Source organism: Pelodiscus sinensis, chromosome 1 (genome assembly GCF_052426305.1).
Source record: "Pelodiscus sinensis isolate ZL-2025 chromosome 1, ASM5242630v1, whole genome shotgun sequence".
NCBI lineage: Eukaryota > Metazoa > Chordata > Testudines > Trionychidae > Pelodiscus > Pelodiscus sinensis.
The window spans coordinates 341,598,897-341,743,075 of record NC_143052.1 but is presented as its reverse complement, the minus strand read 5'-3'; the positions used below and the strand labels follow the sequence as shown (position 1 = coordinate 341,743,075).

General features: G+C 42.2%; 2 protein-coding genes and 1 long non-coding RNA gene across 9 annotated transcripts; 1 reads left to right on the top strand and 2 right to left on the bottom strand.

The window, feature by feature from the left end:
• Nucleotides 1–32,416: 32,416 nt before the first annotated feature.
• THAP12 (THAP domain containing 12) lies at nucleotides 32,417–52,034 on the bottom strand. Of its 4 annotated transcripts, none has more exons than XM_075919531.2 (6): nucleotides 51,784–52,026; nucleotides 45,001–45,153; nucleotides 41,892–42,012; nucleotides 38,879–38,986; nucleotides 36,129–36,165; nucleotides 32,417–35,274 (listed from the first exon to the last, which is right to left on the bottom strand). In XM_075919531.2, exons 3-6 carry the CDS (start codon nucleotides 41,904–41,906, stop codon nucleotides 33,326–33,328), a joined length of 2,109 nt encoding a protein of 702 aa, XP_075775646.1. In that variant the 5' UTR covers nucleotides 41,907–42,012; nucleotides 45,001–45,153; nucleotides 51,784–52,026; the 3' UTR covers nucleotides 32,417–33,325. The 4 variants fall into 4 exon arrangements, with proteins under 4 accessions (XP_075775646.1, XP_075775647.1, XP_075775644.1 ...); XM_075919532.2 differs by lacking the exon at nucleotides 51,784–52,026 and adding an exon at nucleotides 46,120–48,093; XM_075919529.2 differs by lacking the exon at nucleotides 45,001–45,153 and having other exon boundaries at nucleotides 51,784–52,034.
• Nucleotides 52,035–61,792: 9,758 nt separating this feature from the next.
• LOC112547511 (uncharacterized) lies at nucleotides 61,793–64,658 on the bottom strand. Its single transcript, XR_003091271.3, has 2 exons — nucleotides 64,134–64,658; nucleotides 61,793–61,958 (listed from the first exon to the last, which is right to left on the bottom strand). It is a non-coding gene; the product is annotated as an uncharacterized LOC112547511 (long non-coding RNA).
• Nucleotides 64,659–64,976: 318 nt separating this feature from the next.
• Nucleotides 64,977–125,407, top strand: EMSY (EMSY transcriptional repressor, BRCA2 interacting). Of its 4 annotated transcripts, XM_006133583.5 has the most exons (22): nucleotides 64,977–65,132; nucleotides 66,939–67,047; nucleotides 70,976–71,075; nucleotides 73,617–73,691; nucleotides 74,145–74,320; nucleotides 75,526–75,678; nucleotides 81,866–82,125; nucleotides 86,948–87,224; nucleotides 90,452–90,703; nucleotides 92,775–92,924; nucleotides 96,433–96,606; nucleotides 98,788–98,924; nucleotides 100,155–100,328; nucleotides 103,891–104,089; nucleotides 109,626–109,688; nucleotides 111,713–111,877; nucleotides 112,149–112,304; nucleotides 116,143–116,202; nucleotides 117,256–117,410; nucleotides 118,429–118,992; nucleotides 119,829–120,341; nucleotides 122,326–125,407. In XM_006133583.5, the coding sequence occupies exons 2-22, from the start codon at nucleotides 66,978–66,980 to the stop codon at nucleotides 122,518–122,520; spliced, it is 4,068 nt and encodes a 1,355-aa protein (XP_006133645.2). In that variant the 5' UTR covers nucleotides 64,977–65,132; nucleotides 66,939–66,977; the 3' UTR covers nucleotides 122,521–125,407. The 4 variants fall into 4 exon arrangements, with proteins under 4 accessions (XP_006133645.2, XP_006133647.2, XP_006133646.2 ...); XM_006133585.5 differs by lacking the exon at nucleotides 109,626–109,688; XM_006133584.5 differs by lacking the exon at nucleotides 116,143–116,202.
• The last annotated feature ends 18,772 nt before the right edge of the window (nucleotides 125,408–144,179 follow it).

Sequence of the window (144,179 nt, the reverse complement as noted above, 5' to 3'; positions counted from 1 at the left end):
CTCAGCTGGCTGTAGGGGAGGTGTTTGTGCTCCTAGCCAGGCTACTGGTGTGTCCACACCTAACCCGCTGTTTCCTCAGTGGACACTAGGCAGTGTATCGGTGTTGTGCGCTACTGAGGTAGGCCAAGGAGTCTCTTGCACTGCTGCTCTTTTCCCTGCAGCAATGCCCCCACACCGACAGCCCGCAGCTCCCTTGTGGCAGTGAACAGGGGCATCAGGACAATGGCCCGTCTACCAGTCAGGTAAAGTAACCTGGCCCCAGGGCCCCTCCTTACGCTCTCCATTCCTCGCCCCCCTCTGCCACAGCCCTGACTCCTGACCTCCCTGCGCTCTCCCAACCCCCTGCTCTGAGCCCCTCATATACCCCAACCCTGACTCCTGCACTCCCCACACATGCCAACCCTCTGCACTTCATGCCACACTTCTATTTCTTACAGGTACTGCTGTATCACAACTCTCCCTCCCACTCCAGGCCCTGAGTGCCCCCACAAGGGGGGCAGGTTTTGATAAGATAGTACCTTTCCGAAATTTAACTTACTTTCACCCCTATAGTGCTGATCTGAACTGGTTTGGACTTTATTTCCTGAATCAGGGCCTAAGATGACAAGTAACATATCTGGGGGAGGGATGAAGGACAGAGTCAAACAGGCCCCATTTTTTAAAATGTACATAGAATCATAGAATAATAGGACTGGAAGGGACCTCAAGAGGTCATCGAGTCCAGCCCCCCGCCCTCAAGGCAGGACCAAGCTCCATCTACACCATCCCTGACAGATGTCTATCTAACCTGTTCTTAAATATCTCCAGAGAGGGAGATTCCACCACCTCCCTTGGCAATTTATTCCAATATTTGACCACCCTGACAGTTAGGAAGTTTTTCCTAATGTCCAATCTAAACCTCCCCTGCTGCACTTTAAGCCCATTACTCCTTGTCCTGTCCTCAGAAACCAAGAGGAACAAATTTTCTCCTTCCTTCTTGTGACACCCTTTTAGATATTTGAAAACCGCTATCATGTCCCCCCTTAATCTTCTTTTTTCCAAACTAAACAAGCCCAGTTCATGAAGCCTGGCTTCATAGGTCATGTTCTCTAAACCTTTAATCATTCTTGTCGCTCTTCTTTGTACCCTTTCCAATTTCTCCACATCTTTCTTGAAATGTGGCGCCCAGAACTGGACACAGTACTCCAGCTGAGGCCTAACTAGTGCAGAGTAGAGCTGCAGAATGACTTCACGAGTTTTGCTTACAACACACCTGTTGATACAACCTAGAATCATATTTGCTTTTTTTGCAACAGCATCACACTGTTGACTCATATTCAACTTGTGGTCCACTATGACCCCTAGATCCTTTTCCGCCATGCTCCTTCCTAGACAGTCGCTTCCCATCTTGTATGTATGGAACTGATTGTTCCTTCCTAAGTGGAGCACTTTGCATTTCTCTTTATTAAACCTCATCCTGTTTACCTCTGACCATTTCTCTAACTTGCTAAGGTCATTTTGAATTATGTCCCTATTCTCCAAAGAAGTTGCAACCCCACCCAGTTTGGTATCATCTGCAAACTTAATAAGCGTACTCTCCATCCCAATATCTACATCATTGATGAAGATATTGAACAGTACGGGTCCCAAAACAGACCCTTGAGGAACTTCACTTGTTATCCCTTTCCAGCAGGATTTAGAACCGTTAACAACAACTCTCTGACTACGGTTATCCAGTCAATTATGCACCCACCTTATCGTGGCCCTATCTAAGTTATATTTGCCTAGTTTATCAATAAGAATATCATGCGAGACCGTATCAAATGCCTTACTAAAGTCTAGGTATATGACATCCACAAGGCTCGTTATCCTATCAAAGAAAGCTATCAGATTAGTTTGGCATGACTTGTTCTTCACAAACCCATGCTGGCTATTCCCTATCACTTTATTACCTTCCAAGTGTTTGCATATGATTTCCTTAATTACCTGCTCCATTATCTTCCCAGGGACAGACGTTAAACTGACCGGTCTGTAGTTTCCTGGGTTGTTCTTATTCCCCTTTTTATAGATGGGCACAATATTTGCCCTTTTCCAGTCTTCTGGAATCTCCCCTGTCTGCCATGATTTTTCAAAAATCATAGCTAAAGGCTCAGATACCTCCTCTATCAGCTCCTTGAGTATCCTGGGATGCATTTCATCAGGACCTGGTGACTTGCTGGAATCTAACTTTCCTAAGTGATTTTTAACTTGTTCTTTGTGTATCCTATCTTCTAAACTTACCCTCTCTCTGCTTGTATTCACTACGTTAGGCACACCTCCAGACTTCTCGGTGAAGACCGAAACAAAGAAATCATTGAGCATCTCTGCCATTTCCAAGTTTCCTGTTACTGCTTCTCCCTCCTCACTAAGCAGTGGGCCTACCCTGTCCTTGGTCTTCCTCTTGCTTTTAATGTATTTATAAAAGGTCTTCTTGTTTCCCTTTATGCCTGTAGCTAGTTTGATCTCATTTTGTGCCTTTGCCTTTCTAATCTTGCCCCTGCATTCCCGTGTTGCTTGCCTATATTCATCCTTTGTTATTTGTCCTAGTTTCCATTTTTTATAGGACTCCTTTTTTATTTTGAGATCATGCAAGATCTCCTTGTTAAGCCAAGCTGGTCTTTTGCCATATTTTCTGTCTTTCCTACACAGCGGAATTGTTTGCTTTTGGGCCCTTAACAACGTCCCTTTGAAATACTTCCAACTCTCCTCAGTTGTTTTTCCCTTCAGTCTTGCTTCCCATGGGACCTTACCTACAAGTTCTCTGAGCTTATCAAAATCTGCCTTCCTGAAATCCATTACCTCAATTGTGCTGGTCTCCCGTCTACCTTTCCTTAAGATCATGAACTCTATTATTTCATGATCACTGTCCCCTATACTGTCTTCCACTTTCAAGTTCTCAACTAGTTCCTCCCTATTTGTTAAAACCAAATCCAGAACAGCTTCTCCTCTGGTAGCTTTTTCAACCTTCTGAAACAGAAAGTTGTCTCCAATGCAGTCCAGAAACTTATTGAATAGCCTGTGCCCCGCTGTGTTAGTTTCCCAACATATGTCTGGATAGTTGAAGTCCCCCATCACCACCAAATCTTGGGCTTTGGATAGTTTTGTTAATTGTTTAAAAAAGCACATTTGCAATTCCTTTTTATTACCCTAAGTAGGCAGAGAGATAAGAGATCCACGTGACAATATGTTCTCATTTATAAGACTTAGAAATGTGAGCAATATGGAGCATGAGAGAGAAAAGCCCTTGACTCCAGAACATTTGTCCTGCTAAGTGCCCTGATTCTAACCACTGTCAGTCTGGGTTTTAGCAGATATATCAAGAACATTTTTTGTCATGGGAGTCACACCCTAATGCTGTTTACTAAGGCCCCACCTATCCCTCGCAGGACTTCCTTTCTGATAATTGCCTGGGAGAGAGTGAGCTATATAATGGAAAGTGGACAAGACTTACAATCTCTCACTGTTATCGGAGAGTGGCCTGTTAAAACATGGACTCTCTAACACTTGATACAGTGCACTGGCACAGAGATACGTTTTCGGAATTTCCTTATGTATTGGCAGCTGCTTCAAACTGTCGTGGGAACACACAGAAAGGGCATGGAGAGTCACGATCAGAAATTTCTTGAAAGCAGTGAAATTATGCTAGGCATGGTTTGGCATTTTTAAGCAGGAAGGGTAAATGTGCCCATCCCAGGCTTGTTGTAAGGAAGAAATGAAAGGAATCACTGAAAGGTGATCTTCTGAACAAAAAGTGTAACTGGACTTGTGCCATTATTTGCAAAGTTTACCTCTTTGTTGCAATGGCACATAATACCAGTTAGTTCACCCTGACTAATATTATGGTATGATCTCATCTGTATTGCTTCCGCACCTGAAATTCCCCTTGGGGGGTCACTGGGGCTATGCGGAAGATTGATGCTACCGCGGTCAATCTTCAGGGGTTCGATTTAGTGGGTCTAGTGAAGTTCCGCTAAATCAAATTCAGAGGGTGTCCCCATCAGCGATGGCACACCTGCTCTTCACAAGGAGTAAGGGAAGCCAACGTGAGTTTTTGCTCCCGTCGACCTTTTGCTATGTAGATGACCATTTAAGATAAGTCGACTCCAGCTACGCAATTAACCCACCTGGAGTTGCATATCTTAAAATCGACCTTCCACACTAGCGTACACCAAGCCTGGGAGTTTTGGGAGGCAGGATCAGACCCTTAATGAAACAAAGTTTCCTAATGTCTTGATATTTTTGAATGGCATAAGTACAGAGAGAAGTGTTGGCTTGATAACCATGGGGCATGGAAGCTTCCTGAACAAAGCCCAGCCAAGTGCTTGAGCCCCCCTCTTAAAGCAAATGGAAAAATCTTTCACTAGACCAAGATTTAACATTTTATCTCCAAGCCCGTCTCCATATCCAGTGCTGTGAAACAGAGACACTAGTTAGTGTTAATGGAGGTAGTGGCAAAAAAGTTACTTTTGTTTCATTGAGATCCAGAGAGCATAGGAGCTTGAAACATAACTTACTACCAAGACACCTTAGGAAAACATTCCCGGATATGCTATAGTCTGCATTGCCATTCAGGTGAAGCAAAACTGAGCTGCATGACTTCCAGTGCTTACGGCTGTGAAGTCAGCACACAACAGTGAAAACTCTGTCTCCTATCCCCCAGAATGAATGATCTCAGTACATGGGAATTCGTTTGCTACTTCAGAGAATTCTTGTCAGGAAAATTCTAGCAGCATCACATATCAGTTACCGCCAACAAATGGTGCCGGTCACACATGATAATAAATTGGCTGAAGAACTGGTGTATTGCTTACATTGACAAAGATGGGATTTGGAGCTCTCCCATCATTAACTTACTATAGCATCCCTCTCACCCAATCGCCTTTCTGTCATTGCTTTCCCCCAGAATGGTGCTAGTTTGTCTAGCCATAGACACTGGGCACCTTTGGCTACTCAAGATGTTCCAGAATGCTTTGAAGCTCCAGCACGGCTGATTAAAAGGATCTGCCACAACTGTTAGTGCAACGGAAGCCAGGGTGCATCTTGTATATAAATAAATCAGTCTACTACCCAAAAGCAAGTAGCGATAAACTCTTTTGGAATGGGGGGGGGGGCTGGTAAGAAGTGATTTGGGACTGGAGTGTTGGTGAATGACCACAGGGATGCACAAAAAAAAGCAACCTATCCTGGTATATTGAATCACTGTCTATTTTATACAGTAAACATATATCACTATATAAAGCAGCTACAAACCACAGGCACAAGCAAGCTTCCTCACAGTTTGCCTTCCAGCTTTGTCTCCCTTGTTTACCAGGGAACACTACTTAGCAAACAGAGACATCTAGTGGCAAAATAATGTACTGCCAATAAACATACTAGCAATAAACATACTACCCATTTAATATAATATAAATGGACAATTTGCTATCACAAGCTTTTTAGTACATACTAAAAAAACTATTTGGAAACACAGTGATATTTTTAACTGAACTGTTGCAAAATGCAGTATTAGAACAGTGTATTTCTAGTTCTTACATAATCTGACACTGGAGATTATAAAATACCATCACATACCAATGTGTCTTCTAGAGCTTCTTCCCTAGATCTCATTCTGAAGAATTTGTAGCTGTCTGTATTGTGCCTGATTCTGGTTAAGCATGATGGTTCATAGATGCTATTGCTGTTGGGTTGATTGATGGGATATTGTGGTACAGCTGAGAATAGCATTTTTTCCATTTGTTCTTCACAAATATGGTTTCTGATAAGAGCTTTTCACATTTGGCTTCACAGATGGCACTGAACTTCTGTCTGCAAGACTCAAGTTACCTGTTACATTGAATATCTTTATGCAGCTAGTTCCTTTCATTTCTATTCTTTACTGGATACAAACCAATTACTATTTGGCTTTGGAAGCTATTAAAAAAGAATCTTAAGAACTCAACAAAACAACTGCAAAAAGGTACCTCAGAGAGCCAGTGACAACAAACCATGCTAGTGACAACAAAATCTGGCCCAAGAAGTTTAAAATTGCAAAACTAATGGTGCAACAATTCATTTCAAGACTACTGTAGGCACAGCTTTCCTATTATCACTATGATAAAAAAAAAAAAAAAAAAAAAAAAGCTGTGTCTGTTTTAAGGGCCAAGTCCTCAACTGATGTAAACTGGTATAACTCCCTTGAAATCAGTGGAGCTATGCCAGTTCATGCCAACTGAGGATTTGGCCCACATTGGCACAGTTGCTATATCAATATGAAAGTGCATCAGGCAAGAAAAATTAAGAGCCATAAGTCTTAAAAAAAATCCTGGCCAGTTATGTCAGGGATTTTCAAACTCGGGGTCGCAGCTTGTAAGGGCAAGCTTCTAGCTGGCAGCTGGCCATGAGATACTTTGTTACCTGCACCTCCGCGATCACACCTCTCATTGGCCACAGATTGTTCTCAGCCAATAGAAGCTGCAGGAAGTGGTGTCCTGCTCCACGCCACTTCCCACAGCTCCCATTGGCTGGGAACAGTGAGCCACAGACAATGGAAGCTGCTATTGCCTGTACCTGTAGAGGCACAGGTAAATAAAGCATTTCCGGCCAGCTAGCAGCTTGTCCTTAACAAGACGTGACCCAGAGTTTGAAAACCACAGAGTTATGTTGTTTGATAGCTGTGACTGCTGTAAAATATTTTAGAAAAATAAAGGATATGATAGAGAATAGAGACAAAATTAAGGTTTTAAAAAAAAAAAATCTTTTTACGGTTCTCAAAGATTTCCCTTAGTATTTTAGTAGCGTTTTGCCTCACTCCAACTAATATGAAGTTGTAAGAAAAATAAACTTTTCTCCACAGGTGAAATTTATGGACATTAGACAGATTTGTTTAGCTAGTAATGGGGAAAATCAACTTAAATGTTTTGATACCATAAAGGTGCAAATATGGAGCACTGTATTCTTCCCACTGTTATCCTCATCCTCCTTTCCTGTTATATACTCTTGTTGATAAGAACCATTAAGAGCATGGAAAAACTCTCAGAGGATTGAAAAGATGAGACAGTTTTCTTTAGAGAAGAGGCATGAGAGGGAACAAGAGAAAAACGTACAAAACTAATGACTGGTCTGCAGAGGTTAGATTGGGACTCTCTTGCCACCCTCTCATATGACAAAAGGAAAAGGCTATGTAATTTTTGTGTGTATATATATTTAAAAAAAAAAAAAGGTTTTCTGACATGGAATCACGTCATTCTGCATCTCACAGACCCTTCCTCCTCCTGTCCTCCCTCCTCCCCGCTGCTAACCCAGCAGGGATTGGCAACCTTTGGATCCCGAGCAGCAGAAGCACTGAAAGTAAGTTGCTGCCCCTGTTGGGCTTGTGGAGGGGGAAGGGGGAAGGGGAGGAAAAAATTGCAGGGCTCTAGCAAGGGGTGGGGAAAGAGAGACCTGCTATGTGGTAGGGGGAAGGGGATGGGACTGGGGCTGGCTATACTACATGGTGGGTGGCTACTGGAGTTTTAAATTGCACTGCTCCAGCAGTGCAGGGGTGGGGAGACTGAAGGTGAAGCCTGCAGCAGGGAATGGCGGGGGGTGGGGAGGGCAGGTCGGAAAGCCCTGCTGCAGGGGGGCCAGGATTGGGAGGACCCCTCCCCCCATGGATCTCACCACCGCTACTCCCCACCACCACCGGAGCACATCACTTTAAAACTTTGGTGTGGGCAGAGCTGGGGCTGGCCTGGCGTTGGGGAGGCCTAGCAGCTGGGGGAAAAGAGCATCCTATTCTGCCCCTTTGTATATCACTGAACATAGAATTTCATCCAGTGTTTGAACTGCGATTGACCTAGAGCACGTATTTTAGGAAAACCTCCAATCTAGATATTAAGGCACCAAGTGATGAAGAATCCACCACACCCTTTGCTGATCTGTTCCAAAAGTTAATTACTCTCACTGCTAAAAAATTTCCATCTTGAACTTTGCTGACTTAAGACTTACAGCCAATGGATCTTATTGTGCATTTTTTAAGCTAACGAGTCCTCTAGTATCAGGTATCTACTCCCTGTGTGGGTAATTAAGGGGACATTCAGTGAAACTGAAACTCATTGCCATGGGATATCACGGAGGACAGGAGCTTTAGCAGGAGTCAAAAAAGCTTAGACATGTATATGGATAACAAAATTTCCAGAGTTATTAAACTCAATGTTAAATTCAGGAAAGGTTATAAATCCTCATACTGCAGGAGATAAGTTAACCTCTCACAGCTGAGGGTCAGGAGGAAAATTTCATCCAGACAGGTTCTCATAACTGCCTGCTACAGCATTTTTTGCAATTTCCTCTGGTACTGGCCATTCTAATGCAGAATACCAGGCATGGGTCTACTCTAGTACTGTATGGTAATTCCTAAGTCCTTGTCTTAAATTGGATCGTAAATGGTTTGTGGGCAACCATAAATACCATACACTCATGCCTAAAAAAGATTTTTCTAATATTTTGAATATCTTGAGTGAGGAAAACAGTTTTGAAAACTAAACATTTAGCTCGCAGCGTAATGCCACCTCACAAAAAACAGTATTTCTGAATGTAGCTATCTGCACAATTACTGCAAATGCACATGCACATGCAAAAGGAAGTCAGCTCATCTATTACTCATTTGTGTGTGCAATTGTGCCCACAAATGAAGACATACAATTGTACTTAAGGAGAACGCTACTCAATGAAAATGTGATCCTAAGTAGCTTTCCCAAAGTCACATATGACTCAATGCTAGAATTGGGAAAAGAAACTAGAAATGCTTAAAAACTAATCCACACGCCCTCCTTTAAATAATTAAGTGTCAGTGGTCCAGTAACTTATTCTCTTAGTACCTGAAAACAGACTAGATCCAGGCATACGGATTTCTACAATGTTCCCTTGCTTATTTTTGCTTTACAATGTCTCCATCACCAGCCTAGACAAGATACTTGACCTACACCTTAAATTTAACTGATATGCACCTAACAAAACACACTGGATGAAATGATGCTAAGAAGTGATTAGGAAAGAACAAAGAAATAACAGTACAAAGTGTCATACAACAGTGCAGATAATCAACATAGAATCAACATAAGTACCACTGCCAGGTATCCATGAGGGAAGTGGTTGAGTGGATTCTGTATGAAGAATAAAATCCAAGAGAAAGCAAAACTGGCCTTGACCCAAAGATTTAATTTCCTCCCACAAAATAAATCTAGATGAGTGTCAGTGGAATCAAGTGGAAGACCCATTTCACTGCAGCTGGCTGAGCATAGCTACAAATGACACGTTATGCAGATAGATCAGGCTTATCCTCTGTACCCTGAAAGATAGCACCCTCTTGACAGACAGAGCAGAGCAATGTGGGTTAGCATTCCACAGTGCAGTGTCGTGGGAAGGCAGAGCTGATCCCCACACTTCTTGGGATTCTCTCGTAGCTCTGTGAGCTCTCCATGCTGAGGCATGTCAAAGCAGCACAGCAGTCTCTCCAGTCCTCCCCCTGCAGCAGCAGCAGGCTGCCTGCTGCTGTGTTTCTTGCAAGGCAGAACAGGAGCCTTCCAATTATTGGTTCGTTCTTTGCTCCCCAAATGGAGCAGCTCACTCAACTGTCGGATACTTTCCAGAGCTTTGAAAGGGGAAGGGTACATGTCTGCAGGGCAGCAGAAATCACAAAACACTGAGCACAGCCACCAGGGCAGGAAGTGTAGGATACTAGTGGAAGCCAGTTCTCTTGACAAAAGAAACAGCAGAGTCCACACTGTTTCTGTCAACAATAAAGGGAGGGGAAAAGACAAAAGTCTCTCATAGGGGGAGGATTTTTCCCAACAAAAGTTATACTGCAGTGTAAATGCTCTCAAAGTTTAATGTGCTAATGTAGACAAGTCTTAAGACTACTCACGTAAGGACTATTCAATTACAGCTTACGGGACTGGGCTCTAAAGTTGTATTGTATATTAACTAGGCTTTTAATACTCCTTCCATGAATGAGGCAATAATTGGCATTTAAATATATTTATAGATTTCAGGGAAGGGGTCAAGAAGCATCCTGCAGGACAATTGATATGGCAATGCAAAGCTGCCATCAACACTTCCAATACCAAAGGGGTCACACTCAGAGAAAACCTTAATATTGTCTCTGCACTGCAGTGTTCTGTCCTTTGAGCAGTGACAGCAAAACGATTTGGATGGATGCCCCAGCTATATACTTGCCTTTGGCTGGACACTGAAGAGAATCCTAAATACAGAGAGAAATCATGCAGGTTTACTCAAATAAAACAATGAGCTAGACCCTTTGTTCAGGGCCAAGAACACTGTAGGTAAGGTCTTGAGCTAAGAAAAATCACAAGAGAGATTCCCCCTGCTCCCAATACATTCCATCTTGCAACTGCTTGAGAGCTAGCATGGCAGGTGGAAAGGAGAAGGGTAGAGCAGGAGAGCCAAGAAAGAACAAACAAAAGCCTTGCATGGAACTGAAATGCAAAGTGTAGAACTGAATTTAAAAATCAATGTCCAGAGATGGGTTTGTTGGGGGTTCATCTTAGGCAGAAAGACCAGCCCGCAAAATTAAGATCTTGATCCAAACTCCCCCACAATCCAATGTGCTAAAATCTAGGCTCTTGGTTCAGGTCTATTTCTAACTACAATCATCAGTCTGGGAGAAGAGTACAGATTATGTTTTTTCAGAACTATCTTTAGATAATGTGTGTGTTAAGGGCCTGATTTAGTGATTTATTGAGCATCATCCACCCATTAAATGCAGTGCTTGCCATTAAAATCAGAGGTCAGAGATTTTAGCGCCTCATAGGATCAAGCCTTAAATAAAGACGTTCTATGGACAGCCCTAGCCACTGTCCCACATTATCTCTTCTCCCACAAGATTACTGCACATGTTCTTGTGGGGTAGAGCTGTGAGATATTGACCAAAATATGAAAGCCTCCCAGGTTTACAAGGTTGGCTTTGAATCTGTTCTTTCAATTTATTAGTATTATGTTTAGAATGATATATGTCATTCTGACAAGCATCAGAGGGATAGCCATGTTAGTCTGTATCTGCAAAAATAAGTCCTGTGGTATGCATCTGATGAAGTGGGTCTTTGCCCAAAAAAGCATATGTCCAAACAATCTGTTAAGTCTTTTAGGTGCTACAGGACTCCCTGCGCTGGACTGGACAGGTCCCCTGCGGAACCCAGTAAAGCACTAGGGTTGCCAGGCTACCTCCGTATTGACCCGGACAGCCCGGGAATTTTGCCTCCTGGCTGGGAAAAAGTGAGAAAATACTGGACATTGTAGGTGTCCGGTGTTTTCTGAATTTTTTTTTTTTAAACCAGACAGGAGGCATAAATCACGGGCTGTCTGGGTTAATACTGGACACCTAGCAACCCTAACAGTATTCAAGTTCCATCTGGAGGGCTGTTTTGTAAGAAACCCCTGAAATCCAGGCAGGCCTCTTTTCCTAAGTAAAGGGTACCATCTCTTGCCTCCATTCCATGCATCTCCTCATACTTAGATTGTAAGTTGTTTAGGGACAAGGCTCATCTTTTTGCTATGGTTGCATACAGCAACTAGCACAATGGAACCCTACTCTCCAATTGGTACCTCTACCAAAAATACAAATAATAAATTACAACATTGAGCTAAAACAAGGAGACATTTTCCAATGTTTCTTTAAATGCAGGGGAATTTGAGATACAATTTTAAGGAAAAGACTCTCACATGCCATTAAGGGACTTATAATTTATTGATTTAGACACAAACTTTCCACACTTGAGTGCCTGAAGTTGTGCATCTTGATCCATTGGCCACTAATGTTCTCAGCATCACCAAAACTAAGGTATTTTATTTAGGTGCTTAAATATTAAATATTTTACATATTTTGGCACCTAAAGGTAAAGCACGGTATTTATTATTTTGCTTCTTTTTTAATTGATCAAAGGCACCTGACTATAAAAACTTCAATTCCCCATTGGTTAAGTGCTTTCTTGCTTCAGTGATGTTTTCAAAATGATCAGAATTGGGATGCCAAACATTTTTGAGTCCACAGTGTAAGACACTTAAAAGAAAACTGATTTTCAGGAAATACTAAGCACTCAACTGCTGAAAATCGGAATTAAATTTAGCAATTACAAATGGAGGACCTATAGTAACTTTGGAAAATCTTGATGTTTAAACTTAGGCAAATGTATATTTGTGACCAAAGCTTGGCTTCTTGACTTAAGAGAAAAGAAATCTTATTTCTGCAGCATTTGAGATTAGAAGTATAAGGAAAGGAAAGGAAAGGTCATCCATTTAAAAAAGGGTAACAACCTTATGAAGCTGATTTACAGAGATCTTTCTTTTGTCACATCCAAGCTTGCCAAATATGAAGTAACCATTGTCTGTTTTTTATAGAAGCAGCATCGGTGACTTGGAAAGCACAGAATGAGGAAATGTTTTTTCCATGACATACTGTAGACTGGCTACACTCAATGTTCTTCCTTAGCAGCTGGGGTACATAAGTGTTGTCAGCATTCTGTGATTCTTTCTGGGATGACATTGTCAAAGATGAATTTGAAGCAATCCAATAGAGACAAACACCTATACGCCAGAGTACTTTCAATCACGCTAAAGAGAATCCTGCGCACCTTGATTGTAAGTCTGAGTCTTTTAGAATAGATGTTCCAATTCAATCTGAGAATGTAAGAACAGCCATACTGGGTCAGACCAAAGGTCCATCTAGCATAGTATCCTGTCTTCTGACAGTGGCCAGCACCAGGTGCCCCAGAAGGGGTGGACGAAGACCATGATCAAGAGATTTGTCTCCTGCCATCCTTCTCCTGCCTTCGACAGAGGCCAGAGGCACCATCCTTTACCCCCTGGCTAATATCCTTTTATGGACCTAACCTCCATGCATGTATCTAGCTCTTTTTTAAACTCTGTTATAGTCCAAGCCTTCACAGCCTCCTCTGGCTGAGAGGTCAACTGGGAATAATCAAGTTTACATATAGCTCCTATAGGCTTTTCCAATAGCATTATTGATAATGCATTTAAAAATAAAAAGAATATTTGTATACCGGTTTAAAAACATTTATATGCAATGAAGTATTATTACCAAAAAACCCCATGTTGTTTCCATAAAACTAGATTGCAATCCAGAAACAGTGTTCTCAGAGAGTAGTTATTAATGGTTCACAATCCTGCTTGAAAGGTATAACAAGTGGGGTTCCGCAGGGGTCTGTTTTGGGACCCCTTCATCAACGATTTAGATATTGGCATAGAGAGTACGCTTAAGTTTGCAGATGTTACCAAGCTGGGAGGGGTTACAATTTATTTGGAGGACAGGGTCATAATTCAAAATGATTTGGACAAATTGGAGAAATGGTCTGAAGTAAAGGATGAAGTTTAATAAGGACAAGTGCAAAGTGCTCCACTTTGAAAGGAACAATCAGTTTCACACAAAGAATGGGAAGCGACAGTATAGGAAGGAATACGGCAGAAAGGGATCTAGGGGTTATAGTGGACCACAAGCTAAATGAGTCAACAGTGGGATGCTGTTGCAAAAAAAGCAAACATGATTGTGGGATGCATTAACAGGTGTGTTGTGAGCAAGACACGAGAAGTCATTTTTCCGCTCTACTCTGCACTGATTAGACCTCAATTGGAGTATTGTGTCCAGTTCTGGGCACCATATTTCAAGAAAGATGTGGAGAAATTGGAGAGGGTCCAGAGAAGAGCAACAAGAATGATTAAAGGTCTAGAGAAATGAACTATGAAGGAAGACTGAAAGAATTGGGCTTGTTTAGTTTGGAAAAAGAGGAGACAGAGGGGACATTATAGCAGTTTTGAGGTATCTAAAAGGGGGTCACAAGGAGGAGGGAGAAAAATTGTTCTCCTTGGCCTCTGAGGATAGAACAAGAAGCAGTGGGCTTAAACTGCAGCAAGGGAGGTTTAGGTTGGACATTAGAAAAAACTTCCTGTCAGGGTGTTTAAACACTGGAATAAGTTGCCATGGGAGGTTGTGGAATTTCCATCTCTGGAGATATTTAAGAGTAGGTTAGATAAAGGTCTATCAGGGGTGGTCTAGACAGTACTGGGTCCTGCCATGAGGGCAGGGGACTGGACTCGATGACCTCTCGAGGTCCCTTCCAGTCCTAGTAGTCTATGATTCTAGGATATACTAATTAAAAAAAAGTACTTTGTTCAGATGCAAATTTTTCAAACCTCTTCTTTGTTGGAGTCAGGCACTGCAATAGGATTTAGTGACACTGGGTATTATCCCATGTTCTCAAATAGCTGTAGTCTAGATATTTTATTTTTTATTTTCAAATGCTGCTCTACAATCCCATTTTGAGGTCAAGTCATTTGAAATAAGCATTCCCATGAGCTCTCCTTTTAGTATCCTTGCATTTCAAAGTTACAGGTATCACAGAAAAGCCCTTTCATGCTTTCCCCAAACATGTGCAAAGACCCAGCTGAGGGAACATCTTCCTTCTCTCCTTTTACACCAAGGCTTTGACAAGTCCAGCTGGTGCATGTATATTAGCTCAAAATCAATAAATCTGGAAAGCTATAAAGTGGTTTAGTAATTATTTTACTGGAGAGGACATTCTCTTTCTTACTAAACCATACTGTTCACCAAGCTGTGATTTGAAAAAACGTTTTCACAGTGAAACTATTCCAGGTTTCATAAGAAAACTTATCTGTAGCATCACCACAATGATTTTTCCACAACTGTGCTAACTTTACAGGCTGCTTCCATGTATGATTTATGGAACATAAACTTCTTTTCTAAGGACCCCGGGTTAGACCACGGTTGGGCAAGATACGGCCGTGTGCTGGATGTGGCTTGCTAACAATTTGATCTGTCCTGCAGTCGTCTGGCTGCTTACTAGTCATGTCTTGCTTCTGGTGCCACAGAATTTCCAGGTGGCGGCTCTGGCAGCAGGACCCTATTTAAAGGGCTCACCACTCCTGGCTGTTGTGCTACCCTGGCATGGGCTGGAGCATCAAGTCTTTTAAATAGCCACAGCAATCCAGGTGGCAGCCAGGCAATGCAGTAATGGCAGAGCCAGGACTCGTGAGCCCTTTAAATTGCTGCTATTTAGATGGTGAAGTGTGCAGCCCCTGATAGCTTACCAAAATTCATGGAGTGGCCTCCCAGTGAAAATTACGCCTGGGCTAGACCTTCAGCTGTGGTGAACAACAGCATCTCCATTGAAATTAATGGAAAAAAACACTTATTTAAAGCAGCTGAGACTCTAGGCCAATGTCTCTTCCCCCAGTTTTTTGTTTTTAGGATAGCATAACAGAAAAACATGCAAGGGTGGGAAAAGTCCTAATAGCATCACTCTCTTCCCTCTTCTTGGATCCTGGCAAAACTACAGAATTGGAACTTTGGAAGTTTTCAATGTGAATGTGGTGGAGATCGGCAATAGCTACTATTTTCAGCAATGTGTCCTTCCATGCTAGCAGGTTTCTGTGGGAATCCCCCATGGCAGTAAATATTGCTATGAGCAGTTTTAAGCTGCTGCATTTACTAGGTGCCTGCCTTCCATTACCTTTGAGAAGGAAAAGGTGTAAGAATGGTGGGAGAGAAGTGCAGGTCTGCGGAGGATGTTACTAGGACTAAGGGGACTCAGGTTAGGTCTGCACTGTAGCTTTTTTTCGGAAAATGCTACACAAATTGCACTCCGCAATTTGGATAGCTTTTTCTGATTGCTTTTCCAGAAGAGGCTTTCCTGCCATTTGGCCCCATCTAGATGGGGCTAAAGGATGGAACAGCCTCCCCTTTCAAAGTATATAGGGCTCCCCAAAAGAGCGCATTTGCTCTTCCACAAAAAAAAAAAAAAAAAGGCGGAAGAGCAAACTTTCCCTGGACGCGGCGGAATTTTTCCGGGATACCTCTGGCATCCCAGAAAACCTCCACCGTGTAGACGCACCCTCAGAGAGTCTTCTGTGGCAGTGCTTAGTGAAGAACACTTCTGTGAGTAGACTCATGCCTCCAATGAGGGAGACTGTGCTTCTTTTGGAATAACCCCTAATTCTACCACTCCCGTTTATCTATGAAAGTCATTTCTAATATCTAACCTAAACCTTTCTTGCTGCAGATTAAGCCCCTTAAACTTGGTCCACCCTTCAGTGGGCACATGGACAGTAACTGATCACTACCCTCTTTGCAAGAGCCATAATGTATCCGAAGATCTATCAGGATCCCATTCAATCTTCTTATCTAAAAGATTAAGCATGTTCAAACCTTTGTTCATAGGTTGGGTTTTGTAAACCTTTTTAATCATTTTTGTTGCTTTAATCTGGGCTGTCTCCAATTTGTCCTCCTTCTTAAAACACGGCTCCTACAACTGGACACATGTTTGAGGTCTCAGCAGTGCTGAGTGGAGCAGGACAGTTACCTCCCTTCTGACATACAACATTCCTATTCATGCACCCCAGAAGATTAGTCTTTTTTTCCACAAATGCATCATACTGTTGGCTCCTATTCAATTTTAAGCGGCTCTGTTGCCTAGCCAATTATTCCCCATTTTGTAGCTGTGCATTTGATTTTCCTTCCACAGCATAACTTCAACCTTACTGAATTTCACCTTGTTGATTTTAGATCAATTTTTTTCATTTGTCAAAAAAGAATTGCTCTTCCCTTTGAAGCTTGAGTGTTGCCCCAAGTGCTGGACAGGAATGAGGATATTTTCAGAACATCATGAAACACCTGACAACCTTCAGCTGGCTCAGGCAGTGAGACTCAATCCCTACAGAGAGAGTCATCCCAGAAAAGGCATCTTCATGTCTAAAAAAAGCTTTGTTTTTACATCAGGGTAAGTGAAGACAAGGCCCTTTTGTTTTAACGTGAGGTGAACTCACCAAGGATAGTCCTACTCCTCCACCTGGAGTTGATCTTGGCAAGTTTACCTCATGAAATGAAAATACTTTGTCTTCTCTGTGTTTTTTTTCTCAGGATAGCTCACACATGTTAGCTATGATTAGGTTCAGAAACATTATCTCATACATAATTGGAGATAGAGCCCTGTACAGAATTAAGTGAACTCAGGAATGCCATTAAATTTGCACAGAAAGATCATCAGAGTGTAATCCTCAAATTAATCTCATGATTTCGCAAGACAAAGCTTCACCTGTGCTGGAAACAGAACTATCCACCTCCACTACATTATTGGTGAGAGGAATGCTGCTGCCACATTCATTTCTATGGCACTAATGCAGTCTAGGAAAGAATGAAAGAACTAATGTCCATGATGATCCGTCCCTGCTCCACCACAAAGTTCTCTCTCCTAGAGCTAAAAGAAACACTAAAACACTTTCCTTCCACCTGAGCAACACATTGTTGTAAACATTGTGTCAAGCAAATAAAAATCCTGAACCCAACAAATTTGCTCATTACATACAAAACAACATTCTGTAAGATAAAACAAAAGCTGAAGGAAAATTAGATCTACTTTTGCGTACTAAGGAAACAGGCTAGACTTTGTTAGCTTTAAGCAGCCACAAATTTCCCATGTTCTCTGCCAGAAAGCCCTAGGAGTGGCTATTCACTGCTACTAATATCACTACTTACATTATAATTGGGTATCTTAAAAAATTAGTAAGCTGCTTTGAATGCTAGTTTTCTCTCAGTTCAACACATTTGGCATATTTAGTATTTCTACAGCATAACAGCTCCAAGCATAGCTAGAAAAAACTAAGACATTATCTGAGTTAAGACAATCCTTAAAGTAATACGATATTCTTAAAGCCAAACTGGTAACCTCTGTAAACTAGAATGCTAGTGGAGTTATGTGTAGCTCAGGGAAAATGTCATGATTCTGTAGTAAGTGTTGATTTGATGAAAATGTTGAAGTGGTGGCCCTAATGTTTGTAACTAGATAAAGGAGGATGGGTTTCTGAGTTAGTGGTCAAGATTTAATATCCCAAATTCATATTACCAACTTCAATCATTTCCCAACACTCTTATTCCTGACCCCTTCAGGGCTCAGTCACAGCTTTTGAGTAACAGACACTTAACTTTTTGCTGATAGTATCAAATCCCAATGTCAGATACAGCTAAACTTTCCTAAATGAGACAGCCCTTCTTTCCTGTACATCTAACAACCTTGGAGTGGTGGGTATTTCTGCCTCTTCAGCTCAAACCACTTCCTGCTTTTGGCCCATGCTAGTGGTTTCAGCATGTCTTGTAGCTTGAAGCCTTGGGACATGACCAAAGAAATCAGAACCTAGTTGCTGATGAGATTTGAATGTTTATGATTTAGTTGGGATGACCAAACAGACTAAGCAAGTGAACCTATGAATGTACTAGTGCAGTAGTTCTCAACCTGTGGCCCATGAACACCCATGGGCCTACAGACTATGTCTTTGGGGTCCATGAAAACTCAGACTGAAGACTGATGACAGAATGTAACTATATAAGTAGACAATTTCCAGCGGAGGGATATATCTCCAGCTGAAATGTTCTAGGGGTCTGCAAAGAAAAAAGGCCAAGAACCACTGGACTAGTGGATCTTACTCAGTCTTAGGATGGCAGAAGCTAAAGACTGAATGTTAAAAATGGAATAATTAGTGTACTCCTGATTATTGCAAGAGGAGGGGATTCTGTAAAGGCAGGGTAAGACAACTGGAGGGAGGGATAGCTCAGTGGTTTGAGCATTGGCCTGCTAAACCCAGGGTTGTAAGTTCAAGCCTTGCAGAGGCCATTTAGGGATTTGGGGCAAAAATTCATCAGGGATGGTACTTGGTCCTGCTGAGAAGGCAGGGGACTGGACCCCATGACCTTTCAAGGTCCCTTCCAGTTCTAGGAGATAGGCAATCTCCATTATTATTAAAAGACTAAAGAACAGAAAAAACCAAGGTGCTGGGTGACTGATCAGGCCACACTGAACAGAACCCAGCAGCATTCTGGTGGAATTTAGAAATCATCAGATCAGATCACACTCTCTAAACCGGCATCTATCTGGATTCCAGATATTAAAGAATTACTGGGGCCAGGAGACCCACAAAATCATAACAGTTGCAGACACTCTATTGTTACAATAATAATGGTCCATTACTCAGGGTGCTGACCTGGGATGTGAATTAAATTCCCTGCTCCCTCACAGACTTCTTATGCATCTGGACAAGTCACTTTAAAGCTCAGGTCCTCAAAAAGTACTTAGGCACCTAACTTCCACTGAAACAGCTTTGAAAACTTGGCCCTTAGCCTCTTTGTGCCCCATTTTACCATTTGTACGTTGGGGATAACAACACTACCCTAAGACACAGCAGGGTTGAGAGAATAAATATACCGAAGATTGCAAGGTGCTCAGATACCACAGCGATGTTGGCCACAGACAGCTAATACATGACACAGCTTAGACATGTGTGCAGGGGGAGAGGCAGTTAAAGAGTGCTGATAAAAATCAATATTTTTAAAAGGGAGAATAGGTTAGAGATTTGAGGGAGGGTGAGAAAAGTAGACCTCATTAACGAAGGATAGATTTGAATGTTAAAATACCTGCCCCAGCTCCACCGTGTATTATTTTTCCCTGAATTCACACTGCATTTGATTACCCAAATGGTCGATACTGTCCCAGGCCTCATAATATTGTTGACGGCTGTAGAGAGAACACGTAGAAACGTAATTACTTTTCAGCCATTTATGATGGTTTTCCCATGTATTTAAACTAATAGGTAATTCATTGCTATGGATATGCACAGGCCAATCAAACAAGAAAAGCAACCTCAGCAAGGAAAAGAACTAGTTGTTCCAACTTAATGTTAATGAAGTGGGTTTATATACTTGGCAAAGAGTGCCCCTTGGGAGAAATGCTATACAGGATTGTTGAGTACTTAGTATATAATTGTATACTATGGACTGTTTCCTGTACTCGTAGCAGAGGATTTACTTAAGGGACAATCCACTGTCAAGCCTGGGAATTTTTTATGGATTCTAATTTTTGTTACTGTAAATGCACCTATCATCAAGGAAAGGCTAATGATAAGGGAGAAACATCTCGCTTAGATACTACAGACAAGTTCTGTTGTTTTAAATAGGTAGTAAGTCTAAACACAGAGGTCAGAGTTTATTCATACACAATGGTAAGACACTTGCAGCACCCACTGCAAATGTAAAAACAGGGAAAATGAATTCTGAAATGTGGCACTCTCTTCTGGGGAGGATACAATATTTTATAAAGCAAAACTGAAAAGGACAAATACTGCATAGTGAAACCTAGTACCACAAATGTGCACAGCCCTTGAGAAACAGAAGATGTAATTTCTACCCTAAAGAGGTCACATTCTACATTAAGGTTTGTCGTGAAAAGCAAAGAGCTAGTGTAGAGAAAGAAACCATGAGGATTACATTGATAAAGTCTTATTGTTGCTTTTATTAGTAACATACACCTCTTGAGTGTCTTGAAGAGGTTATTTTTTTCCATGTTATTGTTTCTTTGATGGGAGGACTAGGGATTGTAGGGTTGTTTTGTGGTGATCTGGCTAGGCTAGGCTAGGCTATACTATGAGAAGGGGCAAACCAAGACAAAGGGTTCAGTTTAAATTTTTAGAACTTTATAAGGGAAAGCCCCAAAATGATACCAGAAGCAGAAATAATATAAAACTTTACCAAAAGACTTACTATTTATAGTAATAAACCATAGGTTGTCAACTCATTAACCTTTATGAGCTTTTACACACTGAGCAGTTAGTAACAAATGCATTGCTATTAATAAGATATTACAATATACCATGTCATTTCATAGTATAAACTTCTCCTCTCCTTGACTGCAAGTCCAACTCCATTCAAGCTGCCTTAGCCTTTGCTTCTCTTCAGCTTAAAGAGCTCCTTAAAAGGTACAACCACTGGAACATCTAACAAATGGTGTTTCCTCACTTGTCCATTAGTCACCAGTATTGTGCTCAGTAATTCTCTGTTCATGTACTTTAGGTACTTTGTGGTGGAGGTTCTTGCTATTGCTTCCAGAATGTTTGTGTTTTAACTTTTTAATCAATTACCTTTTCCATCAATTCTGTTTCCTTACAGTTTTCCCCCCTTGTTACTGACTCTGTGGTAAGTCTTAATATTTTATTTCCCTCTTCTTCCTAACCACGTCTGATCACTCATCCTGGTCTATTTTTCTCCTCCACTTATCCTGACCTGAAGTCTTTCCTCTTTTCTTTCTTCTCACTTCCCAGTCTCTTAATTTTATCCCCTCACCTCCTATACAGGCCCCGGCTTATCTGTTAGCTCAGCCTCTCAATTCTTCACTTCTTACTACAGTTTTTTTTTCAACTGCCCCTTTGGGCAGGTTCCAACTATCTTGCCCCAGATCAAGCTCCCTTCTCGCTGGCCAGCTCTCTTCCCAGGATAGCATTCTGTGCTGCTGCATCCCTGCTGCAGCATCCCTGCTGCAGCAAATGCAAATTCCAAGAGGTAGTTTACTATACACCTTTCTTCCTATAAGCCACTAATCCCATGAGAGTTTCTTCAGCCTTGTGTAGAATCTGTTATAAAATACTTGGTTTCTGTTATTCCTTCCCATCTTATCTGATGAAGTGAGTTTTGCCCATGAAAGCTCATGATACTAAATATATTTAGTCTCTAAGGTGCCACAGGACAATCTGTTGTTTTTAGAAAGAAATATGACTGTTATACTAAGAAAATAAAGACATGCAGAAAGATATATAATTGAATCATGGAATTCATGCCCTCACCTCCTTCCTACAGGTGCTATAGTAGTCAATGTCTCCCAAACAGGTAATTCAAAATAGTAAAATCTCAGTGAAGGCTAACAGGAAAAATTGAGAGAGTATTATGAGGGAAGGGAAAAAAGATATGATTTTACATATAAGAGATCAAAGGACTTTGGGGATTGAGTTTGAGTAGAAAAGTAATTGGAAAGGGGCATAACACAGTATATTATAATTAAATGAAATCCAGGTCCGTTCTTTTATTCTGTCTGTACCAATATACGAATAAGAGGAGATAGTTGACATTCAAGGCAGCAAATTTTAAAAAGGTTTAAGTTTCATAATAAAAAACGCATGCTATAGGCAACCTGTGCAATTCAAGTAATATTCACAGTTAAGCAAAATACAGCCCTGATCCTGCAAAGATTTACACACATTGAGCTTTACTTACCATGAGTAGTAAGGCACATGTTGACTTTTGAAAGACTGAGTGCTAAAAATATTACACTTTTAAATGAATAGAAAACAAACTTTACAACTCTACTAGCTGAATTAACTATTTAAGCCAAGATTTTAGAAAGTGACTAGTGATTTTACTATCTGATTTTTGGGTGGCCAGTATTACCGAGGTGTGGGGAGCCACCAGGCCCTGCACCCCCTCTGCAGTCAGATGTGACTCTCAGCCATCAGGTAGAACAGAAGGTTTATTAGTTCAAAAGGATACAGCGTAAAACAGACTTGTTAGCACAAGAACCCGAGGCAGTCAGTACAATGCATCTTGGAGAGAGGGGGTTCAAAGCCAAGGACCCCAATCCCCTTCCCTGCACCCCAAGCCAGCAAAACTCATTCACACCCCAACAGACCATCTCTCCCTCCAGCCAGCCCTGCCTCCTGCCTTTGCCCAGCTTCCTGGACAAAAGGTGTCACCTGGTCACACATCCTTCCCAGGCTCAGGTTACACAATGGCTCATGATTTCTGTATGTGCTGAGTTGGGGCAGCCTCCCTCAGTGGGAGTCACACCCTGAATTCCCATCCCCATCTAGTTATTGGTGCAGTGCCCAGAGAAACTGAACAAAGCAAAAGGAGTGAATACAATCCCCACTTCGACACAGCCAGTTTGACACATCTTTAAGGGGCCTCCTTTTCAAAGGAAAGGTGCTCGGCACTTTCTGAAAGTCAGGCCCCGTTACAGAGTCTCAAGTGAGGCATCCCAAAATCATTATTAGCCATTTTCCAAAATCTTGACTTTACAGGACATTAACTGTAGGCATAAGTCAACAAGGGTAAGGAAAGTTCCACCAGTCCTACAAAATGGGACAGGTCCATAGAGGAAAATTCACCTTTTTTTGGAGAAACAGGGCACTGCTGGGAAACATGCTACCAAGCTCGATGGAGCAATAGTCAGCCCTCAGGGTCCATATGACAGCTGACGATCAACATCCAAATACCCCAAAAGAGAGCTGGAGCTGGCTCTGCCGGCTTAGTTCCCGCTGAGAGCTCCACAGTGGTGAGGGGAATCTCAGCTAGCTAGTTATATCCAGACTTTGACGATTTCTTGCTGCCTGAGAGGTGCAGACATTGGATCATACTGGAGAATCTGACCCAATGGCCATTTTGTCAGTATGAAATGGGAAATACTATGGAAAGACTAGAAGACAGAGTTAAACTGTATACATACCAGGTAGTTGCCAAATCAAGCTTTACAGTAACCAGGAAATGGCACTTTCCCAAATGACAAAATCTGTATCCTAACCACAGATTTCTCAGTAACTATCTCTTCTAGAAGGCTGACATACTTACAGGATTAGAATTTACAACAGCTAAATGGAGATAACTCTGCTCATCTGCCAAGAAGTAATTCTTTCAAGCTTTCCACCATCATTTCTGATGCTGACCAGGGTACTCAGTATTATGTATGACACTGATGTGGGATCTATAGTTCAGTATTACGTACTTGGTTAAAGTCTTTAAAATAACAGTTAAGGTGGACAGAAGCATACTTTTCCTGAACACTTACACTTAATCTTTCAAAAATATGAAGCAGAAATAATCTAATAAATTCCATGTTTTTTCTACACACATTTTACTTAGATAACAATGCTGAGGTTTCAGATCTTCAGTTAAAGGGTACAGAAGGGCCTACATTGCATGCTTTTAAATTTCTTTGGAAAAAGCTTTGTATTTTCCACATAAACCTACTTATTTTTAGCTAAAAAGAGCCACTAACCAAAATTGATATTTGCGAGACAAATGTGTACTTTCTTTAAATAAAATGGTTACTAACGTTTCCATAACTGTTCTTTGAAATGTGTTGCTCATGTCCATTCCACATTAGACATGTGCATGCCACATGCACAGTTTCCAGAGATTTTTCCATAAGTATTATTCACTGGACTGGCTCTAGTATCCTCTAGTCCTGCTCACTTATGCACTGGTATAAGAGGAGCCGCCAGCCCCACACCCTCTCAGGTCCTCTTGACAGCTAACTCCCATCAAAGGCTAAGAACATAGGTCATGAAACAGACATGAGGAACACATCTCGAAAACAACAGTTATGGGAAAGGTAGTAACCAATTTTTCTTCAAGTGCTTGCTCACGTCCATGCCACATTAAATGACTCACAAGAGATACCAGAGATGGGCTCAGGGTTCATGAACATGAGGATTGCAAATCAGCTCTCCTAAACCTGGAGGTGTTGCAAGCCTGTTGGGTTATGACATAGTGGGACAAAAAGTTATGCACTGATGACCAGGCTGCAGCTCTGCAGATGTCTCAGATCGGAACCTGCGTGAAGAGCACTGCAGAAGAAGCCTCAGTTCTTGTGGAGTGAGTGGTCATGATAGTTAAGAGATAATTTGCCTGCTCATACCATGCCTGAAAACAGGACATTAGCAGAAGGAATGTCAGCCCAGAGAATAGTGATAGAAATGTAGCCGTGTTAGTCTGGGGTAGTTGAAGCAAAATGCAGGACAATGTAGCACTTTAAAGACTAACAAGATGGTTTATTAGATGATGAGCTTTCGTGGGCCAGACCCACTTCCTCAGATCAAATAGTGGAAGAAAGTAGTCACAACCATATATACCAAAGGATACAATTAAAAAAAAATGAACAAATATGAAAAGGACAAATCACATTGCAGAACAGAAGGGGGATGCCAAGCATTCTCTACCAAGCATTTATAAATCTCAACTACCCACCCAGAGAAATAAAAAAGCAAATTGAAAGAGCCAGACGAATACCTAGAAACCATCTACTTCAAGACAGACCCAAGAAAACCAACAATAGAACACCACTTGTCATCACCTACAACCCCCAACTTAAACCTGTCCAACACATTATCAATAAACTACAGCCTATATTGGAACAGGATACCATACTCAAAGAGGCTCTGGGAGACAGACCCATAGTCTCCTATAGACAACCACCTAACCTCAAGATGATTCTTACCAACCACCACAGGACATACCACACTAATACCAACCCTGGTACCTTCCCTTGCAACAAACCCCGTTGCCAGCTTTGTCCACATATTCATTCTGCTGATACCATTATTGGACCTAACCAAGTGAGTTATAAGATCAAGAACACATATTCCTGCGCATCCAGAAATATAATCTACGCTATCATGTGCCGAAAGTGTCCGTCTGCTATGTACATTGGACAAACATCTCAGACACTTCGCCAAAGGATTAATGCCCACAAAACAGATATCAGACAAGATCACAAAGAGAAAACAGTTTCTTGCCACTTTAACCAGAAAGGACACTCTCTAAATGACTTAGCCACCTGCATTCTGCTACAAAGACCTTTTACATCTGCACTTGAAAGGGAATCCTCTGAACTGTCATTCATGTTAAAATTCGACACTTGTCAACAAGGACTTAACAAGACTTTGAACTTTCTCACCCATTACCAAGACAGTTTCCCCAATTATCACCTGTAATACCATTAACTCACAAACATCCCACTCTCCCTACCTTTAATATCAGCAATTCACAGACACTTACCTTCCTTCCTCCCCCTTCCCACCCCCCCGCATCCCCCTTCTGTTCTGCAATGTGATTTGTCCTTTTCATATTTGTTCATTTTTTTTTAATTGTATCCTTTGGTATATATGGTTGTGACTACTTTCTTCCACTATTTGATCTGAGGAAGTGGGTCTGGCCCACGAAAGCTCATCATCTAATAAACCATCTTGTTAGTCTTTAAAGTGCTACATTGTCCTGCATTTTGCTTCAGCCCAGAGAATCTCATCCTGGATACTGTCACAAAATTCCGTAGCTCAGTGAAAGGGTCTAGCTCTCTTGATGTGGAAGGTGAAAGCACACCTAGCATCCAAAGAGTGAAGCCACTGCTATTCTGAATTCACTGGTGTGCCATTCACCAATAGGTGAAAAGCCAAAACTGCTGCTAAATACACCTTGATAGATGTGAGGACCAGACTTTGTTGCTTAAGGGACGGAGCAAGTAGTCCATGATAGACTGAAGGGAAGACAGAGATGGAGAGAGGTCTCAATAGGATGCCCATATAAAAAAAAGTATGCTTACATTAGACAAGGTAGAAGCCATCCACTAGGGCTACCTATTAGCTAGCAAGACCTGTCAAACCTGACTTGAACAGGCCTGTTCTTCTGGATTCAGTCATGCAACATCCATTTAGTTAGGTGAAGGGAGCTGAGGTTTGGGTGGAGTAACCAATCATAGTCTTGAGAGATCAGATCCAGATGGAGTGGGAGCAGAAATTACTACTCAGACAACTTTGCTGAACCAGTGTTGGCAAGGTCATGCGGGGCTATCGGAATAACTCAGAATAGGAGTTCTGTCCAAAGAAGCAGGAAGGTATTGGAGAGGAAGCCTGGATTGTTCCTTCTCAGTGAGCAAAACTGCTGGGATTTTCTGTTCTATGAACAGGTCCACTTGAGGAGGCTCCCACCTTTGGAAGATAAGCCTGGTGACTTCCGGGTTAAAGTGTAGGCCTAAGACCTGATCTCATTCCCATATTAAACAATAGGGAGAGAGGGTAAAGAAAGGGACCGCTCATGGTGAGGAGAAGGATCTGTTGAGTTGATCTGCTAGTGCATTCCAGCTCCCAGAAACCTCAAGATGGATAGTGTGCTTCCAGCAGAAGTCCCATACAGATTATCTCCTGACACAGAGCAAAGGAATGACCACCTCCATGCTTGCTGATGTAGATGTCATTACATGATAAGGTGCGCCATGACCTTGGATATCACATCTGACAATGTGGAGCCAGAGCCCCAGAAGGAAAGTTGGCTTTGGCTTGGACTGATCAATCCAGAGAGTAGAGTGTGAGTAAGATCTTCTCTCCTTTAATCAAATCAGGTCCACTGGCTGGAAGGTTACTTGGATCAGTGTAAGGCTGCCCTTTTCTTGAGCCTCTGAACAGCTCTTGATCAGCCAGTCATCAAGGTAGAGGTAGACCGAATGCCTCATCATGCACTTCATGAAAACCCTGGGGAAGATCAGTGAATTGGTAACGAGTCTGGTTTACAATAAATCTGAGAAATCTTCTATGGCCTTAGAAAATAGAAAATGTGAAAGTAAGCCTCCTTCAAGACAAGGATGGTGTACCAGTCCCCTGAATCCGGGGAGGAAATGATGGAAACCAGGGAAACCAGGCCGAACCTCAGTTTCTTGAGATATCTGTTGAGGTGACACAGGTCCAGCAGAAAATGAAGGCCTTTGGAATCAGGAATAAGAGTTTTGGGGTACCTCCTCCACAGCCCCCATACATAGGAGGATCTGTACCTCCTGAGCAAGGAGTTGCTCATGAAAAAGGTCCCTGAATAGGAATGGGGAAGGAAGAGAGAAGTGGATGAAAACTGCAGAGTATAACTGATCACCACATTATTTAGCAATGTTGTGGGGGACCACGCCAGACTGAATTGGAATGATCAGTTCAAAAATGAAGGGGAAGGGAAGAACTGATATAGCACTCTTATCCAAACACTTCAAAAAAAAAACTGCTTAGGCCCACCTATGTGACCTTGGCTGGGGGTTAAGGTGGACAGAAGCAGTGGATGACGCTTGTAATTTCTCCATTTTCTCTTATAAGAGTTCTGTTCTGGAGGTAGAGATGAGAAGTGTGGTAGCTGTTGGGGCCTGATGTGCTTCCTCAAAGTAAACAGAGCATAGAGTCTCAAAGGCCTGAGGATAACACACTAGGCCAGGTTGTCTCATACCTGTCGGTCTGAAAACAAAGAACCTTCAACAGGGAAGTCCTGGATAGATTGCTGGACCTCCTGAGGGAGTCCCAAAGACTACAGCCGACAGCATTGTTTCATGGCAACAGCAGAGGCCACCATGTCTGTTGTGTCCAGTGCTGCCTGGAGAAAGAATGTTTTCCCAGAATCTTTCTCCTCTTCTAAGAGGGCTGAGAATTCCTGCCTTAAGTCTTGCAGCTCCCCAGTAAGGCATACTGGTTTGAGATAAGGAGTTGTAGACCACTACTGAATAAACTTGCCTCCCAAACAGAGCAGGTGTCTTTGTGTTCCCATTTGGGGAGTAGTGCGCCACTGATACTATCTGCCTCTTATTAGCTGTCAAGACACAAGGGATCACAGAGTGGCAAAAGTACAGATTCTCAGACCCACTGGCTGGCACATAATATTTCTCTGCCACGTTAGATGGAGCTGCTGCAGCCAGAGTGTCAATGAAGCTCTAAGAGGATTCTTTTAGCTCCTCAATCTCAAGTCACAGGTCAGCTCTATCTGTTTTAGAAGCTCTTGATGAGCCCTAAAGTCATCTTGGAGAAAAAAAGCTGCTTGACCCCAAGACAGCCTCGTCTGGGAGGACCAGAAGGTCTGCACTGGAGGAGGGCTTCTTCAACATCAATAACTTGAAGTACAAGGTAGAATTTTTTCCTCATAGCTCAAAATACCCACCAAAATTCAATATACCTGAACAACAAGTCTTATCGAAGTGAGGTATAGGGTCTAGTGCACACACACCCCCTCCAATCATTGGGTGTGGAGGTAACACTGTGGAAAAAAGAAATAGGCATCTAGGGTTTTCCTCCTCCTCAGTCTCACTAGATGAGGTTTATAGTTACTAGCCTTGTCCCTTGAATTGCATTTTAAGACAACTGTGCTGCTGACTGAAGAGAAAGGGGAGATGTGACGACAAACTCAGAATTTACCATAAAAAAAAAAGATTAATTCAAAGATATACTGGACCCTTATGGCAATACAATTAATACATGCTGTAGAAAACCAAAAATATTTCATTGATACATGTGTATTCACGATAGAGTATTATACTTTTTTCCCTACTTAATGTAATTAAAAAAACTTGTACACACAACAGGACAACATTTAGAGGTGCAATTATTGTACTGATTGCTTAACCATGCAGTATTTATGTTCCCTTAAATACTGTAAGACTCTAGAAGCTTTTTTAAAAAGCTGCAAATACTTAAAATAATTTTAAAACTTTATAGATATACCTACTACTTTTAATTCTTTCTGACTTTTTGCTACTTTTACAGGGAGGACATATGGAATTATGATGTGCATGCTGCAAGCCCTCTTTCCCCGAGGAAAGAGGGAATATTAAAGGTCTGGAAATTATCTAATGTTAAGCCTACTTTGGGATCACACTTATTTGTTATTTTTAAGTTAGTAATTGTTTCTTGAAACTGATCCAATGAAGAGATTTATTTTCATTCCTATTAAAATCATTTGGCTGCTTCTGGCAATTCTGGGCTTTGTGATCTTCACAGAAACTTTTGCATGGAGTGACAACAGGACAGCTGCATTAAGTAGTTCTAGTTCTCGGTTCCCTGACAGCTATGCTCTGGCAGTCAAACAAAAAAGGAAAGGCTTTCTATAAACCGTATTAGAAACTATGTTCCAGAATATATAAAAATCTCTGTGCCATTTTTCAAAGAATCAAAGTGTGCTTTGCTGCCACAGGCTTCCCCAACTGCGGGTGGGTGAGGGAGGGGCCATAGACAGCACCCAGATTCCCATCCTGGCCCCTGACCACCGTGCCTTGGACTATATAAATAGGAAGAAGTACTTTTCCATCATTCTGCAGGCCCTGGTGGACCAAAAAAGCTGGTTCACGGATGTGTACATTAGGTGGTCAGGGGAAGGCACACAATACCTGCATCTTCAGGAACTCAAGCCTCTTCTACAGGATGCATGCTGGCACTTTCCCCCCGCAACCACACCCTCAGGGTCAGGGAGATGGACATGCCCATGGGCATCGTGAGAGACGCAACCTACCCTTTTCTCCCCTGGTTGATGAAGCCCTACACAGAACACCTGGACCCCACAAAGACCACCTTTAATAACAGGTTCAGCAGGTGTCGCATAGTTGTGGAAGGTGCCTTCAGCCACCTCAGTACCCAGGTGGTAATGCTGCTGTGTGCTCCACATACGTGAGAGACTTTCCTGACAAGGTGGGGGGCAGAGGCTGAGTGGCTTGCCAGGGCTTACAAGCAGCTGGGCACTGCTGCCATTCAGTGAGCCCATCCAGGGCTGTGCTCAACAGGGAGGCACCAAGGGAGAAATTCAGCCAAAGCCACCTTTGAGACTCTCCCCTGGGCCTTCCCGCATGGGGCCTCTGTATTGTCCCTGTGTGACTTTCCTCCTCCATCCCTACCTTCCTCTGCAGACCAAATAAAACAGACTTTTTGTTTTGAAAACCAACTGTTATTTTTATTTGTGGAATATATAACAAGGGAAGACTGGGGAAAGAACCTAGGAGAGGGGATGAAAGGAAGAAAGAGAGGCTCAGGAATGGGGCAGGGACTGGCACCTGCCTCAAGCACCTCGGGACACTTCAGCTGCCTGGGAGATCCCAACGTCACATGTTTGCGGGCCCCGGTGACCCCTGAGGGGAGCAGGAGGAGAAGACAGGGTTGGGTTCTGGTGCTGAGTGTTGAAAGGGGGAGAGGGTGTGGCAGGGGTGGCTGGAGGATCGATTGATAGTCAGGACTAGGCTCTCCATGGTAGTGATGATGGAGGAACATGTTGTCGTGCTTGCTGGACAGATACTGCCAGATCATCATCCTCAGCTCCTGGTTAGCCTGGCACTCTTCCTTGAAGTTCCTGTTCAAGGAATGGAGGCACTCGAGGTGTTCCTGCAACAAGTCATCGTGGGGTTGCCTCCGCCTGTAGGTGTCGTGGGGTTGAGACGATGGCGTGGGAGGTTGTCAGCATGCCGTGCTCACAGCTGGCCAAGCTGTGAAGAAAAGTGACAAAGGCAGTCATCCCAGGAGACACTGTGCATGAAACCTAGCCCTAATCTGAGCCAACACCAAAGGTCTCAGTTCTGACAATGGATGTGCTTTGAGCAAGGCCATGTGTTGCCCAGAGAGCAGGCACTTTCCTGCAGGTGCACCGACATCCATGGGAAGTCTTGCTACCACCGCAGCCCGGGGACAAGCTGGGATGGGAATGTGCTTGGCCAGGCCAGAAGACTGCGGGCAGGATGGGGGAGGGGGACAGGGTGGCCTGGCTTCCTATTGTGTCCCGCACATGCCAGGTCCAGCAGTGGCAACATCCCACAGAGAGAGAACTTCTATCCCTGGGCACTGGAGGAGAGGGGTAGGGTGTTGAGGGCAGTGTGTATGAGTGGTAGACACTGCTTCCCAGGGAAAGTGGTACTGAGGTCCCTTCCTCTTCCTTCCCGGCAGGTTCCCATGCAGGGGATCGGTGTCCTCTGCATCGCCACACTTGCCCGGGAGTGGATGCTGCCTGAGAGCGCAGGCATGAGCTTGGGGTATGGGCAACACTGCTGTGTGTTTTCCAAGACCCAGCCTCCTTAGTGGTGTCTTCTTGTGGGAAGGTATCCCATCACGGAGTCTGGAGTAAGGCAGGCCTGTGAAGGAGCCTTGTAAGAAGGATCGAGGGGTTCCTGTATGATAGCATCATGGGGCTCACATTGTTATTTCGAAATAACTCCCACTGTAGAAATGCCCTTAGTGATTCTCTGATTCTCCATTTGTGGAGGAGAGATCTACACTTTCCAGTTGTTGTCTGACTCCGGTTGCATTGACAGTCAGAAAAGTTTCCTGGATTTAAGATGTGAGAATGGCGGTGAATTGAGGTCTTGGTGTATCAGCGGGTCCAGAGATGCCAGGATTTTCTTGTACTTCCAGACCACAGCGGCATCTTCACAGGACATTGGCAAGTGCAATGCCTGCTAAACTGGGAACAATGGCATTGATTTGACAGACTTAAGATACCTGTGACAATGATTAAGATGGGAAAATGCTACTATCTTCACTTTGTATGTTTTACAACACAATGTATATTGTGTAACACTTTCTCTTGTACAGTTGTTTTCCCTGTTTATGGTGGAAAAGATGCACACAACTGGGTAAGAGAAACTTTTTTTTTTTTAAGAAATACAAAAGTGTGATAGTAAGAAAACTGGCAAGGGGGGCTGATGTTTAGTAAAGTTATATTTTAATAATTGTTAAAGAAAACTACATGTCCCATTCAAATACATTTTTATATTGAAGAATGTTATATTTAAAACTATATTGCATTAAATTTTTAAAAACCTCTTACTCAATGTAGTGTATCATATAAATGAAAGATGATACTGCATGTCTCATTCCCAAACCAGATATTGAAATTTACTCCCATTTAATGTAAAGCCATTAGCTGGAATTGTATGAACAATGTAATACAAAAACCACTTTTTTTTTTTTAAACAAACACACCACCACACGCTCTCCATAGGAAGTATTGCTTCATTAATAAATATCAGTACGACTTAAAAAAAGCAAATTCACATTTTATTTTAGATTGAAATAAAACTATACAAAATTGTTTTCTTTGTGCCAAAAATAACAGCAATATCTTCCAAGTCACTTCCCCACAAACAACAAACTGATTTTTAAATTTGTCCAGGTTATGTTTAAAAATGCATATGGGGGCATCACCCTATTCTGTGTAATTGTAAAGACAAAAGCAAATAGGCTTAGTGCTTACGGAATAATTTTTACAGTCAGTATCTTTTAGGATTTTATATTTAATATTCAATTCAGACCTGTTAAAAGCTTAAAGAGAAAAAATAGCTGTGTAGTTCACACAAAGGAATGTAAACAAAACAACCAGGTGATTGAGAACAACCGGCTCCTCCACTGAAACCTTAATGTGCCTTTACACTCACAAATAATCATTTTACATGGAGAACATAGTCCAGGGTGTGATGACTGAGATACAATTCACTCTCCACTAAATTATTCAAATATACTTTCTCCATATCTTTTAAACAGATTCCAAGCAAACCAAAACCCCAGTAACTGTTAAGCAATGGATTTAATTCTACCTCATTTTTCTGCAGTTTTTTATGCATGAGTATGAAACAACCCCATAAGATCCACAGTGATCACAAATTACATTTCCAAAATGACACAACAAAATAAATGAGCACCTAGTCATGTCAATCAGATGAAGAGATTGAGAACTGTCCTTGTGAACCACACGGGTTCATTTTCCAAGGTGTTTCTGTTCACATAATAGTACTTTACTGTGGATCAGTAGACTGCTTGTTCAATCTGAGAACAAAAATGGAAATGCAATTGCAATGATTAAGTTTGTTAAATATATTTTATAGTTTTCCTTTTGATGTTAAAGCCTGAATAGAAAAACTGTTGTTTTAACAAACTAAGTCAAGATTATTTTCTAAGCATCTTCTGTTACTTCTGAATTGTTTGAAGGAAGAAAGTCTTCTTGAAATTCTACTTTGTCTGGATAGAGTTTGATGTAGGTGTCCACCATTAAATCCAAATCATGTTTTATATCAAAGTTTATGTTAAGCAAAGCTAAGTTGCTTGACCTCTGTTCTGTCAAGGTGTTCTTCAAGTATGCCTTCAAGCGCCTTCGTCCCACTTCATATTTCTCATTCTCCACTTTCATCACTGGAAGGATGCATAGAACTTTAAGCAATGCATACACATTAGGGAAAAACTTTATGTCAGGCAAATGAAGTGCTTCATAAATGGTAGCTGGAAGCTCGATATCTTTTCCTCTGTGCTTCCATTTGATTCTCCAACAATGAAGTTCTGCGCAGAGTGTATCTGGATTCGGTAGATCATTTTTGTACATATCAGCATGATGTTCCTCAGATGTATTAAATTTTAGTTGTCCCATGACTGAGGGAACTAAAGATAAACATTTAAGCGCTCTTAGATGTTGTTCTGAGAATATATCTTTCAATTCCTGAATAATGTGCTCTACAGTTGGAACACTAAGTGCTTCTTTGTAGTAATTTTCTGATGTTACATCAGAGTCCAAACTACCTTGCTGTGCTCTGCGAAATTTCCCGGGAAGTTTAATTTGTACATCCAGCTTTGTGGCCAAATTTGTTGCTTCTTCAAACCAAAATTCATGATAAACTTCAATATTCTCCATCACTTCATTCAGTGAATGCAACACTGCTGTTAAGCTGCTGGCTGCAAAAAACACATCTGATGTTTGGCCTTGGAGATTTTTTCCAAAAGCTCTTGTAAAAGACAGAATGTTTTTTAAAACTACAACAGTGACGATGAAGTCAAAATCTGTTAACGCACTTGCAAGTACAAATGCTCGACCAACAACAAAGCTGCTCCATCTGACAGACACATCACTGCTTATGCCATCCAAGCACAACACCAGTGCTTGCATAAGGTCAACTAAAATCTCAAAAGTATCATGTCTACCCGTCCATTGAGAATGGCAAATCTCTTTTAGTTCATTACTCTTTTCCTCGTTGTTCTGGAAAAGAACAGAGATTATATTGTCCAGTTCTACTAGCAATTGTGGTGTCTGATTAAAAAAAGAACACACTTCTTCTATTGTCCCTAGAGCAATAGAAATGCCAACAACAGGAACTGATTTTGCCAACCATACATTTAGAGCACAAGCAGAACAGAGTGTATAAACAGCTTGTGGATACTTTTCCAAGAGTCTTGTAGCTACAATTTTCATTTTTGAAGCAAATCCACTGGAGACAATATACGCTTGACCTCGACAGTACTCCATGTTTAGACCCCATTTTTCAGTAATAGTCGTATGGAATTTAACAGCTAAAATTTCAGCATCTGCCTCATAAGGCAAAAATCCTACAAATTCTTCTCTCAGATTGTGGGACTCATCAACAAATCTCACCAACACTGGCAAGTGTTCCTCACCAGCTATATCTACTACCTCATCAGTGACAATGGAAAAGAAGTGGGAGTCTCTCACTTCCCTGAGCGTCTCTTCTCTTACACAGCTCTCGCAGATCTCAAGCATCTGTTTCTGTTGAGTTTTGGAACAATACTCCAGATTTACTGCAGCCATCTCAAATCGTTTTCTTAGAATCTCATCTCCAGCATTTATTCTGCATTCTAACAGTGCTTGGAAATTATCTGGAGTGAAGATACCTTCTGGAAGGTCATCAGCATTATGGCCATCCAAAGGAATATTTTGTCTGCCCATAAGGATCAAAATTTCAAATAAAGATTTAAGGTAATCTTTGTTTTCTCTCTCTTCCAGTGTTAAAGGAACAGCTTCCTCCTCTTGCTCTTCTCCTCCTTCCTCTGAAGTAGTATTCTGAGCATTGCTCTCATTCAGCTCTTGATTTGCTTGTTCTTGTTCAAAGGCTTCATCAACTACAAAATAAAAGACATTACACATCTAAGACTTCTTCATATAGGAAAGTCTGCTGCATTTACTTGCTCCACTACAATATTTATAAAACTGCTGAATGGAAACTCCATAGTATTTACAATTTAATTAATAGTATTTGTTTGGCACACTATTTATAATACTTTAATTCTGTCCAATAATATTGTAACAATCCTTACTATACAAAATGAATAATGTATTTCATACTATCTTATTTGCCTAAAGTAGTGCTACAAGTCTATAACAGAGGTTCTCAAACTATGGCCAAGGCCTGTGGATAACTTCCTTTAAGGTACGCACCTGGGCCGCTGCACATTTAAAAAAAAAAAAAAAAAAAAAAAAAAAGAAGAAGAAGACTGCTCACCTAATTAGTGGAGCCACACAGATATGACTCCACTAATTAGGTGCCTGGACACTGGATAAGACGCACATGTAACATGAGGTAGTGATCTGGGAGAGGAATAGGGGATGTGCAGTGCTGCACCAGCCAGAGGAAGATGCATCTTTCCTCAATTCCAAGATTATGGTTTCCAGAGAGATGACCCTCCTTCTTAGCCTCACCTCTATTACTACTGTGACAGGGGAGAAACCCTTGTAAATATTAAAATATGAGTTTTGCACTTTTACCTGTACAATAACATGTTAATAATCAAGTTTTATACAGTGCTTTTACCAAGAGCATTTTACAATAGTTAGTAATGGTACAAACAACATTCGGAAATATCATTAAGTGATCTGCTGAGACCCTCAGAAATGTGAGTGGGCTGCGAAAAAAAGAATGAGAACCACTGGTTTACATGTCATTAAGAAATCAAATTTAAATATATTGGCCACTTACTCTTTTGCTGCTTCAATGTCCTTATTTCATCTTCGCTCTTGGGGGGGGAAAAAAAGTTATAATACTGTTTCAAATTGCTGAAGAACTTCAAGACCAACTATTAAAATTCTAAACGAATCCATTTTCAGGGCCCTAATACTCATTAGGCAGGTGCTATACATTCAGAAGAATCTGAAGGTTTTCAGATATAGCCCGGTGAGGTAACAGAAAGAATGTCAAGTCTATCTGAAGATTTGTTTATCTATCACATAGTGGAATAGTACTCCAAAGGAAGAGGGAGTGAGCCCTGTCATTAACATTAAGCAGTTTTAAATTTCGAAAGCACTACATAGTTAGTTTTATGGAAAAATTTTATTCTGCCAGGGAAATATACTAAGTAAATTAACAGAACATTTTCCATTTTAATTGCTAGGGTTTGATCATTCATTAAATGGGCTTATCAAAACCATAAAGAAATGTTTTAGAAATCAACTGTAATGTTCTGCATATGTCACTATACTTAAGAAATGTTGTAGCCCTTAATTTCCATTACACGTAAATTTAGACCATACATAACCGGCAGACAGGGTCTCCGGGAAACATATAATGGAGCCACTGACAATCTTCTACTTCAGCAGAAGCTACTTACTTCTGGTTTGAAACACTTAAAAAGGTGGTCACTATCATTCAATAAAACTAAACAAAACCCAGCAACTCTGGAATTCTGCAAAGTTCAAAACATTAGAGCAGGGGTCGGCAACCTCCAGCACGCATGCCGTAAGTGGCACACAAAATGATTTTCACTGGCACACAAGCCTCCCCACCTGATCCAGTGAGTGGGGAACACCTGCCAAGTCCGAGTGTACCCCTCCTGCTCCATGTTTTACCATTTCCTTTCCCTCAGCTGGGACAGGCTCACGCTAGCATGGCACAGCAGCAATGGCCACTATACCTGCCACCACTGCAGAGAACATAGGCACTCTGGGCACTTTGCTGGTGGGTAGCTGTGGCAGCTTCCAGTGGCACGTGATTTCAGGAGTCCGGAGCATTTTTCAAGTCCACATGAAGCCTCACCATCCACAGTGGCTGCCACACACCATGCAGCCCCCTCCCTCCTTCCATAGTACTGCCTCTGCTGCACAGAGCCCCAGTCTAGCCGCACCACCTACTCCTCCAACTCCAGGCAGCCAGTTGTTGGACCCTCTCCCCCAGAGGACACAAGGCAAAACCCAGCGGAGACTTCAGCACCATGGAGCTTACCTGGAGCGCTGCAAGGCAGGGTGCACTCGGACTTAGCAGGTGTGCTCTGTAATCTGCTGTTCTCTCTCCCCCCCCCACCCCTTCCTCCCCTCAAGGGGGCGGGGGAGGAGATCAGCAACACATGGAGCCGCTCATTCCGCTGCTCTCCACCGCGAACCGTGTCTGGCGGAAAGGGTCAGGGCTTTTGTCACACACCTCCTGCATGACCTCAGAGTGGAAAGCCAAAGCTGGTGCTGCAGCCTCGCCGCTGTGCAGGCTCCCTGCTGTGTGTGGTGGGGGAGGGGCTGAACTCCGACCCTGCTGGGGGAGCAGCAGTGCAGGGACACGTGAGGCTTTCCCCACTGGACGCAAAGCCAGGTAAGCATCATTCCTCATGCCCAGAGCTCCACACCTCAATCCTCCTCACTCATTCCCCTCCCACTGCCAAGACCCCACACCCCAAATTGCTCTGACACCCCCTCTTGCTCCTGCTTCTTCCACCTGGCCAGGCACCCTATTCCACTCTCCCCCTTCTGCACCCCATCCCTCCCCCAAGATCCTGCACCCCATCCATACCCCACTCACTGGCAGCCCTGTCTCGCACACTGAACCCCTCGTTTTTGTCCTTATCCCAGAGCCTAAGGGGATCCATAAAATCCACTAATTCTGGAACTCCAGAAAAGTAAAACTGGCCTGTGGGAAACCCTGAACCCCAGTCCTCCCCTCACTCTGTGAGGCTGGAGTGCCAGAGAAGTGAGGTATCTCAGTTGGGGGGCCACATTTGTGAGGGTTGGGAGTTTTTTGCTTCTCGCTTGAGTGGTCCCCAACTGATTTTTCTGTGGGTCAGTGGCCCCTGGCCCAAAAGAGGTTCCCCACCCCTTCCATAAAGAAAGAAAATTTTGAAAGCTTTTGTGTTGGACATAAATTAGCATTTTACTTTATTTAAAATGAAGTTTGATAAACTAACATGAGAAAGTTAAAATGCTTAATCGGTTTAATCATTTAAATTAAGCCAATCTCCCTAGCTACAACTGGTTCAGAAAATATGGTCGCTGTACCCAGCCTGCCCATGTCTCCTCCCCCCGCCCCCCTTCCCCTCCCCCGGCACGCAGATCTGTAAATAGAAGTGAGTAAGTTAAAAGTTAGCACACCGCTTCTAAAAGGTTGCCGACCCCTGCATTAGAAGGTACAATGGTGATCACACAAATCCATGCTCAGCAAGATTTTCAGTGTAAAATCGATTAAATATATCCATAATCTATATCAAGTCTCTTATACCAAATTTGAGCAATACTTTTTTGTTCTATGTTTATTTTGTTAGAAATTTAAATACTAAAATCTTATGCATCTGTAACTTACTATATAATTAGGGAAAATCTAATAATACCTACTATGGTATTTTCTCTGTAATGACACTCAGAAGGATACAAAAGTGGATGGTATTACTGTTATTTGGGCATCTCTAAAACAAATTTTATTTACGCTTGTTTACTTTTACTGTTCTAATACATGAACTAGAAATTTAAACATACCAGTTCTTTTATTCTCTTTCTGTGCCTGCTGTGGGGATTGTTCAAGTGACTTGTAAGATCAAATATAGTTGGCACGGCATTATCTCGTAAAACTGTTCTGTAAGGACTCTGTAAAGAGAAAGTTGTCTGGATCAGAAATTTCCTTTGAAAACAATCTGCCTCAGTACATAAAAGACTGAAAATAAATTCAAAGATTAGGCTGAACTTTTTACCATTTATATTTGAAGTCTGTAATTTTGACCTTTACTTGGACATTAAAGCTAGGCTGGTCTGTTTCCAGATAGTTTCATGTTAGAGGCATTCAAATACCACTTATTATATAAAGGTCTCTTAAATCTATTTATTTTACATTTATCTTTATCTGTGGTGCCCCTAGCCTCTGTCAGAGGCTGGAAATGGGTTTCAGGAGCAGGATCACTTGGTGATTACTTGTTCTGTTCACTCCCTCTTGGGCATCTTGCATTGGCCACTGTCAGAAGACAATATATTGAGCTAGATAGACCTTTGGTCTGACCCGGTACAGCCGTTCTTATCTTTATACCACACCATCTTCCCCCATGCATTGTTTTTAACGATTGCACATTTAAATGCAACAATTATCCTGACTGAAAGACTCCCATGCATCATTAAGAAACCATGTTATGGCTCTACCTGCTTCAATCATGTTTCTTTGTTCATTACTGTTTTTTACTATGGACAATTAAACAGATATTCTCTCTCCATCTAAAAGTTCATCTACACCTGCAAGTTAGCATGTTCACTTGTGACATAACTGCATTAAAATATCACATGGTAATTGTGATTTTAATTGAAGAATATGCAGTAACAGAAGTCTTCTACATAGTATTTTCATACTAATGTCTGAAAACCTTTTTGCTCTCCTATATAGAATACTAAACAATTTATCTAGCACTGCTCGGGTCCTTAACTCAATTAATTTGTGTTTTTCTTCAGTTAAATCATTTCCCTGGGATGGAGCTGGAGATGAGGGATTCAATATGCAGGTTGCCCCAGGAATAGAGGATTTCCCCTGCCCTCTCTCAACGCAGCAACTTGGGACCAGGTGAGAAGCACCTTTCCATAGCTGTTGCAACTCCTGCAGGCACAGACTGGGGACAAACACACAGACTGAAAGACACACAAAACAGACAAACGTTCTCAAATATATAGGAGATAGCTGTCCCTTTCTTCACCTCATGCTGCCCCAATGGTGTTATAGCTTGCCTGGTTCCCATCTCTGGCCTCTTGTTGCTCTCCTGTGGTCATTATACAGTATAACTGTCCCTGCTTTCCATCCCATATCTACTGGTGCTCCCATGTGGTCATTATATAGCAAAGCCCTCCCTTTCTGTTTTATGAGAAGCAATCCCATTCCAGGCACACATCCCATTTTCCTGGCACAATCAAACCCTTACCTTGCTTTAAGTTATGATAAGAGGGAGATGTATACTGAATTTAGTGGTCCTAGCTCTCACCGTTTAGGGGGAGTTCTTGAACAAACACAGACACACTCAACAATATAGTACATATTTCATAGTTTTGAATAAGACATCAAATATTCTTTAAGTACAGGATTCTATATAGTGAAAACGTAAGCCAGCAAAGATTATTATATTCTGCTAGCAACTGGATTCAGCTGTTATTCCAAGCATATATTATTGCTTTTAAAAAAATCTCAAGCCAAACTAAATTTAATAAAATACTATTTTTTATTTCAAATTAGTCTCTACAAGAGTTTTTTTCCCCCTTAGACACAGTCTGCTTTGACTCCCAGAGCTCAAAATCTGCCCTGCATATTTTTATATTAACATTATGTGGTTGAAAGACCATTTAAAACACAGGAGTCATGCACATTAAACAAAAAAAACCCAATAAATAAATCTGCAACCAGAATTCTAAGTTTGTTGCAGAATCCATGATCCTGTTTCCCACTGTCATGGGAACAGTTAAGATGTCGCCCCATGAGCTAAAGATACTACAGGCACTCCCCGAGTTACGCGGATCCGACTTATGTCGGATCCGCAGTTATGAACGGGGCCCTCTCCCTGGTCTCCAGCAGACCAGGGAGAGGAAGCAAAGCGGCGGAGCACACGGGCAGCGGACAGCCCAGACGCGTCTGGGCTGTCTGCTGCCCGCGTGTTCAGCCGCTTTGCTCCCCGTCCCCCTGGTCTGCAGACCAGGGGGACGGGGAGCAAAGCAGAGCAAAGCCGCGGAGCCCGAGGGCAGCAGGACAGCCACGGCGCGTCTGGGCTGTCCCGCTGCCCCCGTGCTCCGCGGCTTTGCTCCAGACGCCTGTGGTACACCAGCTGGGGCGCTGCCAGTTGGTCCTGTAGCGCCGCTCTGGGCGCTACTGGACCAACCCGGCAGCACCCCAGCTGCTTGCCCCAGGCATCCTGATTCAGCCACTGCTGGTCAGTTTCAGCAGTGGCTGAATCAGAACGCCTGGGGCAGAGCAGCTTGGGTGCTGCTGGGTTGGTCCAGTAGCGCCGAGGAGCGGCGGCGCTACTGGACCAACTCAGCAGCACCCCAGCTGCTCTGCTCCAGGCATCCCCAAGTCAGCCGCTGCTGAAACTGACCAGTGGCTGACTACAGGAAGCCCCTGCCCCGGGCTTCCTGGAATCAGCCGCTGATCAGTTTCAGCAGCAGCTGACTTGGGGATGCCTGGGGTTCTTAAGTTGAATCTGTATGTAAGTCAGAACTGGCATCCAGATTCAGCCGCTGTTGAAACTGATCAGTTTCAGCAGCGGCTGAATCTGGACGCCAATTCCGACTTACATACAGATTCAACTTAAGAACAAACCTACAGTCCCTATCTTGTACATAACCCGGGGACTGCCTGTACATAAAATTAGGAGAGAAACTGTCATCTTCATCTTAAAAATCTTTTATAAGACATGAATATTTAAAAGTAGAAAAAGCCATCTTAATCCTAAGGTTTATGTTTTTAAGCAGGAAAATAAACTTAGTTACATTTTACACACTGTGAAAAAGATGTTTAGTTGCCTTTACTTACGCTTCTACATATCATAGAGGTCTCAAAGTGCTTGGCACATAATCTGTAATGCTTGTTCAACTGATCTGGCGTTTTATCTTCTAAATCTGCCCTTCGACAGTTCTCCACCCACCTCTGACATCTGTATGTAAAACACAAACGTTAGCTACTTTAATAGCTTAAACTTAAACAAAAAGCCCTTTATATTTCCTAAGACTTAGTCACCATCCACAAACTTTTTCTTTTTACATTAATGTTTGAAATTAGCCTTTTAATACATTTTCAGATGTGTTTGGGGGCTACTAGTCAAATTACAAGGGGGGGGGGAGTGAGGCAGACAAACGCGCTCCTGTTTGAACCATTTTAAACATTTTAAAAATGTATCTCTTTTTATTCACTGTTTAATACCACCTCAGAAGCTTAAATATTTCAATCTTTTCCTCAAAGCAATATTTTTCTAACTACACCTCAGAAAAAAACCACCTGTTGTGCAGTTATTCATAAGTGCTGACATGCTAAAATTTTATTCTTAAAGAAAAACATTTATTCCTTCATTAGTAAAACTGATAAATTTTAAAAGTAGATTTGACACAAAATACAATTTTAAGTATTTTTCTTTTTGGTGACTTTCCATGGGAAAAGATATATATTTACAATGGATCTTTAGATATTAAAATAAAAAAAATTGTCAACAGGTTTTCTAAAGTAAAAGACAGGAAATCCAGAGAATCATTTCAAATAAATCTTCAATAGACATACATACAGTGTATTATAAAATGTTTGGTTTTGTGCCATCTCAAGAACCATTGTTTAATTTTCTGCCACATATCAGAACTTGGAAGAAGTCATGCTCTTAATAAAACCCCTTTTAGATCCAGAAGGCAGTATGTTCTCTTGTGCATAAAACATGTTAAGGAGCAAATGATATGAATTTATTAGTTGGCTTTCCATTTATCCCAATGGATGTATTTAATCAGATTTTTGCCAAGGATTTTTTGAGCCAGCACATGCACAAGATTGACTGCAAAATTAAGATAATGAAGCTCATCTGCTATTTCATTTGTGCATGTCCCTCAGAAAAATGTCATTAATCAACAAGTTTCTAGCAGTTTCTATAACTTACTATTTTCCAAAAATTGACTAACAACAAAATAGAATTCTCTGGTAGGACTATTATCTATAGATAGATTCTTATTGGTATTTTGAAGTTTTCACCACATGACATTACAGAAACTAATCATCGGTACCAGGCAAATTGATTTAAACTACAATAAGGAACAGAATTATCAGACATATAGATGAACACAGTTTGTTGGGGAAGAGTCGACATGGCTTTTGTAAAGGGAAGTCATGCCTCAATAATCTACTAGAATTCTTTGAGGGCATCAACAAGCAGATGAACAAGGGGGATCCAATGGATATAGCATACTTAGATTTTTCAGAAGGTCTTCGATAAAGTTCTTCATCAAAGAATCTAAAGCAAAGTAAGCTGTCATGGGATAAGAGGTAAAGTCCTCTCATAGAAAAGGAACAGACTAAAACAGGGGTTGGCAACTTGTGGCACACAAGTCAGTTTTCAGTGGCACGTGGAGTCTGCAGCGGGAACTCACTCCCTGCCCCCCCCCCCCCCCCCCCCCAGAGACCACATAGCTGCAAGACTTGGAGCACAAGCTCCAGCTTCCGGGCGCACGGGGGAGATGAAGAAAGCCTTGACTTGATTCCGCCCCTGGTGTCCCCAAGAACCATCCTGGCTCCCCACCCACCTCCATCAGGCAGCACAGGGACCCCATGCAGAGCTGAGACAGCCTCCCCCCTCCCAGGATTGAAGCTGCTCCTACAGGTTTGCCGCTGCAGCTCTGCCCTCCCCAGCCTCGCTAGCATGCAGGGGAGCTAAGAGAGGAGTGGGGGAGTCCGCACCTGGTGCCCAAGAGCTCCCACGGCTCTATCTATTTCCACTAGGCGGCACAAGGACCCCACACAAAACCTAGACACTCCCCATGGGAGGCGTGGATGAGTGGGGGCCAGGGGCAGAGGAAGCAGGGGTCAGGGTGAGGAGGTAATGGGGGAACTGGGGTGTGATGTGGTAGGCTCAGAGGGTTGGGGGTTTTTGGAGTAGTTTTTTTGCTTCTCACTTGTAAGGTCCCCAACTGATAGTTCCCCACCCCTGCATAAAGAAAGAAAACATTAAAACTTTTTGTGTTGGACATAAATTAATAAACTTCATTTTCAATAAAGTAAAATGATAAACTAACATGAAAAACTTAAAATGCTTAGTCTGTTTAATCATTTAAATTAATCCATTCTCCATAACTGCAGCACTAGCAAAACGGCTCAGGTTTAATTAACAGAGTTTTCATTAGCAACTGGTGGTCCATGGAAAGGTTTGAATTGAGCCAAGTGATCCAGGGACCAAAAAATGTGAGAACCACTGCGCTAGAGTGGGCTGGGCAGTGGCGGGGCTTGGCGGTGGTGAGGGCAGCTGAGGGGAGAGGAAAACACGCGGGGGGGGGGGGATCCCTTACCTCAAAGCCAGAATGGCCCCTGGGTGCCTGGCAGGAAGATGAGGACACCATGGACTAGACCCCCACGGGACCCGAACCCCAGCACAGCTGGACAATCGGGTCACCAACCCAACCCTGCCTCACCCATTTCCCTGAACCTCTCAACCCCCTGAGCCACCCTGAACCCAGCTTGTGTTGGCAATCCATTCTTGCAGAGGGCATGATGCTGGAGCCAGGGCCAGTTTCCTGCAGGGGGGGGGAGAACCCGGGGGGGGGGGAACCCTGAGCCTCCACACCATATCCAGCTTCCATGGAAGCACGCACATGCGCTGCTCCTCCCCTCCCAACAGGAAAAACTGGAACGAAGTCCAGGGCAGGAGACCAAGCAGAGTGCATGGTGGAGAGCTCCTCCTCCCCCACCAGGAGAGCAGCACGGCCCAGGGCATGAGGGTTACATCTTGGCATGCCACTTTGGAAAGACTGGTGATCCTTGGATTAAAAGATAGGAAACAGAGGGTAGAAATAAATGGCTAATTTTCAGAATGGAGAGCGGTAAATAGCTATATTGTTCCCACCAGGGATCTGTACTGGGACAAGTATTGTTCAACGTATTCATAAGCAGGGCTCACCAAGTGGCGGTGAGTCCTGCGGTTCTGCGAGCTGCGCATGTGCAGATCGTGCTGTGCATGCGCATATCATGCTGCGCCGGCTGTGCCAGCTTGTAATCTATTCGCCACAGGCGAGTAGATTACATGATTTGTCGAGCCCTGTTCATAAGTGATCTGGAAAAGAGAGTAAACAGTGAAGTGGAAAAATTTATAGAGGATACAAAACTATGCCAGATAATTGAGTGAAGAGTGACTGTGAAGACTTACAAAGGCTCTCATAAAACTGAGTGGACAACAAAATGGCAATTAAAATTTGATGTTAATAAATGCAAAGTAATGCACATTTGAAAACATAACAGAATACATATAAAATGATGGGGTCTAAATCAGCTCTTAACACTCAAGAAAAAGATCTTTGAGTCGTGGTGGATAGTTCTCTGAAAACATTTACTCAATGTGCAGCAGCAGCCACAAAAACAAGCCAAATGTTGGGAATCATTGAGAACAGGATAGATAATAAGACAATAAATATCATATTGCCTCTATATAAATCCATGGTACACCCACATCTTGCAAAAGCGACGAGGAGTCCTGTGGCACCTTATAGACTAACTGAAGTGTAGGAGCATAAGCTTTCGTGGGCAAAGACCCACTTCGTCAGATGCATGCATCTGACGAAGTGGGTCTTTGCCCACGAAAGCTTATGCTCCTACACTTCAGTTAGTCTATAAGGTGCCAAAGGACTCCTCGTCGCTTTTGCAGATTCAGACTAACACGGCTACCCCTCTGATACTTGATACCCACATCTTGAACACTGCATGCAGATCTTTTTGTCCCATCTCAAAAAGGTACAGAGAAGAACAATAAAAAGGATTAGGGATATGGAAAAGTCTCCCTGGCAGTAGAGATTGATAAGAATGGGACATTTCAGCTCAGAAGAGAGATGACTAAAGGTGATTCAATAGTGTTATTTACTCTGTATCATACTAAGAGCTACAGGTCACCAAAATAAATCAATAGTCAGAAGGTTTAAAACAACAAAAAGAAATATTTCACACAATCTGTGGAACTCTTTACCAGAGGATGCTGTGAAAGTAAGAAGCTGAGAATGGGAGACAGGATGGATCACTTGATGATTACCTGTTCTGTTCATTCCCACTGAAGCATCTGGTATTGGCTACTGCCAGAAGAAAGGGCACTGGGCTAAATGGATCAATGGACTGACCCAGTATGGCCATTCTGAGATACGGTATAATGCCTGAAAATCCACACAAAACCCATACAAGAGTAATGACTGGGTCACTATCATATAAATAGATGTTCTACATCCACCAGCTCCTCCTTGATGTATGCCCCAACCTAAACAAAATCAAAGAGGACCAGAGATGACTGTACAGAATTACAGCATTATGATTGACACTAAGGAGAATTCCTTCTGAGTTACTTCTAATAGAAGTCTTGTTTTCAGTGATATTTTACTTCAACTGATCCAACTTCTAGTTACTCCCCAAATGTTTCCAGCTGAGCTCAGATTTTTCACACTTAGTCTAGATCAGTGTTTCCCAATTTTATTTGGCCACGGAACCCTTTTAAACTCGAAAAATTTTTGCCGAACCCCTAATAACAGTCTTATATATGGAGTTGAAAAAGTAGGCCACAAATAAGTAAGGATAAAATAATAAACAAATGCTAAACAAGGTCATGAGATCAACATTTAGTTTAACTGCACATATTTAAAAACAAAAAGTCACATTTAGTGTGTACAAAAAAAATGTTAAATCATAAAATGTTATTGTAGTGCAATTTTCTTGAGGAACCCTTATTTTCACATAGAACCACAGGGTTCCATGGAACACCATTTGGGAAACACTGGTCTAGATCTCTTAAAAAAATATATTGATTCTGGTAGGATCCCCAGTGGTTATGGGACTATCTCTGCCCCGAACAGAGAAGACACACTACCTTCTCCAAAAATGTTTTAAGAAGGGTGTGGAGAGATTTACAAACAAAATCATAGAATATTAGAACTGTAAGGGACCTCAACAGATCAAGTCCAGTCCCCTGACCTCATGGCAGGACCAAGCACGGTCTATATCATCCCTGATACATGTCTGTCTAACCTACTCTTACATATCGCCAGTGATTGCCATTTTTCCGAAAAAACTTCACTTACATCCACACTGCAATCGCGTTCTTTCGAAAGAAAATTGAAAGAACAGAGGGGTTGTTCTGACATTGGTAAACCTCTTTCTATGAGGAAAAAGCTTTTTTCGGGTCAAGGGCCACTGATCCACAGAAAAAAATCAGTTAGGGACCACACAAGTGAGAAATAAAAAATTCTTCTCCAAAAATCCCCAACTTTCACTGATGTGGCCCCCAACTGAGACACCTCACTCCTCTGGCGCTCCAGCCTCACAGGGTGAAGGGAAGGGCCAGGGAGGACTGAGGTTCAGGGTTTCTCAGAGGCCAAATTTACTTTTCTGGGGTTCCAGAATTAGTGGATTTTATGGATCCCCTTAAGTCTGGGATAAGGACAAAAATGAGAGGTCTAGTGTGAGAGACAGGGTTGCTAGTGAGTGATGTAGGGAACAGGTGCAGGAGCTGGGAAGGAGATGGGGTGCAGAAGGGGGATAAATTGTGAGGTCTGGATGGGCGATAGGGTGCAGAAGCAAGCTGGGAGTAGGTTGTCTGGCTAGATGGAGGGAGTATGAGGAAACTACGATACAGTGTGTGGCCAGGAGGGAAGGTGTAGGAGTAGGATGGGGGTAGGATGTCTGACCAGGAGGGAGTGCCTGACTAGGAGGGAGGGTGCAGGAGCAAGGGAGGGTGTTGGCGCAAGCTGGGTGGTGCAGGATCCTGGCAGGGGAAGGGGAGTAAGTGAGGGAGACTGGGGTGTGGGTGTCTGCACATGAGGGGAGACGCTTACTTGGCTTCCCACAGCCTTGCAGTTGGGAAAGCCTCACACATCACTGCACTGCCATTCCCCCAGCAGGGTGGAGAGGGGGATGGAGTTCATTTGTGACCCCGCCCCCACACACACACAGCAGGAAGCCTGCTCAGCCAGGAGGCTGCAACACCAGCTCTGGCTTCCTGCTCAGAGGGTATTGGAGGGGGCGGGGGGCAAGAGAGGTGTGAAGAAAGCCTTGAGCTTCCTCACCAGACCCAACTCTCAGCAGAGAGTGTCAGAGCTAGCAGCTCCATGCACTGCCACTCCCCCAGCGGGGTGCAAAGGGGCGGCAGGAGAGTGAGCAGCAGCACATGGAGCGCACCTGCAGTGCCCCAGCCAGGCTCCACGTGGCCCCTCCCAGGGCTGAAGCGGCAGCTCCAAGGTGTTGAGGTCCAGAAGCGACTCCACTGGATTTTGCCTCTGACCTGGCAGCCTCCCACATTCAAAGGCAGCATTGGCAGCCGCTGTAATAACAGGCAGCGATCTGGAGGAGGCAGTGGCTGTGCGGCCAGATCAGGGCCCTGCGTGGAAGAGGCAGGCCCACAAGAGAATGGAGGGGGCCGTGCAGCACGCAGTACTGGAGCAGCTGCACCAGGTGGCGGTGGCTTGCTGGGACTCAAACAATCCTCTGGACTCTGGAAACCACATGCCACCAGAAAACACCAAAGCTGCCTGCCGGCAAAGCGCCCAAAATGTATGTTCTCTGTGTGTGCGGGGAGGGGGGGAAGGGGCGGGCAGGGAGGGTATGGAGGCCATTGCTGCTGCACCATGCTAGTATGAGCCTTTCCCAGCTGGGAGAAGGGAAATGGCAATGCACAGAGCTGGGAGGAGGGCGGGGGGCAATGTTTTCCACATGCCAAATCAGGTGGGGAGGTTCATGTGCCAGTGAAAATCATTTTGCGTGCCACTTATGGCATGCATGCCATGTATTGACCACACAGGGGTCAGCCACATAATTTGTACCGACTACACGATTAGTCAATAAGCACTGCTCTGCAGAGCCACAGTGGGGGTAAGCTCCCGGAACCACCTCGAGCCGAGACTGAGCAGTCCTAGCTCGTGCTGGCTCGGGGAAGCCACCCACGCTGCAGCTTTGCATTTTAAATATGTTAAGAGTTTCCAGGATGTTACTGTATTTAAAATGCAGAGGCGCAGTGTCCTGGACCAGCACAAGCTGAACTGGTCACTCCTGGCTCACACCGAGTCCAGCAGCTCATCTGCAGCAGCCAGGGCAGCCCCTTCACGTGGCCAGCCTGGGCCACTACAAACAGGGGCTGCTTGGTGGAGCAACCTCCCCTCAGATAGAGGCAGCAAAAGGGGTGGGGCAGAGGGTGGCATCACAGAGACAGTGCTGGGAATAACTGGTTTTTAAGCCAGCTCCCTCCAGCAATGTCTCCTGTCCCTCCCCCCTTATTGCCTCTCATACAGAGACGGTGGGGAGGGGGGAGGGGGAAGGAGTGAAGCCAGTAGTTGAGTGCTCCACCAGACTACCTGATAAGCTTATATTTTTAGCGGGTGGTCGAGTAGCTGATTACTCTCTAATCTAACATCTGTAGACAGCACCAAATCTCCTTGATTTTGCAGAAACTGTAGCCATCTTCATTATTCAGTAGAAAAAGGTAGTCTACATAGATCATGCCTGGGCAAAATACCCATTGCAGCCCAGATCCAGCCCGCCAAGCCTCCAGATCTGGCCGGCAAATGGAGTGGAGAGCTTCAGGCAGACTCCCTGCCTGCCCCTGCACATTGCTGAGAAAAGCAACCATTGTGGGGGCTCCGTATGAACAGCTGTGAGCCCAAGGGAGGGGGAAGAGACTTCATGTGCTGCCCCTGCCCCTAGCACAATCCCATTGGCTAGCAGCTTGCAGAGCACCCTCCCTCTCCCTTCAGGCTCCTAGCTATTCAAAAACTACATGGCCCCTGAGGGAGCAGGGCAGGGAGTCTGCTCGAAAAGGCTGCTGGCTAGGAGTCAAGTAGGTAAGTCTCCCAGGCAGAGCCTGCCTCTGGCACTCCAACCCTCTGCCCTTCATCCCACATAACCCAAACCCTATTCCCCCCTTCCTGTTCCCATATCCCCTCCCAAATCCTGCACCCCAATCCTCTGTCCCAGATCAAAACCCAAACCCCTGCATCTTAGCTCCCTTCCCCAGGTCTCAACTGCCTCCTTCACTCAAACTCCCTCCCAGACCTCACACTTTTTCCTGCATCCCAATCCCTTACAGCAAGCTCTCTTCCGTACCCTAACTCCATCCAAAACTTCACACCTCCTCCATTAACATGGAAGACTGCAGCTCTTGACCACTTTTCAAAGTCTTGGATACCCACCCATCAAAAAGTATTGCCCACCATGACACACGATGGATTTCAACAAGCACTATTCTATCTTGATGAAGGAGGTAGACTGGAGGTGGTGCAACATCAGCAGATTAAGGATGATACAGTGTAGTCAAGAACATGGTTAATCAATGAGCCTGGGCTCATCAGTAAAAAAAGCCTTTTGGTTAAATGCAGTCCCTCCCCCTCGCTGCCTCGGATACAGAGGCAGTGGGGGCGGGAGAGAGTGTGACATGAGTCAGTGCATGGAACCGCCTGGCTTTAAAAGCTGGTTTAAAAGCTGGCTCCCCCCCTCTCGCCCCAAGCAACAGTTTCCCCCCCCCCCCCCCCCAGCTGCTACCTCCTTCAGAGGCAGCAAGGGGGGGCGGGAGGGAAATGGGAGCCAGTGCTCATGGGAGCCAGCTCCCACCTCTCCCATCTCCTGTGTCATACCTATTGAAAACTTCAGCAGATACATGTTTACACAAACACATTTTAACATCTGTACAGGAAACACAGGACTACAGATTCAAGTGCCAACTCTTCCAGTATATTAAAGGGTAGATTTACCAAATACCAGGTTACAGAATTCTGCAGGCTGTACATGGTGAGTGGAATGCGTTCTGACCACTATATATTAAGCAGACAGCAAGTCTGATAACCTGCCTTTCAACATCATTTTCAAAAGCAGCCACTGCATTTGGATACTTCAGTGATGAGAGTGCTCATCCTGGGACAGTTTGGAGCTGATTTTCAGAAGTGCTGAGCATCCATAAATTCCCACTGAACTCATCTGGAGTTGCCACATAATTGAACACCGAGGCCCAAGCAATTTCAGGTGAGCTACCAAGAAGAGAGACAATCCAAACCCGTGAAAATGTTGGCCATAGTGTCTTGTTGAGACTAGGAAAAAAAAAAAAAACCTAACTGGCCTTTGACATGCATAGCCCAGTTAGGACCAAGATACACTAGGGAGTTCAATGCTTTGCAGGAGCCTATGTTTACCTCTTTGACGGGGTGTTTTCAATGGGAGCTCCTAGCTGTCACCTTCACCCTCCTACCTGGCTCTCATGCCCCCTACCCACTTCACACACCCCCAGGCCTCTGCCCACCTCTCCGCCCATGCAGCCGCCTTCCCGGCCCCCCTCACACTCCGACCCCGCTCTGCCCCATAGCCCCGGCCCGGCCCAGACTGCCCCCGCCCCGCTCCCGTCACTCACTCCGAGCCCCCGGCCGTGTCTGCGCAGCCGCCCGTCCGCCTCCCAGTCCCAGCCCCGGGCCGGAGGCTTGGCCGGAGCCCCGCCCCCGGGAGCCGCGCGCGGCCTCCTCGGGCTCACTGAGGCGAGCGGCTCCGGCTCCAGCCCGTCCCGCCCCGCGCAGCCCTTGGCGGGCCCGGCCCCCCGGCGAGGAGCGACCCCCGGGCAGGCGGGCGGGCGGGCGGGAGGCAGTTGGGCCCGGGCGCGCTCCCGGGGTCGCCTCCCCGCCGGGCCAGCCCGCCCGCGGGAGCCGCCAGGCCGGAGCGCGGCGGCCCGCGCGGGTCTCACCTGACCGGGTCGCGGGGGAAGCGGAAGAAGGCCAGGTCGGACTGGGTGCTCTTGCGCGTGCAGTTGGGAGCCGCGCAGAAGTTCGGCATGGTCCCCGTGCCGGGTCCCTGCCCCTTTAAATCCGCGCTCCCTCCGGGCCGGAGGGCGGGGGGGGGGAGGGGAAGCGGCTCTACACTGCTGTGAGCGGCCGGGAGGATTCACCGCCACCCTCCTCCGGGACAGAGCCGCCTCCTTCCCACCAGGCACCGCGCCCGACAGCGGGGTGGCGCGCACGCGCTGCAAGCCGCCCGAGGGCGCGGGAGGAGAGGCGGCGTGCGCATGCGCTTTCCAGAGACATGCTGTTTGGGGGGGGAGCCGTGTTCCCTCCTGGTTCCCCCGGGCGGAAAGGGGTGCGCACGCGCAGAAGACACTAGTGGTACCAAGATGCCACGACTTGGGGGGGGGGGCGGGGATCAAGGCTGGCTCTGCGCAGAGGTTGCCTAGAGCAGAAGGTTGGGTTTCTAAGGGCAGGAATGGGCTGAGGCTGCAGCTAGCCTTTTAATTACTGCCCTGCAAATCCCCTGCTTTATATCCATGGGTATCCAGAGCGGCAGATGTGGATGCAGATGTCCAACGCTCATTTTTACAGATGTGGCTACACATTTTGTAGCTAGAATCCTGCAGATTTATTACATCCACGGGTACCTGCATCCACAGATGTGAACAGATATATTCATGGATCATTTTTGTGGCTCAGATAGAAAATTAGTATCTGCCCAGGGCTCTACTTACAGTGGGGCTGAGACCCATGCTGGAGGCAGAAGACCTATAACTACATCTTATCTGCCATAGCTGGTGGCCTTAGCTACCAGGGTTGGCTATATAACTCTTCTGACTCCAAGTGGAGGCTGCAGCAGCCAGGGCCAAGTTCAACTAGGGATTCCTCTCTATCCATTCAACACAGAACTGGCTCGAACCCCCATCTAGCAACCTGGGAAATTCACACACCATTCCGGGTACGTCTGAGAGGCAGTGCTTCCCCACCCACAAGCACAGAGTCTAAGTAAAGAAAATAAACTTTTAATAAAAAGTTATTGATGAATGGCATTAATTTGGGAAAACACCATAAACAGTTCATAAAAACATGAGTAAAAGTCCCATCCCAAATACATTGGTCAATGTCCTTTTCCTCTCAGGTTCTTAAGTCCAGCAAATTAAATGTCCCATTTACATGTCCAAGCCTTCTTTGTACCCCACTCACAGTTGCTGCCTTCTGTCAGAACAGACTCGGAGTTCAGAGGTGCATCCGTGGAGTTCACCTCCAATTCTGAGTGGGGAGAGGTAAAGAGGCATCTTACTCTGCTGGTCACCCGCTTGCTCACTGCTGTTGCCCTGATGGCCATTTGTATCGCCTCTTTTCCACTGCCACCCTGTTGGCTGCTCATCGTATCTCTCCGCTGCCACCCTGTTGGCTCTCAATCACCATCCACTGCCATTCACTTCTTGGCTGTGACTAATGTTTTGGACCATCAGTCCCAAAATGATTTCAACTCTTACCAAGCAGGGTAGAAGAAACACAACTCCAACACAATTACCATAAGAAAAGAGGCACCTAATGATGCCTTTTTAGCTTTATTATATAGTAGGAGGGAACAGGTCAAACCAATCCAGACTGGGGAGGTTATATAGCCTTCTGACTAAAATAACTTTCCCTCACCCCTCTCAAAGATGAGCCCCTGCATTGGCAAGCTACTTTCTGATAATTATGCGCCTTTTAATTTGGAACAATGGAAGTCCTACTTTTCTCTATTTCCACAAAATTACAAACATTGGTAACCATACTTTAGCTATCCCTGCATTTAATACAAACATAACCAGTGTTGGGTCACAAATTGTTGATTACAATGACCAAAATGCCACTTATCTGCTGAATATATAACAAATATAAGCAAAGCAAGAGCAAACCTACAGTCTCTCCTCACTCCCGGCTAGTTGTAAGGGATGCATTCCTTTTTATCCTGATTACATTTATCATTGAGGTGTCTAAGATCAGATCTCCTTTTGACTTACCAGCCACTATTATAAGCACCACCTGTTTGTCTTAGGAACTTGACTTGGACAAATAACCTGCTTAGTTTAAATATGAATTCCAAAGTAGTGGAAAAATTGCTGCTATTCCTGGAGATGTGTACTGTAGAACCATTTCAAAGAGTGACTGAGATGATCAGGTGAGAGAGAGAAAACACCTCAGCTAACAGAATTTCAGACTCTTCAGTCTATTAAAGATCCTTATTGTCCCCTTGAACCACTAAATATTGAGATTTGAGCTGTGGTGGACAGTTGCATGTGTGGAGCTGACAACTGTTGGCAGGTGGGATTGAATCTGGGACTTTATGGGCTCTATAGTATATGCTAAAAGCCAACTCATTCCTATGCTTCACTCTCTTTCTCAGTAGTCTAAGTGCCTCTGGGTTTTCTCAGTAGTCTAAGTGCCTCTGGGTTACACACGCATCAATTGACTATCCCCAAGTGATCTAGCAACCCTAATAGTGTATGCATGAGCAGACAATGCAATACAGTGCACAAAAATAGCTGTGTAATTTTGGATTGCATCCTATCACATAGCAAAGATGTAAATGGAATATAGATTTCAATTCTGAGCTTTTTCTTGTTGGAAACAAAATGAAGAGAGTTTAGAGGAAAGTAACAAAAAACACAAAGGAGAAGGTTTGATTATGGAGAAAGATGAGATTATACATATAGCTCAGCCAAATGTTCTAAAGTCAGTAGACATGGTAAGAGAGTTGGCTTTAACTCTGTTAGGATGCTAACAGATGCGGTGTTGCACACAGATACCCAGCAGTTGAGACTCCTGCTTCACAAGTGTGGGCTAGCTCTGGGGACACTAATCAACTGTATCAGTACTATCTATATCACAGACCAACCCCAATGTGGAGGGGAGCCATGGGCCAAAGGGGATGCTGGAAAGCAAACCCTGCAGCAGTACCTATACAGGAGGGCTGGGCCTGGCTCCCTTCTTGGCACAGCAGTTTCCTTCCTGCGGTTGCAACACTACTCAGATTTGACCCAGCTAGTCCTTCATCAGGGTCCCAATACCTGAAGTGAGGAGCCAGGCCCAGACTTGCACAACAGGCTCCATGGCTGTGGGGTGAGTGCAGAGATTGTTCACTCTGCAGTCCATCCTCTACTAAGCCTCCTTTCAGCATCATGCTGGGATCAGGGTGGTGGACGGTGCGAAGAGGAAAGGTGCTGTTGCAGGTGGGTGGTACCCCATCACTAGGGCACATGCCTCTTGAAGTGTGCTGACCATGGAAATTATTTAGTTCGCCACAGTTGTTTCAACCTTGCCAATCCCTCCACTCAAGACTTCGGGATTTCTAAATGTTTGTATTTAAAATTCTAACAAATGTCAGTTACTGTAACAAATGTCATTTTTGCATAGTACCGTTTTAAGTAACAATATTAATTGCATCTTTTAATCTCTCTGCTTAGGTCATTATGTACTTCCACCCTGGTACAGTCATAAAAAGAAGCCTGATGCATTTATGGAACTCAAATGTGCACCTATGTCATAACATTGATATGTGTTTATTTTATTTCATAGTCCCAAAGTTGTACCATAAATCCACCTTTTAATGAAAATATTTTGTGAGTATATGCAACACTTTGTCAGCAATGATTTGTTTATAATTTAATATTAATGGTGCAAATTGGCTCAAATGCTAGAGGCCATAACTTCAAAGCTTTGGCTCTGTTCCAGCTAGTTTGCACTGCACTGATGGCAGAAAGCTGCCAGAAAATTCATGAATCAAGCAGTTTTGTATTCCCCATGATTTTCAGATTATATTTCCAGCTGTTATAAGGATTTTTGTGCCAGTCCTCCTCGCCAGTGCATAACTGGCATTCTTACAGTCATTAGAAGACAGAGGCCCAGACTTATGGGGGCAAAAGCCACCTTTCATTCTGAGCTACAAAGCTCAGCTCAGAAACAGCCCAGGAACCATGTTTAGCTTTTACTGAGTAATGTAATTTTTCAGAAGGTAAGGACATGTGAAAATACAGGTTAAGATGGAACTTTCAATGGCCAAGATCCAAAGGGACTTACGTGCTGCAATGCCACTGCATCGAACTCTTAGGCACTTAGAATGTCATAGGAACAAAACTGCAACCCACATAACCAGGGGCAGTGCGTGGGTAGGGCATGAGGGGGCACATGGCCCCACAAATGCCATGAGCAGGAGGGGCAAGAGGCCAGCCAGTGGGGAGAACACTCCCCGCTTCTGCACATAGCAGCAGCAGGGAAAGCAGTGCAATGCAACCCAAGCTCACGCTGCTCTCCCAGCTGTATCACCCTGGGAAAGGGGCAGGCTTCCCCACAGACACCAACTCTCGCCTCCCCTGCCTTGCTTCCTCTGTATCAGAGGCAGCAAGGGAGGGGAATGTCTGTAGTTGATAGGATTAACTGACAGGCCTAGGCTTATTGGTTAATCGTGTAGTAATCTACACATTGACATCTGTAGTACAAATCGTATCATAATTCTCTGATAGTGGTGACTATCACTGGACCAAGGGGAAGCAGTAGATGGTGAATATTTTGACTTTAATAAGGCTTAAGATACCATCATGCATGAAATTCTCATAAACAAACTAGGGAAATACAACCTTAGATTAAGAGTCTATAAAGTGGGTATATAACTGGTTGGAAAAATCATTCCCAGACAGTAATCATCAGTGGTTCAGAGTCAAGCTAGAAGGGCATATCAAATAATGTCCCACAGGGGTCAGTTTTGGGTCCAATTCTGTTCAATATCTTTAAAAGGATTTGGATAACGATGAGAGTACATTTGTAAAGTTTGCAAACAATACTAAGTAAGGAGGGGATGTAAGTGCTTTGGAGAATATGATTAAAATTTAAAGTGATTGGGACAAACTGGAGAAATGATATGAAGTGAATCATATGAAATTCAGTAAGAACAAATGCAAAGTGCTTTACTTAGGAAGGAACAATCAATTGCTCACATATGAAATGGGAAATTACTGGCTAAGAAGGAGTAGTGTAGAAAGAGATCTAGGAGTCATAGGGTATGTCTACACTTGCTCCCTAGTTCGAGCTAGAGATGCAAATGTAGCTGACCGAAATTGCTAATGAAGCGGGGATTTAAATATCCGTGCTTCATTAGCATAATCTCACCCATGCATTACTCCGCTCAACAGCTGATTCGAACCAGGAAGTGCGCTCCAAGACGCGTTAGTTCGAATCAAACTCCTTGGTTCGAGCTAACGTTACTCCTCAAAAAATGGGGAGTAACTCCTCATTGCTCCAAAAAATGAGTAACGTTAGCTCGAACCAAGGGGTTTGATTCGAACTAACGTGTCCTGGAGCACACTTCCTGGCTTGAATCAGCTGTTGAGCAGATTAATGCACGGGCAAGATTATCCTAATGAAGCGCAGGATATTTAAATCCCCACTTCATTAGCAATTTCGGTCGGCTACATTTGCATCCCTAGCTCGAACTAGGGAGCAAGTGTAGACATACCCATAGTGAATCACAAGTTTAAATGTAACTTAATACACTCCAACAGTATAACACTATTGCAACCTCTCCCCCCCCCCCAAAAAAAAACAAACTAACAAACAAACATAATTCTGGGATATATTAGCAGAAGTGTTGTAAGAAAGACATGAGAAATAATTATTTCACTCTACTCCACACTGATTAGGCCTCAACTGGAGTATTGTGTCCAGTTCTACCAATAGCACTGTATCCTGTCCATAGTTCATATTATTTATCCATTTTCTATTCATCCTAATACCTTCTGTTTCTTGGATATATTTAATCAAACACTGGCCTAACTGTTACAGCTGGGCTGCAGTCCATATGTTAGGGGTGGTAGTTGGTGAACAAGGGACCAGAGGAATCTCTAGAGCTGGGTTCAATAGGCAAGAGTCAGAATCAGTCTGAATTCAGGAGGCAAAACTCAGGTTGGGAACTTGAGATCGTGAGGTGATTTCTCATCTGGTGTCACCATAGGCTTGAAGTCTGTGTGGTTACCCAGACAATTTCCTGGGGAAACTCCATGGTTAAATAGGGCGGTTGTCCAATCAGAGGGCTGTAGGGCACTGACACTCTGGTTCTCTTGTGTGATCACAGCAGAGACTAAAACTGGGATCTTAAGCATCTAAACCCAAAACTTGGCACCAATATCTGGGCTTTAGGCATCAAATACTTTTATGGATAAGCCCCAAAGTAACTAACTATAGCATTTACTTGTAAGGCTACATCTGTGCTATATGCCACTTTTGGTAGCACAGAGGGTACACTGCAGTGAAAAGCAAGCTGTATCCACAGTGCATGGACTGTTACAGTGTGTAGCTGTACATGTCAGTGAAAGGCTCTGGGAGGGGGGGAAGTTTGAGCCTTTCTGGGTGGCTTCAGTCCTTATCTGTGGCAGAGAAGGACTGCAGAAGGAAGCTGGCAAAGCCATGGAGCATCCTGCTGTCTCACAGCTGAGGGAACCTTTTGGTGAAATAGGGAAAGGCTCCATCAACTGGGAGACAGCAGTACACTCCACAGTTAAAAATAGCATTATCAACAGCAAGGCACAGCTTGGGGAAGTAGGGCATATGCTCCATACATATCCACATCACTCAGGCATGTCTGAACTAAGCCATGCCTCATCATGTTACACTGCAACTTAAACCTATGCCAGGGCATTATCCCTTCAAACACACATGCAGTGTAGACATAGGAGGAAGCTTTGGTCCTGCAACCATTCAAGTTAAGACAACGCTCCCACTGATTTTAGTGGTGTAGGAAGACCTTAAGTGAACACTAAGGCTCTCATCAGGCCTACACATTTTATGCACAAGCTTAACTTTTGATATGAGTCATTCCATTGAAATCAAATTATTCATGTGCATAAAGTTAAACAGATGCATATTTTCAGGACTGGGATGCTCATCGAGATGTAGATATTTTTAATGCATCTCTTTCTATTCAATGATGGGATAGATCAATTTTTAAAGTCCTGATTGTTTTTAAAATCTGTCAAGATGATCCAAAACATTTTTTTCACCCCAGTTTGGAAAAAAATATGAAGCTGGAGCCAAATTCTACTCCTATTTATTACTATGATGGCTTTCAGATGTGAATTCCTTGAAAAAAAGGAAGAGTGCAGAATGTACATAGTCCATTAAGGAAATTTGTTTCTAGTAATGAAGCATTTGTAGTATATGTATGCTGCATACTAAATGAAGAAAAACAAATTAAAATCCTCTACATACCTCTAGCACAATTGTTCTTCTACTTTAACTATTAACATTTTAAGACTTATTCAAAATATAATATTGTTCAAAAAGGATTTTCCAGATATGCCCACATTCCATTTATGTTTAATAGGGACCATTTTGGTCACATCTCTATCCTTTTAAAATACTTTTTATTAAATTGTGTGTGCACAGTTCTTAATTATGTTATTCTTGAGTTTTGTAACACATCTAAGGTCAGCATTATTTCACTTTCAAAGTCACTTAATAATGGTTGCAAGACAATACTTTAATTGCACTTTATGGGAAATGATCTGGCTGTTCTTATCTTTGAGTGAAATCTACCTCTTTTTAAAAAAAATTAGACTCTTTAAGTACAGTAAATTATGCAGGTTTCCTGCTATTAAAATGCAAATTGTATTTGCAAGAGGAAATCATAAGAAAGCTTTTAGTGACTTTATTGCTAAGCATTATTTATCTGCCGACACATAAAAGGGAGAAATTCTCAGTGTGCAAGGAGAAAAAGGGGAAGAAATGAGCCTGCAAAGGAGTTGCCCTCCAGAGCTGTATCCCTTTTGAGATGTGTTCAAATGTGTGGGGTGGCAGACAAAAATCAACAGAGCCTGATGTCTGTTGGTTGCCCATGAATCTAGTGACATCACAAAAGCAAAGAGATAAAGCATATATAAATTTGTGAGAATTAAACTTCCAGTCCAATTGCACAGAGAGAATCATAGAAAGGGAGAGCTGAAAGACTCAAGAGGTCAAGTCTTGCCCTCTGCCCTGAGGTAGAACCAACTAAACCTAGAGCATCCCTAACAGGTGTTTATCCAACCTGTTCTTAAAAACCTGCTATGATGGGGATTCTACAATTTCCCTTGTATTCCTATTCCAGAGTTTAACTACCCTTATAGTTAGAACTTTTTTTTATAATATCTAACCTAGATAGTCCATGCAGCAGATTAAACCCATTACTTCTTGTCTTGCCTTCTGTGGACATAGAGAACAATTGATCACTATCCTCTTCATACATATACTGGGACGTAACATATTTGAAGACTTAACAGGTCTTCCCTTTAGTCTCATTTTCTTAAGATTAAACAGTCCCAACTTTTATAGCCTTTCATTTATCATTGTTTGTTGTTGTCATCTGGACTCTCTCCAGTTTATTTACATGATGTCCAGGACTAGACTTTGCTCCAATGGAGGCCTTATTAGTGCTAAGTAGTGTGGAAAAATTACTTCCTGTCTTTTATATACAGCACTCCTGTTAATATACTTGATGACTTTATTCCTCTTTTGTAGGTGTGTGTCACATTCTTGAACATCACCTTACAACATCAGCAGCAAGACAGCATCTGCAGCTTGAGAAAAGTCATATTTTATCATGTTTCTTTTTATAAAACATATTTTGGGGAGAAAGTGAAAAATCCTTTTTTACACAAATGCATCATGGAACCCCTCCCCCGCCATGGATGTCACAATGAAACTACAAAAGGGCTGTCCACCAGACTCTTCATAGGAAGTTTTGATCCTATTCTTGCCAAATTGTCTCACTGACATCACAAACAGGCCCGTACACAGGAATTTCTGCAGGAGGTGTGTGAGCTGTGGAAGGGGCTGCCCCCCCCCCCCCCCCAGCCCAGCCTCGCCACCCGCCTCACTGCTGGGTGAGGAATGGGGGAAATCAGTCCCAGATTTCCCAGGCTGGAAGGAGCATGGGGGAGAGAGGCTGGGGCAGCACACCTCCCTGCTTCCCCACAGCCAGCCAGAACATGGGGGAGGGAGGCTGGGGCAATGCACTGCCCCTGACTTCCCTAAGTTGGCCAGAACTGGCCCTATGGCAGAGCATGAAGGACCATGGGTGATGCGTTCGCACCCTTCACACAACCCCTGCGCACAGGTCTGATAAATGAGGGTGAGGAGAATCTAATCCAGAGTTTGTCAGGGGAAGGTAGTGGATGACAAAGGAAAGTGCAATTTACACCTCTCTGCTTTTCTGAATCAAACTTAATTTGTGCTATATTTAAGCCAAATTCTTCCTTCAAATAATGTGCACAAATGGTTCTACTTGCCTTCACTTTGGCTCTTGAGTTCGTTATCAAGAAACAGAAAGGTAAAGTCTTCTGTTTGACTATGTTGTCCAAAATAGTTTTTTTTTAGAATCCAAGTGGTTCATAGTCTTCAGAGAATATGAAATTGCAAGTTAGGAACTGTAATCAATAATCATAGGACTGGAAGGACCTTGAGAGACTTTCTAGTTTAGTTCCCTACACTCAAAGCAGGACTAACTATTATCTAAACCAGTGGTCCCCAACACGGTGCCTGCTGGGGCATTTATGTGCACCTGCCTAGTGACCAGGACCAGCCCGAGCCATTCTTGTGCCCCGGACCTCAGGCGCATGCACGGCCCCAGGCGCGTGGCGCATGCACGGTGCCGCCCCTGGGTGCTTGGCAGCCCCAGAAGGTTGGGGACCACTGATAAACCAAAGGGAAGCAAACTATGGCCCACAGGCCCAGCCTCTCGGACCCTTCAGTCCAGACCCCTCCCCAAGCTCCTTCAGGGTAGTAGGATCAGGACAACCTTGCCACGATCTAGCCCAACTCTCAGGCATCATGGAGAGAAGGGGCAGCCAGTGATCTAGCTGCCCAGGGAGGCTAGCCACTAGCCCATCCTCTTCTGCTTCCCATTTTTTACTTTCTTGCTAAAAATGCAAGCACAAACTGATTTACAGTAACACCTTCAGGAGACTTTTTTGTTTATTATACTTCACTTATTTTTCCTGTGTGTCTGTAACATTTTTCTGTAGACAATGTTTATCTTCTGGCCATTCCAGCTGAGAATCTTTCCTTGCAGTACTGTGAATCAAAGAGAGTGACATTGCAGCTGCTCCTCCAGGTGGCCAACCTGTAGAACGTTACAAAGCAAATAAAAAGTTATTTTTAGAATATGCGTAGGAACTCTGGCCTTAGCATTATCTGCTGCAGCTATGGTACAGTCTGGAATGCTGTTTTAAGGAAATAGCCAACAAGAGGAGCTCAGAATCTGCCCCACGAGACTAGTTGGAAGTGAGCTAGAGAAGAAGGTGAAAAGAGACTGCACTAGGGTGAAAAAGGGTTTGGCCAGAGGAAGTTGTGTTAAAGGAAGCTGGACCATGGGCCACATACAAGGAGTATGCCTGCAAAGGGCAGCTATGGCCTGTGAGGTTGACCATTAGTATGCTGACAAAGGAAAATAAAATGTGGGTACTTGAGGAATGGATAGACCCTCCAGGTGAGGGTCTGCTGTTCATAAGTGGACCTGTTTAGTAAAGGTGCTGTCATTGCAGGGTCAAAAAAAAAAAAAAAAAAAAAAAAAGCTCCATAAGCCAGATAAAGGTAAAAGCAGAAGAGAGGGGTAAAACTGGACTTTGTAGCCAGGGAGAGAAGTTGATTCCCATGGGGTGACACAGAGGATACATCTACACTGCAGGCTTTTTGCGCAAGAACAGCTGCTCTTGCACAAAAACTTGCAGAGCATCTACACTGCACATGCATTCTTGCGCAAGTAAATTTACAGCACATCGTCGGAAAACAGGGCTTCTTCCGGAAGAGTTATTCCTCTCCCCACAAGGAATAAGCCCTCTTGCACAAGAGCTCTTCCACAAGAAGGCAGTGTAGACCGGCAACATGAATTTCTTGTGCAAGAAACCCCTATGGCTAAAATGGCCGTAAGAGCTTTCTTGCGCAAGAGAGAGTCCACACTGCCATGGACGCTCTTGCGCAAAACCACATGGCAGTGTGGACGCGCTCTTGTGGAAGACCTTTTGCACAAGAACTCTTGCACAAAACAGTTCTTGCACAAGAAGCCTGCAGTGTAGACATAGCCAGAATGTTTTAGAAAAAAACCCTTTTGATGGCAATGGTAATTTAGTTTATTCTCCTAAGCAAGTGGTTTTTAAAAATATTATTCTATTATGTTTATTATTGTTCCTGACTAATTTCTTGATTTTTCCTTTATAAAGTTTAAAACTGTCTCCATTGCATTGGTTTTCTGCTGCCTCTCTCCACAGGAGACACAGACTCTGCCTGTGGCCCAGGCCGTGCCATACCAAGGTTGAGTCTGAAACAACTATTGTAGCTTTTGGGAACACATGGTCACCGTAACTCACATTTGATAGGCACATGCAATTATTTTTTTGCAGGGAGAAGGGAAGGGCAGGACATTATATTATCTTAGAAGTGCGTGCAGACTCACAATTGATAGCAATTCAACATTATTTTTAAAATTTCAAAATGTGAAATTCTAAGTTATTTTTCTTTGTTTCTGGTTGTGGAGTTTTTACTCACCACCACTAAGGACCTTAAAAAAACAACAACAACAAAAAACCAACCACCAAATACTCATCATGACTCCAGAACCTGGAGGATTTAAAACAAACAAATAACACAAAACCTGTGACATAATTGAAAGTTAGGAACACTGCAATGCACTTATTCCCCACATACTGTCCAACATAGGGTTGCCAGGAATAGATCAAAAAGGGACCCTTGTGGCTCCAGTGAGTACAGCTAACTCGGCCACTAAAAGTCTGGATGGTGGTGCTGCTGGCACAGCACAATTGGCAGACTAGGTGCCTGGCTCCTGGAACTGGTCAACATGTCCCTCCAACACTGAGGTGAAGGGTTGGCCATGGGGGCTCTATGTGCTGCTCCATCCCAAGTGCCAGTTCCGCAGCTATCATCATCCAGGGACAATATTCAATGAGAGCTGTAGGGGTGGTGCCTGCAGCCAGGCACAGTGCAGAGCTCCATGACCACTCGCTCATCTAGATCAGTAGTTCTCAAACTTTACCTTTCCATGGACCCTCGGCCAACCACTCACGATGACACAATAGGTGGGGTGGGGAGGGTCTGGCTGGGGGTGTGTGCAGGAGAGGGCTGAGTGTGGGGGGTTTGGGTGGGAGGCAGAGTGCAGAAGGGGTGGGGGTAGGGACATCTGAGTGGGAGGTAGGCTGCAGAAATGAGGTTAGGGTGTAGGGTCTCAGCGGGAGGGGAGTGTGTGAGAGGTATGGGGTGCACGAGGGGGATGGGGGGCACTTACCTGGCCCCATGCCTCCTGCTGCTCCCAGGCACAATCAGTGGGAGCGGCAGGGAAAACCTCCAGACAAGCGGGTTTCCTGTGGCACTCCCAGCCAGGGGAAAGGGGAGTGGCAGCTGCTTCCTCCCCCCGCACGCTGGATCCAGCCCGCGAGGCTTGCCCCTTTGCCCCGCTCCAGGCGCTGGTGTTCCAACCTTGCAGGGGGGAGGAGGGCAGGGCCAGCGCAGGCTCCCTGCCCCGCAGGGAGGGCTCGCCCCAAGCCCGCCTGCAAGGGTTCCGCTCAGAGAACCACTGATTTAGGGAGATGCCGATCGCTTCTGTGGGGTACGGTCTGCCCAGGGCGTGGGCCCCGACCCCCTCCCACGCCAAGCCCTGAGCCCCCTCTCCCACGCCAAGCCCCATAGACCCAGCCCAGGGCCCCTTGCATCCAGCAACGCAGCCCCCTCTCCAGTATGCAGAGCCTCTGGCTGGCACTGGGCTGCGCTTTGCACTCAAGAACCCAGTGGAGCCCCAAGACTGTGGGGCTGAGAGCAGAGCAAACACCTTGCAGCCTATCTACTTCGGTCTGCGCAAAGTAGCCAAACGCGAACAGGATATCTGTCCCCTTTCGCTTTCCGTATTGCGTTCCAACTCACTGGGCGTGGCCTCTCTTCGTTACGCTCGCCTACCAGAAAATGACTACAACTCCCAGAGGCCCCCCGCGCGGCGACCTCAGCCACCCTCCTGGAAGCGTGCGGTTGATCCCCTGCCTTGCCCCGCCCCTTATGTCGCGCAACGGTCGCGGGGGTACGTCGTGACGCCTGAAGCGGGCCGTGGGAAGGGCAGCTATGAGCGGAGGAACTACATTTCCCACAATGCCCCACGCGGCCGCGCATGCGAGCTGCTGTTTTGCCGCCATCTTGCTTGGACGGAGAGCTGCCTACCGCCGCCACTAAACAAACCCGAAGATACCCGGGCTTTGCCGCTGAGGAGCCTTTAGATGTTCCCGGAACGGCCGGGCAGGTGGGTCCCCTCCTCCCTCGGGAGCCTGGGCGGGACCGGGAGGGCGACTCCCCCCCCGAGGGTCTGTCGGGCGCTGTGTCCACGTCAGTGAAAGGCGCAGGAGCGGGCAGCTCCCGGCCGGCGGAGCATCCTCGCCCGGGGCTGAGCCTGCCCTGAGCAGCCCGGGCTGAGCGAGAGGCTTCCGTCCGGCCCCCGCGCTGAGGGAAGCGGGAGCCGTGTCCCCCCTCACACACACTGTGCCCCCGACTGAGAGGCGAGGGCGCTGTGCCCTCCTCTGCACCTCTCCCCCAGCTGAGGGAGCTGCGTCCCTCCCCCTCACACAGCGCCCCCTGGCGGAGGGAGGAAGGAGGCGCGCCCCCCATACAAAGGGCAGCCCCCAGCCTAGCTGAGGAAAGAGGGTGATCATGCCTGGGGGCGGGGGGGGGGGGGGGTTGTGCTCTACCTCAGGAAGCTGCCCTTTCCCCCAGCCTCTTCTTCTCTTGGGCTGAGGAAAAGAGGGAGCAGCCTTCTCGGCTTTGGGGCAGGAGCTTTTTCTGTCCCTTCCCCCATAATATGGAGGTCAGAGGAGGCATTTCACTTCCTCCATCTTGAGAGGGTGTGCTGGGGTTATCTTAAAGTCCCACCCGCCCCTTGCTCATCTTGCCTTGTTTTGTGTGTGTATGGGATCAGTTATTTTCACAAAGCCCCCAGGTCTGTTACAGGATAGTGATCATAGGCACAATGAATTTGGGAGTGGGGTAGGAGCATGCTGGTTCGACTGTCACAGCTTCCTGTGGGTGCTCCGGGAGAGTGCAGTGTTTACATTCTGCTGTATGATGCGATCTGTGCTTTGTGTTCATGTTGCTAAACACAGAACCATAATCACTGCTCTGTGGCGTTTCAGTCTAATAGCCCAAGTGCAGAACAAGTGTTGTCACTGTCTTGCACAAGTCTAATGACCTGTCTGCCTCTGGCAAGTATTTTTTTTTTTTAGTGGGTAGATAAAATCATTCTAATGAGTGTGGTTTTTATCACTGTCAAGATATGGATGGGCAAGTTAGATACTGTGTGTATAGTGTGCCTGAACAAATACATTTTCAGGATGCTTTTGTCAGTCTGCAACATAACAATCAAATGCCAAATCTTGTTCTATGGATTTTAGCCAAAATAATTCCTATGTGTGAAGAGGGAGGAGACTTGTATATCAATTCAGAGATAATTCCAGGTGTTAAGAGAGAGCAGAACATGAAAGAAGGTTTGCAAAAGATATAGGCAGGTCTCAGGAGACAGGCTAATATGACCCTCAGGTGTGCTTATGTTATGGAGACTGTTTTAGTATAGCTACCCTGGTGCAGCTATGCAGGTATAGCCAGACAATATAAATGCAACCTGCACTAACAAAGACATTTTTTCTGTTTAGTTTGGGAACATCATTTCCCTAAACATTAGGTACCTCTATGGAAGCAATCATCCATTGACATACCTGTGTCTACATGGGGGTTATGTTGGCATAGGTACAGTATTCAGTAGTGTGGTTTAGTCACACCTCTGACCAACTTAGCTCTTCCAGTATAACTTTCAAATGTAGACCAAGCCTGAGGAACTGGTTGTATAAGAAGTCAGTGGCAGGTTTGAAGTTGCAGAATTCCATTATAGTGAAATGGTGAGCCTTTTGCAAAGGTTCAAGCAGAGGAATACATTGATGGAAAGAAAGATTACTTTGAAGCACTGAGCAGGCTGGAAGAGGAAAGAGGTTTCACTAATCAAGTTGCAAAAGCAAAATGTAGAGCATTGAATTGGACTTACAGTATTTGTATTCTTTTTCAGGGAGGTTGAGCTCTGCAGGAGCACAAAGACAGAGAAAGAATGCCTGTTGTGTGGCCAACACTTTTGGATCTCAGCAGGGATGAATGCAAGAGGATTCTTCGCAAACTGGGTACAGTGAGATGCAGTTTTGACTATTCATTGACTGTTGGGTCTTTATGTATCTTTCTCTGTTTAATGTCTCCATTAAACATGTTGATATGTTTGCAATTAAGCTTATAAGATATAGAAAGTGATCAGAAGGTGTCAGTGTTTTCACAGCTCTTGCTTTAATGCTATTTGGTAATCGTAGATGCTCATTATGGATTAATGTATAGAGCTGGTTATAAACCTAATTTTACAGAATCATTTTGGATGGACGGTCCCTCTGGTGGATACAGTAGTCCATGTATCTGCCTCCACTTATCTACACTTCAGATTATATTTTCACGCACATGAATGCAAATAGAAGACATTTCTGTCAAAAGTGAGTGCAGACTGAGAAGTTTCAATCTCCACATGTCTGATTAATTTCCTATCTGCATTTTTGGTTTTATATAGAGAAAACATATAAATACAAAAATGTATCTTTCATTGCTCCCCGTGTTTAGTTGTGTCAGTGGTTTGAGTTACATCAGTAAAACTACTGTGATGCAGATTCTCAATGACAGAAAAAAATCCCACAATACAATGTCATTTCCAGTCTTCAGTTACTGGAGGACAAAAACTGGTTGTGAGATGTGAAAACAATCTCAATTGATATAATGGTCATAACAATAGGAGCTTATTGAAATACTGTGGCTATACTTTGAACTCTTGATGCTTTGCCCAAATGTAAACTGATACTTGAAAAAATATTTTTGGTGCCTTTTTGGTAATAAGGCAACTCTTCTTAATAGTTTTTAATTGCATTTTAATATTGAAAGAAAACAAATCTAAGGTTTTTTTTTCAGATTTTGATTTTGGCAACATAGTCTAGTGATCGAACACAGTAAAGGGAGTCAAGAGATTAAATATTTAGAGGCCTTGACTTCTTATATGACTTTTGGCAAATAACTTAATCTCTTCTGGGCCTTATTTTATCCATCTATTAAAAGAGTGCTGTACTGTGTTACTTAGTTTGCAGCAGAAGCATGAAGGTTAATGTTAATGTTTGTAAAGTCATTTGAGGTTTTCAGATGCTTCATCATCTAAGCCTTAAATACGGAAGCAATTACCTGACCAATATCCTGGCTTGGGAGTTACCGCTGACCAAAGTGTGTCTTCTCTGCTTTCTGGTTTAGTGAGGACTGAGCTGTGTGTAGGTCTTATTTTGAGCAGGATTCTTTGTGTAAATGGGGTCCACTGGACAAACTTGCTGGCAGCTTTTGAAAACAGTGCAAGTCCTGCTTTTTTTGGCAGCTATTATCTGATTGCTATTTGTGCTCGTCAGCCTTTTGTTGTTGTTGATGCCATTAAACAACTTTTCTTCTCCTCCTCCTCCTCCTCCTCGATTATCATGTGAGGGAGGGTTCTGTTTTTCAGAGACTACATATTGTTTATAGAATCTGAACTGTTATTTTTATTAAATAATTTATTACTTGTGGTAGCACCTAGAGGTCCTATCTGAGATTGCAAGCTGATATACAGAAACAGAGAGGGAGTATCTAGACTACAGGTTTTTTTTTAAAAAAGTAAATTGAAAGAATGCAGCAGTTTTTTCAACCGCGGAAAACCTCGTTTTACAAGGAATAATGCCTTTTTTTTTAAGTGTTTTTTTGAAAAAAGGCGCTATGTAATGCAAACTGCTTTTTCGAAACTACTGGTTGTAGTCTAGGTGCTCTTTCGAAAGAGGCTTGCAATCTAGACGTAGCCAGAGAAAGAACTTTGTCTAAATAGGCAAAATAGATAAGGGAAGAGAAATGGAGGCACAGAGAGGTGAAGTGACTTGCCCTGTAGCAAGGTCACAAATCAGGCAGGTCATTAGTGGAACAAGGCATATAGTCCATGTTTCCTGACGTATAGTCTAGTTCTCTTGCAGGCCAATCTGCAAGGCACAGATACTCCGTAGTAAGTTAAATGCCATGGAAGATTTTAGAAAAGTGTCAATACTTAAATCAGTGCTTCCCAATTTTTTCGAGCATTTGGACCCTTTTTCAATCCATTAAAATTTCACAGAACCTCTCTCCAGGAAAAGAAGGAAAAGGAAAAGAAAAGAGGAAAAAAAGAAAAGTAAGGATTGGGCCCACCTTAAGCTTTCCACGGACCTCCTGCAATGCCATCACGGACCACGGATTGGGAACCACTGACTTAAATAAATCATATCGTAGTGTGAAATCTAGCACTGCTCTGCAGTACATAAATATGGGATGAAGTGGCAGCCTTAAGTTTGGATTTGCATGTTTCCATTTATTTAAGATAAACCTATTTTTATACCTTACTTTGACCATATCGCTAGGTTTCCCAAAGACTGCACCAGTTACAATTTTTGTGCACCGTTTAGGGATAGGAGTGAGGAATCTGCGTACGTCTGTTCTGTGAGCTTCATTGCCTGCCATGATGCTAAAACATAAATTTCAACTTCTTAATATAGTGGTTTTCAAAAAAAAAATCAAACTTTACCCAGTGATTTCTGAGTTAAGTAACTTCCTACATCTAAGCAGAGAAAAATACTGATGTTTCTCTCATATTACTGTTGACTTTAGAGGCAACCAATAGATTGGTGTACAAAATGCTTCATCATCTAAGCCTTAAATACGTAAGTAATTACCTAACCAATATCCTGGCTTGGGAGTTATGGCTGACCAAAGTGTGTCTTCTCTGCTTTCTGGTTTAGTGAGGACTGGGCTGTGTGTAGGACTTATTTTGAGCAGGATTCTCTGTTTGTGTATGTGGGGTCCACTGGTCAAACTTGCTGGCAGCTTTTGAAAACAGTGCAAGTCCTGCTTTTTTTGGCAGCTATTATCTGACTGCTATCTATGCTCTTGGCAACTTTTTTGTTATTGTTTCTGTCTCTCTTGATACTTAAATTTTCTGTTAACTGGGATTTGATTTTGTAGGTCTGTATAGCTATATATAGTATGGAAACACAGGTAGTTTTATAGGTGACTTTAAGAAAATTAACAGATTGGATTGCTAATTTAAATGAGTTAGTTATTCTTCTTTGTAAAATGTGAAGTAACTAAAACAATAAGCATTGATAAATTGAACTGACAGTTTATATGGTAAGTTCCAAACCAGTTCATATTAAAATAGCAGATTTAACAACGTATGGGGAAAACCAGGATTTTATCGTAAAAATGCTAACAGGCTCTCTCAACTATAAGATTTTGAATTTATGGATGGAATACCAATTAAATGAAAGATGTGCCCCATGATGTTAGCATTATATATTTTGACTAAGTGGCATTTTCACATTCTGGTTTTCAGAGTTTTCTGTAAGCTAAAGAATAATTTTAATTTTTTAGTGTTAAATCAGTTCATTATCTTTGATATATTGGTTGCACACTAGAGATCTGAATGTTCCTTGTTGCTTCACTGTGTTAGCATTTTTTTCTGATTTAAACAGTTGCATATGATGTGGAAATTAGACAAGATACATTGAGTATAAAATGTATATGATGGCTAAAAAGCTGTCATCACCTTATTAAAAAGTGGTGTTGGAGGGAAAATCAGCTTTTCTTGTGATAGAAGTAAGTTTTTCTTGAGTAAAGTTTTCCTATGAAGTTTTTTAAAGCTAATTATCAAAGATCTTATAAATATTTCATTTACTCTTGGAAAATTCCACAGTACTTTGTAAAAATAGGGCCCAGACTTTCAAGTCCTTCTGCATGTAATACTCCCACTCGTGTCAGTGGAAGTTCTCTTGTGTGGAAGGCTTGTGTTACCTGATCACAATCTTATAAATTGCTTTCTAGAGAATCTGCTATGAAATCACATTATATGCTATGTATAACTGTATACAGCCGAGTAATAAGATGTGAATGCATTAATAGAAAATCTACCATTTTTAAAACAATGATTTTATTTTTCCTTTTTGCTGTTAACTGTGAAGAGCTAATCCTATTTCTGTTTTTCCTTAGAACTTGAGGCATATGCTGGAGTTATCAGTGCCTTGCGTGCACAGGGGGACCTTACCAAGGAAAAGAAAGACCTTCTTGGAGAACTCTCCAAAGTGCTTAGGTAAACCACACACTATTTATGGTATGTGTGGTGAGTGTATTCTTGGTTTATGCCCTGTTTTCTTTCAAAAGCACTGCACACATTTCCTATCAATGGCATTTTTCTGCTTTAAATTAAATTTATAATCATAGAACCATAGAGCTGAAAGAGACCTCAGAAGGTCAAGTCCAGCCCCCTGCCCAAGGCAGGATCAATCCCAACTAAAACAACCCAGCCAGGGCTTTGTCAAGCCGAGACTTAAAAATCTCTAGGGTTGGAGACTCCACTACTTCTCTAGGTAACCCATTCCAGTGCTTCACCACTCTCCTAGTGAAATAGTTTTTCCTCATATCCAACCTGGACCCCTCCCACCGCTATCTGAGACTATTGTTCCTTGTCCTGCCATTCGTCACTACTGAGAACAGCCTCTCTTCATCCTCTTTGGAACCTCCCTTCAAGAAGTTGAAGGCTGCTATCAAATCCCCCCTCACTCTTCGCTTCTGCAGACTAAACAGACCCAACTTCCTCAGCCTCTCCTCATGGGTCATATGCTCCAGCCCCCAAATCATTTTGGTCGCCCTCTGCTGGACCCTCTCCAGTGCGTCCACATCCTTTTTGTAGTGGGGGCCCAGGACTGGACACAATACTCCAGATGTGGCCTCACAAGAGCCGAATAAAGGGAAATAATGACATCTCTGAATCTGCTGGCAATGCTCCTCCTAATGCACCCTAATATGCCATTAGCCTTCTTGGCTACAAGGGCACACAGTTGACTCATATCCAGCTTCTCATCCACTGTAATCCCCAGGTCCTTTTCTGCAGAACTACTACTTAGCTGGTTGGTCCCCAGCCTGTAACAATGCTTGGGATTCTTCCGTCCCAAGTGCAGGTCTCTGCACTTGTCCTTGTTGAACCTCATCAGATTTCTTGTGGCCCAATCCTCCAATTTCTCTAAGTCACTCTGGACTTAGTCACCTTTGCCCTAGAGTATATCTACCTCTCCCCCTAGCATAGTCATCTGCAAACTTGCTGAGGGTGCAATCCATCCCCTCATCCGGGTCATTAAGAAAGATATTGAACAAAACCAGTCCTAGAACTGAACTTTGGGGCACTCCACTAGAAACCGATCGCCTTTCTGACATCGAACCGTTGATCACTACCCGCTGGGCCCGACCTTCTAGCCAGCTTTCTATCTATTTTACAGTCCATTTATCCAATCCACATTCCCTTAACTTGCTGGCAAGAATATTGTGGGAGACCGTATCAAAAGCCTTGCTAAAGTTAAGGTATATCATATCCACTGACTTTCCCATGTCTACAGAGCCAGTTACCTCATCATAGAAGGTAATCAGATTGGTCAGGCACGGCTTGCCCTTTGTGAATCCATGCTGACTATTCTTGATCACTTTCCCCTATTCCAAGTGCCTCAAAATGGATTCCTTAAGGATCCCTTCCATGATTTTTCCAGGGGCCGAAGTAAGACTGACTGGCCTATAGTTCCCTGGATCGTCATTCTTCCCTTTTTTGAAGACGGGCACTACATTTGCCATTTTTCAATCATCCGGGATCTCTCCCGGTCTCCACCACTTTTCAAAGATAATGGCCAAAGGCTCCTCAATGACATTTATACCCAAGGCTTACCACGCCGCGGCGAGCCCCACTCGCCAGCCGTGCTGTCCAGCGTTCTGCATTTGCACAGATCGTTCTGTGCATGTGCAGATTGCCAGAACCCGGCTCTTCCGGGTTGTAATCTACTCGCCACGGGTGAGTAGATTACTAAGATTGTCGAGCCCTGTTTATACCCCTCCCTGGTCATTTGTCCAAGTTTCCACTTTTTGTAAGCTCCCTTTTTGTGCTTAAGTTCACCAAGGATTTCCCCTGTAATTCAATCCGGTCTTCTACCATATTTGCTTCTCTTGCTACACATCAGGATGGTTTCTTTCTGTACCTTCAATAAGGCTTCTTTAAGATACTGCAAGCTCTCCTGGACTCCTTTCCAGGGGATTCTGCCCATCAAGTCTCTGAAGGAGTCAAAGTCTACTTTTCTGAAGTCCAAGGTGTGTATTTTATTACTCTTTTTTTTTTTTCCTTTGGTCAGGATCCTGTAATCTACCATCTCATGATCACTGCTTCCAAGGTTGTCACCCACCTCTACTTCCCCTATTAGTTCAGAAAAGTGATTCCAGAAACAATGTAGTGGGGATTCCTTATTTACTTTCTTTCAATGATTCCTGGTCAAATTTGCTTATCTTGCAAATAAAATTTTTTTCTCACTTCCATTCTTGTAAGATTGCAACCCAGAATTAGAAGTCCAGCCATGCAGTGGCTAATGTAATCTTTAGTAACTATGGTAAAATTCTTTCTATTCTCTAGAATAGAAAAATATTTTATTTTCACTGTCACAGGGACCAAAGCAAGTGGCAATCTCTAAAATGTAAACAGTGACACCTCCTCCCACCAGAATGGAGCTATATGTGACATTTTCATTTTAGCTATCAGGATCAGATAAATATATTTGTCTGTCCATATCTGAAATGTATTGGCTGCTTTCTCTTTTGACAGCATTTCAACTGAGCGCCATCGTGCTGAAGTTCGGAGAGCCGTAAATGATGAACGGCTAACAACTATTGCGCATAAGTAAGCTATTAGTTTCACATGACCTGCATAAAGTAGCAAAGAGTCTTTCCATTAGGCAGTGCTTTATATTTTAAACCAAATATTAAGTTTGACTTCTGTTAAGGAAATGTATGGGCCACGTTATTTTATATGTTTCAGTCTTGTTTGGGCTATTGTGATGGGGCTTAGAATGTGATTGCCTTAGAAATGATTATTTCTATAGCATACTTAGCTTTATGATTGTTTCATGAACATTATTATGCTTTTGGTATTTTTATTTCAAGGAGTATAATATGTATTACCGGTAATTTGTAAGATTGCTTTTTCTATTATAATTTACTGTACATATTCTAGCCTATCTCTAGAAAAGAGATCCTGTTATCTAGTAGCTTTTCTCTCTTGAAAAAGCATGTTTTTAGTAAATAAATGTGATGGATAATAGAACACTTCGATATAATATGCATTTCTGTTTAGTATGTCTGGACCAAACAGCTCTTCAGAATGGTCTATAGAAGGTCGTCGACTGGTGCCGCTGATGCCACGGCTGGTTCCACAAACAGCATTCACTGTAACAGCTAATGCTGTTGCTAATGCAGCTGTTCAGCACAATGCATCTCTTCCAGTTCCTGCTGAAACTGGAAACAAAGAAGGTAAGGGAATTCCAGTATTTTACTGCAAATAGTGAGGGTGTGAAAAGAATAATTTCACGCTTTAAAGGGACACGATTGGCTAGTCTCAGTCCAAAATTTGTAGGGTTTTTTTTTTAAACAAAAAACCTCATTCCTTCATTCTCCTATGATATTAATAGAAATGTTTTAATAAAATCTGATTGACTTTGAAGTCCATTTTGACATTTTTGCACCTCAATGTAATATTGTGCTAGTGCATTTGGAACTGGAATATGACGTGACATTTACTAAAAACACAAAGGAACTGAACTGGTTCACCATCTCTGCCAAACCACGTACGTTCTAGATGTTTTGAAGATGTAAAATGTGGCAGTTTTGCAAATTTAAATTACTAAAAATGAAAGAATTAAATAAAAGTTGTAACAGTTCCCTTTAAGGTACAGTTATATTCAGGGAAGGTGACGTTGCAAAAATGACATGGATATCATTCTTATTTTGCCACTCCAGATGAAATGTACTAAATTAATAAATGAAAAGATCCTCTCCACCCTCTTCTGAGCCCCTATAAACTCCATCTAAGATGCAGAATTTTATTTTGCTTTGTTTTAGGGGTTTGGTTACAATATAGTTACACAGTTAGAGAAAACCTAACACTTTTCAAATTAGTTTTTTTCTGATAGATTTGGGAAATGTTATACCACCTGAATTCTCTTACTACTACTTGTAAACATCAGTGTTACAGCAATTAAACAAGGAAAACCATTTTAAAAGATGTTAATCTGTGTTAATTTAAAATGGATTTTCAGGTTAATTGAGGGACTGACATGCCACTGAAAATAGTTCAATAACAATTTTATACGTATATCATTGATCAACTCTAGAGACCTAAGTACATTAAGACAAAGTTCATTAAAATTCTGAACACCTACATGATGAACTATAATATTAAATACACAATGAGTAGAGAGCAAAATAGTCTCAGTGGTGTTTGAAAGAGCTTTTAAAATGAAAACATTTACAAATCTGCTTTGAAAACAATTAATTCTATGGTGGTTCTTGGCTCAAAGCAGAGAGCACCTCACAGTAGTTGGACTGCAGAGGCAAAGATGTGGATAGTGAACCAATAAACCTTAGGCTTTCGTTTATCTTTAAAGTTGTTAAAATAGTGCTAGGATAATGGAATTTTTTACTTGAGTTATGTGGAAGGTGTCTTCTCTCCTCTTTAGTGGTGGTTTGCTATTCCTACACAAGTACCACTTCAACCCCAACATCTACCCCTGTTCCAAGTGGCAGTGTAGCAACAGTGAAGTCCCCCAGACCTGCCAGTCCAGCCTCCAACGTAGTCGTCTTGCCAAGTGGAAGTACTGTTTACGTCAAAAGTAAGTGACACTAGTAACTTTGATATAAAAACAGAAAGAAAGGGCGTGATCTTGGATTACAGGACTCTGAGTCAGATAATCTGGGTTCCAGACCCAGGTCTATCTCAAACCTACAGTGTGACTGGGCAAGTCCCTTTAACATCTTTGTTTCTTAGTCTATCAGTAAAGAAGAACTAATGCTTCCCTCCCTCATAAGGGTATGTTGAGGCCAAAATCATTGATTGAAAAATACGGTGTGATATTTTGATGTCTTGGATAACAGTAATGCAAAGTATGAAAAATAAAACCTGTACATTGACATGCAGTAGTGGATCATTTGTTCCTTCAGTTTGAAATTATGCCTCTGATGTGGTTATACCTAATGCTTGGGAGTAAGCTTTCACTTCCACCTCTTCCCCAAAATATGCACCTGGCCAACAGTGCAATGATTTATGTTTGAGGAAATGGGATGGAGGATAAACCCTTTTTTCCTTTTCAGATGAGCAAGAGAATTTCTGTGAATATTATTTTTCTACAATCATTCAAGTGCCCCGAAAGCAGCTAGTGATATGACATGTCACGTCACGTCACTGGGCCAAATCCTTACCTGATTTAAATCAGCTAAAGATTTGTTCTTTATGAATATTATCAAAAGAATAGAACTTAAAAATAATATAGTTTTCTTGTTTTCTAGCAGTAGCTAAACTTTTAAACAAACTACACAACTAACTTCACCCAGGGATTCAGTTAAAATTTACTTGCACTGTGCTATGGATTGCATATTATCACAGTTTTGCAGTGTGTTGGAAAGTACAACTTTAGAAGCTAATTATATCATTATTATTTTTACTATCAGGATGGATAAAAATTGATGAAATCTAATAATTAGAAATCAGATTTTATTTAAATGTATATACCTTTTTATTTAAAATTTAATTTGTAATGGATAACCTGTTAATTCCTAAATGTGCTATAACCTATTTAAATAAAAATAGACTGTCCTCCTCAAATTTTAATGCTGCTTTTTAATTACATATAGAGCTGTATAAACTCCATTCTCATGTACTGAATTAAGTAATTATATGTTATTTCCAATCTTCATATAGAGTGAATGTGATTTACATTTCCTAGAAAAGCTTTTGCCTTAACTAAATTGAAACCAGAAATAATTAGCAGGTGCAGAGAGAATATTTTCTTAATTTTGACTAGTTCAGTCAAAATTGAGAAACTGATTTGGAGTTGAAAAAGGAGAAAAGCTTGTTTAAGAATAAAAGCCATGGGAGATGATGAGATTAACTAGTTCTAAATACTTGAAGGATATGAGGTCAGATTTTCACCTGAAAATTCAGGTAAGTGCTTTGATATTGGTGAGATCACCTTAGAAAGGCATCAACACATCCTTGCAATATTTGGCCCAGGGTAACCAGAATAAGCCAATCAATTCACTAATACAGTTGATGCTTTCTTTGTTTAATCATCAGTTTTAAATGCAAAATATGTTTTGGCAATTGGTTCTTTTGTGTATCCAGCACATTTAAGATAATATTATTTAATTAAGAAATAATTTGATGTTTTCGTAGAGTTTTAATTGAATTCCAAATTCCATTCAAGTGCATCTTCACACACATGCCATGTAAAAAAAATTACTGCCTAATAAATAAGAAATGCATCAGTTGACCATTTTCTAACATTTAAAAATGAAAAATTAAGGATTTGAATAAATGTATGTTATGCTATATGAGTGCTTAAATAAATATACAGCTATAGAATAGCCTTCCGGTTAGCAAAAAGGAAATACCAAATTTAGTCTAAAGGCATTATTTGGTGGTAAATCAACTAATGAATGAGAATAAACCTTTCTTTAGGAAAATAATTGGAAAATACTAACGGAGACAGTGAGATTAAAATTGATTATTTAAATCAAGGTTTCCTACTTGTAATTGTAAATCACTTAGATTTAAATCATTCTGCCCTATCTACTATAGAAAGTAGATGTAAGCACCAGAAAAATTGATGTTCTCTTAAGCCACATCTTCACTTCCCAGTAGGGGTTTGAAAGTGTAACCATGTACATGGTTAACCGATGAGCCAGGGCTCATCAATTAACTTTCATGGTCACACACAGGCTCCCAGTCTGCCTGCTCCCTCACCCTATGCTGCTATCTCCAACGAGGGGGCTATGCGAGAGCCAGTACACACGTGGAGCCGTTTGCTGTTCTGCGTGTAACCACTGAAATTTTCAGTGGCTACACAGTTACTTTAAACACATTTTAACATCCCTACTTCCTGGAAGATCAACGCTGGAGTTCGTTTTGCAGGTCTAGTAAAGACTCACTAAATCAAACAATGAAGGTGCCCTCTTAGACTCCAATACGCCTTGATTTGCAAGGAGTAAGGGAAGTTGACAGGACCATTTGCTTTTGTCAGCCTCCTGCTGTGGAGACAGTGCCGAAGGTCGAGTTAAGGCACGTAGACTCCAGCTACACAATTAACATAGCTGGAGTTGCGTATCTTAATTTGACCTTCCAGGTAAGTATAGACAAGGCCTTAGCAATTTTTTTAAACTTTAGATTTCGGTTGTTTGAGCTGTTACATAGTAATTACTGTATGACTGGTCTGAATTCAAACAAATGAAATAGGAATGAAAAACAAATCTCATCAGTCCCTTAAACCAGGGGTGGCCAACCTGTGGCTCTTCTGAAGTTAATATGTGGCTCCTTGCTCAGGCACTGACTTCCAGGGCTGCAGCTACAGGTGCTAACTTTCCAGTGCTCAACTCCTAGGTCCCCCTTCTCCTCCTCCAAGCGTATTGTGCCCTTGCTCCTTCCCTCCCCCACAGAGCCTCCTGAGTGCCATGAAACAGCTGATTGCAGTGGACAGGAGGGTGCAGGGAAGGAAGAGGAGGCACTGATCTGATCAGTGGTGCTGCTGGTGGGTGAAAGATACTGAAAATGGGAGAGGAGGCACCTGGTGGGACTGCTGACAAATTACTGTAGCTCTTTGGCAATGTACATCGGGAAACGGTGGCTCCTTTCCAGGCTCAGGTTGGCCACACCTGCCCTAAACCATCCAGTCCCTGACTAGTTCAGTCAAAATTGAGAAACTGATTTGGAGTTGAGAAAAAAAAAAAAAAAAAAAAGGAAAGCTTGACCTCAAATAAAAGCCATGGGATTAAATTTTAAAATGCAAAAAATGTTATACATTTAATCTTTATTACATCTTCCAAGAGTAATAGTTGTGAGAGAGCGTTCAAGTACTACTAATTTACACAAGGCAATATTCTCTTCAGGTCAAAGCTAAAAGGCTGGGACTCAAAGCTGAGTTAGAATTTTGGCACTACTAGTAACTTGGTGTGTGGCCTTCAGCTAGTCACTGTCTGACTGGGCCATTACATTTTATGTGCCTTTGCTTACTGGCTTTAAAATGTAGGTTGTATCCATCTGTGAAGGTTATATCCAACTATAATGCTTTTTGATTTTATAATTTGAAAAGCTTTGTAGAAGTGCAAATTATTAGAAAATCAAAGACAACAAGAATATAGTTGTCACAGAACCCATAAACAAAGAGGAACAAAAATATTTCAAGTACTCACACTTATTTTCCACACATCTATTACTTCATAGTAAATTTTACTGTCATGGAAGTGGTAGATATACAAAGTAATTTGGGGCAATCCTCTAAAATGTGGTTCCCACCAAAATAATACTCTAAACTTTAACTCCCAAATGACATACAAACTTAAGTTTTGGTGAATCCCGTATCCTCAGATGAGCAGTATTATTTCTGTACTTTCAAATGTATTGGTTAGCAACTTCATGGATATAAGTTTGTTTAATGTACGTACAAGATACACTGTAATGCTTTATTCTTTATCTATTTCCACACAACTACGTAAATTGTCTCAATTTTATGAATGGTAAAACGACACCGAGATTGATTTGCTTGAGAACACAAAGTTAATTGTTGGCAGATAAGAATAAAATTCAGCTCTCCTAATTTGTAGGTCCATACCCAATCCACTAGAATACAGTGCCACTGAATCCATAATGAATATACTAATAGTAAAATACATACAATCAGATATAGAAATGAAAGTTTGTGTTTCTTCATAATCAATGAAATTTCCAAAAACAAATAACATTTTAGTCCACTAGCAGCCTTTGTTTTCACTTCACACTCATTTTCACTAGCGACTTTCTCTGTCTTGCCCTGTATACGTTTGTTTGCCTTCTGTATGGCCCTGATGCAAAACCTGCAGGTGATCTGGATACATAGTTGGAGCAAATACCATCTTTGGAAGTATATTTATCTTTTCATAGAATTCTTCCTCGTAAAGATTATGCTGCATAATCCATGCAAATCATCTCTCTTCACCTTTGGAACACCTAAATGCAAGTTCTGCAGTTTCTGAATATTGTATCTTCTATTAGAGCTTCATAGATTATTCTGGCTTGGTTGGATTTTTGTTGAGTAGATTTAATTCCTTTGCAAGATGAGGGCCTGAAAATGAGCATCTCCAGCCATCTCGTACAAAGATGAACTACAGGCATTTAGCATGTTTTTCAACTCATCACTTTGGAGTAATGTGATTGCTCATAAACATGGCATCATGTGTGTATGAAGCAATGTCAAAGGTGGCTACAACACACCACTCTGTATATATAATGTCTAACATATGGTGACCTTTTTGGCCAGTTGAAGTAAGAGAATCTTGGATAAGGTCTAGTATTTTATTATAGTAGGGCCATACTGCTTACCAGGACCAAAAGAACATGTTCTGGAACAGTGGTCTCCAACCTTTTTAATTACATGATCATTTTTTGAATTGAAATCAATCCAGGAATCTACCTGAAATCAAATACCCTAACCCTGCCCCCACCCTTTTCTGAAGCCCTACCCTGCTCACTCTGTGGAGATGTGGTACAGGGGTGGGGAACACCTTGACATCAGTGCCCTTCTCCTTGGTCTCTGCCACCCTGCACAGCAACCAAGAGGCTCCTGTGTTACAGTTCCAAGGCAGAGAGCAGGAGCAGCACAGCAGTGAAGGGAGGGGCAGCTTAAGTGCTGGCCCTTGATAGCCTCCTGGCCAAACCAATCAGGATCACCTGTCAGATGCTTCAGGCTTTACCAGTAGATTCTGATCATCTGGTTAGTGACCATTGTTATACCATCAGTGGTTCAGTGGAGTCTGTTACAACACATAAGTTTTCTGCACTCAGGGTAAGTGATTGGAGAGGTGAAGGAACTTTTTTGATGCAAAAAGTTCCTTTTGTAAGATTGCATATTGGTAAAAGTTTTACTTTTTGGCATACAATGAATAAAATGTACCAAAAGAGTTACTACTTCAAAGTGCTAAAGGCACAAATTGGTAAAGTGGGATGTAATCTTGGCAGCAGGAATGCATCATAGGATAAATAGGTTTCAGAGCTATTTGAAGGAGGAAGAGATAGGGATGTCAAAGGGTAACCAGTTACCTAGTAATGATCATCCTTACCGTGTGATGCTTACCAAGTAACAGTTAACTAGTGCCTCGGGAGCACCCCCACTGGGCCCAATATGTCACAGGCCTGCATGGGAGCCAGCAACTCCGCAGGGTGGGGTCTGCTCCAGTTCGGATGGAGCAGTCCCCTGCCCAGGACCCCACTTAATCGGTTAACCAGTTAAACCCAATGTTGCATGAAAGAAGGCACAAAAGGTTTAGGAGAGCATGATGTGACAGAATAAAGGGAAATTTTAGTTAAATGTGCATAATTATCATAGATGAAACCTGCTGGAAAAGCTGAATGTGGAGTTCTGAGTCGGAATGCATTTGAAAAACGGCTTCCTACACCCCTCACACATGTGCAGTCTTGTTAGTGTAATTTCTACCATATTTATAAAGATAAGCAAAACTCCACACAGGCTATGTTCTTTTAATTTCTTAACCAGAATTAAACTGCAATATGATTCAATATCTTTGGGGGTTTTTAAAGAGAAATGTAGTAGTATGAGAACAAGTGTGATCTGTGGGAGGGAATTAGAGCACCTAGTTCAGTTCTCAGGTCTGTCATGGACTTGCTGTGACCTTTGGAAGATTGTATTTTCTCTCTGCCTTTTGTTTTCCCATTTGAATATGGATGTAAGACTTAACAAGCTTAATGTTATTGGAAAATAGTGAGAGATGGTCAGATGAAAAACACCATATAATTGAAAAATCTTGTTCTTCCAGGTGTCAGCTGCTCAGATGATGATGAAAAGCCCCGTAAAAGACGACGAACTAACTCCTCTAGTTCCTCTCCTGTTCTTCTGAAAGAAGTCCCGAAAGCTGTCACTCCTGTCACTAAAACTATCACGGTACCTGTAAGTGGCAGCCCCAAGATGAGTAATATCATGCAGAGCATTGCCAACTCCTTACCACCACACATGTCTCCTGTGAAAATAACGTTTACTAAACCCTCAACACAGACAACAAACACCACAACACAGAAGGTATGTGGAAGAATTGGCCAAACTTTACATAGCTTTATTTCTGTCAATGAATAAGACATAGTTAGCTTTTTCCTCTCTGCAAAGTATCAAGCTATATTTTAAGGAATGTGCTTTGGGTAAGGTAATCCCTCTTTTTAAAACAAAAATCTTGTGAAAATCTAGTGCACCTTTGTGTGAAGGGACCTGAATTGACAGCCTTGGAGACTGAAGTCCTCTTTTTATCCACAGAACAGGTACAGCACAGGCAGTGGGAGTGCAAGCTTCCTCCACACTGCCCCACCAATGTGCATCAACCCTGACCTGAAGGGATCACTTCTAGGGATGAGAGGGAATTTAGTCTCCATGCTCATTCAATTATTGGCCTCTCTGGTGAGACTGCCAACAAGGGTGCCATTTAGTACCTTTTGTGGTGTTGGGTTTTGTGATATGGGCACTAGTCCACTGAGAACTGGATCACATAGGCCAATGAACAACCACCAGATGGTAACAACTTTTGGTCAAAGGTAATCTTTCTTATTTCTCTTTTCCTTAATTAACATTTTTCTATTTTTGCAGTAGTAAGATCTCAGGAAACTGGGTTTGATCTTTTCATGGCCCACTCTGCCTTGTGTAAGAGATCTGCCTCCAGGAGGCATGAGATGTCTCTTCAGGCCCAAGAGGAAGTGTTCCTAGGTCTGAACATAAATTGTGGGGATGTTATTTTCCTCTTTATTCTGTCACGCCATTTTTCACTCTCTTTGCATAGTATTGTGGTAGTTGGGATAAACTGAGGTACTCAAGCTAACAGTATCTAAGTTTGACCATGATGGAGCTGGAGGCAAGCTGTCCCCAACTGTAAAATGTTTTTAATTGGACCCTACATATGCTAATTTCCAGATCATGCCGCAAGACTGACTTGTTCTCTCAGTATTATGGAGAGGGTTTTAGATTTTGGACTTGGGTCTAAATGATATATTGTTGTTGATTTTGTGGGTTCAGAGTATTGGCTGGGTGTATTTTAATTACTAAAATAAATACATTACAATGTAACAGGACAATACTAACAGTGGAAACTACAAACCAAATTCATCTTGTGTGTATCTATTGATTTAGTAAATTTACATGAGATTAATTTGACCTTGACACAGAGATTTAGATTGGCCTCTAGAAAGCATTTTTTCAGAGAGCTTCTTGACTGTTAAGCTCAACCTCTCCACAATAATTTTTGTGTTGAACTCAATAGATTTACTTTCTAACTTAATGGGGATTAGCAGACTTTCCATGTCCAGAATTTGGATGCTTAGTTCAGTGGATTGACTTCCTCTGTTTTCATATGGAGATAGTGGGTTATTCCTGACCTTTCATAATGCCTGTTAAGTTGTGCAAAGTAGGGGATCATGTAGTTTCCTGAAGTCCAGCAATATTATTGCTCAAACAAAGGTCTGCTGGAAAAGCATTCTGGCTAATGGCATGTGCATAATTAATTAAGCCTTCTGCTTAATGGCATGCACGCTAATATTTCAGTACATCACATATAAAGTCTTGCTTTCCATGTAGCAAACATTTAACCTGGGACAGAACACTTCTCTGGATGAAAGCAAGGCTTGGGTTGGAGTAATGTATTGTCTGTATTAAGTATAAGTTGGCTGAAGAGAAGTGTGAGGCTTGGTGTACTCACCTACTTAGCACAGATAATAATATCTTCATTAGGCATACTTCTTATACATCTTTTTATTTTTTTAGAGAAGGTTCTTTGAACTCTGTAAATAAACAATGATGATGCTTTAGTATCATCTATCTTCAAAATAAAATTGAAAAGCATAGATTATAAAGGAGAATGTAGTAGTTAAAGATGAAACAGTCCTACAAAGGCAAGGTACATGTCCAAAATGGGACATTAAGCTGTTATAATCTGATAATTCACTGGCCTTTGACCAAAAGGCACATTCTTAATGGAATAGTAGATACCATCTTTTTTAAATGGAAATACTATAATTTTATCCTCCCTCTCTCTCTCCCCCCCGCACCCCCTCCCCAGATCCTTGCATGGACACAAATTTCTACCTGTGGATGTGAATAACTGTGGATAGAAATTGGTATCCACTGGACTCTCTTCCTAGGAATTGCAGCAGCCAAAGGAAAAGGATGTGCTGCTACTGCTCCCAGGAATTGTGCAGCTGTACTGCCCCCAGTACCACTGCCAGCTGCATCTCCTGTTGGGGATCATACAGCCTTCCTGGGAGCAGTTCTGGACATGTACAGTCACACATCTCGGAGCAGCAGCCAGCTAGGGGTGCTGTGGTTCCTGTGAGTAGAGCCTGCAGATGAGTGGATACCAATTTCTATCCACAGATAGAAATTTGTATTGGCTCAGGGTTCTACTCAGGCCTTTACAGAAATGTGCAAACAAAAAGATATTTGTCACTTTTCTCAAAAACCTTCAAACAGATAAAATTTTTAATTTTGCTTTTAAGTGAAATCTCACTCAGGCCCCATGCTAATTCACAATGACAAGATCTAAAGTTGTTCTAATAGGAAGTTTAGTTTTTGTATATTTCATAATTTGTTATTGTGGTATCCTTTTATATTGAGTTTAAAAATCATGCTTTCCAATCAAAGCAATAATGCTTTACTAATTTTAAAGGATTCCTAAGGTTTGGCATGTTAAGAGGCAGGTAATCCACTAATCATGTAGTTGATAAAATTTTTATTGACGACGCAATTAGTCAGTAATGGAAAGCTGCTGCATCTCTGCAGTTTAAATATAGTAAGAGTCGGGCGTGCAGGCAGCCTAGCTCCTGCTGAATTTAAACTGCAGAAGTGCTGCAGGGGTAGATCCAAGACCCGGCGTGAGCCGAGACTGAGCCGGGCTTGGGACTGTGTCCCTGTCTATGGGAGGGAGGGAGGGTCCTAGTGGGGAGGTGAGACCCTTCCCTTGTCTCCCTCACCATTCGCAGCCAGCCTGGGATGCCACAACAAGGGGTGCTGCCAGAGCAGTCTCTACCTGTGGCAAGCCTGGGACGCCATGGGCAGAGGCTGCTTTCAGCAGCAGCCCTGTCCACAGGGGTGCCAGCTCCCCACTGGAATCCTGTGGACAGGGGCTGCTGCTGGAGCAGCCTCTGCCGTGGCTAGCCTGGGCCCACCTCAGGCAGAGGCTGCTTTGTAGCAGCCTCCTGTCTCCCCCCTCCTGCCTTTGTTGCCTTTAAACAAGAAATGATGTTGAATGTGGTTCTTGAATTTGTATACCAATTTAAAAGGTTGTAGTGATATTTCGATAGTTTGGAGGAAAATTCATACATCCCACTGGAAGATGTCAGTGTTCTTCCATTTTTCTATTACGTAAAGATTTGTACAATCTAGTAACTAATCTAGTCAAGTCCCGGTGGCATCTGATACCCTCACTTTTTTTTCAATATCTCTTGACAACATCATTATAGGACCAAATGTTTGGCATTTCTCAAAACTGCCAGTACTAGCTTCAGTATATGTTCAATAAATGTCTTTAACAAAATAAAGAGCTTCCTGTTAGAAATCTGAATAACTTACTGTTGATCAGCTAATCAAATAACCTTTTACCAGTGGAAGGATGCTATACATTTTCTGTATTCCTTGCCTGTGTGAGAAAATAGTATTTAAACAGTATAATAGTTCAGACCCTCATTTCTTAATTGTTCTTTAGAGAAATACTTTGCTTTCTAGTGTCCCACTATGTAGGCCAGATAAGTATTGCTTAGGTTTTACGTGTCTTATACAATATGTATATATGCTCAGTGTGGTATGTATTTTGAGATGTTTTGTATGTTTCTTGTGTGAACATATGTAATATAGCATGTCGTATATTGTATATGCACATACACAGTAAGATCAAAACAATCCGTTTCTCAAACCAGACAATTGCATAAAAGTAAAATCTTCTTCTTGAAAGGTCAAAATGAATTCTAGGCATTTCAGTGAATAGTCAGATGCATTTGTAATTCACTAGGTATGGCATTTTTAATCTGTAGACAATTGGTATCGTAAGAGGAAGAAATTTCCTATCTATCTTTAAAACATGCATAGATAATAAGATAAATTACTTCTGATTCCTAAAATGAATTGTTCACTGATAAAGTATTAGGGAGGGGCAGACTGATTGCATTGACGGGAAATGTAGTAATCATTTGAAAAAATAGTTTTTGATTCATATTGCTAAATGGTCAACTGTTGGCAAATAGTTAATTAGGTAAATAAAGAGTTTATGCTCCTTGTTGCCAGGTCTTGGGTAGGGATAGGTGATGCTTACCGGTAACTGGTTAACCAGCGCCTGGCTCAGCGAGAGCAACCCCCTACCTGTGGAGTGATGCTGCAGGCCAGCTAACCAGTTAAACATATAGTTTAACCGGTTAACATTTTAAATGGGATTTTACATTCCTAGTCTTAGGATACAAGGAGGGTTTGGGAGAGTAATGGTTAAAACCTCTTGAAATTCCAGACATGAAGTAGTTTTGAGTGATGGTCAGACTTTGCTTCCCAGTGAGATGAACTGAGACAATTGATACTTGTCTTGTTTCAGTTTGTTGACAACTTCACTACTTTAATTCACATACAGACTGTTTTCTTCATAACCAAAAACTTACCCATTTTAATTGAAAATACAATTCCTTCAAAAGCTGATGGATTAGCTGCCCTGCTCCACAACTAAGGGAAACGTTTTATTTGCTGCTAGTAAGTGTATTCAGATCTGCAAATGAACTCAGTTAAAGTAAAATCACTAAAAGTAAATAGCATTGTATGTGTGTAATATATCATCTTTGCAATACAACTTCTAAACACAAGTGAGTGATGATTTTTGTTGTTGTTTCAGGTGATCATAGTAACCACCTCTCCAAGTTCAACATTTGTACCTAACATTCTCTCCAAGTCTCACAACTACGCAGCAGTTACTAAACTTGTCCCAACATCTGTCATTGCCTCAACAACTCAGAAGCAACCAGTGGTTATAACAGCTTCTCAGTCCTCTTTGGTCAGTAGCAGCAGTAGCGGCAGCAATTGTTCCACTCCCTCTTCCACTCCAAATACCATTGCTGTGACTGCTGTGGTGTCATCGACACCATCGGTGGTTATGTCAACGGTAGCACAAGGTATGATCGTAGTTATGTATATTAAACTTGAAATAGCTCTTGTTTTGGGATGGTGGCTATAACCTAGCAGGGTACAGTTTGGACTGTGATAGAGGGCATGAGTGACACAGCTAACGTGGAGTGCCTTTTACAATGCTTTTCTGCTGTAGTCTTCAGTCTGGACTGCTTACAAACACACTTCAGCCTGAAAGTCACTCCCAGCTATGTCTGTATGTTGTACAGCCAGGAAGCCACACCTTGATTCTTACCAGCCTTGTTTATACTGCATGGTGATCACATCACATTCCCAATCTTAGGTATTTGCCCAGAAATAGATGTCCTATATCAGGGGTTCCCAAACTTTTTGACACGGGGACCAGTAAATCCATTCATGAACTTTTGGAGGACCAGTAATGGTCATTTGCATATTTGCATATTCATTAATCAAATGATGAATATTCAGATAAGTTGTTTCTGGTCCTCCCCAAGCCCCCAGTGCCAGCTTTAGCAAAGCTTTTGATATGGTCACCCACAATATTCTTGCCAGCAAGTTAAGGAATATGGATTGGAAAAATGGACTGTAAGACAGACAGAAAGCTGGTTAGACCTCGGTTTCCCAAACTTTTTACTCTTTTTTTTTTTTTTTTTTTTTTTTTTCAAGTACTGTTTTTTGCAGCCCAAAAATATAAACACATAAAAAAAAAAACCTGAGAAAAATACCAGACATATAACATGGTATTTTCTGGTATTTTCTCATTAGGTAAATTTTATTATTACAGGCAGTCCCCGGGTTACGTACAAGATAGGGACTGTAGGTTTGTTCTTAAGTTGAATCTGTATGTAAGTCGGAACTGGCATCCAGATTCAGCCGCTGCTTACATACAGATTCAACTAAAGAACCCCAGGCGTCCCCAAGTCAGCTGCTGCTGAAACTGATCAGCAGCTGATTCCAGGAAGCCCGGGGCAGAGCAACTCTGCCTCGGGCTTCCTGTAGTCAGCCGCTGGTCAGTTTCAGCAGCGGCTGACTTGGGGACGCCTGGGGCAGAGCAGCTCGGGTGCTGCTCTGCCCCAGGCGTCCTGATTCAGCCGCTGCTGAAACTGATCAGCAGCGGCTGAATCAGGATTCCTGGGGCAGAGCAGCTGGGGTGCTGCCGGGTTGGTCCTGTAGCGCCAAGGAGCGGTGATGCAGGACCAACCGGCAGCGCCCCACCTGCTCTACCACAGGCCCCGGGCTTTGCTCCACGTCTCCCTGGTCTGCCTGGGGGGGGGGGGCACTAGCTGCGTCCCCCCCCAGCAGACCAGGGAGACGCTGAGCAAAGCGGCGGAGGACCCGGGGCCGGACCCGCGGCGCTTCCAGATCAGTCCGGCCCGGGTCCTCCGCCGCTTTGCTCCCTGTCTCCCTGGTCTGCTGGCTCCCCCAGCAGACAAGGGAGACGGGGAGCAGCTTTTCTCGCCCCGGAGGAGGCGGGCGGCGGGACCAGGCGTCCCGCCGCTCCAGTCCTCCGGGGCGAGAAAATCCTCGTTCGTAACTGCGGATCCGACATAAGTCGGATCCGCGTAACTCGGGGACTGCCTGTACTAGATGTATCAGTTTGTAGTTTCGAACTGCCTGGATGGTAAATGTGTTCAGGCTGCATGAGTGTGTCTACCAGCTAGCCAGTTCCGAGGGGGGGGGTTGTGTGTGTGTGTGAGTGAGTGTGTGTGTGTGTGTGTGTGTGTGTGTGTGTGTGTGTGTAAAACAATAGAATCCCCGGGCCGGACTAACTCGTTCTTTGTGGGGGGGGCAGCGCCCCAAGATCTACATATGGTCGGGTCAGTCCTGCTCCCTGCAGGCCGATTCACTTCCCCCCCTTCTGCTCCCCTCACTGCTCCTCTGGCCAGCCCCACTTCCCCCAACACCCTCCCGGGCAGCCAGTTCTCCTCTGCTTCTCCTACCAATCTCCCTTGGCCAGCCTCGCTGCCTGCGTCCAGCTCTCCAAGTTACGAACAAGTTATAGACCAACACTTGGTCCGTAACTCGAAATGTTCGTAACTCTGATCCCATAGAGTTACATGGCGACCGCGCTGTTCATAAGCGCGGATTGCCGCTCATAACTCGAATCTGCATTTACAGCCGCTTTGGTCATAAGTGTGGATGGTCGTAAGTGGAGGTGGTCGTAACTCGGGGAGCGGCTGTATAAAAAGCACAGAGTAGACAGCAAGCTCTTTGGAGCATGATCTTTACTTTCATTATCTCAGTGACTTTGAACCTTTCCAGACTTCTGTACCCCTTTTAGGAGTCTAAGTTGTCTTGAGTACCCCAATCTGCACCTCACTTAAAAACTTAAATGGCTTACAAAATCACACAAAAATACAAAAGCATCACAGCTATGCTATTAGGGATGTTAAATTTGTATTAATTGGCTAATCAAATAGTTGATTCAATTTGCATCAACTATTCAATTAGTTGATAAAGGCATCTGCCTTTGAAGTGCAGCAACAGCCCCAGGGCGAAAGCGCTGCAGGGAGCACGGGCTCAGGAGGGGAGTCCCCAGCTGACTATGGGCTCTGTGCGGCACTGACACTTTGAAACGCCGCATGCAGTCCGGGGCCAGCTGGGGACTCCCCACGTGGCCTGGGGCTGCACGTGGCATTTCGAAGTGCCAGCCCTGCTTGGCGCCCAGGGTCTGGCCCCAGGCTCCACATAGTGCTGCCACTTTGAAGTATGTGCTTATCGGATAGTCAATCAGCCATTCACATCCCTATCGTGCTAGTACTGAAAAATTGCTGACTTTCTCATTTTTACCATATAATTATAAAATCAACTGGAATATAAATATTGTTCTTACATTAAAATGCATAGTAATTAGTGCAGTATAAAGAAGTCATTGTCTGTATAAAATTTTAGTTTGTACTCACTGTGCTAGTGCTTTGTATGTAGCCTGTTGTAAAAGAAGGCAAATAGCAAGATAAGTTGATGTACATACACCCTGGAAGACCTCTGCATACCTCCCAAGGATACATGTTCCCCTAGCTGAGAACCACTGAGCTATCTTATCATGTTTTGCTGACACATGAATAACTTTTATGTACAAGTTTCTTTGTCTCTGAATTTGGGCACTTTGGAATTGAGAGATGTCATTGCATCTTTTTAGATTCAATGCATGCTTACATGTGCTTTTCACAGTGGAAAAGTGGATGGTATTTAAAGACCAGAAATTTGTCCACTTGTTTCATTGTTAAATGTACATTTGTTTGGTCTTTCACAGGTGTCTCCACATCAGCGATTAAAGTTGCCTCCACCAGACTGCCTTCTCCAAAAAGCTTGGTGGGAACCCCAACTCAGATTCTAACACAATTTCCCAAACAACAACAGCAGACCCCAAAACAACAATTGCATCAAATACAGCAGACCCAACAGCAGCTATCACAGTCTTCTCCTATAGCACATCAGCAGCAACCACAACAATGTCAGTTGCCAGCTGGCATCAAGCCCACCATTCAGATCAAACAAGAATCAGGTATCTGGAATCAGTCTTGTGCGATATTAGTAATGAGTGAAGTCTACCTGCCATACAGGAGTTAAGGGCCAAATTCTGCCCTGAAAAGTGCAGGCAGTCCTCTTTGACTTCAGTAGCTCTGAAAGTAGAAACAATGGTTAACAGAGGATGTAGAGGTAGTAATTTTAGTTTACACATCTGGAAAAGTGCTTCTGATTTTTTTCTGTTCTCCTGGCAGAAAAGAGAATGAACCTCGTAATAAGTAGGAAGTTTTATTCCTAACTTTAGAGATTACAAAAGTATAAGCATCCCCTTCTAGATTATAGGGTGGTTGGCAACATGGAATGAGCCAATTTTTTTGAAGATTTAACATTTGGGCAATTCAGTAACATTTCAGCTATATCTCTTAAACTAAAGGTAATCCATCCACCCATCTCTTACAGCTATTATTGGATTCAAAAATCAAAAATGCAACATTGACTTTTGTCATAGCAAATGCAGTACTTAGAACTAAAAGTTGGACTGATTCTGTTTCAAATACTGATTCCTTTGGTATAGTCAGTTCTGTGGCTGGCTCTAATTAATTCAGTTGACTCTGAGCATGTTGCTTGGTCTCTATGCATCAGTTTGATCTGTTTGTTTAGTTTATTAATACCTACCTGAAGGGGTGTTCAGAAGTAATGTTTGAAAGCACTTCTAAAATTTTTAGGGAAAGTGTTATAAAAGTGCAGAGTATTATTCTATCCTTGTATGTTTTATATTAATGCACATGAAATCAGCATTAATTCAGGGAACATGTACTTTTTTCAGTTCTAAACATTTTAGTTAGAGAAACTTAAAAAAAAACAAAAAAAAGGCTGCCGGGTGATGGTGGGAGTCTGTGATAAAATGTCGCATGCATTATGAGACCATCCCTTCATAGAAACTCCATTAAGAAACACTATAAAATGTCTCCACCTTAAAGTCATTGCTCACAACTTAATTGGCAACTGTCATTTTTTGCATCTGGTCTATACAAAGAACTGATACAGAAAGAATAGCAAGTACAAAAGTTCACATTTTTAAATAGTTGCATTGTCTTCTGCTTCATTCTTTGCCTTGTACTATGTTTTTAAACTCAAGTTGGTTATTACCTTGTAAAATAGTCATTTAGTCACCTTTACCTTACCTACTAATACTTATTTGCTCTGGAAAGCAAAGGTCAGATAATTTGTAACTGAAATTTTGCTTTTTATCTAGTTTTCCCTCTGGATTGACACAAGGAGCATCAGATAGCTTAGCACAGATTAGAACTCAGGACCCATTTGGTTTGGATACACTCTTGGTCTAACTTCTAGATCATGATTTCTTGAAACCTTTAGTTGTATCCCAAAAGTGAAAAAAGATGTTTGCTGGGTCATGCCTCACAAAGTTAGGAGTGGGAAAGAGAAGACAAATCTTCCTGAACAGAAGAGCCTGCTAGAATGAAAGAGAAGGGACTTATACACTCCCTCACACTATCTCTGGTCAGCTCCATCCCATCCAAATTCCATTACAGTTCCAAGACAGCACTAGTTCAAGAGATGAGTTCAGGAGGAGAGGCAGAAGGATCCTCACACCTAGCTCCTGAATCCAGTGTCACTATCACCCCCTTGCTCCCACAGCATTCTCATTTTATCTATTTTTTTATTATCAAATTGAAATTTAACAATTCATAATAAAATATGTGATAATGAAGAGACTTAACTGACAAATGTATGAATGCATTTTTTAAATATTTCACTGATTTTGGACCAACTTGATATTGATTAGCATAGTTTGTTCTGGGACCAAAGAAGGTTAAAAACCTCTGTACTAGATCCCGTGACTTAATGGTGTTCCAAGCACCAGAGGTGATCAGAGTAGTAAGGAAGTGGTAGAAAGCACGTGAAAAGTGAAAGTGGTAGTTGTCTTGGTGCTAGCAAAAAATGTAAATATTTTAAGGATCAGAAATAGATTGGCTCAAAAATAAAAGCCTTGTGCAGCTACTTGCCCATTAAAGTTTGGTCTGGGAAAACATTTCTGCAAGTTACTTTTTGTGTCTGTTTGTTAAGTGACCTTTTTCCTTTCCTAGGTGTTAAAATAATCACTCAACAAGTGCAGCCCAGTAAAATCCTACCCAAACCAGTTACAGCGACATTGCCCAGCAGTAGCAATTCACCTATTATGGTGGTTAGCAGTAATGGGACTATCATGACAACTAAACTGGTCACTACTCCCACTGGTAAGTTACTGTTCTTAGAAGGGAAGGGAGGGGTAAACCTTCCAATACTGATGATAAACCCTGTTTTACAGGTTAAATAACATTTTGTTCATGGTTTATTAAAAAAAGGGTACAACAGCAAATTCATAAACCTTTTGATAGTCACATAGTAGGTTAGGACTTTTATCCTCGTAGAATTTAACGTGTATTATAAACTCTTGCGTTTACCATTGAGTGGTCTTCTATCTCTCTTGTACTCTCTTTGACTTGGAACACATAAGTATAATTATTCCTTTCCCACTGGTTGAGAGAGAAATATCACTGAAAATGATGATGATACTTTGCACTTCTATAGCACCTTGTATTAAAGGATGACAAACCAATGAATTAAGCCTCTCAACAACCCTTAAAGGTAGGTAAATATAATTATTCCTGTATTATGAATGGAGGAATTTAGAGACAGTTAACTTGCTTAGGGTCTCTCAGTAATTGCATAGAGGAGCCAGGAATAGAACCCAGATAGCTGAACTCTATGCTTTGTGTTTACTGATATAGAGAGGAAGTGTGTCTGCTGGTAATTTTACAGACTGATCTATTATGCTGGTATTGGATGTCTAGAGAAGACTTGGGGGGCAAGACTCATAAGGGTATGTCTACACTGCAGAGTTTGTTCCGAAAAAAACTTCACTTAAGTCCATGCTGCAATCGCGTTCTTTTGAAAAAAAAGTCGAAAACAGAGGGGTTTTTCCGACATTGGTAAACCTCTTCCTACGAGGAAGAAGCCTTTTTCCGAAAGAGCTCTTTCGGAAAAAAGGCATGTGTGGACAGGGAAGAGGGTGTTCTTTCGAAAGAAGAGGAAAAAGCTCTGGTGGCCACTCTGTCCATAGTAATCACAGATTAAATGCAAGATAGTATCCACACTGAATGGACGCTATCTTTCGAAAAAGCAGGTCACTTTTTCGATGCACTTGAGCAGTGTGGACGCTCTCAGACGAAGTTTTTTCAGAAGATCTCTTCCAAAAAATCTTCTTCTGAAAAAAGCCTGCAGTCTAGACATAGCCTGAATGTCTTTAAAGCTTGGTCAAAATTCATTGCTTTGCTGAGTGCCCTACATATGTTGGGATAGGTGGTATAAATCTGTGCATAACTCAATGTTTATCCTAGCTTTTCAATTCAACTCTAAATTCTTTAACCAGATAAAACATTATCCTGATATATTTTAAACAAGTGAAAGTTAGTGTTTGGAATATAAACTTTTTGTGAGGAATTTTTTCCCCGATGTTTACCAATGTTTCATTGGTAAACCTTGACTAGCCATTTACTTTCTCTCTTCATGCCAGTTTTGAATAGTAGGTTTCCCCATTAAATTTAGCTATTTTGTATAATTGTCTTTAGTAACGGAGAAGAGGTCTATAGTGCTTAGTGTACAGTATGTGCAGAAGAACAATTAGGCTTTGTCTATGCTGCTGGCTTTTGCCAGCAGAGACTATGCAAATGAAGCGCTGATTAGCATTTTAGCGTGCTTCATTTACATTATCTATTCGAGCCGTTTTTGCGCAAGGGGTTTTTGCACAAAAGCAAGCAGTGTGGACGTTTCCTTTTTGCTCAAAAACCGTTTTTTGCGCAAGATCCTTATTCCTCTCTGGGAGGGATAAGAGTTAGCCTGGTATAGATGATATAGAATAAGACAGAGAATATCTTATTGCCTCTTTATAAAACCATGGTTCACCCACAGCTTGAGTACTGTGTACAGATGCGGTCGCATCATCTCAAAAAAGATTTATTGGCATTGGAAAAGGTTCAGAAAATGGCAATAAAAATGATTAGGGTTTTGGAACGGGTCCCATATGAAGAGAGGTTAAAAAGACTTGGACTTTTCAACCAACTTAGGAAAGAGGAGACTGAGGGGGGATTTGATAGAGGTCTATAAACTCATGACTGGTGTGGAAAAAGCAAATAAGGAAAAGTGATTTACTTATTCCCACAATATAAGAACTAGGGGTCACCAAATGAAATTAATAGGCTGCAGATTTAAAACAAACAAAAGCAAGTTTTTCTTCACTCGGCGCACAGTCAGCCTTTGGAACTCCTTGCCAGAGGATGTAGTGAAGACTAGGACTTTAACAGGATTCAAAAAAGAGCTAGATAGATTCATGGAGGTTAGGTCCATCAATGGCTATGAGCCAGGATTGGTAGGAATGGTGTCCCTAGCCTTTGTTTGTCTGGAAATGGGTGACAGGAGAGGGATCATGTGATGATTATCTGTTGTGTTCCCTCTCTCTGGGGCATTGGCTACTGTCAGCAGGCAGGATAGTGAGCTAGATGGACTTTTGGTCTGACCCAGTATGGCTATTCTTATGTTCTTATGTACCCTTCATTTGCATAATGGCGGCCGCACATTCTTTCGAAAAAGGGCTTTTCGAAAGTGAAACAGCCATCTAGACTAGCAGTACAGGATCTTTCGAAAAAGGGTTGTTGTTGGTTTGTTTGTTTTTTAGAGAACTGTGTCTAAACAGTAGTTTCACTTTCGAAAAGCCCTTGTTCGGAATAACGTGCGGCCGCCATCATGCAAATGAAGTGCGGGAAATTCAAATCCCGGCTTCATTTGCAATTTCAATCTGTCTAATTTACATCCCTTTTTCAAAAGAGGGATGTAGTCTAGACGTGCCCTGATAGTATAACTTTCACAAAATAAAATTTAGGCTGGACGTTAATTCTGTTAAGCCACTTTAGTTGATATATGTGCTCTCTTCCCAGACTTCTTAAAGAGGAAGAAATCAGTTCTATCAAACTATGTCTAATAAATCACACTTTCGCCTGTTCTAAAATAAAGAACAAACATTGAGGGAGAATCTAAACCCCTTGTGAACAACTGAGCCATGAATGTAAAGGATATCAGTTTCTGAAGAGCAAATCCTTTACCAACTAGAATAGTTTTAACTTGAAAGGTGATAAAGCATTTGAGACAGTGCCTTATGAAATGTTTAATTTAAATTGTTATGTATTTGAACTTTGTGGTGTAGACTGAAAACTAGTTGAAGGATCTTAAAGGATAATGATAAATTGCACTGAATCTAATCAAAGGCTGAATGGGGATATGATTGCTGACTATGAATGCATCAGAGGGTAACAGCAGAGAGGGAGAATAGCTGTTGAAGATAAATGACAATGTTTGTACAAGAACAAATGGATATAAATTCACCATGAATTAATTTAGACTAGAAATTAGAAGATGATTTCACCAGAAGAGTGAGATTCTGAAACAGCTTCCCAATAGGAATAGTGGGGCAAAAAACCTATAGGTTTAAAATGGAGTTTGATTAATAGGATTGTATTGTGGGTTTTCCTGTGGTAGCAATGAACTGGACTTGATGTCCCAGGAGAGGTCCTTTCCTCACCTGTGTTTCTATATTCAGTCTCTTTAATGGAGCTAAATACTTTTCTTTGATCTAAACCTTTTGCAATTTGCGATACTAAGTATTTCATATTTTAATTGCAAGCCTTTTTTTATGATTTTACTTTGAAATAGGAACACAAGCAACATATACTCGTCCAACGGTAAGCCCTTCCATAGGGGCTCGAATGGCTGGAACTCCAGGTGCTGCCACTTATGTGAAAACTACCAGTGGCAGCATCATTACGGTAGTGCCGAAATCGCTGGCTACACTGGGAGGCAAGATTATAAGCAGTAATATTGTTTCTGGTAGGTGTATTGATAAAAAACCTTTACTGAGATACAAAACTTCTGAAGACACTCAGAGATATATTAGGTCTCACATTAAATTTCTCTCTGGGTGCACAGACAAGGTTTGTTATATGTTTGAAAATATTTTTTGTGTTTAGAACCAATTTTTTGAAAAGTTATTCTCCTTTATGCATGTCAGAAATGGCTGATTGATAAGAGAGGAATGAGAAAGAAAGACAAGATGTTGAATGGGAGAAGATATTGTCGTAGGTTAGGGCACGCCTAAAATTTAAGAAGGAAGCAAATTCTTAGCATCATAATGTAAAAGGAGCCTGGGAAATGAGAAGAAATATGGATGAGTGGAAAAATGATTGGTATGATTGTAGAAGATAGGAAGGATTAAATCAGTTATCAGTTTCCTTGAAAATTAGGATGGAATAAAAATATTAGGGTTTTTTTAGCCTGCAGAGAGCATCTCTGCAGTGTTATTGATAAGACTTCTCGATCTAGTGGAGGTTTCATAGAAATGGCATATGCATGAATGTCTTTGCATACCAATCTGTGCACCTGAGATCAGTAGTTGGCCTTTATTTCAAGGGAATGTAGTATGATGTGTTTAAAACAATGCAGGATTTGAGCAGAGCTTCTAAGTAATCTTTCCACTCAGTGAAGTATTCATAAAGGGTTCATAACAAGTTACAACTGGGAGAATTATTTCCTTTTCTCAAAATTGGTTCAAAATTAAATGTATTTTTAAATTTCAAATGTGTTATGAAATAGCTGCCAGACATCAATGATGGGTTGAAGTTGATGACCAAGATTTTTTGTTGGCACTTGAGCTGCTAGGTATAATCTCATTACAGATAATAGGAACTATAATGGGCAGATTGATACCACTGGTGACTTGTATGTTCTGTTAGCCATTGTGAGGATTGGTTCAGAAGGGTCGTAAATAAACAAGAAACCACGAAAGACAAGTAGTTACATGGTAGAAGGGAAGAACAGCAAGTTTATCGGTAGAAAAATGTCATCTGAACTTTGGACTTCAAAAGGAAAGAGGATTTTTTTTTAAATAATGTTGTGAAAGAAACCAGAAAATTGTCTTATAATTCAACTAACAGAATTCTATATTCCCACACATTAGCTATAAAAGAAATCTGGCATCTCTTTATGGAAATAGTGATAAATATCGTGTTAATGTGTTCTCAGCATATGAACAGTTTTTATCAAATGGGAAACCTCCCTTTTATAAGATATAAATTCTCAAGATTTTTCTCTTGCAAAGTCTGGTGCAGGTTACAAACCATAAATCAAGCAATTCCATCTTTATTTCTCATTGAAGTAATTTACTTGATAGACATCTTCCTTTTAGCACAGGGGTGCCCATAATTTGCAATCCTGAAGGCCAGAGATAATCTGTACATTTGCACAATATCTCAAAGATAAGTGCATTCAACCATAATATTTGTACCTGTACCTTCCATGACAGCTTTTCAGAAATTGCCCTTTGGTTTGTGTTGGCCATAAAAACTGTTGAGCTCTGTTCTTCCCATATAACATCTGTTGCTGATGTGCACCCTACATGCTTGACTTCAGGCCAGGCATTAAATGTCCTCTCTTCAGCCAAGTTTTTTCAGTTGCATTTAAACCTGCCATGATGTTAGGATTATTTTTAGGGCTTCTGTTTTTGAGAATTTTATCAATTTCATTTTTCAGGGTTTATGTTTAGCAATTTTCAAGTATTTTTCCCCAAATCAGGGAGACTGGGGACTTGCTATTTGTACACATGTAACGAGTAGTGAATCTTTGTAATGTCCACTAGCGTACTTTAACATAGTAGCACTGTATTTAAACACATTGAAAAACCTTTAATGGACACCAGTAGGGTCTACATGGACCATATAACGAACACCATATTAACATGCTTTAGAAGTCATATCCCTTATATAGGACAAGTTGTTACATACCCCATTTCTGGAGTTTTTCCTGTGTTTATTGGATAAACACTTCTTTGCCTCTTTATTTTTTTTGTATCCAGAGTGTTTACTAGTTAAAACTGAAAATCAGGAGCCATACTTATCATCTTTATGCTGGACTCAATGGATTTTTATAAAGATTCTAGAGTTATATGAAATATATACATAAAATAACAGTATCATCACTTTTAACCAAGGCCTCTCTCTTCCCACTTGCTTTAAGGAACTACAACCAAAATTACTACAATCCCAATGACATCCAAGCCTAATGTGATTGTGGTGCAAAAGACTACTGGAAAAGGAACAACTATTCAAGGACTTCCAGGCAAAAATGTTGTTACAACATTGTTAAATGCCGGGGTAAGCAAAAGTGTTAAGTTTAAAATCCATAAACAAATGAAGGGTATGCATTGCTTTCTGCCATCCTCTGTTTGTTATGAACTTAGTTCCTAGAAGAACTCCCAGTAGCTGTCTAGTAGATACAACGTGGGCCTAGGTCAGGGATGATTGAAGGGCAAGTATGCTCTGTGGGACTAAAGTAGTTAACACAAAGGGGGCTCAAAATGGCCTGTTAAAGTTGGTTAAAGCCTCATATCTTCTCCTTCTTTGTGTTCCCTGTCCAGCTGTCTGACAGAGACTGTCTGATCCATAAAGGGTGGAGCCATACAAAATGACTGGGTTCTTATACCAGTTCTTTTAATGTGAGAATGGGATTCTCTCATCCAGTGTGAAGGGAGGGGCCTTTTTCAAATGTTCTGCATATATAACATAGTTTGTAAAATTTTATATCCATCTGTAGATCTGTTAGAAGGGTACACATAACTTAGATTTTCAGGGCAATCCTGAATTAGGATGAAAAGCTGATTGGCCTGGTGGTGGGGGAGAGCACGTGAAGCCTCCTCCCGCCCTCTGAGGAGCATGTGGCACTTTGAAGTGCCATGTGCTCCTCGTAGGGCATGGGAGAGGGAGGACAAGAGCAGAAGAAACTTCATGCAGCTCCCCCGCCCCCTGGCCAATCAGGGCTTGGGGCGGGGGAGCGTATGCTATCTCCTCCCGCTTTGCAAGGAGTGTGTAGCACTTTGAAGTGCTGTGTGCTCCTCGCAGGACAGGAGGAAATTTCATTAAGGCCTGTGCCGGGGGAGTAGCAGGGGTTCTGCGGGCCGGATCAACCCACGAAGGCCATTTTGCCCACCTCTGGTCTAAGACATCACTACTGACTAAGAGCAACTCTTAAAAATTTTGAGTATAACTTTAAATATCTTGTACAATTCTACTTTCCTAGAGGAAGTTTTTCTTAAAACCACATAAACTCTTGCCAGTCTTTCCATTGTCGTCGTCTTCTTTATATAGTAAGGTTAAATGAGTAGGTATTTTTGTGTTTGGGTTTTGAATTTACTACTTATTAAATATACCTACTCCTTGAAACCAACCTGATGATGAAAGGAATTGGTTGACGTATCACACGGATATGATATGGATACAGCCAAGGTACTGAATCTTATATGAACTTCATATATGTTTAGATAAGTGTTCTATATTACTGAAAAAATTACATTGCAAGTTAACGTGTACATTTTGCTTTTACTTCAGGGAGAGAAAACTATTCAAGCAGTGCCAGCAGGAGCAAAACCTGCCATCATCACTGCAACCCGGCCCATCACAAAAATGATTGTCACGCAGCCAAAAGGAATAGGATCTGCTGTCCAGCCAGCCACCAAAATCATCCCAACCAAAATTGTTTATGGGCAACAAGGCAAAACACAGGTACAGAAAGGACTCCTTAATTAATTTTTGTTTTTCTGTATTTAAATCGTTGCTCTATGATGGACCTGGGGATGAAGGGTGCAGTATGCAGGCTTCCCCAGGGAGAGAGAACTACCCATGCCTCTCTCACTGCAGCAGGTTGGGGCCAGGTGAGAAGTGCCTCTCTATGGCCACTGCATCTCCAGCAGGCACTGCCAGGGAAGTGGTATATGTCCCCAGCTGCAGCAGATTCAGGTTTGTCTGCCCATGCACTCCCCAGCCATATTGAGGAATAGAGCAAACTGTGCACTTCTACTCTCTCCCTGAGGAAGGGGAACAGCCAGCAATATTCCCGTACAAATCAGTGTAGTGGGGAGTTGCAGCCCCACCCTCCCTCAAGGCCCGTGGGGGATGAGAGGCTCGGGGATGGGGCAGTCCCAGATGGGTGGGGGTACCGCTAGCCAGCTCCTTTCACCTGTCTGGTGATTCTTTCCTTTTTCTGTATGATTTTATGCTTCCTTGTACGAATCAGGGGCGAGGTGGGGTGGAAACTTCAGCTCCGTTCTCCCCTCCCCACAACCAAACCCTTACCTTGCATAGCAAACGTGGTTGTCCTAGCTCTTACTGTTTAGTAGGAATTATTTTTATGCATCCCTATACAAACACCCACTTCCCCTTCCCACGCACGACCAAACCCTTATCTTGCTGTAAGGTATGATAAGAGGAAACTGTACAAATTGTGGTGGTCCTAGCTCATACTGTTTTAGGAGGAGTTCTTGAACAGATTCAGATAGACACACGTGCAAACTCTGTCAAATACAGTAGATACTTAGATTTCTGTAAAAAGAGAAACAGATCTTCAAGGTGTTAACAGTGCTTTATACTTCAGAGCTTTTGATGAAAGAATGAAATTGATTGGTTATAGTAACGTGTATCTTATGTACTTCATGAAGTAGGTCTCTGCCTGAAGCCTAATGTAGATTGGTAGTTTGTGCTCCATTAATACTGAGTATAGATGTGTGTAAGCACATTGCTTTCCAGGGGACGAAGCCCAGGCCCTGGCCTCAAAGGTGAGAGTTGTATTTGTAAAACTCAAGCGGAATATTTTAAGATTGAAGAATTCAGGAAGATTTATACAGTTGATTTATACAGTTTGTTCTGTGCAACAAAGGTCCCCAAAAGCACATAAGGTCTGAAGCTATAATGAGGAGGAGAGAGGATTACAGGTATGGAAGGGAAGGTTATTCCATATGAGGAGCAATTGAAAGGACTGAGATATAGCTATGTGGTAGAAATTTATAGAGAAGGCCAGTCAGGCACTATTCATTGTTCTATTTTGCATGATGAAATTAAAAGGAACACATTTTAAACATTAAAGGACATACTTCTTAGTCAATCTGTTGTTAGCCTGTGGAATTTACTACTTCAGAGTAAAAAGTCTGGGAGCTAGTTTTCGTGTGACTTCAAAAACAGGTAAGTCTTGTGGCACCTTAGAGGCTAACAAATATATACTCATGAGCTTTCATGGATAAAACCCTCTTCATCAGATGAATTGGAGTGGAAATAAAAGTAGTTACCTGTCAATTTTAGGACCCATGTAAGTGAAGCTAATTAAGTAGGCTGGATGTGTTCCATTCATAGCTCTTGATATGAAAATGTGAATGTCAAAGGTGGGGAAAATTGGCTTAGTAATGCGTTAAGCAGTTAATATCTTTATTCAAGACTAGGTTGACAGTGTCATATTTATAAATGAATTCCAGTTCAGCAATCTCTCTCTGTAATTGGGTGGTAAAATTCCTTTGTAGAATTCCGGTGATCATATATATCTATTAGTCTCTAACCTGCCACAGGACTACTCGTTGTTACTTCAGAATAGTAAGGCAAATCATATATGGCTAAAATGGCATGTGTAAGATTATAGAATAAAAATCACCTCATTCTTCAGAGCTACTTGTATTCCTGAAGGGAAGCTACTGTTTTCAGCTGTAGCCTAAAGAAAATACATAACAGGGCTTGGACCCATGAAAGATGGGAGGAATCCCTCCATAATCTGACAACCTGAAGGAGAAGGAAGAAGCAGAGAGGAACATGCTCCTTGGAGTGACTTCGAAGCATCTGGCATCAACAGGATATCAAATTAGACTGTTAGTTCTGATACTGAAATTCTTATTTTCCTTTTGTCTGCCAGAGCCTGTTCAAAACAATCAGTTATGATGGTTAGACATAGGGATTTATGGCACCTATCTTCACAGTATATAAAATAGTTTTATACTTTTTTGTTATTTTTATTTATGAATTTAGTGGTCATAAAATTGATGGCTTAATAGCTGTGGCTTGAGCCATGTACAAAATAGGCAGGGTCCTTGCAAGCTTCAATACTTATAAAGAATTGTAGTCCTGACTCCTGCAGATCTGATCCTCGTGTCACTGAGTACAGATTGACAACTGTAGTAAATAGCCATGTAATATGGTCACTAGGTGCCTGAGCTTTTAAGAGCATACTCTAATTTTAGGCATAAATTCTAGGCTGGAGAGTTAAAAGGCTAGTATGTTAGCCCTCTGCCCCCTATGTTATTGAATTCTGGGCACTCCAGGTTTAAACAGAGTTCAAGTTTAATCTTGTATAGATGAAAGAAAGAAAAAGATTCAGGCTTTCAGAATCTTCTGAATCTATCTGAAGTGGTCAGTACTAGAAAAGCCTGTTGTATGTCTAAATAAATTAGTGCCCCATCCCATAAATCACCTGTGAGTTAAACTAATCTTTACTGGATTAGTTCCTTACATTATAATAATCAGTAGCTTGTAACCTTCAGAATAGACCATAAGTTATATAGTTCTTCTTCAAGCAGTGTCCTGTGGGTGCTCCACTGTAGGTGTAGGCTTGTCCCGGCGCTGCAGATCGGAGAACTTTTCTAGACGTAGTCTGCCGGACCGCGCATGGATTATGTAGGGGTTGTATATTCTGCCTTGATTACATATCAAGAGATTGTGTTCAACTGAAGCTCAAGAAACTCTTTGAGAAGGGTCTGGTTCTTTCCTGGGTGCTCTTACTATAAATAAAATGCAGGACTATGTAGCACTTTAAAGACTAACAAGATGGTTTATTAGATGATGAGCTTTCGTGGGCCAGACCCACTTCCTCAGATCAAATAGTGGAAGAAAATTGACACAACCATATATACCAAAGGATACAATTAAAAAAAATGAACACATATGAAAAGGACAAATCACATATCTACCTTTCCCCACCTCTAATATCATTAACTCACAGACACTTACCTTCCTTCCTTCCTTCCCTCCCCTCCCCCCGCATCCCCCTTCTGTTCTGAAATGTGATTTGACCTTTTCATATGTGTTCATTTTTTTAAATTGTATCCTTTGGTATATATGGTTGTGACTATTTTCTTCCACTATTTGATCTGAGTAAGTGGGTCTGGCCCACGAAAGCTCATCATCTAATAAACCATCTTGTTAGTCTTTAAAGTGCTACATAGTCCTGCATTTTGCTTCAGCTACACCAGACTAACACGGCTACATTTCTGTTACTACTTACTATAAATAGAGTGATTGTTTTTTCTATTAGGTTCTCATAAAACCAAAGCCAGTGACATTTCAAGCTACGGTTGTGAGTGAGCAGACAAGGCAGTTGGTAACTGAAACATTGCAGCAGGCATCCAGAGTGGCAGAGGCAGGAAATGCTTCTCTTCCAGAAGTGAAAGAAGAACCTCAGAGCTACACTGATAGCAGCTCCTCTTCTACAGAGTCCTCCCAGAGCTCCCAGGGTAAATATAATCACTTGGCTAAGTAATAGGCTTATCACTTGTCTAAGTAATAGGCTTTGATTCCATCTCCAAAAGATGTAAGCTATTTTTATTTAATCTATTGTATCTCTTTATTGTGTTTTAAATGTATGGTTGTCTGCTTAGATGACTGGAGATCAGTCTTCTTAGAATTGCTTCCAAATATTGACTTTTTTGAGTCCTGTAACCTCATGTTTCAATTTCCCTCTCTGAAAAACCTACTTGCAGGGGTTTTGTAGATTAACTTCTGAAAGCATTTTGAAATTTGTTGCTAACATATTCTAGAGAAGTATATAGTACTACTTTAGAAATGTTTTATTTTTCACTTCAAAATCATCAGTTTCCTAAATATAAAATAATTTACTTTAAAAAAATCATACTGTTCGGGGCTTCTAATCCCAGACTAATCTGGGCAATTAGATCTGTGTGCACATGAAAAGAATATATACACAAATATATGTCCTTTAGACAAAGGCAAAATAGTCTGTTTTTATCTGCAAACACCTTTTATTTTTTTCATATGCATAGCTCTCCTCCTCCACTCATCCCTTCAATGTAACTTTTAAAAACTTGTTCTTCTCTTAGTAGTATCTCTGTGGGTGTTTCACTTCAGGGGCACCTGTGCCTGGTACCTTAGATGGGAGATTTTTGGTGGCTGTGCCCAGTGGACCCACCCATGTGCCCCACACTTGTTTATGCTCTATACTAATGCTATCTAAAGCTGCAAAGGCAAATTGTCCTCAGTTCCTTCTTAACCGCAGTCAACATGAGATGGTGGTTATGATAGAGGCAGCAATACAGGGTGGCAGGAAGCTCCCTGGGAGTGAGGCCGGATTACACTGGCTTCTGGTCCCATCCCCGGAGACTTTAGAATAGTTGAGTAACCACTAAGAATTCATGCTATCTAACATCCCTAGTCAGTGTCTGGCATTCCCAGTGCCTTTACTGTTTGTGTGTTGCTCATGTCACTAGTATGTGCAAAATCTGCACTTCCTTCAGTGGTGGATTCCCAAAAAATTGGGAAACCAATTTTAGACTTCTGTTCATGGAGCAATCTTTATGACTAGTTTTGTATCCAGGGATACTAGGTACATAGACCACTTGGTGTATCACTATTGCCATATCCACATCTATATCTTGGTCACCTGAGATAAGCTTCAGTATCTGCCTCTAAGCAGAAGGAGGCGAGGAGTATATCTCCAAGAAAGCCTGTTGCCAACACATAATCTGACTACAGAGATCTCAGGTTTCAAGAAATGTTCCATCCAATGAAGCCTGTATCACAAAGGCGAAGAGGAGTCAGTCATGTAAGCCAAAGTCAATACTGTGTTCCCTAGGGTGGCAGAGATGCAGCTGAAAAAAGGCTAAGCCCATCTCCGAATAACAATAGGTACGGGTAACTAGAAAGTGAATGGTAGCCAGGAATGCTTATATACCTACAGTTTACAGATTGAGGCTACTCAATCCCACACCAAGCACTTGGTGCCAATTACATTGGTACTGAATCCATACTGCATAGATTCTCACTCAACCCAGTCTTTGATACCTTTAGACCGGCAAAAATTTAGTCTCCTCTGTTAATGAATGGACTGTATCAGCCTCAAGATACTCTTGGTCACTGATTCTTTTTATCTGGCCTACTTTGAACAGCTATTCCCCTCCCCCCTTTCCCTTGGCACATGTAAGATCTCAGACTCTCACATAGTCATCAGGATTCCCATAGGTATTTTAGGTCACATTGCTCTCCCTCCTGCACTGTCACATTACAGGAGGATAGATCTCAAATGATACACCCATGGTGGGAACACAGATAAATGCCTCTACCTATGCCATGTGGCTCCTCTCAATGGCCTTGCTGGGATCTATAGGCATTCTGTCATTGACAATTTGCAACTAAGTCTCCATACTGCTGGAGGAACACTCTTCAGTATCCGCTATCATTACCTATGTCAAAGAAGGAGATGTTGGAGGAGCAAGAAACAAGGGTGGATAAAGAGGTGTCACATCTTACTAACATTGCTTCCTTATCATCTAATGAAACTTTGATGCCTCCACCATCTTCAATGGCTGATGACTTAAGGCAGTTTCAAGAACTGATGAAGCAAATTCTTGCTACACATTCCCTTAGAGGAGGTTCAGAAGTCCAACTGTAAACTCCTAGATCTTTTACACATACATCTTCACACACATGAAGATTGCCATTCTGGTCAAGAAAGCTCTTATGGAGTGTGCTAAGACTGGCAAACCATAAAATTTGGAAGCCATAACTTCTGGTTACACTATCCATTTCAACTCTATCTGTCTTACCCATTTCCCCTCCACGTTGCTCTTCAGGGACCTTTCTCGTGATCAGTTATTGGTTTAAGAGGCTGCCTCACTTCTATGTTTAGGAACACTAAAATCAGTTCCTATACAGCGTAGGGGAATGGTGATTCCTCCAGCAATCGTTCCTTTCTTAGAATTAGGAGATTAGTTCATGACTATTAGTCTGCAAGACTCATATGTATCAATTTATCCTTTACACAAAATTTTGTTTGTTTTCTAATAAACAGTGAGCACTACCAATACAAGCTGCTCCCTTTCAACCTATCTTCTGCCCCAAAGTCCTTCTCAAAGACTCTGGCATTAGTTGTCAATTGGTTATTATAGTTTTCCAGAATCTGGAAGATTAGTTGATCCTGGGTAGATTGTATCATGAAATGTTGATAACACTGCAGATACGTTCTTTTTCACAGCCTGGGCCTTCAAATAAATCTCACAATCCATTTTGACTCAATCTAAACATTATAGGAGTTTCCTTGGATTCACTGACAGGCAGAGTGTATTTTCTCCCCAGTAGTGAATCTCCTCTCAAGGAATCTGAGCTGTTCTTAAACAATAAAATATTGTCTTCAACTGTTGGGGCACGTCAGCTTGCATCTTCATAGAGCAGGCATGCTAGGTTACATCTTGAGATCTGTATGGATGGCTTTAAATGGTTTACAAACTGAGAAAGCACCGTCTAAGCAGATAGTTGTCTGTTTCCCAGTGTTTTCTACAGACACTCAACTGGTGGAAAGCCCTGATGAAAATCTGTGCAGTTGTGACTTTCTTCCAGAATCTCCCTCTTGTAGAGAGGACATAAGACACTTTATTTTGGAGTTGGGGGATATATCTAAAACCTTACAAGATCAGGGCAGATTGCTACTACGACTCAGTGGTCTGGAATTGAGACTAGTCAAAAATGTTTGCCTGAGCTTTTTTTAACCTTTAAACAGATCAAATCAATGAAGATAATGACAGTGTTTTACGAATTTATATCAATGCCCAGGAAACAGCAGAGACTCTTCCCCATCTTCCAGTGCCAGAGCAATAAAACTCTGAAATTGGTGCATAGTCAAACTGATAATCATCTCAGCTTCATATCTCTGCCAGATACTAGAACATCAAAAAACCCTAAAAAACCCACAAATAGTCTAGTACCACCTTAAAGACTAACAGAACATGTAGATGGTATCATGAGCTTTCGTGGGCACTACCCACTTCTTCAGATGACAGGAGTGTTGGAAGTCCAGATTAAAAAATAAATAAGGGGGGGGGGGGGGAGGAAAGAGACAGTGAGTAGATAAGCTTCAGAGGGATAGCCGAGCTAGTCTGTAACAGGAAAAACATTAAAAAAACAACAGTCTAGTAGCACCTAAAGACTAAATAGTTACAAGAAGCTGATAAGAACCATTAGTTTGCACTTGGAAAGGAAGATGACCAACACCAGATACTACACCAGACAATCTCAGCAGCAATTTCTTTCTAAATTATAGTGGGAACAGAACTCTCAAGTTCTCCTCAAGATATTCTTAACTTGGGGGTTCCCGGAGGTCAATCTGTTTGCCACAATGGCCAACACAAAGTCCATCAGTTATCAGTCCAGAGGTAGTCTTGATTCCCCCCGTCCCTAGAAGATGCTTTTTTCATCTCATATACGCATATCCAAAAACACCATTACTTGTAAAAGTTCTCAACAAGATCAGGCCAGTATCCTATTCAGTGCACCAGTGTGGCCAAGACAAGTTTAGAAAAGAATTACAAGAAACTTTACCTTCAGAAATAGATATATTGTTGTCTTTGTAGCAGTTTTTAGATTTCATTTTCTTCCCAGTATTGGATTACCTGTTGAAATTGTAAATATTGGGTGTTTTCATGAATTCCATTAGGACACCTTTAATGGCAATAATAGTTTTTCGCAAACCAATAGGGGATATTTTGCTCTTTGATCACCCAGCTAGAGGTTTGTCAAATCTTTCCCTACAAATAAAAGATTCTGTGCCTAACTGGGACCTAAACCTAGTCCTTAGTTGCCTTAAAAGGCATCCTTTTAAGCCATTGGCTGTGTGTTCTTTGTTAGATTTATCATGAAGGCAGCCTTCCTTGTAGCTATCGTCTCTGTCTGAAGGGGTGGATAATTGAAAGTTTTAATGGCAGACCCTCTATTTATGGTACTCACCAGAGAAAGTTTATCACTATCAGCATGTCCAATATTTTTAACTAAGTTATCAGAATTTTATTTAAACCTTTATTTAAACCTTTTTAGTCCCAAAACCACATTGGACTAATCCAGAAGACATATTCCATACTCTAAATGAGAGGAGGGCATTTAAAATTTTTACTTAGATTAGGAAATTGAAGGTTTAACTGGTAAGCCTTATCTTTAATCTATACCAGTAAGTCTCACGGTTAACTGGTGAGGGCTAGAGCAGCTCCCCACTTGCCATGGACAGGAAGGTGTTCCAGCAAGACTCGTTCTCCTCCCTCCCCTTTAATCAGTTAAACAGGTTAAGCAATTTTTAACCATTAGCCAATTAAACAGGATTTTACATCTCTAACTTAGATATGATCATACCTTTTAGAAGATCTCCTAAACTATTTGTATCCATCACAGAGAGTCTAAGATTTTCCTCTAAGATTTTCCAAACATGAGCAGAAAAAGTTTTGTCTTGTGCACCAGTATTGAGGTCATGTGCACTTGATCAGATGTGTGCCACCGTGGCACCCAAGTTATTAACATATATCTTTTATATATTTTTTGAAATGCTATGGGAGAAAAAATACTAAAACAAGGGATAATTAATGTGCATGACCTTAAATGTTTGCTTAATATGAAGTCAAATAAAAAAAAGTTAATAATGCAAAATTTTCACTAGCCAACTTCCTCTATTTATAGCCCTCTGCTAGACCTCCTCCAGTTAGACTTCATCCCTACTTAATTAAATCTGGCTCTCCTTTCAGAGTACTATGTTAATTGGCCTTTCAGACTAACATTTCTGAGCTTGTGTAGGATACACTCTCCATTGCACAAAACAGAATGAGACAAAACTCATTCGCCTCATGGATGGAAAACCTTAGAGGGAGCCACTGCGTGAGATAGGGTTTTCTGCTGATTCTAAAGAGACTCACTGCTGTGATTACCACATATTTGAAACCAATAATAGCTATCAGTGTCCTATTTTTACGTTTATTTTCTTCCCAATGGTCGGCTATGTAGGATCTTCTGTCCTCTCCTTCCGCTGTCATCAACATCACTTGCAGCGGACCACACACAGTGATGGTAAGGAGATGGCTCCATTTATGAAATTAGCTCCATTAGCCCAGAAAGAAACACAGTTATTTTGCCATGGATGCCCGAATAGACATGAGCTCCCTTCTGCTTGGCTGTTGTGAGCTGGGGATTGTGCCACATGTTGTTTGGAAAGCAGTTTCCAAAAGATTTTGTACTCTCCATTGCAGTCTACTGCAGTGATCTTTGTGCCCCCAGTCAATAGGGAGGCATTTCTCAAGGATTAGTGTTTTAAACAAGAAAGTAAAGTTAACTAACAAAATAAGAAAGTAGTTAGAAGAAGGGTTTGATTCATGGAGACCAACCTTCCCAACAGCATTCTCCTTACCTGTCTCCCAAACAGCTGTTACAGCTATTCGTACAGCTCTTACTTGAAGCAATCATGCATGGCGCGGGGGAGCTCAGCTCAAGTTAATCCCTTTTTTTACTGACCAAATGCTGCTGCGCTCACTCCTGCTTGCTCCTGGCCCTGAGACCGGCCCCATCCACAGTCATGTGGCCTGAACTCTGGAACCAGCCCCGTCTCCCATCACAAGGCCCTAGCTCCAGGACTGGCCCTGTCCATCGCCATACTGTCCCCAGTTCTGGCTGCCGCCATGTGGCCTAAGTTCCAGCATCAGCCCCATTCGCCGCCACGCAGCCTCTGGCTCCAGGACCAGCGCAATCTGCTGTCACACGGCCCCCGCTTCCAGGACCAGCCCCATCCATCGCCACATGGCTCCCAGATCTGGCCACTGCTGCAGCTGCAGCTCTGGGAGCTGCCACGTGACCCTGGCCCCTCACACTTCCACCCACTGCCACCGGCTTACCTTCCACCTCGTGGAAGCTGATTGCTGCCATCTGGTTCTGCTGATGAGATGGGAGGGAATAACATTTTTTGTACAGGCACACACACTAGAGGGAACCCTGATCACAGACAAAAACAAAGTGTTGGTAATTTCAAAACGGGTTATTAAAGTGTATCTCTGAATGTATTAAGATCTGTTACAGTCAAACTCATGTTTAGCTCCCTATAAGACTGATAGTGCTGCTGTGGAATATGCTATCTGCATCTATAGCCTAATTTAAGGCTGTATCAATTGTCTAAATCTGTTGAATGGTAACTTAGTCTTCTGTTCATACTGCTAATCATTATGCCTTGGTGCTGCTGCAAAGTCAGATGCTGTTGTGAGAGACACCGTTTTCGCTCCTGTATCGTACTCTCTTCCTAAGCTCCTTTCTCCTTACATATATAATGTAGCTGGTGTCAACATACCTTAAGCCAAGCTTGGCATCGTCTCCACAATGGGAGGTCAATAGGAAAAAGGCTCCTGTCGACTTCCCACAAAGAGTACCAATGCCGGCAGGAGCACCCTCAATGTTCCATTTAGAGGGTCTTTATTCCATAAATTAAACTGCAGAAGATCCATCGCCAGAGTGAATCCTTCGATAAATGGAAGTGAGACCTAAGAGTTACCTGAGGTCAAACATCCACAGGGACACTTCTCAAATAAGTGAGAGGTTACTCAGATTGTGCAGTAACTGGAGTTCTTTGAGACATGTCACCCTGCATCTCAATTTGCCCTCCTCTTCCTCTGCTTCAGAGTCTCTTTTGCAGGACTTGATAGTGGAAAAGGAATTGAAAGTGATTTACCACATAGCCTCAGCATAGGGCACTAGAATGTGTTGGGTACATACACAGGCCAAACAAGCACTGCTCCAAAAATCTCCAAAGGCATAGGTGCATGGGGTTCCTGAAATGAAGCACACATATGGGGAATGCATCTACAAGAACTCCAGGTACTGCACAAAGTGAGTAACTTCTTCTTCCACATTGATAGTGGTTTTTGAACAGGCCGTGTTTTCAAGGAACTTAATGTGATCATATTTAAAGGAATTAAGGCTTCTTTTGTTTAGTATGTGAATACTGAGTAACTTGAATATATGAACAGTTGACATTTTCAAACAAAATTAAGATTGAGGTAAACAGTCAGAAAAACTTCAGTTTTGATTTGATTTGTTCTTTTATATAACAGATTCCCAGCCAGTTGTTCATGTGATTGCATCTAGAAGTCAGGATTGGTCAGAACATGAAATTGCTGTGGACACCAGCCCTACAATAATTTATCAAGATGTATCCAATGAATCACAATCAGCTACTTCTACAATAAAAGCACTGCTGGAACTGCAGCAGACAACAGGTGTGTGAGTGTTTGGGATCATTTTGAATCATGTTAGTCAATTATATTGTTTATAAAAATAACTATTTTTTACACTTTTGAAGATGAAAACTGAATTTTTGCTCTGGAAAATATCAGTTTGGAAGTGCAGTATATCTTGTTTGTTCCACTTTCTTGGGACAGTTTCTGAATTGATTTTTTTAATCTTTCTGTATATTTAACTTTACTTGGAGTCTGTTTTATTAAAACTTGCATTTGTGTCGTCCCCCTCCCCCCCGATGTGTTTAAACAGTGAAGGAGAAGTTAGAATCAAAACCAAGGCAACCCACCATTGACCTGAGCCAAATGGCAGTTCCTATTCAGATGACCCAGGAGAAAAGGCATTCTCCAGAAAGCCCTTCCATTGCTGTGGTAGAGTCAGAATTAGTTGCTGAATATATCACAACTGGTAAGTGGCTACAAAAATATATTGTGAATACTGGAATTAGGATGGTTGGTTTTCAGTGGAAAGCCTTTTTGTTGATGTTCCATGGAGAGGAATGAGGTCAGTATTTTCTGACTTCCTTTTCTCATATTTCTATAGTGGGGGGGTCTCAAACTCCTAGCCCATGGGCCATCCCTCTCCGGAGCGTTTGTGCAATCTGGCCTGGCAGTACTGACAGGCCGGGGGTGTGTTGTTCTCCAACTCCTGCTCTGCCCTGCAACCACCCCACTTTCTGCCACTGCCCCACATGGCACCCTGAACCCTAAGGGCTGGCTATCACCCAGCACCATTTCCTGCCCCCTCAGTGATCCCTGAGGCGGTGTCCATTGGTGTGCTGTCAAGAGGGCAGCAGGGTGGTGTTGAGAAGGGACAGCTCTTGGGGCATGGTTCTTACACCCTCCTCCTTCCCCCCAACTAACCGATACTCCTGGGCCATATTCGGCAATTGCTCAAGCTAGGCATGGCCTGTGGGCCAGCAGTTTGAGACGCCTGCTATAGAGGAAATTCATACTGTTCCCCCCCTCCCCCCCAAACTTTGAAGACACATTAAGGAGCAGGGGCCGCTTCTTCTTTTCCCTGGTAGATGCTCATTCTCTGATCTATCAGTTTCTGGTGTAAAATGAAACGAAGTCTTTGTTTCAAGGCAGATCATTTTAAACATACTCTGATCTGGTGATGAAAGGGCAAAGTGCTCCTGTTGATGTCTTTGGGGAAAACTCCTTGGAAGGAAAAGTAGAAAGTAAAGTGCAGGGTATGATGAGTTTGTTAGGAAAGGTAAAAGACTTCTTGCCAAATTAGTTCACCCAACTTTGTAGAATTCAATTTACTTATCAGTAATGAGCAAGTAGCTTTCTTTTATCCAGGTAGGCATTTTTTATTATAATTTAGTGAGAAAATCTAACCTAGTATTTCTAGTTTTCATTTTCCACTCCCTTCTTTTCCATCCTTTTTTGTTGTTTCCTTATATCACTTTTAAGTTGAGTGAAACTTTATATAATCACACGCACTCACACACTGCTTACTGTATCTGGCTTCAATTCTGCATATGAGAATCTAACTCCAATGGATTTCTGGTGGGAAAACATTGACTTAATATTAAAATGTTATTTGAGTAACAAGACGTATAATAAGTATTTAATAACAAGTAAGTATACATTATAAAATTATTAAATTGATCACCATTTATTTGAAGGTCAGCCATATTCCCTGACCTTACCATACATTGTGCATTGTACCTTCTATTCACGTATCCCATTTTAGATTTTTTCAAGATCTAATGGAAAAGTCATAAGTCTCAGAGGGGTAGCCTTGTTAGTCTGTAACTTAAAAAAAATAGTGGTCCTGTTGCACCTTACAGATTAACAAATAATATATTATCATGAGCTTTTGTGGGCACAACCCACTTCAGAACTTAAACTAAAAACATAAATATCCACCCGGGAAAGTGAAAAAACATGTTGATGGAGCCAGACAAGTACCCAGGCATCATCTTCTTCAAGATAAGCCCAACAAAGAAAACAACAGAACACCACTGGTCATCACCTACAGCCCCCAACTTAAACCCCTCCAGCGCATCATTAACAATCTACAACCTATTCTGAAAAATGACCTCTCACTCTCGCAGGCCTTGGGGGACAGGCCAATCCTTGCCTACAAACAACACCCTAACCCAGGCATGTCCAAAGTCCGGCCCGCAGGCCAATTGCGGCCCGTGTTCCGGTTTAATACGGCCCCACAGGTAATTTGGCAATATCTATCTTTTATGGCCCCCAACGATGCCATATGTATTGAGATGAATACATTGTAAAATCTCAGTTAATGTCAGTTGGTCTAAATCAGTTATAAATATATTTGGACACAACATGTATACTTGGTGTTATGTTCCTGTTCATATTTTTTGAACTTAAAAGTTGACAGACAACCTTTATTACCAATAATATGTAATGTACTTTACAATATTCCTGACATATATTTCAGCTTTCTGGATTTTTTTTTCATCTGGCCTTCAGATATGAAAGGCAGAGTGATTTAACACCTGTTTAGATTTGTCATCCATGTGACGAAATGAAAAGTATGCTGTTTGCAATAAACTTTGCATAAAATAGTTAATTTGCGTTTAATTTTAATGGTTCAAAGAATGTCAGGCAAAATGGTCGGCTCTCACGCATGTTCACTTCATAAAATCTGGCCCTCTTTGAAAAAAGTTTGGACACCCCTGCCCTAACCGGAAACAAATTCTTTCCTGCAACCACGCAGCAGACCTCTATCATAGGCACCCAGGAACCCACCCCTGCAATCAACTCTGGTGCCAACTCTGTCCACACAGCTGTACAAGTGACATCATCACAGGACCTAACTACATAAGATACCACATCAGAGCTCATATAACTGCACATCACTAATGTGATCTATGCCATCAAGTGCCAGCAATGCCCCTCTGCCATGTGTATTGGCCAAACTGGACAGTTTCTGCAATAAAGGATTAATGCACACAAATCAGATATTTGAAATGGTAACACACAGAAACCTATTGGGGAGGATTTTTACTTGCCAGGGCACTCACTAATGGATCTAAAAATGACTATATTATTACAAAGCAATTTCAAAAAAACAGCTGGAGAGAGAAGCTGTGGAACTTGGTTTCATTTACAAATTTGACACCTGTAATCAAGGTTTGAACAAAGACCTGAACTGAATGGGCTGCTAAATTCCATACCCTAATGACATCAAAAGCTAAGTACCAGGCACTTACAGCCCACTCCATTAACCTCATTCAGCATGGACACTCTAATTTTCCCTCCCCATCCCCTCTCTATATTTATTTGCACCATGGACCCCTTACTCCATTCATCTGAAGAAGTGCGTTGTGCCCATGAAAGCTCATGATACTATATATATGTATATTTGTTAGTCTCTAAGGGTCAATTGCGTAGCTTATTTCAAAATAGCTTATTTCTAAACTGGTAGCATCTACACAGCACTTATTTCAAGATAGAGCACTCTTCCTCCAACTTCCCTTACTCCTCGTACAATGAGAGTTACAGGAGTTGGAGTAAGAAGTCCTTCAGCATGACAGTATTTCAACATGATTTCAGAATAACTGCCTGCTGTGTAGACATGGACTAAGTTATTTCAAAATAATGCTAGTTATTTTGAAATAATGTTGATGTGTAGATGTACCCTAAGGTGCTACAGGACCACTCGTTTTTTGGGAAGAGGGGAAAAGTCAAGGTAAGCTACACACACATTTTTAAATCACTTCTTCTAAAAATGCCTGTTTGACATTTCTATAGTTTGAATTTTCTTTTTCCATGCAACCATGATAACTGACAACAGTGAAAGCTTCCCTGCATTTACAATAATAAGTAATGGAAAACTCTTTTTTTTTTTTTTATAAAGTTCAAAGTGATTTACAGGATTACAGGATAGGGTCATTTGCTTTTCCCACCAATTAAGCAATCATCCATGAGTTGGAAAGCAGCAGCCTTTGTAACAGCTTAAAAGCATAGTTACTTCCTGTTTCTTCCCACCTGAGTTTAAGGAGTAGTCATTGAATGTGTATATGAAACAGTTATGCCAGTAATCCCATAATAACTGGATTTTCTGTTAAAATGATAAGCAGTGAAATAATGTACTATATCAACATTTAAATGTTGTGATTTTTTTATATGTGCACCTAGAGCAAAGGCTTAGGCATATTTTAAATAAATCTACATGGCTGTTGGGCTTCAACATTAGCACCCATTGAGTTGAGTGGGGCAATTCACACCTCTTAGTATTATCATTTTTTGTCTGTCTGCAGACTCAGGAAGACAACTGTGTATTGGTTCACATTCGGAAGAATTTCTACACAACCATATAGGTTAGAAATTTAACTTTTAAATTGTTTTAAATTTTGTAGAAACTGTTGGGGATATCCAGTAATTACTGGTATAGCATGCAAGGCACCGCTGATTTTATCCAACCCCTTCTAGGAATGGGAGCTTAAGTTTCCATATTCATCCAAACTTTGGCATTCCTTCTAATTACTAGTGAAGATGGACTTCTAGTCACTGTCAGTTACATCTGGATGTAATCATCTCATACCATACTATATTTTCCAGTACATGATGCATTTAGGAATAAGTTAATTAAAGCAAATATTTACATAATGGTATGAATTGTTAAAAGCTAATTTGGGTTTTCTGTTGATGCTATTGGCTGCTTTGCTAGATAATAGAATAAATCATTATTTCAATTTAGGGCTATTTCACTCTACATACCCATCTGGTTAGTCATGGAGCTAAAGTTATAGCTTCAAAGTTGATGTAGGTCTAGTTTGATAAGCAACTTTAAAAACAGGCATGATGAGTCCATTTTTGTCTCCTCATTGACTTCTGAGTAAATTTTCTCAACTTTCTTTACATGTAAATATTTTGTAATTGCTAGCCCTGTACGTTTAATGTAGGATTTGAGAGCCCCAAAGTTCTCTTCTCACATACGATCAGTAACTTTCTGTAATCACGTTTTGACATTTTCAGTTATGCCTGTGCAACTGCATGGCCTCAGTGGAGTCGTAAAAATGTAACAACATAATTTGGTCCATACTAGTGATGCATGAAAGAATTCAGCTTGAAAACCTGAGCACAAATTCAGTTCATAAGACTCGTTTTGCGGGGCGAGGGACATTTTTAAACTGAGCACACACTTGCTCAGAAATCTCTGAGACATACACTATACTTCATAGCCAATTTTAAGATGCTTCTCAGAGTAGAAATACACTTTAAGAATGAAGCTAGCATACAGTAAAGGACTCATTGCATACTCAGATTTTTATTTCATCCATATTTGCTTTCACGTGAAGATAAAACAAATCAAGTAGCATAAGCTATTACAGTTAGTTCTGGTGAAGTACCATTGACTTCTTTACTTTCAGTCAGTCATCGGTCACAGCCCCACCAGCAGTCATCCCAACCCCAGAGGACTCTGCTGCAGCATGTGGCTCAGTCGCAGACAGCAACACAGACTTCTGTTGTGGTGAAATCTATCCCTGCATCTTCCACAGGAGCAATTACTCATATCATGCAACAGGTTGTACCCTTTTATTTTCCAAACAGTCTATAAGCATAAGTAGGTTATACAAGTTATATAGGACCAGGTTTTGATTTGAATGCATGTCATATTGGTTGGTGTCAGTGGAAACCCAAGTATGGGGATAGAATTTGGTCCACTGTGAGTTCCTGTTCCTTCTTGTGTATACCATCCCCTGCCTGCCCCCGCACCTTCCACACATGCTGCTTCTCTGTCAGAGGCAGTAGCGTGGCGAGGCAGGCGCAGACAGCTACGTGGGAGCTGGTGCTTGTGTGGAGCTATCTTTTAAGCCGGCTTCCCCGAGAGCCATCTTTTAAGCCGGTTTCCCTGAGAACTGCCCACTCATGCTGCTGCCTTTGTGTGGGAGGCATTGTGGGGGGGAGAAGCAGGCAGCTCCCCATGGGCGGTGGTTCCCACCCCACCACCCTTGCTTCCTCTGATACAGAGGAAGTAAGGGGAGGTGTGTGCATGTAGTCATTAGGATTAACTGATAAGACCAGTTTATCAGTTACTCATGTAAACGACTACACACTAACATCCCTATTGTAGAAGAAGTCACCAAGAAACATCAGAGGAGACAAACTGTTAGGAAATAGAATCAAAATGTCTTAAGGTAATGGTTCCTAGCTTTAACAAGAACCTGTCAATTCACCAACCTAAGGTCTCTGTTGTACCAGCCAATCTGTTCCATTTCCTATTCAGGCATCATGGAGTTTGAGGTGATCTGAATTTTAATATTTGAAATGTAAGAGCAATGTAAGCTCCATTGAGAAGACTATCTGCAACTAAAAGGCAGGTAGTGGGTGCCACAGCCACTGAGTGCTACTATGGCTTTGGGAACTCAGCATATTAGGGTATTTCTGTTTTTAAATACAAGTTGGACACCTGAAATCATATGATATATTCTGCTTTTAAAACAGTACAATTTAAATATTCTGTAATATCACTAGATGTGTGTATTCTACAGTAAATTAGATGGTATCTCATTACTTTTTCATTTGTAAATTTTTGTATTAAGGCTTTAAGCAGCCACACTGCATTTACCAAACACAGTGAACAACTTGGAACTGAGGAAGGAGAAGTGGAAGAGATGGATACCTTAGATCCTCAGACTGGCCTGTTTTACAGATCTGCCCTGACGCAGTCACAGGCACAGAAACAGCAGAAACTGAATCAGCCACAGCTGGAACAGACTCAACTACAAGTGAAAACTCTGCAGTGCTTCCAGACTAAACAAAAGCAGACCATCCACCTGCAAGCTGATCAGATCCAGCACAAACTCCCACAAATGCCCCAACTCTCTATCCGGCATCAAAAGCTAACCCCACTTCAGCAGGAGCAAGCACAGACCAAACCAGATGCACAGCACACCCCACACCACATGATGGCCAAAGAAAGGCAACTCCCTACCTTAGTGGCACAGCCACAGCAAACTGTAGTACAGGTGCTTGCAGTAAAAACCACGCAACAGCTGCCCAAACTGCAACAGGCACCAACGGCACAAAAAATCTACGTGCAGCCCCAACCCCCCCAGAGTCAAATGCAGCTACCTGCCTCTTCAGAGAAACAGCCAGCAAGCCAGGTAACAGAATATTGATAGCATGCAAAATAAAACGTCGCTGTTCAAGGAAAAATCCAAACACCAACCCAGTTGCTGTAGCCGTGTTTTCTCCTGGCAAGAGAGAACTCATTATGCTGGTATTAATTTCCCCATCAGAAGGTTGACACTAGGAAAGAGAAGCACATGTTATTATATAGGGAAAAAAACATAGAGCTCACAAGTCAATTTTGTTGGACAGTTTTTTGTGAATTTCTGCAACCAACAGTGCATGGAATTTGTCCCTAATTTCTTTTATATTTTTGGGTATAACATAATTGATTTCCATTCCCATAACTTTTAAAAAAAAATTCTGTGGAAATAAAAATGAATATGCTGCAGTCTCCTAAGGATCTCCATTGTACATCTTCCTTTGTAGTTTACATCACCATTACCCTTCAGATAAATAATTTTACCTACAAGAGCAATTGCACATTCCTTGGAAGGGGAAGGTGTAAAGACAGAGGAAAATAAAATACTAGATATGTATTTTAATGCCAAAAACATACTATTTCCCTGCCCTTTGAAGCATATATAAAATAATAAGAAGGGCTCAATATATATTACATGAGGATGTAAATCCCAAAGGAAAATGAGGCTATTGTGATATTCTGCTAGAAACCTTGTCTAGCAGTCCAAAAGCTACCTTCCCTAGGCTTCAGTTAAATGTTATATCACTGCTGATTCCTTTGTTAAAATTCTGAGCTTCAACTGTCTTCCTAATAGCAAGTATGTTGTTTGTGCCGTATTGTCCAGATAAATATTGATTAGGTTTAAATAAAAAATAGCTGTAACATGCACAACAAAAATTTGATTTTCAGGTGCAGCAGCCAATTATAACTCAAGGATCCACAGTTACAAAGATAACTTTTGAGGGGCGACAGCCTCCTACTGTTTCAAAGGTAGCAGGTGGCAATTCTGTGCCCAAACTGGCGTCGCCAGTTACAAGCCTATTTCCTATGCAGGCATCTGTGAAGACAGCAGTAGCAGACATTTTGAAAATGTCTATGATGGAAGCTCAGATTGACACAAACATAGAACATATGATAGTGGATCCCCCAAACAAGGCCATGTCCACTAGTAAACTCGCTAGTGAAGCAGAATCGTCAGTTTGTACCCAAGTGCCGAAGGTGACTGCAATAGGATTGACGGCAACTTCCATCTCCCAGCAACTGAAATGTAAAGAGTCCTGTTCAAGTCCTCCTGCTGCTGATCCTGCTTTAATAGAGAGGAAAACGGATGCACAAGGAGTGCCGTCAACAAACCAGTTTATACACATTCAGAATATATCCCAAAAGAAAGCTGAAGAGATTTCATCTGAAATTATTATCCAGGTAAGAGACGAGCACAACAAATAAAGGTCAGGTTTACTTGTCTAAAGCCTTAATAGCAACTGAACAAAGTTCAGGGTTTTTTTTCTTTCTTATTTTGATTCTCTTCTATTCTAAAATAGTAAGTAATTTAAGAATGTAAATGTTTGGCACGTGTTTATTAAACTGGCAATAATTTGTTAAACACAATCTCTCAAACATGCATTCCTGCTGTGTTCTTCATTGCATTTCCATTAAAGAAACAAAACCAAACTTGCCAGATATTCCAAATCACCTTGTAACTGAAATGCTTGAACATGAAACTTTTGCTTTTGCCATGGGGGTATGATTCATGCCATGTCTTTTTACACTAACAGCTTTACCTGATTTTAGTGTAAAAACTTAAGTAGAAAGGAGAAATGGTAGAATCTCACTAATTCAAACTGACTGGGAGACCTTAGTAAATAAGGGCCTGACTCATCAAACATTTAAGTACTTTATTAATAAGTAAATCTTATTGATCTGAAGTCAACAGTACTATATATATATCCTTAAATTAAGCAGATAATGAAGTGCTTTGATGACTTGGGACCTGAGTGAACAAATGTGAAAATGTTCATTTATTTGAATTTAGTTTTATTTTGATACTTCATAATGTATTACTTATTCCATAGTACAGATTGTCAAAGCATTAAAATCTTAGTCATCTGAAATCTCACAGCACCCTGATTATACATAAGTATAAGTACATAAAAGGTCGTCACAAGGAGGAGGGAAAATAATTGTTCTAATGAGAAGAGCAGAAACAATGGGCTTAAATAGTGGCAAGATTTAAGTTGGACATTAGGAAAAACTTCCTAACGGTCAAGGTAGTTAAGCACTGGAATAAATTGCCTAAAGAGACTGTGGAATCTCCATCACTGGCGTTTTTTCAGAGCAGATTAGAAAAACAATTAGGGATGTCTAGATAATACTTAGTCCTGCAGTAGACTAGAATAGACCTCTCGAGTCCCTTCCAGTCTTATGATTCTGTGATACCAAATCTTTGGAGAGAAGTGGACCGAGTGCCATTGTGTGTTTATGCAGTGTTGGAAGTAGAGGCTTTATTGTTTGTTTTATACACTTGTTATGGTGAAAAATGTGTAATTGTGATGGAAACAAATACTCTTAACTTTGATTTAGTTGTAAATTTTGCAATACTGTATTTTCCTTGCAACCAAGTAGTTTTTCTAGGAATACTCAGGATCTTGTATCTCTTGAGAAGTGAGGGTTAAGAGAGAAATTATTTTGCTCTACTTCATCTGTATATATTAGCTATTTATATGTTAATCACGATAGCTTTTAGTTATGGTTATGATGTATGGGCCATTTGAAAAACAAAATACCTGATTATCAATTTAATCATTAAAATTAGTTATATTTTTCCATCTGATCTAGAAATGAAAAACAAAAACAATTTAGTCGTGTAGTTTATTCCTTTGTCACTGCAGTACTTTTACCACTCGGAATCCTTTTTATTAATCCAACCAATTTCAGGGACCCACGGTGCAATGTGTTGCACATACAACAGCCAGAGAAGTTTTTACCACAAAATTCTTAGTTTAAATAGATACAATATGTCAAAGGTGATAGTGTGTGTTATCCTTATTTTACATTGGGGCCAGGTAGCAAAGACATTAAGTCAAAGGTTACACAGGAAGTCTAGCAGTGCTGGCAGTTGAACCCAGACCTTTTGAATCCTAGCCAACTGCCTTAACTACAAAACTCTCTTCAATTGTAATTATTTCAACTTATCCTTTAGTTAATACTTCCTTCAAAATGATCCTTTCATGCCACAGTTAATTTAGCAATATTGTAACAATAGGATGAAAACTAACTTAAGAACGTGTTTGGGGGGGGGGGGGGGTTCTTGCAACTGTTTTATAGGCATGCGTATCTCTTTCATTTAAACATACAGACCCCTGACTCAAAACCGAATATTCAAACTTAGTTTTTTTCATTCCTTTAGACTATCCCTCAATACTCCATCCCTTGTCACTCCAGCTCCAATGTGGTAGTGGAACCCAGTGGACTCCTGGAGCTCAATAACTTTACTAGTCAACGTCTTGATGACGAAGAGACAGCAATGGAACAAGATGTGGACAGCAGTACTGAGGAAGGCACTGAGCCAAGCCCCTCACAAAGTTCAGCTGAACAATCCTAATGAATCGGGATCCTGGAGTGCACTTTAAATTTATCTTGGCAATTGAGTATCCAAGATGCCCTTGTATTATGTATTAGAGCACTTTGCCTATTAGAGTTGTTCATTGGGCTCTTGAAGCATCAGTGTGTTTTAACAAGACAGTATTGCAGACACATCTTAAAATTGTTTCCAAAAAGATGTAGTTACCAAGATATAGTAAACCTGTGACAGTGGAATGTATGTCTTTTTTAAAAAAAAGGCAAATCTACGGTGAATTGGAAAGATTGAATAGAAGTTCTTGCTATGAAGCTCTTGACCAGATACTGAAACTTTTCAGTAAAAAGGGACCTTTTATTTTGCTGTGTCTTTCTTTTTGTAGCTATTGAGTGAAACACCCTCACAAAGAGAACATTTAGTAAATATTTGTATTTTTAATAGCATGTGAGATAAAAGGTGTCTCTGAGAGTGCAGAAAAAGCCCCAGGTATTTCTGAATTGGCTAGCTGTCTTGTCTGGCACTTGAGCTCAATTAATGTTCAGATTTTTAATAAGCCTAAAATATAGTTTATTTTTAAAATTACTTGTTGGTGACTGTTTGGAAATAAGCAAAATTGCTAATAGGTAACATGGTTTGGTGGGTTTTGTTCTCATATATTGAAAGAAATATGCTAATTTAATGTGCAAAATGTTTCTTTTTGTGCCACAAGTACATGAAATACCCATTTAGTCTAATTAACCTGTGATTATTTATTTAAATGCAATGATTTAAAACCAGGCCCAGTTGTTTAACTAATTCCTGTTAACAGCCAGATGTTTTCATTCTAATGCTGTGGGATGCTATAAATGTTTTCAGGCTTAAAAAATGTTCAGAGTTGGGGAATATTTGGTTCATAATCTCATAATATTAGCCTGTTGTATTCAGATAAAGGCTGAAGCTTTTAAAAATTTATATTTTACTCCTACACTGTTTTTAAAATGACCATTTTGGGAGTTTAAAGGCTTAAATTGATTAGTTGTGTTTCAGAGGTATCCTCAGCCTTATCACTTGACATGTTCAAGCAATATATTTGGTTTTTATGATTACAAGCCACGGAAAGAGATTTGGGTACAGATGGGATGACAGGAGACATAGTTTTAATACGTTCTGGTAATGAAGAAAATACTTTTCTTTTTTAAAAAATGTATATAGAAAAGTTTTTAAACATTTTGTATGGATTTCATTATAAATAACTAAGCATTTTAAGACTTTTGACATTTCATTTAATTGTGTATATATCTATCAGCATTATTGCCCATTTTTTGGTGCTGAAGTACTACTGTAAGTATAATTCATCCAAAGTATAATACAGGTTTTGTGTCAGTCTTTTTTAAGATGTGATTTTACTGTTGATATTGTAGTTTTTTAAATTCCAACTGAAGAAACACTCACCAAACTAAAATACAAAACCTAAAAGATCATCATATTTGTCCTGAACATCTATGTATGTAACAATGCTGCAGTATCCTGTAGATGGTGCTGTTGGTTCTCCTTTTAGCCTCTGTTAGCAGTTATTTCATTTATAAAGTCCTTGTGACTTTCATTTTTATGTTCTGTTTTGTCTGTTAATTATAAGCCTCAATGGCATACCTTTTATGATGGCAAAGGGAAGTGTTCAGTCTTAGTATCATGGAAAATCTGTACATAATTGAGTGGTAATAATTGAATTATCTTCTCTTTATCAGTTATATGTTACAACATTTAATACTGTTACAAGTACTTGTTTCCTCCACATTGTTTTAGATAACATTAGAAGCATTCAGGTTGGCGAGAAGAGAGAGCATATGAAATGGAAAATACCATATGCCTTTTTTGTGTTTGAGTTAATAGCTTAATATTGTCAGTCATTGTAGATGGTATTTCAGTTTTAATAGCTGTGCTTATGTTTCTAGAACAGGGATACCTAAAGTATGGTTACTGCTCCTGAAGGTGGTTGCTCCTTCTCGGTAACTATAAGTTGACAAACAAGCTTATTAGACACAGGTTTAATTGCTAATGGATTCAGGTAAATTCTCATTTCTAGTCATCTCTCATAGAAGGGGTCAGTATGAGCCTATTCCATGTATTTAAAAATGAATGTAAAATTCTATGCAAATGAGATGAAACTCTGTGGCTGTGCCAAGCTGTTGTCTCTTGTGGTCTTGCAGTATAATGGATGTCCCTGTCATAGGCAAGCTAAAGGGAGGAGAGAAGAAAGCCCTGAATTTCCATTCTTTCACTGTAAGAAGTGCACAACTTGGCCACAAAGTAGCACTCCACACTTAAATTTGTTATCTCTATGTAACTTCAGGTGGCTGCTCTCTCTTCTACAAAAGGTTTATAAAAATACTCATAACATATTACACAATTTAAGTTCTGGTCCAGTTTTGGTTTCTTAACAAAAAACTTTAAGTTTATATTGTAATGTTCTTATTTTAAGATTGCTGATAAGAAGTTTTTAGAGAGGCCCATGAAACTATATAAGAGGGTTACATCTATAGCAAAATTATATTTTGCACTTACCAGTACAGTGTCCATTGCTTTCGTTGAGCCTTTACAACCATTAAGGCACACACTATGTCTGTTATGAAAGGTGGATATTTTACAGACTGGTAAACTGAAGCTCATGTTAAATGCTCTGTCCACAGATATACACAAAGTCTGTAGAGTTCAGTCTTCCTTCTTTCCTAATCCTTTCCCAAACCAGTTGTTAATTGAGGTCCTAAATTGGTTTATGATCTTCAATGTATATGTTGGAATTGGTAATTAGTTTCATTAGTGAGAAATCTGCAAGGTAACAGGCTTTGATTCTGCAGCTAAAGTCCAGACTGTGTTTTGTGTTTCAGCTACAGTAGTAGAGTATGTCATCCATTAAACTTTACTTTCATGGTTATTCTTCACCTCCTTATCACAGCGTTACTGAACTCTCCTCTTAGGTTGCCTTGTCCAACAAACAGTTTATTGCTACCTGCCAAAAATACATGTTTGAAATTATTTTCAGCTCATCCTTGCCAGATAAGTTTCATCTTCCTTAAGTGGAAGAGATTTGACTTCCTGGCCCTCATTTTACAATGGAATAGCGCAAAACTGAACTGTGTACAATTGCTTATTTTTATTTATATTAATAATTGTGTGATGCCATCAGAGGATTGAAAAATTTCTTACCAAATAATTTACTTTCTGCTAGCAGCATCTCCCACAATTCTGCTACACGGGGGCTGTTTCCCTCTTCTCTGCAGTTCCCAGATGTGGTTCAATGTGTGCTGGCCATGTCCCTTTTTCCTGCTTGCTTCCAAATAATCATTCCAAAACTCTGTAACACTCATAGAAGAATATTAGTAACAATAACTTACCAACTTATTAACTATGTATAGTAGATGACTGCCTACAGAGTAGTAATTCATATAAAATGCTCACCTTCAGCTGTAAAGCTATCCAGGGTAAGTAGAATTGTGGGAAATGCTACTAATAGAAAGGAAATTATTAGGCAAGAAATTTTCCATTCTGCAGCCCCAGCATCTTCCACAATTCTGCTATGCATGGGAAGTAGCAAGTGGTAAACAGGAGTGGGGTGGGATACAGATAAATTAGAAAAGAATGAGATAAGAAAGACACCTCTCGTCCCCCCCAATACTGATTGCTTGAAAACCAAGGCTGTTACTTGGCTACCACCTGCAGCATCTTTTGGCTGAAGGAGTCCTCTGCAGAAGACATACAGTCCACTTTATAAGATACTATAATGGTGTTTCCCAATCACTGCTTATTCAGTGAAAGAATATGTTCATTTAGCTCACAAGATTGTCATGGGTCTTATGGAGTATGCTTTGATTTATTCTGGAGCAGAAATGCCTGACACCATGTAGGCCTCGATAAAGTATAATCTGATCCATCTAGTGACTTGACACTTTGGATGGAAAGAGACAGTGCATTATTTCCTTGTTGATCTGTATACATGATGTAACTCTTCAGTACCCTTCTGATGTCTTGCGTATACAACAGCTTCTTGGTCAGCCGCTGCTGTGTTGAACAGAATGAAGAAAAATCTCCTGTGAGGTATGGAAAGGAGATTTCATTTTGGGGAGAGAAGATTCTGGAGTTCATAGCACCACTTTGTCATTATGGAACATGCAGCAATGTTGCTGCACAGGTAAGTCTGCCAGGTCAGAAACTTGCCTAGGAGATGCAATGGCAACTAGAAAATTGGTTTTGATGGAGAGAATGCTGATCCTGAATCAGAGGGTTGAGTAGTAAGGGTGTTTAATGCTAATGGCAGATCTCAAGTAGGGAAAATTGATCTGATGGCTGGTTTGGCCATTCTGACTGCTGAGAAACCTGGATACCTGGGAATTTGTTCCAAGGAGGCTGAGGATCCTGTTAACAAAATGCTAATAACTACTGATACTTAGCATGCTGTGATGCTCGGTTAAAGACATTAATTTACACCTTGGAAAAAGTCTAGGCTAACTGGAATCCCTGAGTCTTTTGGGTCTTTGTGCTCCTGGCACCAGACACTGAACCTGTTCCAGGTGGAATGAGCATTTAAGGTGAAAGGTTCCTGGATGAGAGCAAAGTCCCAATCACCCTGCAAAACAGGACAAGTGATACTGATCCTTTTCTTTCAAAATCTAGGCTGTTAGATGAAAGTGGTCTGGGTCCAGGTCTGGAAATAGACCTCAGGAAATGAGTCTGGTATTGCTGGTAACCTTGACAATGGCTCCAGTTTCAGTTCAGTCTCATCAGCATATCAGGGCCAGAACAAAGCTAACACTATAATCTTTGCTTGATGCTGCTTTATCTTTTAGCTCATTTGCTCGCTGTCCTTAAAACCTACTTATATACGCAACTGGAACTATGTTGTCTGACTGGACCGGACAAATAAATACAGGCATCTGTTCCTAAGAACTTATGGTATGCTTCCTTGACACAGTATTTCCAACAATTTGCATTTGGATGATGGAAGACCAGACATCTACAAGATGAGTTTGAAGCGTTCGTGGTTCAAACTAGGGATGTTAGTGTGTACTCATTTACATGATTAATTGATAAGCCTGGACTTGTCAGTTATCCTAATAGTTACATACACATACATCCGGCTCCCCTTTGCTGCCTCTGTATCAGAGGTGGGAGGTGGAAACTGGCTTTAAAGTAGTCTTCCATGGAGCCACCCCCCACCGCGGTCTCCCACAAAGACAGCAGCTTTAGAAGACCTGTGGTCACTTTCTTTGGGGGCTCCAGGCATCTTGAGTGATTCCTGGTTCCATATGTTTCCCCTACAGGTTGGCATCAGTTGTGTGAAACCAGAGGGTCTAAAAGGCATATGGGAATGTGCTTGGTAAGCATTTGTTGGGACTGCCTATCATCTTAGAGAGTTGCATACCTGCTTTGTGGCCAGCATGTGATCCTTCATGCATTCGAGGGAGCAATTCAGTGCTTTCAGTAATATGTCAGATACCTGATATGTGATCACACTACACATGCTTATGTGACCAGGAGCGTCTATGTCTGCTTCTAAGTGAGTTAGTTATCCCTGTTGAGGGAATCAGGGAACTCTTCTTGATGTTTATTACAAAGCCAGGCACTTTCAGGAAATCCAGACTCTAAACCATGGCATTGTGCCCTCCAGCCTGCGTCATAGATCTGATTAGAATGTTGGACTCAGGATTGTGAGCACCCTGAAACCTGAGTCCAGCTATGATCACCACTGGCATCTTTGTAAAAGACCCTCAAGACCAAGTAGAGATGGCATGGGAGTGTTCAGTAGTGCTATTAATCTGTGCCTTAAGTAATTCTGAGTAGCTAGTGTTCCTATATATTATACAGTAACCCACACACCTAGTGTGGTTACTGAGCAATGTAAGTGGTACCTAGACCACAGCAACAGTTAAGATCAAAAGACCTGTACAGCATGGCCTGGGAGCCAGCTGGCTTTTAGCTCAGGGGGTAAAGGCTCCCCAGAGGTCCCAGGTTCAAATCCGCCTAGAGATGGTTACAATAGCACCACGTAAATATGCATGTGCCAGAACCACTAAGGTTAGGAGGTCTGCTTACATTAAGGTTGAGATTTTGGAAGTTGGGGTCTCTGCATGGAATTTTGTTTTCTTCTTCCGCTTGTTGAATCTCGTGATGCTTGGTGGAGTCCCTGGAACAAGGAAACTGGTAAAGAAAGGATGTGTTGAAGTGTGTAATTCTGGGAATATCTCTGATTCACTCTTTTATCCGTTTGTTTATAGTCAATGCATTCTTTTCTCTGAAAGTGGAAATTCTGCCTTCTAGATTAAAGTTTGGGCAGAGGCACATTTTCTCATCACGTTGGGTTCTTGGGCATTGTGGGACCAACTTGTGGGTTTTCTGCTCAAGCCTTGGTTCCAAGACTTGTCCTTGATAAATCTGTTGTTCTTCCTCTGGGTCTCCTCTAAGGAGAAGGAGTGAAAGGGTGTGTCTGCCTAAAAGCATGTTTGAACTCTCCTCTTAGAGAGGGGAGGGCTTAGACTAGATTTAGCATTTTTTGCCACTACGTAATATTGTTTTTTCACTAAAAAAGAGATCTTATGAAATTGGAGGAGCATAGAACTTGTTTGGTCTGAATATCTACCAGGGATGGAGCTATAGGTGTTGCCTAGCTTCTGAGCAGTATGCTATAGCCATAGCTGAAATTTGCATCCATTGAGGCATCAACCACGCATTCTGTTGCTTGAGAAGTACTCTTAAAAGAATGGAGCTGAAGCCATGGTGATTTCTGTACTCAAGGTTACTAGGGTCCTCCAACCAAGATATTGTAGCTCTCTCAAAGTGTATAGTTGTGAGAGATGCGCTGATGAAGCTTCAAAGTCCCTTTGTTAGAGTAGCTTCCACCTTCCTGTCTGTTGGGTCCTTAGGAAGAATTTCTTCTTATGGAATAATCTTGTCTTTTGCCAGGGTGCTACTGTGACATCAACTTTTGAGACTGTTGATATTCTATTTGGTCTCTTGCAGTTCATTGGATCTAAGATCATGCCCGTTAATGTGGTTATCCTTGTTGGGTTTTCCCAGTACTCTTCCGTATCTTTGGAGGAGTACAGGAGAATCATGACCGCAAGGGAGGATTCTGAGGGAAGATGTTTGCTTTGAGACATAGCCTCAGAAGCCTATTCAGGTTGAAACTGGATTGTGGACACATTTAGAGTCCAAAAGGCCTCCTCCTTCGATACAGGAGCAGGGGTCTGAGTTTGAGGCTTTTAACTTTTGTGCATGCTTTTTGGGCATGGCTATATTGCAATAATCAGGACACAGTGTTTTGCTGCTTGCCTTACACAGAGGCCAAAGCCCTTTAGAAATTTCTCCCTTAGTGTCCTCCCCTTAAAGGTTCAAGTCCCTTGAATTCCCTGATTTAGATTGGGAAGCAGGAGGCTATTTATAAATCCTATTTCTCTTCGTAATGAATTCTAGACCCATTTAGAATTTAAAGGGAGATTGGTAACCTTACAAGAGTTTTATCTTTGCAGTCCTGCATTGCCCAAGGACTTATTCTCTGGTCCAACTGTATGAAGTTATCCATAGAACCTCACCCTGATCTGATCTTGATCTCTCTGTTTAGGCTTTTTTGTGGCAGAGTTGCAAACTCTTTGGGTGGTAGGCTCTCTGCCTGCCTCACCCCTGTGCTTACTGCAAGGGCCATGTGGTTTTTGAACAGCTATGAGTCTGAGGAGAGTGGGGGAGAGTGCATCGCAAAGCTGTCAGTTGACAACAGCGGTCTCAGAGCCCCATGCCCTGGTGGGATCAGGGTTAGCTGGGTGGGAACAGCCTGAGCATAATTCACCTTCTGAGCCTGGGAATGGTGCTGCTGCTGCTGCAAAGGCGTTAGTTGATTGCAACAGTTTCAACTGAACCTGCATTCTCCCCTCTATGGTCCACCAAGAATGTCACTTAATTCAGGCTTCCAGCTCCAAGCCATCATCACTGTTGGTCAGAGACCCATATCTTACTCCCTCTTGACTGGAAATTTTAAGGTTGCACAGCTCCCTGCCTTACATTATGCTGTCCCCAGTAGGCCAGACTGATTAAAAGGGCAGCACCTGCACTTTGCCTTTTCTTAAGGTTTTCACCGCTCTGACCAGTGTATTGCCCGTCGTTATAAGTTACCATACAGCAGATTCTAAGCAGTCATTCTCAAGGTAAGAGCATTACATAAAAAAATTAAAACAATAAATAATTACACCTAATAATAGTAAGTCTTCCAGAGAGTCCCCCCATCGCCAACCTTGGGTTTTTGCAGGTTTTAATCCTTCAGAAACTTTATTCATACATACGCCACATCAAACTCTAGTGGTTGACACAGTTAACCAAAGGGGACTACTGTGCAGCGGGTGGAAGGGTTTGGGCTATCACCTAGGGCAGGGAATTGGAGTGCAGGATCTGGGAGGAGATATGGGTGGAGGAATTGGGGCAGAGGGTTTGGGTTATCTGGGGTAAAGGGGGGGCAAATGGTTGGGGTGCCAGAGACAGGCTCTGGCCTGGAGACTTACCTGCTTGACTCCCAGACAGCTTCCTTTTCAAGCAGACCCCCTCTGCCTGTGCCATCCAACACCGCACTGCCTGCAGGGGCTATGTGGTTTTTGAATAGTCTTAGTGGAGGGGGGCAGGGTGATTTGCCAGCTGCCAGTTGACAACAGGCAGCTCCCATTGGCAGGAAACTGACCAATGGGATTGTGCGGGGAGTGGGATCAGTGCCTGAAGCCTCCCTGGAAGGCCGCAATGGTCATTTTTATCAGTAGAGTGCAGGGGGCAAGCATGGAGTCTGCCTGAGGCTCCCTGTTGCATCTATGGACTGGATCTGGAGGCTTCACAGGCCAGATCTGAGCTATGGAGGGTATTTTGCCCAGGCATGCTCAAGAGCTACCTTAAATACCCTGGGCAGCTATATACCTGCAAACAAAAATAAATGAGGCAGGTTTTATAGCCAGAGATTCCCTTCTACACCATACTCTTAGCCCCAAAGACAGTATGACCAATGACATAAAGAGCAGATGGTAGAATCAGGATCAGCCTTTGAAGTCTCAATGATCTACCTCTAGACAATCATTTTGAAGGTGCCTTTGAGGGCACGAGGCTACCACACTCTGACTCCAGGAGCAGAAACAATCCTCTGCCCTTTTGGAGATCATCAAAATCCTCACAGATGTTGTAGCATGCATGTTTTACATAAACCACAATGGGGGAGCTTGATCATACTCTCTATATACAGAGGCAATAAGACATTGGACTTGATGCATCACCAGCATCATAGAAATACTAGCATCCTATCTGCCAGGATGTCAGAATGCACCAGCAGATGTACTAATCAGGGATTTCTCACAGACCCATGAATGAGAGATGAATCCCCGAAATCTCAGGTCCATATTCACACTATGTGGGTTCCCTAGCATAGACCTGTTTGCAACACGTCAGAAAGTCGAGTGCACACAATAGTGCTCCAGAGCCGACTTAGGATGCCACTCTCTAGGTGATGCTCTCCTCATAAAATGGGAGCACTACTGATGTATGCATTTCCTCCGACCCCACTCCTAAGATGAGTCATTCACAAGATCAAACAGGGCAAATCCAGGATTATTCTCATAGCACCTACATGACCCAGACAAATGTGGTTCCCATACTTAAGTCAGATGGCAGTGAAACCATTTCAGACCCTTCCCTTAGTACCTCACCTATCACAAGATGTAGGAGGTGTCCACAATCCCAGCCTCACAGTACTCTTAACTTAAGGCCTGGTTACTCTATAGCTGACTGAGATCAAGGAGACCTTTGATGGGGAAGTAAAAGATTACTGAACACTGATAGAGTTACATATAAAAACATCTTACCATAATCCTCCCCCCCCCCCCCCCCCAAGAATTCTGGACTATATGCCAGTACTTAAAAAAAAATCAGGGATATCTACAAGCTCTATCAGAGCACACTTGACTGCTATTACTTCCATGAAAATGTGGATCTTGTCACTATAATTGCTCTCTGGGCAATTAGATGTTTCCCTAAAGGCACATGAAACACTTTTTCCACAATAAGAAACTCTTATGGGGCCTCAATCTTGTTTCATGGAGACTCGGGAAAGACTTCTGAACCCCTTGCAATGAAGAGCAGGTTGCATTTACCCAGGAAGGTGGCTTTCCTAATTTCTTTTATGTCTGCTGGACAAGTGGGAGAATTAGGTGCCCAAGTGGCCCACACACTGTATACATTATTTGGAGATAAATTAACCCTATGACCTTATCCTAAGGTGCTACCTAAAGTCACCTGTTTCATTTGAACCACACACCTGCATTTTATCCAAAGTTGCATGTGGCCTGGAGAAAGGCCTTACTACACACATTGGATATTCACAGAGCAATTAAGCTTTCTATAGTGATTGAATCTTAAAATGTTTAGGAAGCCATGGTTATTTTTTCTATGACTGAACTTTCAATGGGTGAAACGATCTCTCAACAAAGACTCCAAATGGATACCAAGATGTATCCATTTGTGCTACCAAAACAACAATCTACAATCTCCAGCAGGAATTTGCATACAGGCAGTCCCCAGGTTACATGGATCCGACTTACATCGGATCCCTACTTACAAATGGGGTGAGGTAACCCCGCACTAGCTGCTTCCCCCCAGCAGACCAGGGAGACGTGAAGCTAGCGCCGCCGCCCCCCCCCCCCCCCCAGCAGACTAGGGAGACTCGGAGAGGCTTTTCTCAGCAGACACCTCAACTTGAGAATAAAGGACTGAGGGAAGTGAGGTGTGGGAGAATAAAACTGAGTTCTGGAGAAATGTTTGGCTAGAGTTTCCTCTACAATATGTACCAGTTCTGACTTACATACAAATTCAACTTAAGAACAAACCTACAGTCCCTATCTTGTACGTAACCCGGGGACTGCCTGTACTCCACCAGAGTACAGAAAACATCTGTGGCCTTTCTCAGTGTCTCTGTCACTGACATTAGCAGAGCAGCAACCTGGACATCAGTCCATTCATTACTACACACTGTGCTGTAGAGCAACAGTCAACATCAGATGTTCACTTTGGACTCAGTGTTATTCACCATCAGCAGCACAACTCTGAAGCCCTTCCTCTCCATTGAGGTGCACTGCTGAACAGCCAACGAAAGTGGCGCACCCACAAGGAAAGGCTTCTCAAAGAACCTCAGTTTACTGTACAAGGTGAGTAACTTTCTCATCTCCCCCATACGGGGTTGCATACAATCCAAGCCTACAATGATGCAGAAGCTTAATATAAGGTTTTCTGAAGATATTGCAGGAAATTGCTGTAGCTGGCATGGCTATGGCCATTACTTTACTCAAAACCTAGCCAAGGAGGCTTGAATTAAAAATCACATGCCTCCCTGAAAGCAGCTGAAAATAACAAATATAAAAAAAGGGAGCAAAGTGAGCTGCCATTTTGTTGCTGCTGTGGGGGCAGAAGATTTGGTGGCAAGCAGGAGAGGGACTGTGGCCATTTTTGAACAACCTCCGGGAACTGCGGCGAGAAGCGGTCCACATTTAGCATATTTGTGAGCAGTGCTGGGCTGCAGAATCTCCTTCAACAGGAACTAATGGTGAGTTGGAATTATAGTGAAACTTAGGGTTCATAATCATGAGCTACTTGGATTTAGCAGAAATTGAATCACTGACTATTATAGTTACCCAGGTATTTAATGTTCAAGAAAACAGGAAATCCAGTGGAACATGCAGTGGGAGAAACTATTAAAATGTGTAAATGTTGTGGCGATCTCGAGAATTTTAAAACATCATGTTCAAGCCACAAGAGCCTACATTTCCTCTGATTAAAAAAAAAAAAAAAGTAGCAAACATGGCTGAATCAGGCTCAAAATATTTTTCATGGATTGCAAAGGGGGAGGTGGGAGAGAGAGGGAGGTGGAAGGAATGAAACAAAGGTATATAGGAAAAAGAAAAGGGCTGAAAAAACGAATTACCTGAAAATGGAAAAGTCTTCCACAAATCTATTGGGAATGAAAATGTTGGCTGATTTACCAAATAAGGGCGGGGAAATAAAGTAAATGGTGTCATGGGAGAGATACAGAATATGTGCTTAGCACATTGTCTTTCTGTTCTGATTGGGCATACATTAAAAACCTATTCATCTGATTAACTGGGTTTTACCTGCAAAAGCTCTTTTTATATATATAATTACATACACACAGGAGTACTTGTTATTAAATATGCTTGGTACCAGTTGAGCATGATGTACTGGATGATTCAGAGGACAGTTAAAGCTGTATTTACATCAAATCTACACTACAGGAAGATCAGCTCTACTGCAATTGATGGAGTGAGTGTCAATTTAGTGGGTCTGGTGAAGAAATCCTAAATTGATGGAAGAGTACTCTGCCATTGATTTGTAGAATTCAAATGGGTCTGAAAAGTTGCTGAAAGTCTTCAGTTAAGAGGTAATACTTAAACTATATCACATGGAGGTCAATTTGGTTTGACCTACGGATTTGTTGGGTCTTAGTTAACAAACGGTTTCCAAGAAGATGAATATCTGGCAATCATTAGACTGATCTGAGAGGGACAGATGATAGCTAAGAATTTTTTTTAAATGTTAGAAATGCTCCCAGTTTGGCTCTAAATCATTGTTAAAGCTTATCGTGCATTATAATCAGTGGTCCAGCAGTGCTGACATTTCTCAATGTGAGGCTAACTGCTTCAAGCAGGGTTTGTTTTTTCTGTTTGTTCAAAACTTTTCATTTGAATTTTTTTTTTTTTTTGGACAAAACTTAAAATGGAAGGTTTTGTGAAAATAGATTGATTTTTTTTTTCAATATTCCATTTTGTTCAATAGTTTTGTTTTTTTGTTCACATTAGATCCCTTTTCCACAACTAATTTTGATCGGTTAACTAAGTCACATGGTGAGATTTTTTTTTTCTAAAATATATTTTAAAATCCTGGCAATGTAGGAATATTTCTCTGATCTTTGGTTCACTCCAGCAAAAATGTCGTAGTAAAAATAAACACAGCTATTCTTGGCCCCTCCTGATAACCCATATGAGCCTAGCACTTGTGTTGCTTCTTATCAATCCTTCTATCAGAAAGCAGTTAGGTATTGGCCTTTATAGTCTCCCTGCCTAGGATACAATACTTTCGTTGGTGGTTTTGTTGGGAACCTCTCTGCATTTTCATCCTCTTATGCACATGTAACCAGCTGCCTTACAGGCTTGCAGGCTGTTTTCCTTGGAGGCATTGATTAGGCTACAGTCCACACACCCCACAGTCCTTGTTGTGTGGTCTACCCCTGTTTTGGTAAGTACAGTTGCTGTTTTGGTTTGTGCCAAACACCTGCCCAAAGCAGACACTTACCCCCAGCTAATCCATTGTGTCTGAACACCTTGGCTGCGTCTAGACTGGCATCATTTTGTGGAAATACTTTTAACGGAAAAGTATTGATGTAAAAGCACAACTGAAATTCACTGAAGCATCATACTCAGTTTTTCCAAACAAGTGACTGATGCCTATCAGAGAGAAATAGAATCAGCCTTGACATGTAACTGGCATGATATATGTACATATATATATATATGCATTCACTCGCGTGCGCGCGCACGCACACACACACACGGTTTTAGTCTGCTGGGGTCTCAAAATCCATCTCCTGATACTTAGTGGTAAGTCCCCACACTGGGTCAGACCAAAGGTCTATCTGACCCAGTGTCCTGTCTTCCAACAGCAGCCAATACGGGTGCCCCAGGGGAAATGAACAGAGCATGTAACCATCAAGTGATCCATTCCATGTTGCTCTTTCCCAGCGTCGGGCAAAATTGAAGCTAGGGAAGCCACCCCTGACAATCCTGCCTAATAGCTGCTGATGAACCTATCCTCCATACATTTATCTAGCTCTTTTTTGAACCCTGTTGTAGTCTTGGCCTGAAGAACATCCTCTGGCAAAGAGAACACAGGTCGTTTTTTGAGCTGGGATGACCTGCATGCAATATTAAACGTGGGCATACCATGTATTTATATAGAGGCAATACAATATTCTGTTTTATTACCTATCCCTTTCCTGATGATTCCCAACATTCTGTTCACTTTTTTTGACTAGTGCTGTGCATTGAGTGGCTAAATACATTGACGATTGCGAAGTGCTCAGATACTGCAGAAAGAGGGCTGGTAGTCAAGTGGTGTGGCTTCTCTCCAAGCCAGAGAAGAAGGAACCACCCTTCCTGCCCAAGTGGGTGGGGCCAGGACTGCCTCGCCCCTCCCACAGGAAGAACACCACCACTTATTTGGGGCTGTGACAGGTACTGACCACTCCTGGCCAGTGATCTTAATGAGCCCAGTGACACCCTGCCCACTGGGAAACTTACTGCTGCTATGGACCCAGCAGGACAACTGTGGGCCACCTACCTGGAGGAGCAGATGACGACCAGCTGATGCAGGTGCAGCTTGAGGAGAGAGGAGGAAGTGGATATGGAACAACTGACCATGGTCTCGTTATAGCTCTACATGAGGCATGGTTGATGTGTCCCCCACTGACTCAGAGGTGGATCAGCCCATTTCTGTTAGGGCCCCAGGTTGGGGCTCAGTGTGGTAGGATGGGTCTTGACCCCACCTGCCACCCCACTCCTGGGGTGTCAACATCCCCTCACCAGTATCAATTATCTGCTGGAGTAAAACACCCAACCCCCAGAGTTTTGCTCTGTCTCTGCAACAAGGCCCTGGTGCTAATGGGCAGCTGGACATGTGCTTTGTCCCTGAAGCAAGTGACAAGAACTGACTGACTTCTGGGTGAGCCCTGCCTCTGCATTTAGAGGCCAGGGCATTTTCTCTGGCTTTGCTGCAAGAGCTCAGTGCTAATTGACTGCTTGGTTCTGCTGGCTCTGCTGTAAGAAAGTCGGATTAACTGATTGTGAGCTTGCTCTGGCTCTGGAGTCCAGAGCTGAGTGATTACTGGATGTGCCCCATCTCTGCAGCAAGAGACATGGGCCAGTTGGCTACAGCATATACCTGGTCCCTCCTTCTCAAGTCCTAAGGCTATGCCCAGCCGCTGCCTCTTGGCGAGACGTACTGACTCATGGGAGAACTTGTTCCCATCTAACGAGCTGAAGCTAGCATCCTATCTGGGAACTCAACCCTGTTAGGCCTGTCGCCGTTTATTACTGGTGTGCAGCAGCGCAGCACAGGTCTTTAAGAAAAACAGCTTATTGTTCAAACTAAGGATGTTAAGTATTGGGTAATTGGCTAATCAAATAGTCAATGCATTTAGTCAATAGGGCATCTCCACCTTTAAAGAGTAGCAACAGCCGTGCTACACTTTGAAGTTGCTACACATCAAAGGTGAAAGCACCACGTGGGACCCGGGATCAGCTGGGGACTCGCTGACCCCGGGCTCCGTGTGGCACTGCTGCTTAGAAACACCATGAGGAGCCTGCCGCCAGGCTCCCCACCATTTCAAGGTGGCAGCACCGCACAGAGCTCAGGATCAGCTGGGGAGTCCCACAGCACTGCCACTTTGAAAGTACCTCCTCCCTTGCTGCCTCTATCTGAAAGAGGCAGCAAGCAGGGAGAAGCGACTAGTCCTTCACACCCCTTGTTCAAACCTGGCAGGTATTTGTCTGTGCGTGTGCATGTGTGTGCGGGGATGTGTGTGGGTATGAGATGTCTTTTACCTTATCTGTAGCTGATGGCATGATGCAGTACATTGGCAGTTAGGGACAGCTGTAATAATAAGGATGCTTGGGTGAAAGTTCTGATTTAACAACTCTTTTTAGTCTTTGCGACTGCGAAAGGGGTGTTTTTGTATTCTTTCTTCCATCGCATATAAAATATATGTATACGGTATTTGTTAGTAACCGGTGGGTGCCACATGACCTCAATATTAGTGCTCAAGACAAAACTCACTCCGGTCACGGATGGAAAATCTTGGAGGGAACACTGCCTGTCAGGACACTAATGCTAATCTGCTGATTTCCCAATAATAGGATGAAAGTTTAATGGTGTAGTGAGACAGTGTGACCTCGCTCAGACCCAGAAAAGGAGGAAATGCCCCCGCCTGACTATAAGGCCAAATGTGTGGCTAAGGTAGGTAGGTGTAAATCCAGGTGTGTTTCCAGGTTTGTTTCCATGTTTGTGGTGGTCTTCAAACTCATTTCTTTGAGAGCGTCTGCAGAAGTGCCCTTGAGTGAGAAGTGCATTGAGACTGTAGGGTCTTTGGTGCAGGAATTGCTATTTGCTGTGTTTTATACAGCACCCTAACAGTATCAGTGAGTGAACTTTGAATGTCTGTGTTTACGTGAGTGGAGGCATCTCTATGCTCATTTGGTTTTGGGGTTGTTGTTTTTTTACAGTTGTATGCCTGGTGATGTGCAGTGAGGTACAGGGAGAGGAGTTTTTTCAGATAATCCAACCCAGACAAATATTCATCCCCTTTTACTGCCTTCTGTGCACCCACAGTATCTTTAAGAACATAAAATCAAGTCAGGGCAAGATGAGAAGACACCACTCTATGTACATCCCCTATAGCCGTGGTCACCAACCAGTAGATCGTGATCTACCAGTAGATCTCAGGGGCTCTAAGAGTAGCTCTTGAGCCCTCTCTGAACTGCGCACCTGCACAGTACATTTACATTAGATTTCCTCATTGGAGGAGCAGCTACTCACCGAGCAACAACACAGGTGAGTAGCTGCGAGGAATGGTGGGTGCTGGGAGGTCAGGAGGGCTGAAACACCCCAGCCAGCTGACTGTGGCTTTCAGCTGAAAGAGGCTGCCCTGTGCTCCAGCTGATCGGCGGCTTCTCTTCTGCGCCTGCCCACGTGGAGCTTGGTGCACCCTAGCTGAGCGCCATGGCCAGCTGGCTGGGCAGCCGCTTCTCTTCCCTCCAGCCCGGCTGCCCTGTGCTCAGCCTGGGAGGCTGTGTCTAGCTCCAGCTGTGCTGAAGCAAGCTTCCCAGGCTGAGCGCAGGATCACAGATGCCCATCTGATGGACCGTATACGACTAGCAATCTCAGACTACAACCCAGACTTCAAGACACAGGCTGATACTGTTCAGTCATGGGTGTCACACTGAGACTTTGTTATTGGAAGAAAAAATATATAATTATCAATACTTGATTTTAGATTTACAAAATAGCAGAGAACAAAATGTATAATTGAAAATGCTTCATTTGACATTTAAATAGCATGAATTAAAAACAGATAATTTATTTCATAACTATAAATGTGTGATTTTATTTTTATATATTGCATAATTTAAAAATAAACTGTTTAACAGAGTGTATAAGGGCTGGGGATAGCAAGTGATGGACAAGAGAATAGAGAGAGCGGGGCTTCAAGGAAGGGGCGGGGCGGTAGATCTTCACCTGTTTTGAGACTTAAAAAGTGATCTTGGGTGTAAAAAGGTTGGAGACCACTGCCCTATAGGAACCCTCTAGCTGATCATATTGATTGTAGGGATGTATGGAGGCTTCTAGATGGCCCAAGATACTCGATGGTGAAGATGCATGGTCCCGTAAGATATCTGGGGACAGTGACCCATTCTTCAGGCAGATCTTCTGACCTCCGTGTTGTGTTCTCTCTTTCAGCTCTTCCTTATTTGCCATTTGATGAAGACCCCTCCATTAATAGAACTTTGTTGTCTTTGAGCAGATGAACTGGGGCCTGCACCACACAGTCAGTCGCACAGTGAAACCATTTCTGCTCCTGCTTCTTATGGTAACTCTGAAGAATGGCAGCTATTTAATTGACCTGAGAGGAATCACTGTTGAGCCCGTCCTAGATATTGGAGTAGCTGAGAGTGAAGATACAGGGGGATACCTGGGATATGTTAAGTTTAGATCACAGTTAAAAGGTAGAAGATATTTCTCCTAGAGGTTTTGGAAGGCTTTTTGTTTGTTTTTGCTTTAGTTCTGACCTCAATTTCCTCTTTGTAACCCATTCAAGGGGTCTGTCTAGACTACATGGCTCAGTCGACAGAAGCATGTAAACTAGTTTACCCAGCATAGGCAAAAAAGCAGGGATTTAAATAATCCCCGCTTCATTAAAATAAACATGGCCGCTGCGCTGTGCCGACGATCAGCTGATCCGGCACAACGTGGTCATCTAGATGCGGATCGGCCGGCTGGGGAAGCCTTTGCCAACTGATCCTGTAAGCCTTGTTTTACGAGGCATAAGGGCTCGGTCGGCAAAGGCTTCCCCAGCCGACCGATCCATATCTAGACTACCGCGCTGTACCAGATCAGCTGATTGTCGGCACAGCACGGAAGCCATGTTTATTTTAATGAAGCAGGGATTATTTAAATCCCCACTTCTTTGCCTATGCCAGGTAAACTAGTTTACATGGCTCTGTCGATGGAGTCATGTAGTCTAGACGGACCCAAGGATTGGTAATTTGTCCTGAAACCCTGTCCATAGCACCGGTCCCTCTGCTCATTTATACTGTGCTCATTATTGTAATATCTGAACATGCCCTTTGTTTCCATCAGATTGGCACAGGCAGCCAGAAGGAATTGGACCAGCTCTCCTCCTGCGACCTCTGGTAAACTTTGGTTCATACATTGTCTATGAGTAACATACATTAACCACATCATCAGTTTTTGTCAGCATTGCTGTGTTAGCTCTTCTCGCCTCAGAACTTGAGTTTATTTCCCAGGAAGGTTTTGCTCTAGTAGCCTGAAGTTGAACCCAGGATTTACCACAGACACATTCTAGTGGAATTGCTGTAGCATCAGGCCTAGGCGTGTTCTGGCAAATGCCTGTGTGCTCCCCCTAGCATTTTAATTCGTTTGACTTCAGCTCAGTTCCCAGATCACTGCCTCATTCCCTCAGTGCAGCTGCAGGGGATGGCCGCAGGGTCTCTGGCTTCTGGCTCCACACTCCTGGCACATGCTGGGTGTAACCCACTTCAGGGACAGAGTTAGGTGGGGAGTTTGACTAGGGTGGTGGAACTGCCAAAACCTAGTGAAGGTGTCCAAAGGCGAGCTCAGGGAAGGCAGAAACCTCCCATGGAGCAATAGGGTAAAAATCTCAGTGTAGCTCCACAGACTCCAACCCTGGTGCTCAGCGGGTGTACTTAAATTAATACTATTCATTTGTTTTTTCCTATAAATCTTCATTCATAAAAGGATTCTTCCCCATAGCAATGGCTCTTGTATTAAATCTTTTTCTGACCATGGAGCAATCACCATAGAATAAACACACATGGAGGAGTCATCCCTGCCCCTGTTGCAATGTAAAGCAAGAAGGGGATGGATTATCAATGTGCCAGAAGGCTGGTGGTTGAAACTTAGTTTGTATATAGGTTTGTATAAACTTTTGCACTGTTCTGATTTTTAATAAAATGTGCCCTATTTCCTTATTTTTCCTAGCTGAGACATTGATGTTTGTGATGTGGTTACCTGTCTATATTTAGAACTAGACTGAAATCATGAGTTCCAACCAACATTTCCCTTAAGCCACCAGCTGAGAGGCAAAGACTTTTAATATTGCTAACCCAGGGCAATCTGCCAGAGTCTGCACCATCTAAAATTCTCTCTATTCTGTTGCCAGGCACCTTCCAAACAAACCCCTGGCTTACCCCGCTGAGTTGGGAATTTAAAAACTCTTCTAATATTTTAATTATTATGGAAAATATAACTCAGTGGCATTCTCTGCCTATGAAATAAGTAGGTGGTTTCAGTCTGGTTCCCAATGGACAGGTAGATATCTAAACAACTGAATCAGCCATGGATTCTCTCTCACCTTCTAATGTCTAGAGAGAGTCCCTTCAACTCTAGACTGACTCACCTTGGTTGGGGGAAGCGTGCATTTTTGCTGCTAATGCTATTACCATATTACTACAAAATTTTACTTTCTGGTGCTGTTCACCTGGCATGGTGTTAAAACTCACATTACACAAACGTTGTTTCTTAATTCAGCTGGTTTCTTTTCTGACTTCCATTTGTGGGCTTGGCCCTCCCATAGGACTCACTAGAACTATTGGGCTATTGCAGAAGAGCAATATGAAGGTCTCAACCACATTACTGTGTTTTACAGTTTGCATCTATGCCATTCAGCAGCAGAAACCCTGACCACAATAAAAAAGAGGATTGATATCCAAGTTTTCTTGCTGCTGCCTTGTTCTCATCCCTGCTAGGACAGCAGCCCTTGTTGGAGCAGCAAGAGCAATAACTCTAGGAATGGAGTCTCCCTCTTGCCTCAGGCAGTAAGTGAATAAAAATGTTATCACCCATGACAAATGTTCTGCATTGTCCTAAATCTGGTCTGAGAGGGGTCTTCTCCCCATATTTTCCCCCTCTTTCTGCTCCTGCCCCTCATGCTCATGCAGTGCTCATCACAGCAGATTAGGGTTGTGGAGAGACGTGTAAAAGTGGCAAAGCAGAAGTTTTCATCTGTATCCCCTGTTGGAAATTGGGATGAGCCATACTAACTGAGTATGATTTTATTCCTTTCCCTGTGAAGGGCTCAGCAGTTTTCTCTTCTCCTTACCATAAGCCAGAGTCTTTACTCCAAAAAGGAGGGGCAGGAGAGGTTCATGCTAGGTTGTTTAAAATATTGTAGGTGGAAATAAGGAGATGGGTAATCAAGGGTAAAGACAGATGCACACTAGAATCTTGCACTGGTGTAGCTGTGGTGCTGTAGCGCTTCTGGTGAAGAGGCTTTAAGCCAACAGGGGAGAGCTCTCCCATCAACATTAACTCTATCTCCCTAAGGACAGGCCTACACTAAAAGAGAAGGTTGAATCAAGATACACAACTCCAACTACATAATTAACATGGCTGGAGTTGACATTTTTTTGCCCTGCAGCCCTTATAGCGGAAGGCTGATGAGAGTAAATGTTCCTGTCGACTTCCCTTACTCTTCGCTGGAACAGGAGTCCTGACCACCAACAAGGGCATCCTCTGAGTTCGATTTAGCAGGTCTAACTAGACCTGCTAAACTCTAGTTAAGACTCGCTAAATTGAACTCTGAAAGATGGATCATGCCAGCATTGATCTTCCCCAGAGTGTAGGCATGTCCTAATTCACACTCCAAGCAGCATAATTATGCTGAAGTAAGTATGTAGTGTAGACCATAAGTAATGTAGGGGCATAACATTGATAGCATGGAGGAGAAGGCCATTTTTGCGTTGGATTTTTCTGGTTCTTTGTGCTGTGGTTTTGACCTGTTTCAGCCATTGTACAATTATGATAAAAAGAATCGCAACTGAACATGAATATAATTGAAGAGAGACAGCAGACTTGAGTGATCAAGAAAGACAAAGACATAATAAAGATTTTGAGGAACAGCTAGCCAAAAACTCAAAAAGAAATAACAAAATGTTTTTTAAGTACATTAGAAGCAGGAAGCCTGCTAAAATACCTGTGGGTCCCCTAGATGATTGAGATATAAAAGGAGCAATCAAGGTCGATAAAGCCATTGCAGAGAAACAAAATGATTTCTTTGCTTCAGTCTTCATGGCTGAGGATGTTGGGGAGATTCCCAAATCTGCACCGTCCTTTGTGGGTGATGAATCTGAGGAACTGTCCCGGATTGAAGTGTCATTAGAGGAGGTTTTGGAACAAATAGAAAAACTTAATGTTAACAAATCTCCGGGACCGGATGGCATTCATCCAAGGGTTCTAAAAGAACTCAAATGGGAAATTGCTGAGCTATTATCTGTGGTTTGTAACCTATCCCTTAAATCGGCTTCCGTACCTAA

Coding starts and splice junctions, on each gene's coding strand:
- EMSY (XM_006133583.5), top strand. CDS start 66,978: ATGCCTGTTGTGTGGCCAACACTTTTGGATCTCAGCAGGGATGAATGC. Junction 104,090..109,625: donor GTCCTCCCAGAGCTCCCAGG/GTAAATATAATC, acceptor TCGGCTATGTAG/GATCTTCTGTCCTCTCCTTC. Junction 112,305..116,142: donor TGCTGAATATATCACAACTG/GTAAGTGGCTAC, acceptor GTCTGTCTGCAG/ACTCAGGAAGACAACTGTGT.
- THAP12 (XM_075919529.2), bottom strand. CDS start 51,872: ATGCCGAACTTCTGCGCGGCTCCCAACTGCACGCGCAAGAGCACCCAG. Junction 42,013..51,783: donor TTCCCCCGCGACCCGGTCAG/GTGAGACCCGCG, acceptor TTTTACATACAG/ATGTCAGAGGTGGGTGGAGA. Junction 36,166..38,878: donor GAAAGAGAATAAAAGAACTG/GTATGTTTAAAT, acceptor TCCCCCCCCAAG/AGCGAAGATGAAATAAGGAC.